The following is a 103963-nucleotide window of genomic DNA, read 5'->3' on the forward strand; positions in this document are numbered from 1 at the left end:
ATATTCTTGTACATAGAAGCAGTATTATAGTAGTTATATTCTTGTACATAGGAGCAGTATTATAGTAGTTATATTCTTGTATATAGGAGCAGTATTATAGTAGTTATATTCTTGTACATAGGAGCAGTATTATAGTACTTATATTCTTGTACATAGGAGCAGTATTATAGTAGTTATATTCTTGCACATAGGAGGCAGTATTATAGTAGTTATATTCTTGTACATAGGAGCAGTATTATAGTAGTTATATTCTTGTACATAGGAGCAGTATTATAGTAGTTATATTCTTGTACATAGGAGGCAGTATTATAGTAGTTATATTCTTGTACATAGGAGCAGTATTATAGTAGTTATATTCTTGTACATAGGAGCAGTATTATAGTAGTTATATTCTTGTACATAGGACAGTATTATAGTAGTTATATTCTTGTACATAGGAGGCAGTATTATAGTAGTTATATTCTTGTACATAGGAGGCAGTATTATAGTAGTTATATTCTTGTACATAGGAGGCAGTATTATAGTAGTTATATTCTTGTACGTAGGAGCAGTATTATAGTAGTTATATTCTTGTACATAGGAGGCAGTATTATAGTAGTTATATTCTTGTACATAGGAGCAGTATTATAGTAGTTATATTCTTGTACATAGGAGCAGTATTATAGTAGTTATATTCTTGTACGTAGGAGCAGTATTATAGTAGTTATATTCTTGTACATAGGAGGCAGTATTATAGTAGTTATATTCTTGTACATAGGAGCAGTATTATAGTAGTTATATTCTTGTACATGGGAGCAGTATTATAGTAGTTATATTCTTGTACATAGGAGCAGTATTATAGTAGTTATATTCTTGTACATAGGAGCAGTATTATTGTAGTTATATTCTTGTACATAGGAGCAGTATTATAGTAGTTATATTCTTGTACATAGGAGGCAGTATTATAGTAGTTATATTCTTGTACGTAGGAGCAGTATTATAGTAGTTTTGTATGTTTGAGGCTGTATTATAGTAGTCATATACTTGTACAAAGAAGAAGAGAAGCAAATGACAATATGAAAAATCCCTCTCGAAAAATAATGTAGGTTTTTTCTCATGTACAATTTTTTTACCTTTCTTATCTTTCAGCAATGAAAACTATATCTACCATAAGGAGTCATGGAGTATCTGTGTAAAACCACCAAATGTGGTGGAGTTTAACTTAATTCTGTTCTCCATCCTGTTGGCTTCCAGCTCCTTTGAGGTCATCCTGTGCGCCATTCAGCTTTTCAATGGTTTATTTGGAGCAATCTTTGGCACCTGCATCAAAAAAGATATAACTGATTACAAGGATATGGAGAAAGATAATAGTGACTATAATTATAAGGACACCACAGTTATTTGTGAGAAAAAAGAGGCCAAATGTGAGTACCACAGAAATAAAATATTCAGCAGTAAAAATACTCACAGCTGTGTAAAACCTGTATAGCTAAACCGAGATGGTGTAGTTTTCATAGTGGCCACTAGATGTCAGTATAACAGATAAACATTGTTAGCATTGAGCAGGATCATCTCTTATTATGGTCTTATGTACACGACTGTAACGGTTTTTACGGTCCGCGTGCCATCAGGACCACATCTGCATCTGTCTGCATCCATATGTCTGTTCCGCAATTTTTTAAATTTTTTAAATTTTTTTAAATGTTTTTATTCTGGTCCACAAAATGTGATCCACCCTCCCATCGAACTCAGTGGAACTGCAAAAAATGTGGATGGCACACAGACGGTATTGGTATTTTCTGGGTCCGTGGTTTGCACACTGCAAAATGCATACGGTCATGTGCATGAGGTCTCCAACTACTGTGAATGTAAGGCGGTAACTTACGATATAAGCACCACAAGAGATGCAGAAGTTGCAGTAGAAGGAAAACCAGCAATGCATCGCCCCCTCCAGGCTGCATTAGGCATAACATAATAACAGTTTTGTTGTGTGATATGTATGGTGGGCCCCTGATTCTCCTAAGATGGTAGATGTCAGGGGGAATGAAGGATGGGGTAGTCGGATTTCAACATGCCCAATAACAGTTATAATATATTCTGTGAGGGGAAGCAGAGTGCTTAGAAAAGTATGGGGGAGATTTATTAATGTACTTGCAACGGTAAATTTTCATGAGCCGAGACGAACTGCGCATGCGCCGATGACATTCTGATCTCAGAATGAGATGTACTGTGCGTGAGCTGATTGAACACTCACCGGCGCATGTGCGGGATTACAGAGCCAGGCATAGAGACAGTGAGGATGTCTGGCCCTGTCAGTCAAGGAGAGGGGGAGTGGCTAAGGGGTGGCGAAGCAGTGCTCCAAGAGGTTAGGCCCGCCCCTTGTGCACTGAGCACCTCATGGGCATATGGAATAATCTTCTGATTTCTCATAAACTGGGCCACTGATTTCAACAGGAAAGGGGTTGTTTCCGTCAGCAGGATCAACCATAATATGCCCTGTGTCCAGTTTATTAGGGTTGATCATGCTGACTAGTGCTTTTGAAATGGGCATTGTCATCATAACTTATTTTTTTCACTGCAGGTTGAGGCAACATTTTCGGCGTTGGAAAGAAAGCCTCCTACCGATATTGTAGGATGCGTAAGCGGCTCACCACCTCCTCCGTGCCGAGAATAGGTGGGACACTCCACATGAGGACCGCCACCCCGACTGATCAATAAATGTTGATTTATCTGAGCAGAAAGGATTCTGGGAGTTTCTGTATATGTGTATAGGATGTATTAATTTTTTTATATAGATTTAGGAAGACGTCAGCAGGTTAGAACTTTTATGATGCATCATTTCGTTACCCGGTCAATAAAAGTCGGCGACTGGTCCTTTCCTGCCATATTTTGCCAGTTTAAATTGCTTATGGAAAAATTTGGTAAAACCAATAATATAACCGTTCAGGGACGATGAGGCAAACTGGGCAAGTGACCGGGGCCACCCAGGATCCGACTCTCCAACAGCAACCTTTGAGTAGAAGACTGACTTCGTCTCTGGCTCCTGCACTGATCTCCATAGTGTGACATTGTAGTAGTATGGCGGCATTATGAGGATACTGTATGGCAGTATTATTTAGGAACTCTATGGGAGTATTATATAGGTATTGTACGGCTGTATTGTGTGGATACTGTATGGGAGTATTATGTAGGTATTGTACGGCTGTACTGTGTGGACACTTTATGGTAGACTTATTTATCCAGTGTATGCAGGGGTGCACCTGGCCTTTCTGCTGCCTGAGGCGAAAACTGAACCGCCACAATGAAAGTACTCATTGCCCATGGCCCTTCCGCTGCCCCCCTCTTGCCCCTACCTGGTGCTGCCTGAGGTGACCGCCTCACCTGGCCTCATTGGTGGTGCACCCCTGAGTGTATGGCTGTACTGTGTGGACATTGTATAAGAGTATTATTTAGACACTGGCTGTACTGTGTGGACATTGTATAAGAGTATTATTTAGACACTTGCTGTACTGTGTGGACATTGTATAAGAGTATTATTTAGACACTGTATGGCTGTACTGTGTGGACATTGTATGAGAGTATTATTTAGACACTGGCTGTACTAAGTGGACATTGTATGACAGTATTATTTAGACACTGTATGGCTGTACTGTGTGGACATTGTATGAGAGTATTATTTAGACACTGGCTGTACTGTGTGGACATTGCATGGGAGTATTATTTAGACACTGTATGGCTGTACTGTATGGACATTGTATGAGAGTATTATTTAGACACTGGCTGTACTGTATGGACATTGCATGGGAGTATTATTTAGACACTGGCTGTACTGTGTGGACATTGCATGGGAGTATTATTTAGACACTGGCTGTACTAAGTGGACATTGTATGAGAGTATTATTTAGACACTGTATGGCTGTACTGTGTGGACATTGTATGAGAGTATTATTTAGACACTGGCTGTACTGTGTGGACATTGCATGGGAGTATTATTTAGACACTGTATGGCTGTACTGTATGGACATTGTATGAGAGTATTATTTAGACACTGGCTGTACTGTATGGACATTGCATGGGAGTATTATTTAGACACTGGCTGTACTGTGTGGACATTGCATGGGAGTATTATTTAGACACTTGCTGTACTGTGTGGACATTGTATAAGAGTATTATTTAAAAACTGTATGGCTGTACTGTGTGGACATTGTATGAGAGTATTATTTAGACACTGGCTGTACTAAGTGGACATTGTATGAGAGTATTATTTAGACACTGTATGGCTGTACTGTGTGGACATTGTATGAGAGTATTATTTAGACACTGGCTGTACTAAGTGGACATTGTATGAGAGTATTATTTAGACACTGGCTGTACTGTGTGGACATTGTATGAGAGTATTATTTAGACACTGGCTGTACTGTGTGGACATTGTATGAGAGTATTATTTAGACACTGGCTGTACTGTGTGGACATTGTATGAGAGTATTATTTAGACACTGGCTGTACTGTGTGGACATTGCATGACAGTATTATTTAGACACTGTATGGCTGTACTGTGGACATTGTATGAGAGTATTATTTAGACACTGGCTGTACTGTGTGGACATTGCATGGGAGTATTATTTAGACACTGTATGGCTGTACTGTATGGACATTGTATGAGAGTATTATTTAGACACTGGCTGTACTGTATGGACATTGCATGGGAGTATTATTTAGACACTGGCTGTACTGTGTGGACATTGCATGGGAGTATTATTTAGACACTGTATGGCTGTACTGTATGGACATTGTATGAGAGTATTATTTAGACACTGGCTGTACTGTATGGACATTGCATGGGAGTATTATTTAGACACTGGCTGTACTGTGTGGACATTGCATGGGAGTATTATTTAGACACTGTATGGCTGTACTGTATGGACATTGTATGAGAGTATTATTTAGACACTGGCTGTACTGTATGGACATTGCATGGGAGTATTATTTAGACACTGGCTGTACTGTATGGACATTGTATGAGAGTATTATTTAGACACTGTATGGCTGTACTGTGTGGACATTGCATGAGAGTATTATTTAGACACTGTATGGCTGTACTGTGTGGACATTGCATGGGAGTATTATTTAGACACTGTATGGCTGTACTGTGTGGACATTGTATGAGAGTATTATTTAGACACTGTATGGCTGTACTGTGTGGACATTGCATGGGAGTATTATTTAGACACTGTATGGCTGTACTGTGTGGACATTGTATGAAAGTATTATTTAGACACTGTATGGCTGTACTGTGTGGACATTGCATGGGAGTATTATTTAGACATTGTATGGCTGTACTGTATGGACATTATATGAGAGTATTATTTAGACACTGTATGGCTGTACTGTGTGGACATTGCATGAGAGTATTATTTAGACACTGTATGGCTGTACTGTGTGGACATTGTATGAGAGTATTATTTAGACACTGTATGGCTGTACTGTGTGGACATTGTATGAGAGTATTATTTAGACACTGGCTGTACTAAGTGGACATTGTATGAGAGTATTATTTAGACACTGTATGGCTGTACTGTGTGGACATTGTATGAGAGTATTATTTAGACACTGGCTGTACTGTGTGGACATTGCATGAGAGTATTATTTAGACACTGTATGGCTGTACTGTGTGGACATTGCATGAGAGTATTATTTAGACACTGGCTGTACTGTATGGACATTGCTTGGGAGTATTATTTAGACACTGGCTGTACTGTGTGGACATTGCATGGGAGTATTATTTAGACACTGTATGGCTGTACTGTATGGACATTGTATGAGAGTATTATTTAGACACTGGCTGTACTGTGTGGACATTGCATGGGAGTATTATTTAGACACTTGCTGTACTGTGTGGACATTGCATGGGAGTATTATTTAGACACTGTATGGCTGTACTGTATGGACATTGTATGAGAGTATTATTTAGACACTGGCTGTACTGTATGGACATTGCATGGGAGTATTATTTAGACACTGGCTGTACTGTATGGACATTGTATGAGAGTATTATTTAGACACTGTATGGCTGTACTGTGTGGACATTGCATGAGAGTATTATTTAGACACTGTATGGCTGTACTGTGTGGACATTGTATGAGAGTATTATTTAGACACTGTATGGCTGCACTGTGTTGACATTGTATGAGAGTATTATTTAGACACTGTATGGGTGTATTATGTGGATACAGTATATGAGTATTATTTAGGATGTATTGTGTGGACACTGTATGAGAGTATTATTTAGACATTGTATGGCTGTACTGTGTGGACATTGCATGGGAGTATTATTTAGACACTGGCTGTACTGTATGGACATTGCATGAGAGTATTATTTAGACACTGTATGGCTGTACTGTGTGGACATTGCATGGGAATATTATTTAGACACTGGCTGTACTGTATGGACATTGCATGAGAGTATTATTTAGACACTGTATGGCTGTACTGTGTGGACATTGTATGAGAGTATTATTTAGACACTGTATGGCTGTACTGTGTGGACATTGCATGGGAGTATTATTTAGACATTTTATGGCTGTACTGTGTGGACATTGTATGAGAGTATTATTTAGACACTGTATGGCTGTACTGTGTGGACATTGTATGAGAGTATTATTTAGACACTGTATGGCTGTACTGTGTGGACATTGCATGGGAGTATTATTTAGACATTTTATGGCTGTACTGTATGGACATTATATGACAGTATTATTTAAACACTGTATGGCTGTACTGTGTGGACATTGCATGAGAGTATTATTTAGACAGTGTATGGGTGTATTATGTGGATACAGTATATGAGTATTATTTAGGATGTATTGTGTGGACACTGTATGAGAGTATTATTTAGACATTGTATGGCTGTACTGTGTGGACATTGCATGGAAGTATTATTTAGACACTGGCTGTACTGTGTGGACATTGTATGAGAGTATTACTTAGACAGTGTATGGCTGTATTATGTGGATACAGTATATGAGTATTATTTAGGATGTATTGTGTGGACACTGAGAGTATTATTTAGGCACTATATGGCTGTATTGTGTGGACACTAGAAAAGTATTATTACAGCATTCTATGGCTGTATTGTGTCTATACTTTATGGGAGTATTATTTAGGTATTATATGGCTGTATTGTGCGGATACTATATAGGAGTATTATTTAGGCATTATGGGGTGCATTTATTAAGACCATCGTTTTAGACTCCGGTCTTAATAATCGCTGGCGGTGGATCGCCAAAGTTATGTAGTGGCACTGGCCGGTACATAACTTCAGCATATCCACCACTGATTCTTAATGTAAAAAAAAAAAATAAGCTCTCAATGGGAAAATCAAAATGTTAGGGACTCTTGGAATGCAGTCCTCTCGGCATGTCCATGCTTTAAACAACAGTCCATTGATTTCCATGGACCCCATGTAATACTTCATTTCTCCTGTGGTGGTGCTGCAGGGAAATCAAATACCTTCAGTGGGTATGCCTTGTGGTCACCCCAAAAATCAGGAGGCCATTAAAGCAAAAGGGCATTGTGCAGACCGGACACCCCTTTAAGTCTTCTGTTGTCTATCTGCCGCCAGTGTTACAACACAATAGTTGGGATGGGCTCAGATAAGAAAAATCACAATTACACAACACTTTATTGAGGCCCTTCCTCCATTACAACTCTTCCATCGTTTACGTAATGATGGGATTGGACTTTATTCAGATAAAGATTATTCTTTAACTGAGGGAAACACACAAACGTGAAGAAGGTAAATTCCATATTGAGATGTCAATGAGCGACACTTGAATGTAATTATGAGATCTGGGACTCCATAAAAGTCAGACATTCTAATGGTGCACTTACACATTAGATGAGCGTTGGCTGAACCAACGGACTTTGGTGGGACTGAACCAACCAGCTTATGCATATGAGGGTGTCCCAACTCACTCCCAACCACAAATGCCAGAGGAAAGAAGAATTGTGCAGCTCAACATACCATACCAAAAAAGTTATCAGTTCTGGAACAGCAAGATGAAAATCCAAACCTGAGTGTGGTCCTAAAGGCCTAAAATGGCCTGGTCCTTTAGGTTGAGTTGGGTGTAGAAGTACAGAAATGAATGTGTAATTTTGTTTATCCTGGGATCATGTGGTTCACATTTAACAGAAGCTGATGAAGATACAATAGCCATGGCCATGGTTCACAAGATGCTACTCACCTCGACTCCAAAGAAGTGATGTTCTCCTACTGTCACGGCTGAGGATGGGGAAACCCTCAGCCGTGCGATGCCAGAAGATGTTTGGAAGCTACTAGGCCAGAAACAACAGAATTAGGGAGCAGGTCACCTCCTAACGCATCCCTAATCTGTCCCTGACTCCTAGCTGCATGAGCCGACCTTGAAGGTAGGAGGGTTCATGCTCAGGAACCTCGGATCCCTACTCACCCTCCGCCGATCCCTGAACTAGGAGCTGGGTAGACCACCTGTTCCTCCTGGATGCGGAGAAACAGGAGTCTAAACTGGCCGAGCTGCAAGGGGATATAAACAGACTATGGATATGGCAGGAGAGTGAAAGACTTCCACCCCTACCTGCCACAGACACACTGACTGGATCCCTGGACACAAGTGCTGAAGTCCACACACAGACATAAAAGGACACAGCACACATAAACACACAGGAAGCCAGAACCATAGCTGCACTAATAACAGACACCACATAACAACATTTATGACCACAAGGGTGGCCCTCACTGGCAGATGGTATAAGGGACCAGGAGGGTGCCTCCAGCTTACAAACAAGGCTGGAGTACCCCTCAGACATCAGGTCTCAACTGAGGCTATATAGCCCAAAGTGGCCAAACACACACAGAAGGGAATTAACCCTTCTCACACCAGGGAAGGGAAGAAAGCCACTTAAAGGAGAAAGTGCACACATAACTAAAACCCTGTGCACACCTGTTGCCAGGTGCAACCGCATGCACATTGCAGAAAGCTGCCCAGCACCAGCTCAGGCTGCTAAACTGCGAATTAACTACATGTTGCCAGCGGCAACCACAAGTGAGGCAACATACTAGCGGCCCTCACCTGTGGTTGAACAACCAAACCAGACCGCAGGCAACAGCATGCAGATACAGGAGTCACGACCATGACCATGGTCGTGACACCTGCTGGTAGTCATGTCTCTGATTGTCCTAGCCATGGCTCTTCTCTCAGCTGTTGACTGTATGAGGTTTCTGTGGCAACTAACGGTCCTTGATGATGTCCACCCTGGTGACTTATTTAATTTTTATCAGATTTCATTCTTATCTGCTATTGTTCCTGAATTTTGACTTTGTTCTCAGATTCTGCTTCTGTCTCACTCTTAGTATTTGTCAGCTGACACTTGTTCACCTGCTCTTGGTTCTGATACTGTGCCCAACCTCTGACTATGCCTTCATCTCATCTTCCTATTTATTCTATCCTGGTCGCTCTCCTGGTAACAACCCTTGGCTCTGTTCCTGACTACACTACAGTTACCTCAGAGCATCTTTTGCACTGGCATCCCATGCCCACCGCTACCCTTCTCCTTCTTGCAGGCACGGCACTGTCCCACTCACTGAGACAGTGGCATAACTAGAATTGACTGGACACCACATCAAATATTTGAAAGGGCAATCCCTTCTCCTCCTGGGTGGGCCCCTTTGAGTTCCTGCCCCGCAACAGCCACTTCCCCTGCTTCCACTACAGCTATGCCCCTGCATTCAGATGGCCGATGCTGTCTTGTTCCTTCTTCCCCTAGCCGGCAATGGTCCCGACCACCGGCATCTTCTGCAGGCTGTGGTCTGCTCTTCTCAGCTAGGCCTCCTTACCTTACCTTACCCTTAGGGCTCATGTAGATGAGCGTGTGTACCCTGTGCCCATACTGTGGACCGCAAATAGCGGTCTATTTTTTTGTGATGGAAGGCACGGACCAAAATCCCACAAAAGCACTTCGTAGTGCTTTCGCGGGATTCGGATCCATGCCTCCGTATCTTCCAGATTGCGGACCCATTCAAGGCAAAAGGGCTGCATCCGTGATACAGAGTGCACACGGCCAGTGCCCGTATATTGCGGACCGGACATTTACGGTCCTCAATATTGGCACTGAGCACTTACGCCCGTGTGAATGAGCCCTTAGCTTGGCTGTGCACTTCCTCTCAGCTTCTTTTTTTTTTTTTTTTTTTAATCTATATCTTTTTATTTTCAAAAAGTGTAAAAATGTACAATCTTCCATTTCAATATTACAAAAACATTTGTGCATCATCCCATCTAATATTAAATTTCCCTCTTATTTTTTAACCTCCCACCCTCCAACCCCCTTTTTTTTTATTTTCTTTCCGCGGAGCTACTGTCGTTGCCTTTTCATTACATCAGATGTTTTCATTCCCAATTGCCCCAAATCCGCAACCAGGCTACCTTTTTCCCCGCAGTTTGGGCAAGGATATGTTCATACTGCTTAACCCTGTTCATCCGTTCCTTCCACTCCTGAAAACTGGGATATTTCGTAGTGCCCCAATATTTAACTATTATTATTTTGGCCAGGGTGATGCCCCGAAACCAAAGTGTCTGATCAATTTTGTTTTTATCTGTTTCTGGGAGAGTGCCCAGAATAGCGTATTCAATACGTGCTGCATACTTCATAGGAGAGCTATCCCGTAGTTTCCGAAATATTTTAATCCAGTAATCCTTTATCCCTGGGCATTCCCACAGCAGGTGTTTATAGTCTCCTCTGTCTTTACTGCATTTATAACAATTCTGTTCTCTATCCTTGTAAATGGTATGTAATAATGCCGGAGTGTAATAGAGACGGTGTATGATTTTCAAAAGGATCCATTCATGGGCGGGAGAGACCGTCGATCTTGTAATATTTCTGTAAACGATATTCCACGGAATGGGTTCCCCATTTTGCAAGTCCTTTTCCCATTTAGCTTCACCTCTAAATGTGATTTTTTTAGTTTATTCAAGTTTAAACTTTGCATAGATGTGCGATATAGATGTGTTAAAAGTCATAGCCTGACAAAAATCCAAAAAAGTGTTCCGTGCAATATTCAAATAATTCTTGTTCTCCGTGTAGTGTGTGGCGTGTCGTAATTGTTCATATCGGAATTTATCCATAAATCCTAATGTAATGTCTGGTAGGATTTCATTAAGGGGCTCTCAGCTTCTTAAAAGGGCTATGGCGCGCACATCCAAATTCTTCCCCAGCCTATAGCTGGCTGTCCCTGGGTAAATACTGTAGGGCACCTTCCCTAGTGACAACCTGTTTCTCATATTCACCAACTGCTGCCTGCCCTGACTTTAGACTTGTTTCTCGGATATGTTTGAACTCTGCCAGCCCTAATCTTGGCCTGTCTCCTGACTATAAATATTGCCTGACCAACTGCTTTGCACCAATGTCTATGTCTTCTCTGAGTCAGCCACCAACTACACCTGGACTATCTCAAGAGATAGCAGCCTGGTGGCTCCTCTGCAGCGAAGACTAGATCCCTGTATAGGGAATAACTGATTCAAACCAGGGAACAGCCAGCATAATGCCCTTAGAGCAGGCATCCTCAAACTGCGGCCCTCCAGCTGTTGTAAAACTACAACTCCCACAATGCCCTGCTGTAGGATGATACCTGTAGGCTGTTCGGGCATGCTGGGAGTTGTAGTTTTGCAACAGCTGGAGGGCCGCAGTTTGAGGATGCCTGCCCCAAACCAGTTAGTTGGTACAGTAGGTCCACACTCACTTCTCATTAGAGCATCCTCCACCAACTGGTGAATATGCTTAGGAATACAACCTGGAAAAGACCATATCCCCGGGAGGTGTTAGGGATAAGAACGGGGAGATTCCTTAGACTTCACTCCACGATTGTGGCTTACAGGATGCACTTTTCTGGTGAGGAACTCTTTTGGACTCCATAATCTTCAAAAATGTCTCTGTAGAGACCTTCATGGATGACTCACATATGATGAGCATTCCACCAACAATCTTTTAGACCTTAGCAGCAGTTCAGAAGGCAGTATTGCACAGGATAGGCTTAGATACACTGGCTCGTCAGACTGTATCACACATGAAAGGATTAGACACACAGCACAGCAGTCAGTATCACACATCATAAGCTTGGATACAGCAGCTTAGCAGATGATATCACACATGATAGGCTTAGATACACCAGACAGTATCTCACATTATTGTCATGATACATCAGTTTAGTAGACATTATTACACAAGACAGGATTAGATACATCATTCAGCAGACAGAATAAGACATAATAGGCTTAGATACACAGCTGAGTAGGCAGTATCATACATGATAGGATGAGATACACAATCTCGGCAGGAGGAAACTGTTTGATGACACAGATGCTTAGGCAGATATTTATCATACCTGTGTGGCCTCCTGCGACTTGTATTCCCACCTCCTCCCATCAACACGCACAGCTGTATATATTCATCCCATTCGTGTGTTTTTATCTCTTTATGGGAAAGTCAGGTTCAAACTTCACATTCTGAGGTTGTGTCAGAAGAAGCAATAAGGAAGCGTCACCAGTGAGGAGCGTCAAACCTCCCTGCGCTCTCCAGTCTCCGGGTCTTCCTCCACATTTAGCCCCTTCCTCTTTCATTACTCCCCCGCAGCCATGTGCACAGGAGACTGCGCAAAATTTATCGGGGTGTCACTGTACCCGTTCTGTGCCCTATGCATGATCTGTAACATATTACTGCTCTTCCCTGGCTGGACCACCGAGGCTGTGAATGACTCCCAGGAGAAGCTCACACCTGAAGTCCTGTATTTCGGAGGACTTCTCGGAAGTGGAGTTCTGGTAAGTAAAGGGGGTAAAGAAACGGGGACAGAATGGGTTCATCATGGAGGGACGTCCCTGCCAGAGGGCGCCCATGAGAACTAAAACCACCCAGTATTATTTAGTGGTAGTATTATGGGTGTACTATTTGTTTCTTTAAGGGAGTATTATTTACATGTTACATATCATTTGGACATTAAATCATGTCATTATGTAGGCTGTATGTGGCAGTAATATGTTGGCACTATATGGCAATATTGTCTATAGGCAGTATTGTTTGGGCTGTATATGGGAGCATTATGTAATTTTTATATGATAGTATTATGTGAGCTGTATATGATAGTATTATATGGGCTATATATGACAGTATTATGTGTGATCTATATGGAAGTATTATGTGTGTTGTATATGGCAGTATAATGTGTGTTGTATATGGCAGTATAATGTGTGCTGTATATGGCAGTATAATGTGTGCTGTATATGGAAGTATTATGTGGGCTGTATATGGAAGTATTATGTGTGTTGTATATGGAAGTATTATGTAGGCTGTATGTGGCAGTAATATGTTGGCACTATATGGCAATATTGTCTATAGGCAGTATTGTTTGGGCTGTATATGGGAGCATTATGTAATTTTTATATGATAGTATTATGTGAGCTGTATATGATAGTATTATATGGGCTATATATGACAATATTATGTGTGTTGTATATGGCAGTATAATGTGTGCTGTATATGGAAGTATTATGTGTGTTGTATATAGCAGTATAATGTGTGCTGTATATGGAAGTATTATGTGTGTTGTATATGGCAGTATAAGGTGTGCTGTATATGGTCATATAAATAGGGGGCGCTGTATATGGCAGTATTATGTCCACTGTATATGGTAATATTATGTGTGCTGTATATGGAAGTATTATGTGTGTTGTATATGGCAGTATTGTGTGCTGTATATGGTAATATTACCTGGGCTGTATATGACAGTATAATGTGTGCTGTATATAGCAGTATTATGTGTGCTGTATATAGCAGTATTATGTGTGCTATATACGGCAATATTATGTCTGCTGTATGTAGTAACATTATGTGGGCTGTATGGTAGTATTATGTAAGATACCCCCTTTTCCATTATTTTTTTTTTATTCCAAAAGAGTCAGATGTGTCATGGAGGAAGAGTGACCATGACTTCTCTGGGACTAGTCTCTCCAGATCATCAGGAGAGGATGTCTTAGATGTGTCTCATCGAGCCTAAGTGACGACCAGTAGGCTTTGTAAGTTTAAGCCACATTTTGCCAAACCTTCGCCCTAAGTGTAAGGAGGTCCCGGGATCTTTCTTCCATTTATTTGGTCTTGCCCTGTCCTCGGGGAGCAAAATCCATAAGGACCCCAAGGTATGCCTCCTCTTCACTGATCCTGACCCATTCCCTCTAATGGCTGGCTGTCTCTTCTTCTGTGAGACCTTTCTTCATGCTAGGAGAAGAGTGGCTAGGATGTGGATGGCCTGTAGCCCACCTACCCTTCAAGACTGGATTTACGCACTTCCCCACATTAGGCATTCATCGCTTGTCAGTGGTGTTTGTACATCTTTGTCTACACCACAGGCCAGTGGAATTGCTCTTGGCCTGGTCCTTAAGACATCTCTATGCTTGCACTTTACCTTGGACCTCCCTCCATCCCTTCACTGCATGTATTATATTCAGTGCTCAGCCGCTGGCTCTTTTGCACCTTGTACCTTGCATGTACAGGGTAGAAAGGTGTCATACGTACGTAGTTTCTATTTTACTGTGTTGTTTCCTGTTACGTCCATTGTTGGATGGACCTTGTCTCTCGTGATGTGGTCATTTCTTTCTCCTAGAACATGTGTATCTCAGACTTGTGTGAGACTTCACTTTCCTTTGAATGACTAAACTAATACTGAGTGGCATAATCATTGTTTATGAGAACTACTAGAGTTCAGCGAATTGAATCCAACAAAGTGAAATTCGATTTGAATTTCAGGATAAATTCGATTCGTCGCAAAGCCGAATTTCCTCATGCTTCGTGGTAGGGAATCGATTTAACCTGAAATCCGGCCGAAATCCAATGTTTGGTGATGTATGATGTCACCACGCTGGCTGGTGTGACGACATCATGTTGGGCCGTGCGAGATTTCACGCCAGATCTTCAAGCAAGATGGAGGCGGTAAGTATGGTTTAATTTTTTTTTTCATGTATTAACGCGGCATCTAAGGGGTACAATGATGAGGAATGGCGCTATTGTCGCTCCCTGTCATTGCACCTGCTACTTTCAAAAAAATGAGCTTCCTGATGAAGTAATTCATCACAAAGCAAATTTTTTGTCAATTTTGGTGAAGCAGACTAATCAAATTTTCTAAAACTTCGCTCATCTCTACTTGACTTCTATGTTGCATGGAGTCGACCAACTTCTGGACCCTCTGAACAGGTATTCCAGTCTAGGACTATTGGACTACATTCTATCATTCTGCATTTTGGGGTTTTGCCTCATAAACTGCTTTTTTTATGTCACCCCACAAGTTTTTTATGGGAGTGAGGTCAGAGAATTGAGCTGGCCCCTCTATTACCTCAGTCCTGTTTTACTGGTGTGTTTTGGGCCATTTCAAGAGCATTTCTTCTCTGGCACAAGGCAACATGATCTCAAGTATTTCGAAAAAATCATACTGATCCATGATCTCCCGTATGCGATAAATATGCCCAACACTATAGTATGAGAAACATCCCATATCATGATTACCACCATGCTTTACTGTCTTCACAGTGTATTGTGGTTTGAACTCAGAGCTCGGGGTCGCCTGACAAAATGTCGGCAGCCACTAGACCCAAAAAGAACAATCTTGCTTTCATCCGTCTACAAAGTGTTGCACCATTTCTCTTTGGGCCAGTCAATGTGTTCCTTGACAAATTTTAACCTATTCAATGGGAGGTCTTGCTGGTGACCCGGCTTCACTTCGATTCGCCGCAAAGCCGAATGTCCTCATGCTTCGTGGTAGGGAATCGATTTAACCTGAAATAGTGTAAAAAAACAATCATCTTGATTGAAGATCTCGGACAAAATCCAATGTTTGGTGACGTAAGACGTCACCACGCTGGCCGGTGTGATGACATAATCTCGGGCCGTGCGAGATTTCACGCCAGATCTTCAAGCAATATGGCGGCGGGGGGCGGCCCGTCGCGAGCAAATGGAGGCGGTAAGTATGATTTATTTATTTTTTCTGTTAATTTTACACAGTTTTTACTCTCAGATGCCGCGATCATGTATAAACGCGGCATCTAAGGGGTACAATGATGAGGAGAGGCGCTATTGCCGCTCCCTGTTATTGCACCTGCTACTTACAAAAAAATGAGCTTCCTGATGAAGTAGTTCATCACAAAGCAAATTTTTGGTAAAATTTGGTGAAGCAGACTAATCTGATTGTAGCACTACTCACTGTAAACTTCAGATCTTCTTTGATCTTTCTGGAGGCGATCATTGGCGCCATTTTGGCTATTCCTCGAACCATTCGAACAGTAGTTCCACTCAAGGCATTTGAGATCATTTTAGATAAGTAGCCTATCATTTGCTAAACTTCTCTATATGTTTTTCCCTCCCCAATCAGCTTTTTAATCAAAGTATCTTCTTCATCAGAACAATGTTTGGAACATCTGATTTTCCCCAGTATTTCAGAAGGAAATGCACTATAGCCAACATGTGCAACATTTGCCTCCTACCTTAAATAAGGGCCAAAATTATTCCACAGAATGAGTGGGAACCAACTTAGTTCCTCACTGCTATTATTTTGCGTCTTTCAATTAATGATTCAATTACTCGGAAAGAGAGGCAAGTGTGTCCTGATTGTTCGGGTCTGTTGGTAAATTATTTGCTATTTGGAAATATCACCAAAAACAGTGATTTATCAGGTTGGACTGCTATTTTTTTTAACTCTACTGTGTGCCTGCATTTGTATAGCTTTATATACAGACTGTGCATGTATGACGAGGGGCACGAACCCTACCTGGTGTATGCCTGGTTTAGTAGGGTTGATGCTGCTGTCAGGTGCTCTTTAAGCTTGGTGGTTGTATATACACAAGATTCAACAAGCTTATGGGTACAGTCACTCCCTCAGAAGACAATTAGGGGGGAGGAATTTATCATGAGGTGAATATCTTATTTCAGCATTGATTGAGTCTGCATTGCATTTTTTTTATACCACCCCAGCACTGGACTTTTTATGCAACTTTTTTTTTTTAAGTCCCAATTGAAAAATCTGGCATATACCTCATTAACAAAGCTAACCATGCTCACTTTCCAATCCACTTTTTAAATGTGGAAAGATGCAAGTTTTTGCACCAATATGGATTGGTGCAAAAAACGTTCAACTTTTTCCACATCACATTTCTTGTGCAGGGGATTGATACATTTCCCCTATCATGTTTGGCAGTTACAGTAACATAAGCTCAGTCAGTAATTACTGTATATACATCACACTATGTACAGTCCATAACAGACTGTCTGTACCTGTCCCTGATGTGGGGACATGATCTATCACAGTATCTGCTCTCGTTCTCTTTTTTTAAGACCTAGCAGAGTTGCCACACTCCACCTGCCCCATCCAACCCTCCAGGGTTGACTCACAGGCCAGGAAAACCAACCTTTCATGCTGGGAGTTTTCTACGTCCGCCCAGCACTGTGAATCCGTGTGGCTCTCAGTCTTCTGCCTCCTGGCACTACACATGGGTCTCCAGCTTCAGCTGCATCACTTGAGTGCACCAGGAAAGTTCCACTGATAGAAACTGGGTGCAGACAGCCTCTATCAGCAGCCACTGACGAAGAGATAAGTTATCTCGAAACGCGTCTGGCGGAATACTTGTGCGTTAATCAACTACATAATATACATGGCCATGTACTAAACTTCACCGTCAAGAAATACAATATCACTTTACCTATGAAGCTTACAGACGGACCAAGTCTTACGAGAATTGGGACGAGATCCCGAAAGACGCTGCAAATCGAAACCAACACTGTTGGAGCGTGGTGGAGCTGTGGGACGCCACTGAAAGAACCTCTACAAGCAAAAAGGTTTTTGATCAGCGCAGCGCAACGTATCATGAGTACCAAATGTGTACATTGCTTTCTCTATAAACGGGTGAACCATATTGACTCTGAAAGTTTGGGACTACGTAGGAATTGTGTCCCTTTATACAAAGATCAGAAGCCCTATATATATGGACTGACTACATGGCACCTGCCATCGGGATTGCTGCCTATGCAAACATGTCTCTATACATATAGAGAACCTGTCACCGCCAGTTCTGTGAGAAGATCTGGCAGATGTTCTTCTCTACCTGTTGTATGATGTTCTTTGTTTTGGTTTCACTTTCTAATCTCCTTTCCTTCTCCCAGCTGTCACCTATTTGCACTGATTGTCTCCCTTTATATTCCCTCCCATACTGCCTCACTTTGCGGTTTATACTTCTTCCTGGATTGTGTTCACTGCTGGAGGCTGCTTCTCCTGATTCCTCAGATAAGTCTGTTTCCTTTATTTGTGTTTTCTTGCTGCCTTGATTGTAGGTGACCCTGACTCCGTCCGTATTAAGTGCAGGGAGCCGGTGGTCGTGTCCCCTCACTATTGTAGGGTTTTCAGGTGTCACATAGTTAAAGGTACGAGGGCATGCAATCGTCTACCATTAAGACCTTTGCATGGGCATAGGAGTCAGGGAGAGCTCTAGGGGTTTTATAGGGCTCACCCATATGCTCCTTAGTTTGGGATCAAGTTCCAGCTTTCTGCAACACCATCCGTGACAGAACCAAAGTAGAATTCCATTTACAGTGAGATCAATTGATGAGTTTGTTATTTTTAATTTTTTTCATAACTTATGTATATATTTTTTATTGAATAAGATGTATATTGCCTAGGTATATTGCAGTTTTACTATAATAAATAATAAATTTGTATGTTTCCACATATCCTCGAAATGTTTTCAGTGCTGGTTCAATTTCCTAACTGCAGCAGATCCTGCTAGCCCTTACCCCAGGTGCCTGAACTATTGTGTTGGCACCAAGCAGCTGAGAAGGACAATCACAACTAGTCACTAGAAGTCATTTAGAAATCCCTTCTGTTTATATTCTTAATTTGATCTAGGGATGCATTGTTTCCAGTTTTAATTTTCAATTTTCAAACCCAGACTGGACAGAGCTTAATGAAAGCATGACTGAGTATGATAACTGAAACCTATATGGGGAAAGGGGAGGGCTGGAAAGTTGCACCCTTCTGCTGCAGCAACCACTGCATCAGGCCCCACTGGCTCTCACCCCTGATGCCTGAAAGCATGACTATGTGGGTATGATGACTGAAACCTATATTGGATGGGGGGAAGTAGCATCGTTTTAGGTATAATTTACCAGCAGGGAGAAAATACCCAATGAGTCCAAAATTACTGATGAGTGGACTTTGGGTCAAAGTCAATATGTCCATGATCGGAGTAGTCGTTCTTTAACTCATCTGCCTGAAAGGTGGACACGGTACTCACGAACATTTCTTTTCTTCTTCTAGGTCCTAATTCCTGCAATTTGCATACAGTACACTGGTCTTCGGGGAAAACTTAACAACCGAGTCGGGGTATGGTCATGACGATAGCAGAACTGGACTTTGTCAGGTTGTGTTCACATTTTGTATTGCGGTGAGGCAAGATGTCACGGATACGGCATGTCAAGGTTTAAAAAAAGTCCTAAAATTCAGTTTTTAGTGCAAAATGTGATCAGGAGCCAGTGTGCCTGATAAGTTACTGACCACCAATTTTTGTTTTTTAATTAGCACCACACTGGACAATGGAGTCTAAAATATGGATCCCTGTTTTAGCTTAAATGTGGAAGTATGGGTCTATAATGGGAAGATTTCCCATCAGAGTTACAGAGGATTCTAATAAGTATAGTAAGTGGTCCAAAGTAACTCCGAAAGTCATTGACCAATCAGGTCAGGAAGCTTGAACCAACTAGAGACACCACAGTGAAAACTCAACCCATTGTTCATATGGACAACATGTCACCAAACTGCAATGGCTTGTCCATAGTGGCACTGTGGTCAGATGATATATATGAACAATACATCATTACATAATGAAGGAATTTGGAAAATCTCCTTCTAGAACCCCAAAGACCCAACCATGTAACCCTGAGAGATTTGCGGAACCACTAATGTAGACCAAGAGTTGATACAAGCTGGATTTGATGGGGTCATGAAAGGACTAGAAGTCCTAAAGGTGCCTGTTCTGAAACAATAACAGACCCCTTTAGCAATAAGGCCTATGCATAAGACAACCCCATCTAAAGTTGGCAGTGAAGCAAATTACTCATGTCATGTCATTTCTAGATCATATCCACAGATAGTGGAGTATAAACAGCCACCTATGATGTGCTACGAGAAAGCCGACAATATCAAAGACAGAATAGTCAGGGCCGACATGGGTAGCAATAGGATTGAATTGAGGCAGAGTGCACTGTCTTCCCCCAAACAAGGAACCTTTCCATGTTTGAATTGTGTAAATTGCTCACAAAGGCACACATTTCACCCACCCATGAAAAAATACCAGTACGGGGCATGTTCACATGTGACAGTCGATTTGTAATCTACATACTCAAATGTCCCTGCGGTTTATTGTACGTAGGGGAAACTTCAATGAGAATGAAAGACAGGCTCAGTAAGCACAAGTCCACTATAAGGAAGGGCAATTTACTACTCCCATACCATATCATTTCCATCAGCAGAAACATACTATAGCACAATTACGTTTCCAGATTGTGGAAGGTGTCTCATTACCTCGTCGGGGAGGTGATAGAAATAAATTGTTACTCAAAAGGGAGGCTTACTGGATCCATCGGTTACAAACGATGGCGCCAAGAGGCCTCAATCGGGACTACAATGTATGTGGTTTCCTATGAATTCAGTTTCTAATGTTGTTTTTTATATATTTTTCTCTTTTAGCAGACCTGAAACATAACATCATTATTCTATTATATACTCATGGACTTTATTTTGACAATTTGTATGGTCGACCTACCATTTTTTCATGTATTGGTCCATGTAATTATTTTGCATTGTTTCACTTGGGGGCGGTGTTTTTGCAATGACGTCATATCCTTTGTATTTCTATTTAAAGGAATGATTTGTGGATATATGTATACAGTCTGACGAAGGCACATTCTGTGCCGAAACGTGTCACTATTGATATGTGACAATAAATCCAGCATTCTAAAAAGATACCTCGTGTGAGTGCCGGTCCTTTCTACATTGCTGTTTCCTGGGACACCAGTCCACGGACACGTGCACCACCACGCCATTACATCGCAGTGCCGACCGGTGAACATTATATATTGCAAATTACTTATGTCATCAGATGGCCCTCAGAAATATTCCCCCTGGAGGGCCCAAAGTATCCAAACCAACTTCTAAAGTCATCGATATAGATCATGGATTAGACTGGTCCACCAAGGGACTAGAGGATCCCTTTATGGGCCAAAGTGCTGACAAGATATGAGATCCCCTCCATATGGAGCTGACCATGTCCAGCTGAAGACAAGCTCACCTGAAATCTTTTGGCTTTCGATTTTTTTGAGGCGACCATATTGATGGCTTATCCTTAGGATAGCTCATTAAAATCAGATTAGTGGGGGTCCAAGTCTTGACAACTCAAACAATCAGCTGACTAAAGGAGCTGCTGCAGTGCCAAACTCACTTAATTCATAGTTCCCTACTTTGACTAGTGGTTGTCATGGGTATTACAGGTCAGAGCAGTCCAATTCAATACCAGGCACAGCCACTGTCAAAAGTTGACAAACATATAGCAGACCATAATAAACATTTCCTCTGGTTGCCCCAAAGTAGCCAAAATAACCGTCAAAAGTCACTGATATAGATCCTGGATTGGTTTGACCCATAATTATACTAGATGATACTCTTGAGAACTCAAGTAATGAGAAGATACCACCACAAAAAGTTGAAAAAGTCCATCAGAAAAAAATGTTGATTGGAAACTTATATCCAAATTTTTGGTTATCTCCCTAATAGCCTATTAGCCCTTACTGATGATTTTCATGATGTTACTTATAGCCCTAGGTGGACCCTATGCAACTTTCCTTCTGGTAAGCCCAATGTGCAGTTCAACTCTATCTCCAGGTCTAAGCACTAATATGCCTCAGGGATCATTTCTCCAATGCAAATGGTCTCCAGAGCTTCTGGTTAAATCCTTGATGCGCTCTCTATAGTCATCTCAGGGATCATTGCTCCAACTCATGTGGTCTCCAGACCTTCTACTTAAGCCCTTGATGTGGTCTCCATAGTTGTCTTAGTAATAATTGCTCCAACTTAGATGGTCTCCAGGCCTTCTGGTTGAGTCCTTGATGACCTCACCAGGACTGTATCAGGGACCAGTGCTCCAGCAACAATGGAGAAGTTTCAAGGATCTTCAAGGAATCCTCAACTGGCACCAAAAGTCCTTCCTGAGAAGTTCCTCTAGCACATGTCACACAACATTGATAATCTTTTTTTTTTATTGTGTAAAACATCAATGAAGCTCGTTGATTCTTTCCTCCTCTCTCTGTAGATGCTCGTCTCTATCATCTTGGCGGCAGTTGCTGTTTGTGGATCCATCTATGGATTTGTCACCTCGTTGCTAGGCCTCATTTATGGCCCTCAGTGTTATTACAAATTTATTAATGGACAAAACCGCTGGACCGCCCCCTTCAAACTAGAAAGAGAATTCATAGAGTAAGTGTCCAATGGGGAGGGGAATAAATTACTACATTTCTTCAGACAACACCCAAGACGTACCCTTGTAATCAGAGAAACACTGGGACTTAAAGACTGATCATGTGTCCTCTCCTCACAGCCTGGAGCGCAGCTACCTGTTCCAAAGGGAGGTCTGGTCCCGTTGTTCTATACCAGTAGGTGTGGTTGAGTTCAACGTCATCTTATTCTCCACTATCATGGTGGCCAGTGCAATTCAAGTTGTCCTCTGCACGATTCAGATGGTCAATGGTCTTTTCGGTGTCCTCTGCGGAACCTGCCAAAGGAGATTCCACTTTTAGGCAAATGTGAGTAGATGGATTAGAAATATTGCATCTATTGTATCATGTTTTTTTTTTACCCATATACATATTTTATTATACATCCTACTAGACACCCAGTGACCACTTAATGGGGAAAAGATGCATGATACACAACCCAAAAAACATTGTAAACAGACGACAATGGAGAAAAAGCTGTAGATTCTATAGAACTTATAAAAGAACTGAAAAAACTTTGATAGACCTAAAAATATGAGCTCAAAAGAGGGGCAAATAAAAAAAAAACTGCTACATACAGTGTGACCTCAAGATGTCTCCACTTCTCTCCGCCACAACCAGAGACCATTTTCTTTCTTCCTGGAGGAGAATTTATTTGCATACTTATTTTCCCAGGGAGCATTGCTTGACCTATAAGACTCCCTACACCAACTTGCTGGCCTCCACATGGTGACATACATTGGCCACTAGGAGGTAATAAGACAGACTTGTTTTACATTTAGACCTCGTTCACACGGCAATTTTACCTTTGTGGCCGACACCGCTCTAGTTTCAAATGCAGGTTTTAATTTTGAATGCCTAAAGTTTTGTCCAATTTGAATGGACCTAAACCACGATAGATTAGAAATATTGCATCTTATTGCATCCAGACACCCACCATAGTTTCCAGCAGCGGACATAATATTTCTTGGTAAGGTTATGGCTGTAAACCATGGCTGCGTGAACTAGTGTGGAAATGAGCTGGAGGGGTAGTCCACCCAGCTGCCGACACCTTTTTGGTGTGGAATCCACACCAAAAGCCGTCTACAAAAGCTGCTGTGTGAACCGAGCATTAGAGAGTTTTCCCAAGTACCAGGGAATCCCTCGCAATGAATAAGCACACTCCTCCCTGATAGATTTCTTTGCACCTGCAACAACCAATAGGGGGAGCTCCTTGCATACATATGTATACTGCTAGTATTCAGTAAAGGCTATGGACACCTATGGGGGTAATTTTTGTCATTGCATTACTCAATTTGGTTTAAAAAAAATTATCTTTTTTAATGGTCTTTATAAAATATTTTCTACAGTTTTTCCACCTTCTGTGCATCTGCAGACTATTGCTTCTAACTCCTTAGTGAATCTGCAGCGGACACCTGGGGAAGCCGGAGCAGAGGATGAGAGTGGTAGTGGCCCTTATAATTATGTGTCACGGTGTACTCCCACTGGCCGTCACTCCCTTTAGTCAGTGCAGTGAAGGAGGGGCACCCTATATTCCCTTGGCACTCCTGGTAGCTAGGGCTCCTGCCTGATGGTAGTTGGTGTGCCCTTGATGTCAAATGTCCATGTGGGTTCAAGGCAGAGCTTGAAAATTATGCAATGGCCAGTATGTGGTGTTAAGAGAGTCAGTAACCAGGCCAGATTAAACCTAACAGAGGTTTCTCTTTACTGTGCACCAAAAAGGAGTTGTAGTACATCCAGCAATTATCAGTACACAGTGCAAATTCCTCCCAGATGTCTAAGCATGAGCTGAGCAAGTAGTTTGTAGCAATAACCCTCTAATTCCTTCTTCTCTGGCTGAAGACTGTGTCTGGGATCTCTGGCTAGCAAGGGTGTCTAAACATGTTATCCTATTGCAGTAGCAGGGTCTGGAATGCATCAAGTTGGGTAACCTTGCTGACTCTCATGCTGTGGCCATTTAGATCCTCTCTCAAAACTTCCTCTATTTCATCTCCTGGAGCTCTTGGTGATGTAGAAATCTCCAGGGCTTGAATCTGGAGTATAGGGGAGAGGAGTACATCATGTCTGCCCCCAACCTCCATCCGTCTCACCACTTCTCTAACTGGAATCTTCTGGAACCAGTGAGAGGGGCCAGCCAAACCAATTGCAGATACCCCCTGTTGTACTGGGGTACTGAAAATCCATCAGACAGCTGCTTTGAAGGCTCGATCTGTAGTCCTTATCTTATAGCTACATTTTTAGCAAACTGATAAACATATGTCCTAAATTAATGTAAAGTGAAGCTGTAGAGTAAAAACTGTGGAAAAGTTTTACTAAAGGCAATTTTTTTTTTTTTTTATTTTAAGCCAAAAATGAGTGGAAGCTGTATAAATCTATATGTAGAGAGCTCCTCCTAGTGGTGGCTGGAGGCAACCAGAATTATACAGTACCATATAATTCTAGGTCTAGGCAACAAATCTGAAACGCTGTATGAGAAATGGTTTGAAATGATTATTTTATTATACAGAAAATGTTACCATTTGAAATGTTATAATAATAGTTGATAATTAGTTCCTTTTCTACAGCAGGACAGAGGGGCGCAGAAGCCGTGCCGGTCACATCCCGCCTCCATCCTCCTGGCTTCTTATCTGGTTTATATTTTCTGCTATGTGAAGTAATTTGTACAATGTTCAAGAGCTGGAGAAAAAAAGCCTCTTGTGAGATCCCCGACTGTGAACAGTGACTCATAGCTGATGATTCGAGAATAAAATCCAATCTGATATTTGTAGTCTGAGGGCACTGTGCGTTATTCTGTAAGACCAGTCCGCCTGCTCATTATTATCACTTAGATATATGTTACATCAACATGAGAGAGGACACTAACATATATGCCCACCTACCATCACTATTTTACAGTGATGAATGGTATATACATTACTTATCCTGTACTGATCCTAAGTTACATCCTGTATAATAATCCAGAGCTGCACTCACTATTCTGCTGGTGCAGTCACTGTGTACATACATTACATTACTTATCCTGTACTGATCCTGAGTTACATCCTGTATTATACACCAGAGCTGCACTCATGATTCTGCTGGTGCAGTCACTGTGTACATACATTACATTACTTATCCTGTACTGATCCTAAGTTACATCCTGTATAATAATCCAGAGCTGCACTCACTATTCTGCTGGTGCAGTCACTGTGTACATACATTACATTACTTATCCTGTACTGATCCTGAGTTACATCCTGTATTATACACCAGAGCTGCACTCATGATTCTGCTGGTGCAGTCACTGTGTACATACATTACATTACTTATCCTGAGTTACATCCTGTATTATACTCCAGAGCTGCACTCACTATTCTGCTGGTGCAGCCACTGTGTACATACATTACATTACTTATCCTGAGTTACATCCTGTATAATAATCCAGAGCTGCACTCACTATTCTGCTGGTGCAGTCCCTGTGTACATACATTACATTACTTATCCTGAGTTACATCCTATATTATACTCCAGAGCTGCACTCACTATTCTGCTGGTGCAGTCACTGTGTACATACATTACATTACTTATCCTGAGTTACATCCTGTATAATAATCCAGAGCTGCACTCACTATTCCGCTGGTGCAGTCACTGTGTAAATACATTATGTATCCTGTACTGATCCTGAGTTACATCCTGTATTATACTCCAGAGCTGCACTCACTATTCTGCCGGTGGAGTCACTGTGTACTGTGAGGATTTGCTCAGGTAGGCAGGGTAAGTGGACGCAGTACAGAGGCAAAACAAATTCGTAAATCAAAATGTCAGTGTTTATTAACACAAAATGCAAAAGAAAAATGACTCATTACAGTCTCGGTGTTAATTTACACAATGAAAAGTCCATATAACAGACACGTCACCTTGCTAGCCGTTTTTTCCCCCGGCAGTCCACAGCAGGCTTTAGGGGGCCTGTTTCCCAGCGTGCAGCCCTAATGCGGCTCTCAACCTTCCAGCACAGCACCATGATTCAAGTCCCAAAACAGAGACTCCGATATTTGATCTCACCTAGCTGGAAATCAGCCCAGCCGCCCATGTTGGGAGGAAAACACCTGCCTTCTCAAACATAACCCCTTCCTATGTCACATACCCCCCCTTTGTTCAACCCTGAGGGGGTGAACACTCGCCAAACTGTGTACCCAGGACAGGGCATCCGCGTTTCCCTGTAACCGGCCTGCCCTGTGTTATACTGTAAACTTAAAGTTTTGCAAGGACAAGAACCATCTGGTGACCCGAGCATTCCCCTCTTTGGCCTGGCTCATTCAGTTGAGAGGGGAGTGGTCGGTCACCAGACGGAACTTTCTCCCCAACAGATAATAGCGGAGAGACTCGAGTGCCCATTTGATGGCCAGGCACTCTCTCTCCACTATACTGTACCAGGTCTCCGCTGGAGTGTGCTTACGGCTGAGGAAGACAACGGGATGCTCCTCCTCGTTGACTTCCTGAGACAGTACAGCACCGAGGCCTACTTCGGAGGCATCGGTCTGTACTATAAACTCCCTTTTGAAGTCGGGCGTCACTAAAACCGTCGACTCACACAGGACCGTCTTCAAAGCGGAGAAAGCCTCTTCCGCCTGGTCATTCCAGCGGACCATCATGGACTTCCGTTTCTTCAAGAGCCCTGTCAATGGAGCTGCTAAAGTGGCAAAATGGGGAACGAACCTCACATAATAGCTCACCATTCCCAGGAACGACTTTACTTGCCTAGAGGTGACAGGTCGGGGCCAATTCCTTATTGCCTCTATTTTGTTTACCTGGGGTTTGATGACTCCGCGCCCAATGAAATACCCTAGGTATTTGGTCTCCCCTAACCCTATCGCACATTTTTTTGGGTTAACTGTTAGACCAGCCTTTCGAAGGGAGTCCACTACGGCTTGAACTTTGGGCAGGTGACTTTCCCAGTCGGTACTGTGAATGACAATATCGTCCAGGTAAGCAGTACTGCCCATGTGGACGAAGCACAATGTCCATTAGACGTTGAAAAGTGGCAGGAGCACCATGCAGACCGAAGGGTAACACCTTATATTGGTACAGCTCTCTGGTGTAATGAAGGCAATTTTCTCCTTAGCAGCCTCTGTCAAGGGTACCTGCCAGTACCCTTTGGTGAGGTCTAAAACAGAAAAATACCGGGCTTGACCTTTCAATAAGTTCATCCACCCGAGGCATGGGATATGCATCGAATTTAGATATATCGTTCAGTTTACGAAAATCGTTACAAAACCGTAACGTCCCATCCGGCTTGGGTATTAAGACTATAGGACTGGCCCACTCCCTTTTAGACTCCTCGATGACGTCTAGCTACAGCATGAGCTGCACTTCCTCCGAGATGGCTTTTTGCCGAGCCTCGGGTACTCGATATGGCTTTAACCGGATTTTTGCCTGAGGCTCAGTGACAATGTCATGCTGGATTATGGAAGTGTGTCCAGGGAGGTCCGAGAACACATCTGTGTTCCGACTAATGAACTCCCTGGTTTCCTGAGCCTGTTTAGAGGAGAGGCTGTCAGCAATTTTTACTGTGGCAACCGCTTCCCTTGCATCAGACATAGGAGCCGGAACCTCTTCCCCCAGAAAACCCGGCCGCGGGCTGTCTTCAGTACAGGTCTCCCTGTCTTTTCAAGGTTTAAATAAATTCACATGGTAAATGGCTGGTGTACCTTGTAATTTACCTCTCCAACTTTCTCGAGTACCTCGTAGGGCCCCTGCCATCTAGCCAGGAACTTACTGTCCACGGTCGGTACCAGAACCAAAACCCGATCACCCGGGATAAAGATCCGGACCTGAGCCTGCCGATTATAGATCCGACTCTGGGCTCGCCGAGCGGCCTCCATATGCTCCCTGACAAGAGGCAAAACGGTCTCTATCCGCTGTTGCATCTTGATAACATACTCCAGGACACTTTTATGCGGAGTGTGTTGCTGTTCCCACGCCTCTTTGGCCACGTCCAACAGACCACGAGGATGTCTGCCATAAAGCAATTCGAAGGGCGAGAACCCAGTAGAAGCCTGGGGTACCTCTCGCACAGCGAACCTGAGATAGGGCAGAAGAAGGTCCCAATCCTTCCCATCTTTAGACACCACTTTTTTAACATAGTTTTTAGTTTTCTTAAACCTTTCTACCAAGCTGTCCGTTTGCGGATGGTACACGGACGTCCATAACTGTCTGATATGCAGCAACTTACAAAGTTCTCTCATGACCTTGGACATAAAAGAGGTCCCCTGGTCAGTCAGAACCTATTTAGGTAGCCCCACTCGGGAGAACATCTCAATTAGCTCCTTAGCTATAAGCTTCGCCGATGTATGTCACTGTGGAACCGCCTCCGGGTACTGAGTGGCGTAGTCCAGGACGACCAAGATGTGTTGGTGTCCTCTAGCGGACTTCGGTACTGGGCCTACGAGGTCCATAGCGATTCGCACAAACGGCACCTCGATGATCGGGAGAGGTACCAAGGGACAGACTCCACCGACATAATACCTTCAGAACCAGGGCAGCATAAGCCGGGAGATGCTCATGTGGCATGCAGAGATCCTTCACTTGCCCCCTATCTCCCATTCCTGGAAGAAAGGGGGATACCATCCCTGACAGGAGACTACCCACGGAGGAGCCCTCTCTTTTCAAAGGTTTGCGAGATTTATCTTAATAAAGGTGTTCACCAGAAACACCACAGGGTTGACCATACCCAACCCTCCTAGTCTCCTCGTACGGTAAATAACCTCCCTCTTGACAAGATTCAGTCTGTTTCCCCATAACACCTGGAAGAACAGACTGTAGACCCGAGTCCAGAAAGGTTCTGGCAAGATGCACACACTGCCCAAATATAACAGCAAAGGGATCAGGTAGGTTTTGACAATGTTCACCCTGTCCCTGAGGGTCGAAGACCAACCATTCCACTGGTCCACCCTCTGAATGGCAACCTTAAACCTGCTATCCCAATTTTGATGTGGGTAATCCCCCTGGCCAAATTCAGTGCCGAGGACTTTTGTAGACTCCTGGGGCTCTGGAAGGGTGCCTGGGAGATCAAAACCAGGATCTCTACCTCCCAGGCAGAGACTGTCACACTTATCCCAGTTGATCTTGGACCCAGATGACTCAGAGTAGCGTTCTATCTCCGACAGCACCCACTCTGCCTCCCCTCTTGAAGACACAAAGATAGTTACATCATCAGCATACGCCACCACCACCCTGTGGTCTCTGGACCTGCCCGGTCCATCCCGACACCTGCTAACGGCCCATGATCAACCCTTCTAAGGAAGTCAATCGCGAACACCTACAATGGAGGGCTCAAAGGACAACCCTGGCGAACCCCAGATCCCACCTCAAAAGGGTGGCCAATCCAGCCATTCACAAGTGGTAAATTCTTAAGCCAATCAACAAACCCCCCCCGGCAGGCCATATCTCAGAAGGACAGACGAGAGGTACTCGTGGTCAACATGATCAAACGCTTTTGCCTAATCCAAGGACAGCATGTACCCTTTCCTTTCCAGTAACCTGCTCTGCTTCACGGCATCCCGGACACTGAGCACAGCACTAAAGTACTGTGGCCTGGAACAATGCAAGGCTGGGTCCCAGAAAGGAGCTGGGACGCAAACTTCACTAACCGATTAAATAGCACCTTCGCCAGAATCTTTCTGTCCACACCGAGGACCGCTATGGGACACCAATTCTCAATGTGGAATGGATCTTTACCCTTTGACAGAATCATCAGTGCCAACCTCCTTATTGACTTTGGTAGAGTACCCGAGGTACAATCCTCAAAGGACTGTCTTATCTCCGCTTCTTCCAAGAGGGATAAATTGAGCCTCCAGTAGCCTCTTCCCATCTTGGGGGTCTCTGTACTATTCAGAGAAAACAAAATCAAACAGTGGTCGGAGAACTCCACCTCCACAGCAGACATGGCTGAAGAGACAGCTTCCTCCTTTAAATAAAACCTATCTATTCTAGACCTACAACTACCCCTATAATAGGTGAACTCCGGGTGGCCTGGGGTATGCCGGATGTGGACATCCACCAGGCGAGCCTCACTAGCTATACTATTGAGTGCGATGCTATCAAAAGTCAGCTTGTCCCTGGAACCTCCCCTATCCTGGGGCCTCGTGACAGTATTAAAGTCCCCTCCAAAGACCACCTGCCGACTTGTAAAAAGATAGGGCTTAATACTCATAAAGAGACATTTTCCGGTCCCACTTGGACTGGGGACCATAAATGTTAATTACATGAAGTTCTTGTCCCTTCATGAGGACATCCAAGATCAGACACCTCCCCATTTCTAATTCAATAACCCGTCGGCATTCTACCGTTGCTGTAAAAAGGACCACCACCCAGCTATACAGCTCGGCCGCAAGAGACCAGTAGGAGGCTCCGCGCCTCCACTCTCTTTTAGCTTTAAATACGGCCGCCAAATCTGGCAGCCTGGTCTCCTGCAAAAATAAAATGGCAGCTTCAACCCGGCTGAAAAAATCAAAGGCTGCAAATCTATCCGTATCTGACTTAATGCTGGCGACATTAATGGACGCCAGCATCAACAGAGTGGGTGCCACCATCATGGGTGATTGAATTAGACGGCTTTCTTTTTCCCACTGCCCATGCCATCCTTTCAATCAGATGATGGCTTACCCCTTTTCAAAGAAACAGATGTGTCCATCTAACCCCCGTCCTTGTGCTCTGACTCAAGGCCAGCCCCCACCCAAGGACATATTTTCCCCAGGAGAAGGAGGCTCGGCATCCCCTGCAGGCCCCAGTGTTACCGCAACTCCCGGAACTTCTCCCCCGGTTCCCTCCCCCAAAGAGGGGGAGATGTCACCGATGGCTTGAAACCAGTTTGAGAGACTAATCAGAGGGGGGTTGGTTGTACCTTCCTTTGGCACCTGGTGGGTGGGAGAAGACCTTAAATCTCCCTTTTTTTTCTATACGTTTTTTACCCTGCTTTTTCTCTTGCCATCCCCCACTTTTCCCGTCCATACATTTGTCATGGGGGGATATTGAGGAGATGGCACCCTCCTCTTCCCGGATCCTCCTAATTTGAGTACAGTTCACTGTCCATTCGGGCCTTAGCAGTAGCAACAGCCTCAGGGGCGAGATCAGAGGTTGTCCCAGTTTCCCCAGTTGCCTGAGGTTCCTGAGACTCGCCCGTCTCCCTCTCGTTTTGGCGCTTTTCCTGATGCCTCAGTTAGGCAGACATCTTTTGCTTACTTTTCCTCCTTGGACCCTCTGTTCCTTCACTTCTGCCAGCCTCTCCCCCAGAAGAATTGGCCTCACGGCTTTCTCCCGCCGGGTTATTGGCCGCATTGGCAAAGGAATGAGGGCAGCGACTGAATGGGTGACCTAAGTCACCACACAAGTGACACCTATTCTCCGCTAATGATGCAGCGAGGTGACCTATCTCCCCACACAGTGTGCACTTCTGTACAGTGCAGTTAGCACTGAAGTGTGTGGGGCTGTCGCATCTGTGACAGAGCTCCGGCTGACCCTGGTAGAAAATCTGGATGTGATCCCTTCCAAGGAAGGTTGCAGATGGTGTGTGGGTAAACGTGTTTCCTGAAAGCTTAAGTTTTACCATAAACTTCCAGGCCCCAGACCAGATGCCATATTCATCCCTGTTCTTCTTGGAAACCTCCACCACCTCCCCATATCGGCCAAGCCACGTCATGATGTCAATACACGAGAGCTGCACCCAGGTGCTGCCGCAGCTGGGGGAGGGGGCAACTGGACCAGGTCCCACAACCTCCCCACTTACCAAAGACCGTACACCACCCACTTCCATATCCTCCATCACCAAACCAGCCTCACTTATAACCGATGCTGTGCCCACCCTTCCTTCCCTCCTACCACCACTCACTCCACCATCCAAACCCCCAGACACATTTTTATTAACAAAAACATTCCCCATCTCCCCCCCCCCCCCACATTCTCCCCTACACTCATTCCCTCACTCATACTGGCTGAACCGGTGTGTTTTGGTGAAAGCTTTGGTACATCAGCATCACTGGGCCCTGGGGCCAGAGCTGCCTCCAAAAGACAGGCCGCCAGCCCTTGTGTAGGGGCCAGTCAGCATGCTTACCCTGTTTAGAAGCAGCCCCAACCCCACTTTTATCATTGCCCTCTGCTTCATCAGTACTATTCTTCACAACTTTTGGACGCCGCTGATCAATTACTGGGAGCCGCTCATCTGGACCAGCAGCACCAATACAAAACAAAAGTTTTAGTCCCAGTTTTAGTCCTTTATTGGGAGGCGTAACCGTCATAGCCCCAGCAGCTCCTTCATGCATCTGCTGCCCCGAGGGAACAGCATCATCAACGGTCGGAGCCACCGGAGCTCTCGCAGCCAACTCCGGTGTGCAGCCGCCCTCTTCCCATCAGGGAACAAACTCCAGTGCCAGAGCCTTTTCTCTTATCCCCCGCGGTAACCTTCCTGTCCGGCTTTTCAGCCAGTGCCGCACCAGCTCCATCCCCGTTACTGCAAACAGAGACGGAGACTACCACCATGTTGGACTCCTCACTCTCCACTCTCTCCTGCACTGAGTCCACAGCAGGACACGGGCTGGGCTGAGAAGACGGGCTAATACAGTGAGCCGGCCCTGCAGCCGGCCCGGGGGTCCCAGGGAGGGGAGTGTATACAAATCTTACCTGGTCCTCGAGCTTGGTCTTCTTAGCTTTTTTCTTTTTTCCTTTCCCAGGCGTCTCCTGTGGCAGCTCATCACCAAAGCACAAGTCCTGGAAACACACTGGGGACTCCAGGAGCTGTATCATCTCCATGAGGGCCCTCCCAGGCTACAGGTCTCACACTCATCCCTCAAGCCGCCAGAGCCGCAGCTGAGTGACATTGCTGCTTGGCGTGCAGGGGGCCCACTGTACGGAACCTGATGCTGCTCCTGCAGGCTGCCAGGTGGATCTTGCTGGTCACCATCATCCTGCTTGACTGCTTGGTCCTTCTCCACCTGGCTGTCAGGCTGCAGCCCCATCTGCCTTCTCTCCTTCTCCTCTGCCATCTTCTGAAAACGATCTTCTTTTAGGAGTTTCTCCTTAAACGGGCCGCTTTTCTCTCTGAGTACAGTTCTTCTTTCCTCCAACTCACCAATCTCAGCTTGAAGCTGCTTTATTTGGTTCTGCAGCCCCTGCTTCTTCCTCTTGGGGGCCACTTCGGCACAAGGCCTCAAACTGCGCAGCTCCTCCTGGAGCCTCCTCAGGGTCTTACGCGCGACTTCATATTCACGGAGGTGGCTCATGACCCAGGTGCCGCAGGTGGAAATGGACTCCCTGACCCTCAGAACGCCCTAGCCTTCCTCCTCAAGATCTGCTTCACCTCAGTGAACACTCGGCTTTCGCTGGGCCCCGGAAGGGCCACTCTGACCTGTGCTGGCATTCAGGTCATCATTAGTGGATCCAGCCTTGGGGCTCTTCCTACTGTCCACAGACTCAGGGGAGACAGAAGCCACATTGCTGCGACTCTTGCCAGATCTTCTTACCGCCGAGTCCTCCATACAGGCCAAACGCTGGCTCCTGCTGTCCCCCGATGGCCTGCTGCTGGGAACAGGAGCCTGGGCCTTGCTTCCCTCACTCATGCCTGAGAACCCACTCTCTCCCTGGGGAGGAGAGAGCCGGCCTCACATGGATAGATTTATCCTCCAAGCGATTCAGGCGACCACACACACAGGTAATTGCAGGTACTCCAGAGCTTACTTATCCTGTACTGATCCTGAGTTACATCCTGTATTATACTCCAGAGCTGCACTCACTATTCTGCTGGTGCAGTCACTGTGTATATACATTACTTATCCTGTAGTGATCCTGAGTTACATCCTGTATTATACTCCAGAGCTGCACTCACTATTCTGCTGGTGCAGTCACTGTGTACATACATTACTTATCCTGTACTGATCCCGAGTTACATCCTGTATTATACTCCAGAGCTGCACTCACTATTCTGCTGGTGCAGTCACAGTGTACATACATTACTTATCCTGTACTGATCCTGAGTTACATCCTGTATTATACTCCAGAGCTGCACTCACTATTCTGCTGGTGGAGTCACTGTGTACATACATTACATTACTTATCCTGTACTGATCCTGAGTTACATCCTGTATTATACTCCAGAGCTGTACTCACTATTCTGCAGGTGGAGTCACTGTGTACATACATTACTTATCCTGTACTGATCCTGAGTTACATCCTGTATTATACTCCAGAGCTGCACTCACTATTCTGCTGGTGCAGTCACAGTGTACATACATTACATTACTTATCCTGTACTGATCCTGAGTTACATCCTGTATTATACTCCAGAGCTGCACTCACTATTCTGCAGGTGGAGTCACTGTGTACATACATTACTTATCCTGTACTGATCCTGAGTTACATCCTGTATTATACTCCAGAGCTGCACTCACTATTCTGCTGGTGCAGTCACTGTGTACATACATTACTTATCCTGTACTGATCCTGAGTTACATCCTGTATTATACTCCAGAGCTGCACTCACTATTCTGCAGGTGGAGTCACTGTGTACATACATTACTTATCCTGTACTGATCCTGAGTTACATCCTGTATTATACTCCAGAGCTGCACTCACTATTCTGCTGGTGCAGTCACTGTGTACATACATGACATTACTTATCCTCTACTGATCACAGTATCACACATCATAGGCTTAGATACACCAGCTCAGCATTGCACTGTCCCGGGGGATTACTGTATGATCATTCTCAGTACTGTTAGATGATGGGGGTTGTAGTACTGTATATTATCTCCCCATGGCTCCTCTCTTCCTGCCCCGTCATACACTTACATAGAGGAAGTAGATATCAGATGATGGTGATCTTGTGGTTATTTACTTTCTGTGTCAGTTGCACAGAGTACGATCCAGTGTCCGCCTCTTCTCCAGGTCCCATATTTTGTCCGGTGAGCATTCATGTTTATTAATATTTAGGAAATGCAATCTTCACAGCTCCAGGAGGTTTTCGGTCCGTAATATCTCTGCCAACAATGAATAAGTTGTCAGCCATTGCTAGGTTGTCAGCAATTTTTGTCAGTATCTGCCTTACGTGTTACATATGACATAGGTAGAAATAGTGTAGGGACAGGAATTTCTTTTTTTAGGCAGGGTTTACTGGTGGAAGGTGTCAGAGACCCTGAAGTCCTTTTAAGGACTTGTTTTATCTGTCTGCCATATATAGTATAAGCGCAACCTGCGCTACATTGCGTGTAATTGTTTGGTCGCTGCTGACAGTGACACAACCTCTGCTACATCTGTTATGTTACATTTGCGCTGTGAAATTTAGCACAATTGTTTGGCCGCTGGTGGCAGCGACATTACCTGCGCTACATCTCCTGTATAACATTTGCGCATCCTAAATATCAGTGACGTTCAGTTTAATTTATTTGCGCATACACTTACAAAACCTGCGCTACTGCACGTGTGACATACTTGCAAGCATATACACCATTTAATATGCAAAAGGCAAGCAGTAAGGGATGGGGAAGTGGCCGTGCTGATGGTGCACACAGAGGCAGTTGGATTGCAGCAGATAATGCTTCCAGTCGGTTAAGCACCACCCTGTCTTCCACAAAGTCCAGTCTCAGTAGCCAAGAGTCTGGTCAACAGAATCCTCACCCTGATCCTCCTTCCTCCCACCATAGAGAGTCTTGGCAAACAAGTGATCCCCCACTCGGAGCTCTTTTTATTGCCATTCCTTGATTTGGCCCTCTCGCCAAGCCCGCTTGAAGAGGGACATGAGGTGATATTGTGCCCTGATTCTCAAACTCTTGAGCATCCACAGTCAGAAGAAGATGACGGTGGGGAACGGCAATTACTGTTTCACGAGGTGGATGATGATGATGATGATGAGACACAGCTGCCAATAAGTCAACCGCAATTAGTGTCTCAAGAGGTTGATGATGAAGATGAGACACAGTTGTCAATAAGTGAGGTTCTTGTTAGGTCAGGAGGATGAGCACCCTGATCGGTAGAGCACCCGAGCATCCCAAAGTGTTCTACTCGAGCACCCGAGCACTTTGCTGTGCGATCAACACTAATGGCCACCACTTAAAGCAACCCAGATATTTCAATCATCAAGTAAGATGCTCCATTACCCAAGTAATGAGCAAGTTTGGTTTGGTCTTGCTCTCATTTAATGGAGGGGCCGATTATATACAACAGTTCCCTTCCAAAAATAATACCAGAAATACATAGCGGTAGTTTACAGAACTCTATGAATTGACTACTGAAAAGCACCGGTCAAGGAGATGTACTGGTAAGTAGATCTTCACTCATGAAAATAATGCTAGAGAGGGATAAGTGAAAAAGTGCACACCACGAAAAAACACTCCAGCTCAATGGTGTGGGGATGGGACTCTTCAGTGGGCCCTGGAAAATGTGCGAAGAAGAAAAAATACAGCAAAATATGGGAAAATCCTGCTGCAGACCACAAGAGAAATGCAACTTTGGAGAACTCTATTACAGAAAGCCAACAACCCCTGACATGGATTGATTCATTCATAAAACATCCAAGAAGGGGGTGTGAATACGTTCCATATTACCTGATATTACCCCCTGACACCCTGCAGAGTCCAATACCCTGCAATGATGATGCTCCCCAGATGTAAACTCTGTGTACTGTGTCCCATCCTTACGTAGGTTCTCGAGCCGGTGACATGGATGGTGCTGACAACCCCCGTTCCCCACTGCTGGGCTTTGTGCAGGATTCATTCTTGCCATCCACGGTTTCAAGTAAGTGTGTAGAACCCTTCTATAGAGTAAAGCTACAGGGAGGGGACAGCAAAAGTGATCTTCTGGTATATCGGTCAGTACAGCAAAGTACCAGTCAGGGAATGGTTAGCAATTCCCAAGTCAATGCATGCTCCATGGAGAAGAAGCTAGTCAAAGATTATGATATAGCTAAAAAACTGAGTGTCCTTCAAGGAGGGCACTAGAGAGGTTGCCAGTCAGATGTTGGCACAAACTGTTGGCCAGTATCAAAAACACTCATGTGCCAAGACCCTAAAATGTCTCTATAGCATCATATATCTCCTTAGTGGCAGTCAATGGATTCCGTGGCTCCTAGAGGTCCATGAGTGACCCCTGTTTCTTCTTCCTACAGTTGCCCTGAAGTGCCTCTTGGTTGGGATAAATATTGCCAGTATCGTTATCGGTGAGTCTCCCACCTCCCTATTGTTCCTGATCCCAAAAATGAAATAAACCACCATCATTTACTCAGTTTTCAATTCTGTAGAAATGTAGAAAAAACAAAAATTAGGACATCTGGAAACTACCATCAAGCTGCTGTTGCCAGAGGGGCGTACAGTCACATCAAAACTGTAGACTTGTTACAGCAAACTGACATGATAGTTCATCCAGTTGATGGAACAGGCATGGGAGCTCTGCCCGTGCAGGTGTCCGCTGTGATGCACAGTATCTTGAAGTTATTGTCTTCTGTCTAAGCTGCCTGCTGACAGTTTCCAGCCAAAAATATGTAGTAAATATAACAGCTGCTGCTTTGCGCCGCTGTTCCTCTACTTACCGCCGCGGTCCCGTGTGCCGTGTTCAACGGTGACCTGCCGCCAGTGCTTCCCATTCACCGCTGCAATCTTGGGCACTGTCTGTGTAGGTACTGTTGTTCTGGGATTCGCTCCACAGTTTCCTTGAACCCTGGCCACAGCATGCTTGCTGCTTGTTCTCTGCAGCACTTCCTTAAGGGCCGGCAGCGGTCACTTCCTGTGCTTTATGGGTTAGGTCATGTGACCTTGCTGACCAATCCTAGCCCTCCTGCACATATATAAGTGGCTCAGCCCCCTTCCCAGATGCCTCAGTGTCAAGGTCCTGGTGTCCTGCTAAGGTTCCTGATATCCGCTTGTGTTCCTGACTTGTACTTGTGTTCCTGGACTCTGCTACCTGTTTATCCCTGCCTGCTTGCCTTGACTCTCCTGTTGCTGATCCGCATTGCCTGACCTGTACCTGTGCCGCTTGCCCTGACCTATTGCCTGTTTGACTTCGCATCTGCCTCATTCTTTGGTCCTGCACTGTTGCTTCTGGTTACGACTCCACCTGCCTGACAGCGCCTGTGTACCTCTGGTACCTTGCTCAGGTACCTACTGGTCCGCCTGGACCAGCTGCCTCGTGTGCCAATCCTCCACAAGAGGTCGGGACCTGGTGTTCCCCTCGGGAAAGTCTATCCCCACCATCAGGGGTACTGTGAAGTTCGAGGGGTTCACTTAGACTACTCCCTTAGAGGAGGTAGGACACGTGGCACAGTGGGTTCACACCCGCTGGTTCGTGACAGTAAGCTATTACAGAGATGATGGATTTTATATTTACTGAGCTGATGTAACCTCCTGTAGGCAGAGTGCATTCACACACTGCAGTTCACCCTGTGAGACACTAAGACTAAGACACTGACAGAAGGGGCAGGAGAGACATAACGCATCTTCCCTTTCCTTTTCTACAACTATACAGGGCATTTGGAAAGTCTTTAGACCTTGTGCTAAAATGTAAAAAAATAAAAAAAAATAAAGGTTTCCCCCTCATTTATTGAAAAGGAATTCGGCCCCTTCACTCAGGACTTAGTTGAAGCCCCTTTGGCAGTGATTCCAGCCTCCAGTCTTCTTGGGGATGATACCACAAGGTCTGCACACCTGGATTTGGAGACTTTCAGACACTCTTCTCTGCAGATCCTCTCAAGTTCTGTCAGGTTGGATGGGGATCGTCGGTGGACAGCCATTTTCAGGTCTCTCCAGAGGTTTTCGATTGGGTTCAGGGCTCTGGCTGCTCCACTGAAGAACATTCACAAAGTTGTCCCTAAGCCGCTCCTGTGTTGTCTGCTTATGGTCATTGTCTTGTTGGAAGGTGAATCTTTGGCCCAAATTGAGGTCCAGAGATCTGGATAAGGATTTCATTAAGAAAATCTTTGTACTTTGGTCCATCTAACTTTCCCTCAACCCTGACCAGTCTCCCTGTCCCCCAGCAAGATGTAGCCACCACCAGACTTCACTGTAGGGATGGTATTGGGCAGCTGATGAGCAATGCCTGGTTTCCTCCAGACATGACGTTTAGAATTGAGGCCAGAAAGTTCAATCTTAATTTCATCAGACCAGAGAATCTTGTGTCTCACGGTCTGAGAGTCCTTTAGGTGCTATTTGCAAACTCCAGGTGTCTTGCATGTGTCTTTTACTGAGAATAGGCTGGTTACATAGGTTGGAAAGGTGCTGCAGTGATGGTTGACCTGGAAGTTTCTCCCATCTGCACACAGGATCTTTGGAGCTCAGCCAGAAAGACCATTGGGTTCTTGGTCACCTCTCTTACCAAGGCCCTTCCTCCTGACTACTTAGTTTGGTGGAGTGACCAGCTCTTGAAAGGGTCCTGGTTGTTCCAAACCTTCCATTTTAGAATTACTGTATGGAGGACACTGTGCTCTTGGGAACTTTCAGTGGAGCAAACATTTTTGACCCTTTCTCTACATCTGAGCCTCCACACAATCCTGTCTCTGAGCTCTACAGGCAGTTCTTTCCTCCTTATGGCTTGGGTTTTGCTCTGACATACATTGTCAGCTATGAGACCTTATACAGACAGGGCTGTGTCATTCCAAATCATGTGCAATCAACTGAATTTACCTCAGGTGACGCCAATGAAGGTGCAGAAACATCTCAAAGATGATCCAGAGAAATAGGAGGCCCCAGAGCTAAATGTCAAGTGTCATAGCAAAGGGGCTGAATAGTTACGTCCATGTGAAATTTAACTTTTTCCCTTTTAATAAATCTCATTATGGGGTGTCGAGTGCAGAATGATGGACGAGACCTGATTTTTTATTTTATTTTACCACAAGGCCGTGACATAACGAAATGTCAAAGAGGTGAAAGGTCTGAAGACTTTCCGAATGCACTGTAGATTCCATTTAGCATCAGAACCCCCATAAAAGTGATCTAATTTAGGATCGAGACGAGGGGAACACGGATTTTGCCTCTCCTGTACCCTGCAACTGTACGTGATGGAAATCTGAAAAAAAAATAATAAGAATAGTGCATGCAGATCTGGATGTGACTAGAGTATGAGACACAATGCAAGGCTTCACTTTGGATCCATTCCTTAACACTGTTGTCTTTTTTCATCCCCAGGAGCGATCTATATAAATGACTGCCCAGGGCAGTACCTCATCCCATACTATCTCATCATTTCAGGGGTGGCATGTCTCCTGTACCTCTCCATGACCTGCCTGCCATGTATAGATGAAGATCAGGTCACATCTGTCAATCTTGCCAGTCTTTGCGCTCAGGGTGTAATTCTTTTATTCCTCTTCGCTTTCTTCATAGCAGGTAAATATCTCTGAAGCTGGCAACATGGAAGTCCTGGACTATGGGGAAATGGGGTAAAATATTACCTTCATCAGACGCCATGCCCTTTCAATGCAGCAGACTGGCACTGAGTGATATCATTTACTGCGTCATCAATAATTACACCAGTGTGGATGGGGCAAAGAGTGATCTATGTGGGGTATAAGCAGCAGGTACAGGCTGTGCTCCTAACCTAGAACCCTACATTCTGCTGCCCGATTATCCCTCTACCACTTTGGCAACCTCCTGTAGAAGCACAAAGCAGTTCCTGGAAGGATAGCAGAGGTAGTTACAGCAGGTAGTACAGGCAGGTCCTGGGAGGATAGCAGAGGTAGTTACAGCAGGTGGTACAGGCAGGTCCTGGGAGGATAGCAGAGGTAGTTACAGCAGGTAGTACAGGCAGGTCCTGGGAGGATAGCAGAGGTAGTTACAGCAGGTAGTACAGGCAGGTCCTGGGAGGATTAACCAATGAGAAAAAACCAATAACCCCATAGAAAATGAGAGAACACACATATAAAATATATATGTAATTTATTAAGATACAATACAATACATAAACAACCACCCTCACATATACCCGACTAACAAGGAATAAATGTCATGAACACTGGGTGTAAAACCGCATAGTAATGGGAGACCTGTAGATTCGCCCAAAGTGACATGTGAACATATATGTGTTGCATACATGTAGAAAATAAATAGGGTCACACATAGCAGACTCGCCCACCACTGGTAACATGAGTGGCCATCACGTAAATACCGACAGCCAAACGCGCCACCAGGTTGGGGCGAGGCAAGAGTGCCATGTGCAAACAGTAACCTGAAATAAGAAACTAGCCATGCATGAAACAAAGCATAAGTTACCCATGATATGCGGGGACCCAAAGTGTGTGACCAGAGCTGCACCTCGACGCGCGTTTCGCCAAGAAAGGCTTCGTCAGGAGGTAGAGATAACATTCAGATGTCCATCTTAAATAGTGTGGTCCACAGCCGGCAGTTGACTTTGCGCATACGCCCAGTGATGCAGGGCGTGACATCATAGAGGCGCGCCACCCGCTCCCGGAAACCAGACAAAGCACGCCCAGCGCGCCACATGGCCAGGCAAGGAGGAGGGAGCCGCGTAGACAACGCGCAGCCACACCCCCCCCTCCCGTCCGATCACATGACACGAGGGCGCGCATCAGCCAGCTCCCAAAGGACCAGGTATAGGAGCGCCCCCACGATATCACCCCGCAGCGCACCGATGCCAGGTGGAGACAGTGAATGGAGGATGGGGCAAATGTGGGGCAAATATCATAAATGTGTTCTAAGACATACATCATGCTGGGGTAACGGTAGATAGGCAAAGGTAACATACCACATCTCAAATATAGTACATCTCCCATCCAATGCCTGTCAGATCGAGGCAACTTTAAAAATCCCATATTTATAAAACTATAAAACTATAAACAATAATAATAAAGTAAGTACAAAGTGCAGTAATATAATAAAGTATTAGCAAGCAGGATAATTCCCCACTCAATCGGGCCACATGATGCAAAAATGAAGATAACCCAAACCATAAGTGAGGAATTAACACTATACATGTATACAAGGTGCAGTGATGTCATAGAACAGTATAACATAGTAGTCGTGTAATTATACATCATTCATTGAATGATTAAACATTAAAAATTAGTGAGCAGGAATGAGAAACAGTCAATAAAAATTATAAAAAATAATAAATATAAATGAAAGTTTCCCCTCCCCCTCCCTATTCTGTATCCATGTGTAAATAAATACATATAATGAATATACCAAAAATAATTCCTATATAAGTGCAGCGCATATCTCAATAACTGAACTATAAATAAGTCCATATTATAGAAATGAAAAATACATAAAAAATACAAAAATAAGTACCGTGAGTATGATAAAGTAAAATAGGTAAAGTGCATCGTGCAAAACAGCCCTGAGGCCGCAGCCGCGGAGCTAATGAATGCTCGGCACATAATCAGCGCCATCGCCCCCGCCGCCAAATACTAACAACAAAGGACTAGAAAGAGCAGGAAGCGGCCAACAATCCCCCCCCGCAGCAAAGTGTGGGCGTTGGGATATTGATGGATGTCCATCGCTTCAAAGGAGGTTTTTCTTCTCTAGGCCCGAAACTCACATGTCTCCAAGAGGACCACACAGAATCGCGGCCAAATTAGGTGAAAAACAGATAACATCAATGAGTACAAAGTAAAAGGACAACTTACAGTGAAGATTTAAAAACACACGATTTATAGAAAAGACTTGAAGCTGACTGTCTGACTGTCTCGTTGAGACCTCCAGGGATCTCGCTCTTAAGTAGAACAATCCATTTGGTCTCCAACTGCAGGAGATGTTTCTTAATGTCTCCTCCACGGCAGCCCATGGAGACCCTATCAATGCCCATACATTGTAACCCTCGGGGATCTCCATTGTGTTTGTCCCTAAAGTGCAGGTCTATAGGCTGAAATTGGGTCAACTCATCATGTGCAGTGGTGGCAGCTTGGCGGATCTTGCTGGCATGTGGGAGTTGCGTGTTAGGATATCTGAACATGCCAGCAAGATCCGCCAAGCTGCTACCGCTGCACATGATGAGTTGACCCAATTTCAGCCTATAGACCTGCACTTTAGGGACAAACACAATGGAGATCCCCGAGGGTTACAATGTATGGGCATTGATAGGGTCTCCATGGGCTGCCGTGGAGGAGACATTAAGAAACATCTCCTGCAGTTGGAGACCAAATGGATTGTTCTACTTAAGAGCGAGATCCCTGGAGGTCTCAACGAGACAGTCAGACAGTCAGCTTCAAGTCTTTTCTATAAATCGTGTGTTTTTAAATCTTCACTGTAAGTTGTCCTTTTACTTTGTACGCATTGATGTGATCTGTTTTTCACCTAATTTGGCCGCGATTCTGTGTGGTCCTCTTGGAGACATGTGAGTTTCGGGCCTAGAGAAGAAAAACATATTAATTGTATTGTATCTTAATAAATTAGCAGAGGTAGTGATAGCAGGTAGTACAGGCAGTTCTTGGGAGGATAGCAGGAGGAGGTACAGCAGGTAGTGCAGGCCAGTCCTGGGAGGATAGCAGAGGTAGTTACAGCAGGTAGTACAGGCAGGTGCTAGGAGGATAGCAGAGGTAGTAACAGCAATAATAGTACAGACAGTTCCTGGGAGGATAGCAGAGGTAGTTACAGCAAAAGTAGTACAGACAGGTCCTGGGAGGATAGCAGAAGTAGTTACAGCAGGTAGTACAGGCAGGTCCTGGGAGGATAGCAGAGGTAGTTACAGCAAGTAAGGCAGGCAGTTCCTGGGAGGATAGCAGGGGGAAATACAGTAGGTAGTGCAGACTGGTCCCGGGAGGATAGCAGAGGTAATTACAACAGGTAGTGCGTGCAGTTCCTTGGAGGATAGCACAGGTAGTGATAGCAGGTAGTACAGGCAGTTTCTGGAAGGATAGCAGGAGGAGGTACAGCAGGTAGTGCAGAACGGTCCTGGAAGGATAGCAGTAGGAGGTACAGCAGTCAATACAGGCAGGTCCTGGGAGGATAGCAGAGGTAGTTACAACAGGTAGGGCAGGCAGTTTCTGGGAGGATAGCAGAGGTAGTTACAGCAATAGTAGTACAGGCAGGTCCTGGGAGGATAGCAGAGGTAATTACAGCAGTTAGTGCAGGCAGTTTCTGGGAGGATAGCAGAGGTAGTGATAGCAGTTAGTGCAGGCAGTTTCTGGGAGGATAGCAGAGGTAGTGATAGCAGTTAGTGCAGGCAGTTTCTGGGAGGATAGCGGGGTAGGCAGCTCTTCAGCAGTCAGTTCTTTGGTTCGGTCACCGCTGGGAGGTTCACACACTTGTCTTTCCCTCTTTTCCAGGTAATGTGTGGATATATTCTCTAACCCATGAATCCTGGGATGATGAAACGAGCCCGAAGCGATGTAACCGGGTGCTGTACCTGTACGCCTTCTGGACAATAACCCTGTGCCACCTCTGCTTCGTGGTCCTGCTGTGCACCTACCTCTGTTTACTGTTGGGTCTCCTTATCCTTAAAAGATCACTTTTCGGGAGTCGCCGCAACTAAACCCTTGTGACCAGTCTCGTCCAGGGACTGCTTCTGCCCTCGTGTCAACTTCTGTGGAGGGGCCCTAAAATCTCAAGCAGTCCCTTTAGTGGCCCCTTAATGTATATGTTTTTCCCAAATAATGTTCTATCACACAAGTTGTGTCCAGCAGGTCAATGTTATCACAGGGGCAGCGGCCCTTATAGCATCTGATCAGAATCCAGTCGTCTTTTTCATGACATCACTGACCGCCTCCAGGTCCGTGACTCGCTGCGGTAGTCATCACAGTAACCACACTGCTGCCGGACTACAGAGAGAGACTGTGGGGACTGTCGACGTGACCAGTGATATGTGGGGGAATGCTGTGACTACTGGGGAGGTAGGCTTCTGTAACTACTAGGGGCGCCAATTTTTTGGGGTAATGGTGTGACAGAACTGTGCCACCATAAAAACTACAGTTACAGTATGACTGTCGGTAACATCAAAGGCCTGTGTCAATATGGGCTTACTAAGAGAAGGGGGTTGGACAGACACGTTGCACTGTGACAGGCCTTTCTGAAATGGCACCGTCCCCCAATGCCAAATTCTTAACATAACCCCTTTGCCACAATGAAAGCGCTCATTGCCCATGGCCCTTCCGCTGCCCCCCTCTTGTCCCTACCTGGTGCTGCCTGAGGCGATCGCCTCACCTGGCCTCATTGGAGGTGCACCCCTTGCACAGGAGGGGGCGCTGCTGTGACTACTAGGGGTTAAGTCTTCCCTGGCACATCACAGGTGGAATTGGTGTTTCTAGCGATAGACTTACCCCCTATTTCCAAATTTCGAAAAACAAAACTAACGGCCCGTTCACACAGCCACAGTTTCTGCTGCAGTTGTTCACTTTGGATGCCGTGACCTGCAAACTGCAGAGCTGCCTCCCATTGAAAACAATAGAAGACAGCCACCACGCGGCCACCAACGGAATTTTGGTGCACTGTGATTGAGGCTTTAACCGTGCCGGAGCGCCACCTGCTGTTCTGCTCTTTCTCCTCTATGTTCTGTACTCTGCTTCAATTGTATGAAGATTATCAGATCACGCGTCACATTCATAATCTGTACTGATACAATGGGAGCTGACATGGTTAGGGTACGTCTGTAAGGGACAGATTTGCCACAGTCTTCAGCAGAAATAGACATATTCACTGCAATTCCATCCCATGTGGATCTACCGAACCCTTATAATAAATACTGCATTGTGTTGTTCCAGTTATTCCTCCTTTTATTCTCCGTCCGGCCCAGACCTCTATGACGACTTCTCCTGAAAGTTTGTTGCTGCAGTGGTGGTTCTAGCGATAGGTAATTGTGTTGTTCCAGTTATTCCTCCTTTTATTTTCCGTCCGGCCCAGACCTCTATGACGACTTCTCCTGAAAGTTTGTTGCTGCAGTGGTGGTTCTAGCGATAGGTAATTGTGTTGTTCCAGTTATTCCTCCTTTTATTCTCCGTCCGGCCCAGACCTCTATGATGACTTCTCCTGAAAGTTTGTTGTTGCAGTGGTGGTTCTAGCAATAGGTAATTGTGTTGTTTCAGTTATTCCTTCTTTTATTCTCCGTCCGGCCCACACCTCTATGATGACTTCTCCTGAAAGTTTGTTGTTGCAGTGGTGGTTCTAGCGATAGGTAATTGTGTTGTTCCAGTTATTCCTCCTTTTATTCTCCGTCCGGCCCAGACCTCTATGATGACTTCTCCTGAAAGTTTGTTGTTGCAGTGGTGGTTCTAGCGATAGGTAATTGTGTTGTTTCAGTTATTCCTCCTTTTATTCTCCGTCCGGCCCAGACCTCTATGATGACTTCTCCTGAAAGTTTGTTGTTGCAGTGGTGGTTCTAGCGATAGGTAATTGTGTTGTTCCAGTTATTCCTCCTTTTATTCTCCGTCCGGCCCAGACCTCTATGATGACTTCTCCTGAAAGTTTGTTGTTGCAGTGGTGGTTCTAGCGATAGGTTATTGTGTTGTTCCAGTTATTCCTCCTTTTATTCTCCGTCCGGCCCAGACCTCTATGACGACTTCTCCTGAAAGTTTGTTGTTGCAGTGGTGGTTCTAGCGATAGGTAATTGTGTTGTTCCCGTTATTCCTCCTTTTATTCTACGTCCGGCCCAGACCTCTATGACGACTTCTCCTGAAAATCTTTGGCTCTTCACCTCTGGAGCCATCACCAGCCTCCATAGCAATACAAGTAACTGCAGACTCCAAAATTAATCCAGACACCACACCAAATCCATATATTAACCCAGATCAATGTAAGGATCCAGAACGGCAGCAATGAAGAGGAACCAGGGAGTGAGTGAGGCAGGTAAGTATCATCAGCCGTTATCTAGGGTTAATTTTGCCACCCTCAGAAGCTGCCCCTAATAGGGGGCACTGTGTCACTGTTAAGGGGTGCTTTGACTATCACTCTTATAGAGGCACTGTAACTGTTAGGCTATCATTGTTATGGGGGCACTATGGCTGTCACTCCTGAAGTCGCCATACCTCCCAACTTTCAAAGAAGGCAGAGTGGGACAACGCTTCTAGTGTAGGGTTTTTGTTTGTGTTTAAGCCAGGCCACTAACACCGCCGAACCCCTGTCCATACAAGCCCAATCTCACCCAGTCCCCTTTACTCACTGTACAGCACTGAGTAATGATGTCCCATTAGGGCTCATACATACTAGTAGTGTCCAATTGTGCATCACACATTGTCATAATGCCATCTGTGTGGCACACAGTAATAGTGTCACCACACAGTGCTGATGCCCACCTTAGCGCTCCCACAAAGAAATGATGCCACCTTAGTTCCACCACACAGTAAGGATGGTGCCCTCACATAGAGATAATGACCCCTTTAGTGCTCCCTACACAGTAGGTGCCTCTACGCAGCAAGAATGTCCGCACACTTCTGGAAAGTAAGAAGTTTTCTTAGGGTCCACACAAAGGCGAAAGGGACATTTGGATGTTTCTGTGTGCCCCTCATAGTGTACCCCTATACTGAAGGTAACAATTCTGATCTTTTTGTTCAAAAAGGTCCAAAGATGATGGGTCACAGACAGCAAAACGTGACAAATCCCATAGATCTGAACCTCAATATTGGCTTCTTGGGTCATGCCAGTCATTAATTAACACCCAGAGCTGACCCCAACCAACAGCCAATTCCTGATCCCAAAACCGGTGGTTGCGTGAGGGGCATTTAGAAGCTGGTCCTCAGGATGTGCTCTGACACCATATCTACAGCTCCACAGTGGGGTGACACCTGGGAGGGGCTGTTGGGGGCGTTCAGGAGACATAGAAGAGGGGATAATTAGTAGTAGGACAATATATATGGACTGGAGAGTAAGACATTTTCTTAGGGTCTACACAAAGAGGAAAGAGGCATTTGGATGTATATATATATATATATATATATATATATATATACACACACTAACCTAAAGAATTATTAGGAACACCTGTTCTATTTCTCATTAATGCAATTATCTAGTCAACCAATCACATGGCAGTTGCTTCAATGCATTTAGGGGGGTGGTCCTGGTCAAGACAATCTCCTGAACTCCAAACTGAATGTCAGAATGGGAAAGAGAGGTGATTTAAGCAATTTTGAGCGTGGCATGGTTGTTGGTGCTAGACGGGCCGGTCTGAGTATTTCACAATCTGCTCAGTTACTGGGATTTTCACGCACAACCATTTCTAGGGTTTACAAAGAATGGTGTGAAAAGGGAAAAACATCCAGTATGCGGCAGTCCTGTGGGCAAAAATGCCTTGTGGATGCTAGAGGTCAGAGGAGAATGGGCCGACTGATTCAAGCTGATAGAAGAGCAACGTTGACTGAAATAACCACTCGTTACAACCGAGGTATGCAGCAAAGCATTTGTGAAGCCACAACACGCACAACCTTGAGGCGGATGGGCTACAACAGCAGAAGACCCCACCGGGTACCACTCATCTCCACTACAAATAGGAAAAAGAGGCTACAATTTGCACGAGCTCACCAAAATTGGACTGTTGAAGACTGGAAAAATGTTGCCTGGTCTGATGAGTCTCGATTTCTGTTGAGACATTCAAATGGTAGAGTCCGAATTTGGCGTAAACAGAATGAGAACATGTATCCATCCTCTGATGGCTACTTCCAGCAGGATAATGCACCATGTCAGAAAGCTCGAATCATTTCAAATTGGTTTCTTGAACATGACAATGAGTTCACTGTACTAAAATGGCCCCACAGTCACCAGATCTCAACCCAATAGAGCATCTTTGGGATGTGGTGGAACGGGAGCCTCGTGCCCTGGATGTGCATCCCTCAAATCTCCATCAACTGCAAGATGCTATCCTATCAATATGGGCCAACATTTCTAAAGAATGCTATCAGCACCTTGTGGAATCAATGCCATGTAGAATTAAGGTAGTTCTGAAGGCAAAAGGGGGTCCAACACCGTATTAGTATGGTGTTCCTAATAATTCTTTAGGTGAGTGTATATACACTGCTCAAAAAAATAAAGGGAACACTTAAACAACACAATGTAACTCTAAGTCAATCACACTTCTGTGAAATCAAACTGTCCACTTAGGAAGCAACACTGACTGACAATCAATTTCACATGCTGTTGTGCAAATGGGATAGACAACAGGTGGAAATTATAGGCAATTAGCAAGACACCCCTAATAAAGTAGTGGTTCTGCAGGTGGTCACCACAGACCACTTCTCAGTTCCTATGCTTCCTGGCTGATGTTTTGGTCACTTTTGAATGCTGGCGGTGCTTTCACTCTAGTGGTAGCATGAGACGGAGTCTACAACCCACACAAGTGGCTCAGGTAGTGCAGCTTATCCAGGATGGCACATCAATGCGAGCTGTGGCAAGAAGGTTTGCTGTGTCTGTCAGCGTAGTGTCCAGAGCATAGAGGCGCTACCAGGAGACAGGCCAGTACATCAGGAGACGTGGAGGAGGCCGTAGGAGGGCAACAACCCAGCAGCAGGACCACTACCTCTGCCTTTGTGCAAGGAGGAACAGGAGGAGCACTGCCAGAGCCCTGCAAAATGACCTCCAGCAGGCCACAAATGTGCATGTGTCTGTTCAAACGGTCAGAAACAGACTCCATGAGGGTGATATGAGGGCCCGACGTCCACAGGTGGGGGTTGTGCTTACAGCCCAACACCGTGCCGGACGTTTGGCATTTGTGACAGACGTGACAGGAGACGCCGTGGAGAACGTTCTGCTGCCTGCAACATCATCTAGCATGACCGGTTTGGCATTGGGTCAGTAATGGTGTGGGGTGGCATTTCTTTGGAGGGCCGCACAGCCCTCCATGTGCTCGCCAGAGGTAGCCTGACTGCCATTAGGTACCGAGATGAGATCCTCAGACCCCTTGTGAGACCATATGCTGGTGCGGTTGGCCCTGGGTTCCTCCTAATGCAAGACAATGCTAGACCTCATGTGGCTGGAGTGTGTCAGCAGTTCCTGCAAGACGAAGGCATTGATGCTATGGACTGGCCCGCCCGTTCCCCAGACCTGAATCCAATTGAGCACATCTGGGACATCATGTCTCGCTCTATCCACCAACGTCACGTTGCACCACAGACTGTCCAGGAGTTGGCAGATGCTTTAGTCCAGGTCTGGGAGGAGATCCCTCAGGAGACCGTCCGCCACCTCATCAGGAGCATGCACAGGCGTTGTAGGGAGGTCATACAGGCACGTGGAGGCCACACACACTACTGAGCCTCATTTTGACTTGTTTTAAGGACATTACATCAAAGTTGGATCAGCCTGTAGTGTGTTTTTCCACTTTAATTTTGAGTGTGACTCCAAATCCAGACCTCCATGGGTTGAAAAATTTGATTTCCATTTTTTTATTTTTGTGTGATTTTGTTGTCAGCACATTCAACTATGTAAAGAACAAAGTATTTCAGAAGAATATTTAATTAACTCAGATCTAGGATGTGTTATTTTTGTGTTCCCTTTATTTATTACTGTATTAAGAATGCTATTATTTTCCCTTACAGTATAACCATGTTATAAGGGAAAATAATAATAATCGGGTCCCCATCCCGATCATCTCCTAGAAGCCATGTGTGAAAATCGCACCGCATCCGCACTTGCTTGCAATTTTTATTCAGCCCCATTCACTTCTATGGGGCCTGCGTTGCGTGAAAATACACAATATAGAGCATGCTGCGATTTTCACGCAACGCACCAGTGATGCGTGAAAATCACCGCTCATGTGCACAGCCCCAGTGGAGTGAATGGGTCCAGATTTAGTGCGGGTGCAATGCGTTCACCTCACGCATTGCACCCGCGCAGAATTCTCGCCCGTGTGAAAGGGGCCTTATAGTATAGCGCACCCTTCCCAGTAGTTTCCCCCCCTGTATAGTATGATCAAATATTTTTTATACCTTCCACACTAGATTGAGCGTGTAGAGGTATAATGTCACAACCCAAACAAATTGTCAGTAAAATATGTGAACTGGGTATCTTACTATGTATTATTTAACCACTTCCCGCCACGCTAACGCCGAAAGGCGTCATCGCGGCGGCTCTCCCAGGTCACACTAACGCCGATTGGCGTCATCTCGCGTGAGCCGAGATTTCCTGTGAACGCGCGCACACAGGCGCGCGCGTTCACAGGATCGGAAGGTAAGCGAGTGGATCTCCAGCCTGCCAGCGGCGATCGTTCACTGGCAGGCTGGAGATGCTATTTTTTTTAACCCCTAACAGGTATATTAGACTCTGTTTTGATAACAGCGTCTAATATACCTGCTACCTGGTCCTCTGGTGGTCCCTTTTGCTTGGATCGACCACCAGAGGACACAGGCAGCTCAGCAATAAGTAGCACCAAACACCACTACACTACACCCCCCCCTGTCACTTATTAACCCCTGATCACCCGTGATCACCCCATATAGACTCCCTGATCACCCCCCTGTCATTGATCACCCCCTTGTAAGGCTCCATTCAGACGTCCGTATGATTTTTACGGATCCACTGATACATGGATCGGATCCGCAAAACACATACGGACGTCTGAATGGAGCCTTACAGGGGGTGATCAATGACGGGGGTGATCACCCCATATAGACTCCCTGATCACCCCCCCTGTCATTGATCACCCCCCTGTCATTGATCACCCCCCTGTAAGGCTCCATTCAGACGTCCGTATGATTTTTACGGATCCACTGATACATGGATCGGATACGCAAAACACATACGGACGTCTGAATGGAGCCTTACAGGGGGGTGATCACCCCATATAGACTCCCTGATCACCCCCCTGTCATTGATCACCCCCTTGTAAGGCTCCATTCAGACGTCCGTATGATTTTTACGGATCCACTGATACATGGATCGGATCCGCAAAACACATACGGACGTCTGAATGGAGCCTTTCAGGTGGGTGATCAATGACAGGGGGGTGTACACCCCATATAGACTCCCTGATCACCCCCCTGTCATTGATCACCCCCCTGTCATTGATCACCCCCCTGTAAGGCTCCATTCAGATGTCCGTATGTGTTTTGCGGATCCAATCCATGGATCCGTAAAAAACATACGGACGTCTGAATGGAGCCTTACAGGGGGGGGTGATCAATGACAGGGGGGTGATCAATGACAGGGGGGTGATCAGGGAGTCTATATGGGGTGATCACCCCCCTGTCATTGATCACCCCCTATAAGGCTCCATTCAGATGTCCGTATGTGTTTTGTGGATCCGTAAAAAACATACGGACGTCTGAATGGAGCCTTACAGGGGGGTGATCAATGACAGGGGGGTGATCCCCCCATATACACTCCCTGATCACCCCCCTGTCATTGATCACCCCCCTGTAAGGCTCCATTCAGACATTTTTTTGGCCCAAGTTAGCGGAAATTTTTATTTTTATTTTTTTTTTACAAAGTCTCATATTCCACTAACTTGTGTCAAAAAATAAAATCTCACATGAACTCACCATACCCCTCACGGAATCCAAATGCGTAAAATTTTTTAGACATTTATATTCCAGACTTCTTCTCACGCTTTAGGGCCCCTAAAATGCCAGGGCAGTATAAATACCCCACATGTGACCCCATTTCGGTAAGTAGACACCCCAAGGTATTCGCTGAGGGGCATATTGAGTCCATGAAAGATTGAAATTTTTGTCCCAAGTTAGCGGAAAGGGAGACTTTGTGAGAAAAAACAAAAAAAATCAATTTCCGCTAACTTGTGGCAAAAAAAAAAAAATTCTATGAACTCGCCATGCCCCTCATTGAATACCTTGGGGTGTCTTCTTCCCAAAATGGGGTCACATGTGGGGTATTTATACTGCCCTGGCATTTTAGGGGCCCTAAAGCGTGAGAAGAAGTCTGGGATCCAAATGTCAAAAAATGCCCTCCTAAAAGGAATGTGGGCCCCTTTGCGCATCTAGGCTGCAAAAAAGTGTCACACATCTGGTTTCGCCGTACTCAGGAGAAGTTGGGGAATGTGTTTTGGGGTGTCATTTTACATATACCCATGCTGGGTGAGAGAAATATCTCGGTCAAATGCCAACTTTGTATAAACAAATGGGAAAAGTTGTCTTTTGCCGAGATATTTATCTCACCCAGCATGGGTATATGTAAAATGACACCCCAAAACACATTGCCCAACTTCTCCTGAGTACGGCGATACCACATGTGTGACACTTTTTTGCAGCCTAGGTGGGCAAAGGGGCCCACATTCCAAAGAGCACCTTTCGGATTTCACCGGCCATTTTTTACAGATTTTGATTTCAAACTACTTCTCACGCATTCGGGCCCCTAAAATGCCAGGGCAGTATAACTACCCCACAAGTGACCCCATTTTGGAAAGAAGACACCCCCAGGTATTTCGTGATGGGCATAGTTAGTTCATGGAAGTTTTTATTTTTTGTCACAAGTTAGTGGAATATGAGACTTTGTAAGAAAAAAAATAAATAAATCATCATTTTCCGCTAACTTGTGACAAAAAATAAAATATTCTAGGAACTCGCCATGCCCCTCATGGAATACCTCGGGGTGTCTTCTTTCCAAAATGGGGTCACTTGTGGGGTAGTTATACTGCCCCGGCATTCTAGGGGCCCTAATGTGTGGTAAGTAGTTTGAAATCAAAATGTGTAAAAAATGACCAGTGAAATCCTAAAGGTGCTCTTTGGAATGTGGGCCCCTTTGCCCACCTAGGCTGCAAAAAAGTGTCACACATGTGGTATCGCCGTATTCAGGAGAAGTTGGGCAATGTGTTTTGGGGTGTCATTTTACATATACCCATGCTGGGTGAGATAAATATCTTGGTCAAATGCCAACTTTGTATAAAAAAATGGGAAAAGTTGTCTTTTGCCAAGATATTTCTCTCACCCAGCATGGGTATATGTAAAATGACACCCCAAAAAACATTGCCCAACTTCTCCTGAGTACGGCAATACCACATGTGTGACACTTTTTTGCAGCCTAGGTGGGCAAAGGGGCCCACATTCCAAAGAGCACCTTTCGGATTTCACCGGCCATTTTTTTACAGATTTTGATTTCAAACTACTTACCACACATTAGGGCCCCTAGAATGCCAGGGCAGTATAACTACCCCACAAGTGACCCCATTTTGGAAAGAAGACACCCCAAGGTATTTCGTGATGGGCATAGTGAGTTCATGGAAGTTTTTATTTTTTGTCACAAGTTAGTGGAATATGAGACTTTGTAAGAAAAAAAAAAAGAAAAAAAATCATCATTTTCCGCTAACTTGTGACAAAAAATAAAAAGTTCTATGAACTCACTATGCCCATCAGCGAATACCTTAGGGTGTCTACTTTCCGAAATGGGGTCATTTGTGGGGCGTTTGTACTGTCTGGACATTGTAGAACCTCAGGAAACATGACAGGTGCTCAGAAAGTCAGAGCTGCTTCAAAAAGCGGAAATTCACATTTTTGTACCATAGTTTGTAAACGCTATAACTTTTACCCAAACCATTTTTTTTTTTACCCAAACCTTTTTTTTTATCATAGACATGTAGAACAATAAATTTAGAGAAACATTTATATATGGATCTCGTTTTTTTTGCAAAAAAGTAAAAATGTCAGCAGCAATGAAATACCACCAAATGAAAGCTCTATTAGTGAGAAGAAAAGGAGGTAAAATTCATTTGGGTGGTAAGTTGCATGACCGAGCAATAAACCACTAAAGTTGTGGAGTGCCGATTTGTAAAAAAGGGCCTGGTCACTAAGGGGGTATAAACCTGTGGTCCTTAAGTGGTTAAAATAGGTATCGTATACACCACATTGTTGTGAGACAAAAAACGCAATTTAGATACAAGCGCCACTTACTAATTCCACAAGATAAATGGAAAAAGAAAAAAATGGGTGGATCTTACCACGTCTAGTAGAGAGATCCACACCTGTTGGCGTAATGGTCCTTTTGTGGAGTGGCAGAAGGACAATGGTGACCGGCACTCTTGTGGTCAAGGCATTTGTTTGTTCTCCTGTTTTACCCTAGAACAGGGCCCTACCTATATAAAGGGTAGGGGGCTAAACAGGTTACTGTCACCGCCACTTCTGTGAGAAGGTCTGACAGACGTCCTTTTCTACCTCTTGCATGATGTTCTTTGTTTTGGTTTCACTTAGTCATCTCATTTCCTTCTCCCAGGTGTCACCTATTTAGACTAATCCTCTTTCCTTTATATTCCCTCCCATACTGCCTGACTTTGCGGTTTATACTACTTCCTGGATTGAAGTGTTCACTGCTGGAGACTTTTGTTGCTGCTTGTTCAGATAAGTCTGTAACGGACCGTTTCAGCAGACAAGGGGTTCAAATCCGTTTAGGCGATAAGCCCCTTTCTGAGAGACAGGCACAGCTACTGCAGAACACCAACTCCCGAACTGGATACAAAGTAGCACTTCAAACTGGAACCTCACGAATAGCTGCTAGCAGACGAACAGGAAAAGCATACAATCCTGGCAATCGGTCTTCTAACAGCATACAGTGAATCCCCCCAATAACGAGACAAGGCTCCGTTTTGAGGGTCAAGCAGTGGTCTGACTGTACTTGAAGTACAGCCTCTTTTATTCACAAAAAACAAACATAGTACTGCCCACAGGGGTTTGAAATACAACCAATCAGTAATTAACAACACATACAATGTAACTACAGCAACCAATCGTTCACGCCCCCAGAGGACCAGAATGAAGACTGGGACATAGGACAACATATCCCCACAATGCATCATGGTTTCCTCCTCTCTGTCCAGACAACCTGAAGAGCAATCCAATTATCTCTGAGGACAAAGGGAGACCGCCAATACACATTTGCAGACAACAGAACAGACATCACCCTTTAAACACACAATGGGACAATAGAAACACACCCAGCATATTCCCTCCCCTTATCCTGAGAGGAGACTCAATTATACATACAGTTAAACATACTTTCTACCCAACTTTCATAACTCTAAAACCATACATCACATTCACATAAAAATTACATATTCGCAATCAATCCATTCAGGGGAACAACATATTAAAAACTGGCATGAATCAGACCAGGGGTTCAAAAGTTAGTAAAATATCTTTTGGGCCCTGGCTGGCACATGGCTATCTGGCTCAAACCAGTTTTACAGAGCCCTCTTTCCTGGAGACAATGGGAAATAATCAAATTATATCCAGGGATAGAGGCAGACTCCATTGAGCACATGGTTGCAAAAAGACATAAAATACAATAAAATACACAAGGTTACATTTACTACATAAAATAAAGACATGCAACATATCCCCAGATAGCTTAGGTCTGAGCGCATATTATTGAATGGCGCTCAGACCACACACATACAGTTCAATTGCCATGGAGCTTAAGTTTTGCATGGGCTGATGATAGGGCCCATAATCCTGGGGCAAGAGGCCAGCAGCCAGTCCTCTCCAAAGCCCAGTGGCGAGGTTGGTTTCGCCACAAAGTCCTTTCATGTATTGTGTTTCCTTGCTGGCTTGATTCTAGGTGACCCTGACTCCCTCCGTATTAAGTGCAGGGAGCCGGTGGTCGTGTCTCCTCACTATTATAGGGTTTTCAGGTGTCACAAAGTCTTAGGTACGGGGGCATACAATCGTCTACCTTTGAGACCCTTGTATGTGCTTAGCAGTCAGGGAGAGCTCTTAGGGTTTTATAGGGGTCACCTTTATGCTCCTTAGTTTGGGATCAAGCCAGTCGGACGTTTATTTATAACTTCCAGCTATCTGCAACATCATCCGTGACAGTTACCTGCCTAATAGACACAGAGCACCCGCCCCGACAGGGGCGACCCCACACGCAACCTTTCCCTGTATTGGGGCCTAATCCCTATTCGTACCCTATTTATAAAGCCCTACATGCCATGTTTCATCCCGAATTACCGGAACTCATGAGGGGACTTCAATGAACTTTCAGAAAATATATAACCGACTGAAGGTAGGTTCCCCGTCGTATTCTCTGTATGGACTATCAGTGGCAAGTGTCCCCAATACACCTAGGTCTCGCCGGTGGTGGTTTGGGAGAGCACCGCTGGAGCGGTGTATGTGACCGTGCCCATGTACTGCCAGCTGCTCACTGGTAATCAGTAAGCACTTTACCTAACTAGTGGGGTTAGTCCTTTAATGACCAGACACGTGGTGGTCTAAACGGTTGTAACTTTTTTATTTGTTCTATGGCAAAAAAAAAGATTTGCGCAGGTATCCAGCTTCCATACAGCGACAGCCTTTATTGTTAAAATACAGTAGATTCACATCTACGCGTTTCGGATCGATCACTTCTGATCCTTCCCCATGACTAAAGTGAACAGTTTAACCCTCTGGTTTAAGTCGACGCAGCTACTGATTAACCCCGAACACACCCAACTTCCATTCAATAATCCATTGTTCTAATACAAGACATGGGGCTAAAAAATAGATATAAAATGTATAATAGGAAAAAAAAGTGCAATTCATAGAAAGATATAATATTTAACATATCGATCCAAAATCAATAGTGCGGGGATCAAATCATGCCTGCGATTTAACCCTGGCGGAGCCGAGGTGCCCATAGGAAAAAAAAAAAAATCCCCAAAAAACTTCCCTATTCAAAAGCTTGCGTTTATGATCCCCTCCCCTAGTAGGGGGATTAACCCTTTCCAAACCTTGCACTCGAAAACCTGCTACGTTGCCCCGGTGTACCGCAGCATAGCGGAGACTGACAGCCGAGACATTTCTGGTAGGTGCCCTTCTATTTCAGCCAGGTAGATACGTTGCGTTTTTTTTTCTCTCGGTGTAAAAAACTAGGACTAATTTTCTGGGCCAAGATGGGCGCGCGACGCGCAATACACTTAATGCCGAGTTGGGCGATACCCGTCCATTGTTCTTCAAAGGTGTTTTTTTTTTACAATTCTGCATATTTCTGGATAATCAGGGCTATAACTTGTAACAAAAGATACGGTGTTCTCCTTTTTGCCATCAGGGGCAGCCTTCCTTCACTGCGACTGCGCCAAACACTACCCCGCACTCAGGGCCGGCAGGAGGGCGTGAACGCTGGCCTGTCAATCAGGGCGTGGAATGAGGTGGGAGAAGGGAGCCTCTAGGGGCTCCATCGAACTTGTGTTTTAAGTTCGGCGTCTAAAGTTCGGGTTATCGAAGAATCGCGTTATGGATTCCGCTACCACGGTCCACAACGGAATTTAGAATCCATAACACGATTCTTCGATAACCCGAACTTTAGACGCCGAACTTAAAACACAAGTTCGCTCAACACTTATAATCTCTATGATTTATTACGGTTTTCCAATTTGTCCGTAAAAAATGTTGGCTGTCCGTGATTTCGGGATAAGTTGTCCAAAAAAAAAAAAATGAAAAATTCTGGTTGCGCTCTAAGGTCAGGGCGGAGCTTACTAGTGATGGCGGCTATGTCCATGTTCAATGCAGGCCATCTTAATGACAATATCAGCGCAGTCATCTGAGGTGCAGGTGCAAGGACTCACATTGATCCCTGCTTATATAATCTAATATCCCTAAGTATGAAAGTAGAACTGTTATCCTGGTCCTGCTCCAAATATGTCTCCACAATAGAAGCCATAATGGGTGAGCTAATTACATAGGTCTCTATTCACTTCTGACTACAGAAATATGGCCGACGCCTATACGCACAGGAAACTACGTCAGTGACTTGTCATCTAGCCTACACTCCAGCCTCTGACGCACGGAACCAATCCCAGCCCGCATCGGTTACTTCTGCTAAGATTGACAGGCCACTGGACGAATCAGAAAGAAGACCACAATCACGTGAAGCGCAGCTGATTATACAGACAGGCGGAGGGGGTTGTGTGTGATTGACAGGAAATCCAGCCAATCGTGTGACACTTTTTTCTGCGCACGGCCTATTAGGAAGCGGCGGGGCGGAGCTGTGTGCCTAGGAGGAGGAAGTGAACGCTGCAGAGATGGTGGGTGATGTCTGATGGTCTCCATGTATCATGGCGGGGTGCAGTGAACGCTGTGACTGCCTTCTTAGCCATGTCTCTGGGTTCCTTGTTGTAGTGGTCACCCAGCTTTCTATAGACCCTTTACAAGAGGCTCTGCCTTGAAGTGTCAGTCATTACTGTAGCCTAGGCATTGTGTTCATGAAGCAGGCAGCGCAGGATGAGCAGTGCTGAGATTCTGGTGTCTTTCTTTTCCTCCCTCTCAGACCTCCACCCTCACTCAGGGTCTGGAGCGGATCCCGGACCAGTTGGGTTACCTGGTGATGAGCGAGGATGGCGTCCTGGCGGTAAGTGTGCGGCTCCTCGTGCCGCCACCTGAGGGTCCGCGATCCGCGGCTCCTCAAACCAATGATCTGTGTCCTCAGAGCGCTGGCGACCTGGAGAATGACGAGCGATTGGCCGGCGTGATCCGGGAGATGGTGACCACGGCCTGCGGCTTCCACGGACTGGGGGACCAGATGCCCTTCAAGCGCATGAGCAGTGAGTCCGCTACTTAAAGGGGCAGTAGCCCCATTCACAGAGAGCCTTTAAGAGGGGCCGTTCTCACAGCAGCCTGTCTTCTCCTCCGCAGTCGTTTTCGGGGAGCACTCCTTCCTCGTCACCATCTCCGGACAGAAGATCTACGTGGTGAAGCGGCAGAACGTGGTGCGGGAGCCCATCAGCGTCTAGGCCGCCATCTTGGACTTTGTATAGAAGGAAGTCAGTTCTTGGCGACCCCCCTCCCCCCCGGGTTGTATTGTGTTTATTTTGCTTTATACATAAAGTTTATTGAAAGCTTATGGACTGTTAACCCTTCTTAGTCCGGGATGATCAGGATCTCATCTTCCTGCTAATCTGCAGAGGGTAGGTGACCTCGTGTCCGGATACTTCTCACAGCGGAGGGTTTGTTACAGTTTTATGGTACGATTACAGCCATGCCACATTTGTAGCGGTTTTCTTGTGTTTCGTCGCCATATTCTGACCCCCATAACTTTGCGGGGTGATCTGTAGTTTTTATTTGGAGTGTGACTTTTTGATACCATTTTATTAAATTTTTTGGGGTAAGAGAAACAATGAAAAAATGGCAAATTGGTCATTTTGATACTTTTTTTTTGTTTGTTTCACAATTCACCGTATTTGTAAAATATCTGAATATTACGGGCGTTTTTACACGCTGCGATACCCATGATGTTTACCTTTTTTTATTATTATTTATGTATTTTTATTCTAAAGAAAGGGGGTGATTTATATATATATTTTTCTTAGATTTTTTTTGTAGCCCCTCTAGGAGGCCACAATGTCCACTACTTAGTTTAGAGAATATTCCTATAGGCCCATAAGAAGTATAGTAATTCTCTCATTTCTGATCTGCTATGTTGGCCTGCCACCTGCTGGCCAACATAGGACCTGCAGCTCTAATAGGCTGGGTCTCTTCAAAGAGACCCAGCCTTTTAGAAATAATGACCAGCATCCCCGATCGCTGCACGGGGTTGCTGGTCTTAACCTGGAAGCGCGCCCTTCTGGGTTTTTCACCCTTTAGAGGCCGTGATCACACTTGAACATGGCAGCTAAAGGCTGTAACGTCTACGATCTGCGTTATTGCAGGTCACGGACATTAGCTGAGGGCCACTGCCGTTTGAAACAGCAGACACACACCGTCATCTGTGTTGCCCGCTACGTGTACGAGCCGGCGTCGTATGTATACAGGGGTTAACATATGCTCATCTGATCGGTTCTCCCACACACTGTAGTGCATTACCATTGCAGTCTAGGGGAGTTCCACTGTGCTTCTGTGGGGGCCACAGGCAGGGCTCCGTAGGGACATCGCAGGGGTAGGCTTCCCCAATCTCCCCGCGGTGAAGCCATTTGGGCCGGAGGAGCGCAGCACTCTAATAGCGTGGTCTCACTTGCATGATGTCTGCGATCACCGTTATCGCCAATCGCAGACGGTGCCTCCAGGTGGCTGTGGTTTAATTCAGCAGAAACCCAGGAGTTATGGCACCGCCCCCAGAGTGGGCGCCATGTTTAAAGACCCTACCGCTGAGGTATATAGTTGTGTGGCGGTAGGGAAGCGGAAGGCGAGGCCATCACTAGTGCTACCTCAGGAAAACCTCTTCAGTTTAATCCCACTAACCTCCGGCTGTGAAACTACAACTCCCAGCATTCACACTTGCTCAGCTGTTCTTGTAACTGCCATGGAAGTGAATGGAGCATGCTGGGAGTTGTAGTTTCAGAACAGTTGGATGCCGTGTGCGATGGCCTGATAGAGCGCGCTGCGGTACCAGTGTGTGGTGTCTGACGGGCATCTTATTAGATCCTCCATCGGGCAGGGCCTAAGGGGCGCAGGAAGGTGGGATGGCAGGGGGCGTCTCCTTACTGCTGTCGCAGAAGAGGGTCTGTACAGCTCCGCGATGACTACAGGGCACCGTTAACGTAGGTTGCGTGTCTTCGAGGGGTTAAACCCGCAGGATTGTTTGCACTGGATACAATTGGAACAGACCCTCACCTGCGAGATATAATAAAGGTCTGGAAGACAGACTGTCACCTTTATAAAAACACGTTTCTGCTTCAGATGTAGCCATGACGACCAGAATGAGAGAAAACCTCCATCCTTTACACTGCAGGCTGCGCCTTCATACCGGAGACCAGGCTTTGTATTACGTAGAGACTTCTGTTGTTTTTTTTTGGGTAAACAGCTTATATATATAATATAACATCCTCTAAAGGTAAGGCCCTAGCCCATTTGATCTAAATTTAAAGGGACAGTAACCACAAAGCCTGTTCCTTCTAATGCTGCAGGTATCAGATGTGTGACTTACTGGAGGTCCTCAGTGCTGACACCAGAGAGCAGCAGCCTACAAGGCAGTGGGTCACCGCATTATTTCTTACCATGAAGCAGCGCCACCCCCCGTCTACAGGATGTGTCTGGTATTGCAGCTCGGCTCCACTGGAGTGAATGTAGTTCAGATACACAGCTGTGGATGGTCGCAGACATGGCCGCTTCTGCGGGGTCCCGGGGTGGGGGCTGCAGGGCGACGGACACCTCATCTCTTGGTTATGGCGCAGAAACGTTGTATATGCGTCCGGCTTCAGCACCAGTTCTTATAATGGTGCCCCAGTTGTGTACTGGTACCAGTCGGGTTTCATGGATTGTAGTAGAGGGGTAGTCACAGGTGACGGCGAGATGACCTGGCGCTGTGCTCCATGTAAGTGAATAGGGACAGCTGCAGTTCCCTACACAGCCAGGTGTGCGACCAGGGCGCTGCTGGGCAGAGAAAACCTCTCCGGTTTAGTACCTACCTACCTGCGTTCCTCATGTATCTCACGCCATTCCTCTATTATTCCTGCTGGAAGTTTGTAGTGAAGGTCCAGCTCAGTGACACTGATTGGATAGTCAGACTGTGCAGGACACGCCCTCAACTGGTGCCACCCAGCCGGACCGCCACTGCAAGCAATTCTAGTAGGAATAATGAAGGATAGAGTCACCGGGGGAAGGCAGCGTCCCCTCCTACTGGAATCTGAGTTGCAGACGGCCGCGGGGCGTGAATACTTTCACAAATGACACCAGCAGACGTTTGGAATGGAGTTCTGTATTCAGTTTGTTCAAAATAAATTATAAAACACGTAAAATGTAAAGTGCGGCTGCGAGGCGACAACTTCCAGTGTGTATGGGGGGAGGGGGGGTCACGGAAAGCGCTCAAGTATTGGCAGGAAAGGTTGGGGGATGGTAAGTGCAGTCTGGGGGCGTTCCCCCTCACCTATTGGCAAGTACATCATGTAACACGTACGGTTGTGCGCCCGGACCCCTCCCCCGGCGCTGAATCGCTGGACCTCAGTCCACAGTAGCTTTAACACACATGTTCCAGGGCTCTTAAAGGGGAACACCACCCAAACGCTGGGCTCAGTTACCAGAGATCTTCAAACCCTTCCCTCTCTCCCGGCCCATGTGGACCTGAGATCCGGGAGTCTTGATATGGCGGAGTGACAGACCACGAGAAGGACAAGGATCTCAGAGGCAGGCATGGCTGGAACCTCCCTGTACAGATTTCAAGTGGAGTTTCCCTTTAAATGTTTAATCCAGTGGCAATGACCTTTAACCCCTAAGGTCACATCCTATTACACAGGGCTGTACCAGGGGGTCACCGGGCACAACCCCTACTCAACAGCTGCATGACCCGCTCACCTAGTATTGTTTTGGCTCATTGTGCAGCATGGAAGGGAGCGGTGACCCCCAGTATAGGGAGCGACCAGCAGAGGGAGCAGTGACCCCACCATCTGTAGTACCCAGTATAGGGAGCAACCAGCAGAGGGAGCAGTGACCCCTCCATCTGCACTAAACAGTCCCTGCAGCATCACCCCCCTCGCTACCCAGTCTTATTTGGAATGTCCCTGTAAATACTGGTGCATGTATAATGATCCCTACCTCGACTATCTATGCTGAGGTGCAGTACAGCACATAGACCAGCAGGTGGAGCAGCTGAGGTGCAGTACAGCACACGGACCAGCAGGTGGAGCAGTACAGCACACGGACCAGCAGGTGGAGCAGCTGAGGTGCAGTACAGCACACGGACCAGCAGGTGGAGCAGCTGAGGTGCAGTACAGCACACGGACCAGCAGGTGGAGCAGCTGAGGTGCAGTACAGCACACAGACCAGCAGGTGGAGCAGCTGAGGTGCAGTACAGCACACAGACCAGCAGGCGGAGCACCAGTACAGCAATGTTGGCACTTGATCACAGGCACAGTAAGAACCCGTCTCCCTCTGCTGGCTCTTGTACCTTTAAATTATATATATATTTTTTTCTTCTATTAAAATAATAAAATCTGACCTGTACTAATATTTAAAAAAAAAGGGAAGTGTCGCAGCCACAAGTAAGTGCGCCCCCATCATCCTGCTGTCCTATAGGCGGGGTGCCCCCCATCAGATTCCAGTGTATATACTGACAGTAAACTGGGGGGATCCCAAAAATGAAATGTATAAATAAAAATAAAAAATGTAAACATAAAATCTGGAAGCGATGGCGTGGAAAACGGCGAGGCCCGCTACATTCTGCCATCACCTCCTCACATCACAGGGAGGGCAGTATCGGAGTCCCACCCCCATTCTTTGGGCTCTCACCCCGCCCACTTGAGCGGGGCTATATCGCACTTCCTGTCCACGTGGGCAGGGTCTACCCCCAGTTCCCCGCTCCCTAACCCCGGCCTCCTGTTCCCGCACAGGCTGCATCTGGCCCCGTTACCCGTCTGACTCTGCTGCATCCAGCTCCACAGAGCCCAGTCTCCCCGTCCAGCAAACACTATGTGGCTCCGGTCCCTGGTTGAGCCAACCGTGCGTTGGCCCTTTAATCCCCCGATCCAGGATTGGGCTGAATCTCCCTTCCAGCACAGGCTGCTTGGTCCACACATCCCAGACTGTGTTGGCGCCCCCTTCCACATTCAGGAAGTGGGGGGGGAACGAATCTCCTCCTTGACGACACCGAGTCACTGGACCGGATTCACCACCAGGACTTTACACTGCCGCTTTGCAATTTTATCCAGAGACAGAGCAGCCCGCTCGGGGGGCAAATAGAGTGGTCGACCCAAGGGAGACCCCACGGGTGGGGTGATAGCGCGCCGCTCCATCACGCTTCCAGTCCTGCGGGGGAGCACACAAACAGTAAGACACAAAGGCTGTCGTCAGGATGAAGGACATGTTAGTCCCCCAGTCTAATGCTGTAGATGCATGTACCCGATTTAAAGGGGATGGACCTGCTGATCTGAACCATACGCCATTGCTTAGCAGAACACACCCTGAGCTTTAAACGCTTTTCACTGCCGGAAAAAAGAATCTGCCGATCCTTCAAATCTTACTGCAAATTACAGCTTACTTGCAGTACCACTGCCAGCCTTATGCACCTGCCATAGACAACAATGCAACAGCGCCCCCAGCTGGGATTTTTTTTTTTTGTGCGGTGGACAGAGCTGGTAACTGCAGCGCTGCCCCCACTGAAGTTATTGCTGCAGTTACCAGCTCCGTCCACTGCAGGAAATAGACGGATTACAGACTTTCCCGCATATTATAGGCCATGTGTTCCCATACCGCGATGACCGGAACGCTATTCTTACCTGATGAGCTGCCCACGAGGGGGCTGCTGGTGAGAGAAGGACTGCGACCTCCCTAGAGCGCCCCCTTGCTGCTGTCTCTCTAGGTCCCTCAGGGCAGGGCTGCTGGGACTACTCCTGCGTGAGACGGGACGAGCGTCCGGAGGGGCCTGAGAAACACTTGCCGTGAACTGCAGCTTCAGCTTCATGTGCTGGGAGAGCTGTGGAGATCACAGTGCAGTGTGTGAGCAGTGACAGCAGGTGGCGCCAGAGTACAGTATACAAGTCACTATCTCAGTGTACCCCAAATGTCGCTGTCCTCTACCCAAGTGTCAGCGTCATTATCCTGTACCCCAAGTGTCAGCGTGTCATTATCCTGTACCCCAAGTGTCAGCGTCATTATCCTGTACCCCAAGTGTCAGCGTCATTATCCTGTACCCCAAGTGTCAGCGAGTCATTATCCTGTACCCCAAGTGTCAGCGTGTCATTATCCTGTACCCCAAGTGTCAGCGTGTCATTATCCTGTACCCCAAGTGTCAGCGTGTCATTATCCTGTACCCCAAGTGTCAGCGTGTCATTATCCTGTACCCCAAGTGTCAGTGTTATTATCCTGTACCCCAAGTGTCAGCGAGTCATTATCCTGTACCCCAAGTGTCAGCGTGTCATTATCCTGTACCCCAAGTGTCAGCGTGTCATTATCCTGTACCCCAAGTGTCAGCGTCATTATCCTGTACCTCAAGTGTCAGCGTCATTATCCTGTACCCCAAGTGTCAGCGAGTCATTATCCTGTACCCCAAGTGTCAGCGAGTCATTATCCTGTACCCCAAGTGTCAGCGAGTCATTATCCTGTACCCCAAGTGTCAGCGAGTCATTATCCTGTACCCCAAGTGTCAGCGTCATTATCCTGTACCCCAAGTGTCAGCGTCATTATCCTGTACCCCAAGTGTCATTATCCTGTACCCCAAGTGTCAGTGTCATTATCCCGTACCCCGAGTGTCATTATCCTGTACCCCAACTGTCATTATCCTGTACCCCAAATGTCAGCTTGTCATTATCCCGTACCCCGAGTGTCAGCGTGTCATTATCCTGTACCCCGAGTGTCAGCGTGTCATTATCCTGTACCCCAAGTGTCAGCGAGTCATTATCCTGTACCCCAAGTGTCAGCGAGTCATTATCCTGTACCCCAAGTGTCAGCGTCATTATCCTGTACCCCAAGTGTCAGCGTCATTATCCTGTACCCCAAGTGTCAGCGTGTCATTATCCCGTACCCCAAGTGTCAGCGTCATTATCCTGTACCCCAAGTGTCAGCGTGTCATTATCCCGTACCCCGAGTGTCATTATCCTGTACCCCAAGTGTCAGCGTGTCATTATCCTGTACCCCAAGTGTCAGCGTCATTATCCTGTACCCCAAGTGTCAGCGTCATTATCCTGTACCCCAAGTGTCATTATCCTGTACCCCAAGTGTCAGCGAGTCATTATCCTGTACCCCAAGTGTCAGCGTCATTATCCTGTACCCCAAGTGTCAGCGTCATTATCCTGTACCCCAAGTGTCAGCGTGTCATTATCCTGTACCCCAAGTGTCAGCGTCATTATCCTGTACCCCAAGTGTCGGCGTCATTATCCTGTACCCCAAGTGTCAGCGTGTCATTATCCCGTACCCCGAGTGTCATTATCCTGTACCCCAAGTGTCATTATCCTGTACCTCAAGTGTCATTATCCTGTACCTCAAGTGTCAGCGTGTCATTATCCCGTACCCCAAGTGTCAGCGTCGTCATCCTGTACCCCACGTGTCAGTGTCGTCATCCTGTACCCCAAGTGTCAGCGAGTCATTATCCTGTACCCCAAGTGTCAGCGTCATTATCCTGTACCCCAAGTGTCAGCGAGTCATTATCCTGCACCCCAAGTGTCAGTGTCATTATCCTGTACCCCAAGTGTCAGCGAGTCATTATCCTGTACCCCAAGTGTCAGCGTCATTATCCTGTACCCCAAGTGTCGGCGTCATTATCCTGTACCCCAAGTGTCAGCGTGTCATTATCCCGTACCCCGAGTGTCATTATCCTGTACCCCAAGTGTCATTATCCTGTACCCCAAGTGTCATTATCCTGTACCTCAAGTGTCATTATCCTGTACCCCAAGTGTCAGCGTGTCATTATCCCGTACCCCGAGTGTCATTATCCTGTACCCCAAGTGTCATTATCCTGTACCCCAAGTGTCATTATCCTGTACCCCAAGTGTCATTATCCTGTACCCCAAGTGTCATTATCCTGTACCTCAAGTGTCATTATCCTGTACCTCAAGTGTCAGCGTGTCATTATCCCGTACCCCAAGTGTCAGCGTGTCATTATCCCGTACCCCGAGTGTCATTATCCTGTACCGAGTGTCAGCGTCATTATCCTGTACCCCGAGTGTCAGCGTCATTATCCTGTACCCTGAGTGTCATTATCCTGTACCCCAAGTGTCAGCGTGTCATTATCCCGTACCCCAAGTGTCAGCGTGTCATTATCCCGTACCCCAAGTGTCAGCGTGTCATTATCCCGTACCCCGAGTGTCAGCGTGTCATTATCCCGTACCCCGAGTGTCATTATCCCGTACCCCGAGTGTCATTATCCTGTACCCCAAGTGTCAGCGTGTCATTATCCCGTACCCCAAGTGTCAGCGTGTCATTATCCCGTACCCCAAGTGTCAGCGTGTCATTATCCCGTACCCCAAGTGTCAGCGTGTCATTATCCCGTACCCCAAGTGTCAGCGTGTCATTATCCCGTACCCCAAGTGTCAGCGTGTCATTATCCCGTACCCCAAGTGTCAGCGTGTCATTATCCCGTACCCCAAGTGTCAGCGTGTCATTATCCCGTACCCCAAGTGTCAGCGTGTCATTATCCCGTACCCCAAGTGTCAGCGTGTCATTATCCCGTACCCCAAGTGTCAGCGTGTCATTATCCCGTACCCCAAGTGTCAGCGTGTCATTATCCCGTACCCCAAGTGTCAGCGTGTCATTATCCCGTACCCCGAGTGTCAGCGTGTCATTATCCCGTACCCCGAGTGTCAGCGTGTCATTATCCCGTACCCCGAGTGTCAGCGTGTCATTATCCCGTACCCCGAGTGTCAGCGTGTCATTATCCCGTACCCCGAGTGTCATTATCCCGTACCCCGAGTGTCATTATCCTGTACCCAAGTGTCAGCGTGTCATTATCCCGTACCCCAAGTGTCAGCGTGTCATTATCCCGTACCCCAAGTGTCAGCGTGTCATTATCCCGTACCCCAAGTGTCAGCGTGTCATTATCCTGTACCCCAAGTGTCAGCGTCATTATCCTGTACCCCAAGTGTCAGCGTCATTATCCTGTACCCCGAGTGTCAGCGTGTCATTATCCCGTACCCCAAGTGTCAGCGTGTCATTATCCCGTACCCCAAGTGTCAGCGTGTCATTATCCTGTACCCCGAGTGTCATTATCCTGTACCCCGAGTGTCATTATCCTGTACCCCGAGTGTCAGCGTCATTATCCTGTACCCCAAGTGTCAGCGTCATTATCCTGTACCCCAAGTGTCGCTGTCCTCTACCCAAGTGTCAGCGTGTCATTATCCTGTACCCCAAGTGTCATTATCCTGTACCCCAAGTGTCATTATCCTGTACCCCGAGTGTCAGCGTGTCATTATCCTGTACCCCAAGTGTCATTATCCTGTACCCCGAGTGTCAGCGTCATTATCCTGTACCCCGAGTGTCAGCGTCATTATCCTGTACCCCAAGTGTCATTATCCTGTACCCCAAGTGTCATTATCCTGTACCCCAAGTGTCATTATCCTGTACCCCAAGTGTCAGTGTCATTATCCTGTACCCCAAGTGTCAGTGTCACTATCCTGTACCCCAAGTGTCAGCGTCATTATCCTGTACCCCAAGTGTCAGCGTGTCATTATCCTGTACCCCAAGTGTCAGCGTGTCATTATCCTGTACCCCAAGTGTCAGCGTGTCATTATCCTGTACCCCGAGTGTCAGCGTCATTATCCTGTACCCCAAGTGTCAGCGTCATTATCCCGTACCCCAAGTGTCAGCGCGTCATTATCCCGTACCCCAAGTGTCAGCGTGTCATTATCCCGTACCCCAAGTGTCAGCGTGTCATTATCCTGTACCCCAAGTGTCATTATCCTGTACCCCAAGTGTCATTATCCCGTACCCCAAGTGTCATTATCCTGTACCCCGAGTGTCAGCGTGTCATTATCCTGTACCCCAAGTGTCATTATCCTGTACCCCAAGTGTCAGCGTCATTATCCTGTACCCCGAGTGTCAGCGTCATTATCCTGTACCCCAAGTGTCAGCGTCATTATCCTGTACCCCAAGTGTCATTATCCTGTACCCCAAGTGTCATTATCCTGTACCCCAAGTGTCATTATCCTGTACCCCAAGTGTCAGTGTCATTATCCTGTACCCCAAGTGTCAGTGTCACTATCCTGTACCCCAAGTGTCAGCGTCATTATCCTGTACCCCGAGTGTCAGCGTCATTATCCTGTACCCCAAGTGTCATTATCCTGTACCCCAAGTGTCATTATCCTGTACCCCGAGTGTCAGCGTCATTATCCTGTACCCCAAGTGTCAGCGTGTCATTATCCTGTACCCCGAGTGTCAGCGTCATTATCCTGTACCCCAAGTGTCATTATCCTGTACCCCAAGTGTCATTATCCTGTACCCCAAGTGTCATTATCCTGTACCCCAAGTGTCATTATCCTGTACCCCAAGTGTCAGCGTCATTATCCTGTACCCCGAGTGTCAGCGTCATTATCCTGTACCCCAAGTGTCAGTGTCATTATCCTGTACCCCAAGTGTCGTCATCCTGTACCCCGAGTGTCAGCGTCGTCATCCTGTACCCCAAGTGTCAGCGTCGTCATCCTGTACCCCGAGTGTCAGCGTCGTCATCCTGTACCCCAAGTGTCAGCGTCGTCATCCTGTACCCCAAGTGTCAGCGTCGTCATCCTGTACCCCAAGTGTCAGCGTCGTCATCCTGTACCCCAAGTGTCAGCGTCGTCATCCTGTACCCCAAGTGTCAGCGTCGTCATCCTGTACCCCAAGTGTCAGCGTCGTCATCCTGTACCCCAAGTGTCAGCGTCGTCATCCTGTACCCCAAGTGTCAGCGTCGTCATCCTGTACCTCAAGTGTCATTATCCTATACCCCAAGTGTAAGGGTGTGCAGGTTTCTTGGGGCTCAGAGGAGTGACACCACTTCCTACCTCGAACAGCCCAGCTTTTAGCGCCATGAATGTGACGCCGATGGTGACGGAGCTGCCTTTCCGGCAGAAGCCCAGACTATTGATGGGGGTGTAGCAGACGACCGCCTCCTGCGCTGCCTGTGTACCTCGCCGCTCCTCTTCTGTCAGACACCTACCTGTGAGGAGAATATTACATGAGGCTCCCTCCTTCCCATACCCCCCTCCCCCACATACTTCATACAACACTCACCGCCTGCCGCCATGTTGGTATCTGGGGTCCAGACCAGTCGGACAGCCAGGAAGTCCTGCAAGTCATTCAGCAGAGTGTAGGTAACCCGAAAAGGGGTGTGCATCTGTACTGGGGAGTCACAGCGCGCCGTCATCACAAACCGCGGCCTCTCCAGACGGATACTCGGGAGTCTGGAAGGGAAGGAAGCAATGAAGACTGCTGGCGCCATCTAGAGGTACCCAGGGGTAGGAGGACGGACTTACTTGTAATGGGTGTATATTCCAGACGTAAATGGCAGCTTTGGGGTGGACCAGTGAATTATAGCAATTAAAGGGACCTCCAGACCCTGGGGAACCCAAAGAAGAAGGTGAGAGACTGGAGGACACATGACACACTGCTTTACACTGCAGCTGTGCTCCACCTGTATATAGCTCAGACCCTCAGCAGCACAACCCTCTTTCCTCCCCTGAATTTGTTACTATGTATCAGTCTGGAGTCCAGACAGCCTTTTCTGGACAGGATGCAACTGTAACAAAACTTCAGCTGTGAGACGTATAAATGCTGAATAATAATTTTCACATTCTCTGACAGCAAGCAGAGATGTCAGAAATGGTGATGACTGCTTAAAGCCACACTTGTCATGCATATTTATTGATTGCTCACCTCTTTGGCATCCTCAGGGGGGCGCTCTCCAGTCTGCAGCTGGAATAAGAAATTGTGCTCCTCCAGGGAGCAGAGCATGCTGGGTAACTGGGACGAGCAGCTGTGCAGGCGCAGGAAGGAGGCCATACTGATATCTCCGGACTGGTGACTGGACAGAGAGGAGACGACACGTTACAGATGTGGGGGGCACGGGGGTAGATGGCGGCCGGGGTCACCTCGCCATCTTACCAGACATTGTCCACGAGGAGCACGGATCCGTCAGGCATGACAGGCAGGTAGCTGGCATTGAAGTTGGGGAGTATCCGAACATCCCGAATACAGAGTTCATCCTGAGAGGAGGTGTTCAGCACTGAGGGGCAGAAAGACGGGGTGAGGGCGGGTGTAAGGGCGTCACTCACCTGCACTGCCCCCCGCGTCTCCGGCAGCTCACCTTTCAGGGCTGTGAGGTGTTTCCCGGATACACTGATCTGGCGGCACCTGAGGGTGGGAGGTGGGAGCACGGTGAGGAGGGTACTCACTGCGAGAGAGAAGAGAGGTCAGTCAGGAGGAAGGTAGGAGGCACTACTGTTACCACAGAGAACTATGGGAGATGAGCAGAAGAAGACATGGAAGCAGGAAGGAAGTGGTGCCAAGCAGATAGAAGAAGCAGGCAAAGGAGAAGGACCTATGGTGGAGGAAAGTATAGAGTAAGAGGTGGAAGAACCAGACATGGAAAATGGAGGAAAGAGGTGGTGGAATCAGACATGGAAGGAAGAGAAGGAAGAACCAGAGGTGGAAGAAAGAGAAGGAAGAACCAGACATGGAAGGAAGAGAAGGAAGAACCAGACATGGAAGGAAGAGAAGGAAGAACCAGACATGGAAGGAAGAGAAGGAAGAACCAGACATGGAAGGAAGAGAAGGAAGAACCAGACATGGAAGGAAGAGAAGGAAGAACCAGACATGGAAGGAAGAGAAGGAAGAACCAGACATGGAAGGAAGAGAAGGAAGAACCAGACATGGAAGGAAGAGAAGGAAGAACCAGACATGGAAGGAAGAGAAGGAAGAACCAGACATGGAAGGAAGAGAAGGAAGAACCAGACATGGAAGGAAGAGAAGGAAGAACCAGACATGGAAGGAAGAGAAGGAAGAACCAGACATGGAAGGAAGAGAAGGAAGAACCAGACATGGAAGGAAGAGAAGGAAGAACCAGACATGGAAGGAAGAGAAGGAAGAACCAGACATGGAAGGAAGAGAAGGAAGAACCAGACATGGAAGGAAGAGAAGGAAGAACCAGACATGGAAGGAAGAGAAGGAAGAACCAGACATGGAAGGAAGAGAAGGAAGAACCAGACATGGAAGGAAGAGAAGGAAGAACCAGACATGGAAGGAAGAGAAGGAAGAACCAGACATGGAAGGAAGAGAAGGAAGAACCAGACATGGAAGAAAGAGGTGGAGGAATCAGACATGGAAGGAAAAGAAGGAAGAACCAGACATGGAAGGAAAAGAAGGAAGAACCAGACATGGAAAAGGGGAGTAAGGAGGAGGGGGAAGAGACATGGAAGAAGGAAGTAAGGGGAGGAAGAACCAAACATGAAAGAAGGAAGAGAAGGTAAGAAGGGGTAGAACCAGACATGGAAGAAAGAAGTGGAGGAATCAGACATGGAAGGAAGAGGAGGAAGAACCAGACATGGAAGATGGAGGAAAGAGGTGGTGGAATCAGACATGGAAGGAAGAACCAGACATGGAAGAAAGAGGTGGAGGAATCAGACATGGAAGGAAGAGGAGGAAGAACCAGACATGGAAGATGGAGGAAAGAGGTGGTGGAATCAGACATGGAAGGAAGAACCAGACATGGAAGAAAGAGGTGGAGAAATCAGACATGGAAGGAAGAACCAGACATGGAAGAAAGAGGTGGAGGAATCAGACATGGAAGGAAGAGAAGGAAGAACCAGACATGGAAAAGGGGAGTAAGGAGGAGGGGGAAGAGACATGGAAGAAGGAAGTAAGGGGAGGAAGAACCAAACATGAAAGAAGGTAAGAAGGGGTAGAACCAGACATGAAAAGAGAAAGAATGGGGAGGTATAAGCACACGTGGAGAGAAGAGGACAACGAACCAGAAGGAGGAAGGGGAAGATGAACCAGACATGGAAGATGCATGTAACAGGAGTAAGAACCAGAAAGAGAAAGTAAGAGGATAAAGAACAAGAAATGGAAGGAAGAAAAAACAGACATGGAAGACAAACTAGGAAGTAGAACCAGTCATGGAAAGTGGAGAAAATACGAGGAGATATAACAAGACAAGGAAAAAGGAAGTGAAGAAATCAGACATGGAAGTAAAAAGAGTAACAAGACAAGGAAAGAAGAAGCAAGAGGAGGAAGAACCACACATGTAAGAGGGGGGAGATATGGAAAGAGCTAAAAGAAAAAAGGAGGAAGAACCAAAATAGGAAGGAGAAAGTAAGAGGAGAATGAAGAAGACAATGAAGAAAGAAGAACCAGTCATGGAAAAAGGAAGGAGGAGTAAGAACAAGACATGTAAAGAGGAAGCAAGAGTAGAAGAAAAACAGACATGAAAGCAGGAAGTAAGAGGAAGAAGAACCAGAAATAGAAGGAAGAACTAGGAGAATAAAGAATCAGGAATGGAAAGAAAGGGAAGTAAGAGGAGCAACAACCAGACATGGAGTGAGGAAGTAACAGGAGCAGACATGGAAGAAAAAAAGTAGAAGTGAGAGGAGGAAGAATGATACATGGAAGAAGAAAAAGAAAGTCAAAAGAGGAAGAAGACATGTACAGTCGTGGCCAAAAGTTTTGAGAATTACATAAATATTGGAAATTGGAAAAGTTACTGCTTAAGTTTTTATAATAGCAATTTGCATATACTCCAGAATGTTATGAAGAGTGATCAGATGAATTGCATAGTCCTTCTTTGCCATGAAAATTAACTTAATCCCAAAAAAACCTTTCCACTGCATTTCATTGCTGTCATTAAAAGACCTGCTGAGATCATTTCAGTAATCGTCTTGGTAACTCAGGTGAGAATGTTGACGAGCACAAGGCTGGAGATCATTATGTCAGGCTGATTGGGTTAAAATGGAAGACTTGACATGTTAAAAGGAGGGTGATGCTTGAAATCATTGTTCTTCCATTGTTAACCACGGTGACCTGCAAAGAAACGCGTGCAGCCATCATTGCGTTGCATAAAAATGGCTTCACAGGCAAGGATATTGTGGCTACTAAGATTGCACCTCAATCAACAATTTATAGGATCATCAAGAACTTCAAGGAAAGAGGTTCAATTCTTGTTAAGAAGGCTTCAGGGCGTCCAAGAAAGTCCAGCAAGCGCCAGGATCGTCTCCTAAAGAGGATTCAGCTGCGGGATCGGAGTGCCACCAGTGCAGAGCTTGCTCAGGAATGGCAGCAGGCAGGTGTGAGCGCATCTGCACGCACAGTGAGACGAAGACTTTTGGAAGATGGCCTGGTGTCAAGAAGGGCAGCAAAGAAGCCACTTCTCTCCAAAAAAACATCAGGGACAGATTGATCTTCTGTAGAAAGTATGGTGAATGGACTGCTGAGGACTGGGGCAAAGTCATATTCTCCGATGAAGCCTCTTTCCGATTGTTTGGGGCATCTGGAAAATGGCTTGTCTGGAGAAGAAAAGGTGAGCGCTACCATCAGTCCTGTGTCATGCCAACAGTAAAGCATCCTGAGACCATTCATGGGTGGGGTTGCTTCTCATCCAAGGGAGTGGGCTCACTCACAATTTTGCCCAAAAACACAGCCATGAATAAAGAATGGCACCAAAACACCCTCCAACAGCAACTTCTTCCAACAATCCAACAACAGTTTGGTGAAGAACAATGCATTTTCCAGCACGATGGAGCACCGTGCCATAAGGCAAAAGTGATAACTAAGTGGCTCGGGGACCAAAACGTTGACATTTTGGGTCCATGGTCTGGAAACTCCCCAGATCTTAATCCCATTGAGAACTTGTGGTCAATCCTCAAGAGGCGGGTGGACAAACAAAAACCCAGTAATTCTGACAAACTCCAAGAAGTGATTATGAAAGAATGGGTTGCTATCAGTCAGGAATTGGCCCGGAAGTTGATTGAGAGCATGCCCAGTCGAATTGCAGAGGTCCTGAAAAAGAAGGGCCAACACTGCAAATACTGACTCTTTGCATAAATGTCATGTAATTGTCGATAAAAGCCTTTGAAACGTATGAAGTGCGTGTAATTATATTTCACTACATCACAGAAACAACTGAAACAAAGATCTAAAAGCAGTTTAGCAGAAAACTTTGTGAAAACTAATATTTGTGTCATTCTCAAAACTTTTGGCCATGACTGTACATGTAAGGAGGAAGTAAGAGGAGGAAGAACCGGATATGAAAGAAGGAAGGGTAAGACAGACATGGAGGAAGAAAAAGGAAGTAACGAGATGAAGTACCAGATAAGGAAGGAGGCAAAAGAGGAAGTAAGAGGAGGAAGGACCAGACATGAGGAGTAATTCATGATGCCGGTGTCTCAGTATGAGAAGGGTTTCATTTGCCAAAGTAATGGGTCCACAGTTATGGGCAACAGAGGAGGCGGGATAACTGGGTGGCAATGTTGCCCAAATAATGGTAACCCTTTCACTACCAGGGGGTTTTGAACAACATACACCTTATGTCTATCCTTCTCCCCGCTCTGATCTCATGACATGTTGTGTGGAGACGGCACCAGGAAGAAGAGCGCTCCACTCAGAGAACCCGTGTGACCAAGAGAGGAAGTAAGTCCGACCACAGGAAACGTGTCTACAGTGAGATAAGCCCCTCCGCCCTGGCCGATCCCACCCGAGACCATACTGCGCTACTCATCCAAACAGGTGGGGGACAGCGCCCTCATTCTGCTGACCTGGGGGGTTACACCTCAGTCTTATAATGGGGTGAGGTGTATTGTCCCCACTGCAAATTATCAGATTACTAGAAGCCACCGAGAAGGGGGGGAGGAGCTGAAGGACTTCTCAGAGAGGTTCTGCAGCAGCTGGAATGTGCTTCATGAGGTTCTGCAGCAGCTGAGGTGTGTGTTAGGAGGTTCTGCAGCAGCTGAGGTGTGTATTAGGAGGTTCTGCAGCAGCTGAGGTGTGTATTAGGAGGTTCTGCAGCAGCTGAGGTGTGTATTAGGAGGTTCTGCAGCAGCTGAGGTGTATATTATGAGGCTCTGCAGCAGCTGCGGTGTGTATTAGGAGGTTCTGCAGCAGCTGAGGTGTGTGTTATGAGGTTCTGCAGCAGCTGGTGTATGTTAGGAGGTTCTGCAGCAGCTGTGGTGTGTATTAGGAGGTTCTGCAGCAGCTGCGGTGTGTATTAGGAGGTCCTGCAGCAGCTGAGGTGTATATTATGAGGCTCTGCAGCAGCTGCGGTGTGTATTAGGAGGTTCTGCAGCAGCTGCGGTGTGTATTAGGAGGTTCTGCAGCAGCTGAGGTGTGTGTTAGGAGGTTCTGCAGCAGCTGAGGTGTGTGTTAGGAGGTTCTGCAGCAGCTGAGGTGTGTGTTAGGAGGTTCTGCAGCAGCTGAGGTGTGTGTTAGGAGGTTCTGCAGCAGCTGAGGTGTGTGTTAGGAGGTTCTGCAGCAGCTGAGGTGTGTGTTAGGAGGTTCTGCAGCAGCTGAGGTGTGTGTTAGGAGGTTCTGCAGCAGCTGAGGTGTGTGTTAGGAGGTTCTGCAGCAGCTGAGGTGTGTGTTAGGAGGTTCTGCAGCAGCTGAGGTGTGTGTTAGGAGGTTCTGCAGCAGCTGAGGTGTGTGTTAGGAGGTTCTGCAGCAGCTGAGGTGTGTATTAGGAGGTCCTGCAGCAGCTGAGGTGTGTATTAGGAGGTTCTGCAGCAGCTGAGGTGTGTATTAGGAGGTTCTGCAGCAGCTGAGGTGTGTGTTAGGAGGTTCTGCAGCAGCTGAGATGTGCATTATGAAATCACCTTGAGCCTTGAAGGCGGCCTGCTCCTCCTTGAAGATCTGCGCTGGGGTGGAGTTGAGCAGCAGAGAGCGGTAGCCGAGCGCCTTCACCCGGGACTGCTCGGAGTCCCTCTTCCAGACTGTGACCACTATCTGCAGGACAGGGAGGGAAAGGACGGATCAGAGACATAAGCAGGACACTGCCACCACCTGTAAATCCACCCCAGGAACATCGGATACCCTCTGCTTGCTGTCAGTGAATCAGGCGAAGAGCATTTCCTATGAGGACTACAGGGCCCATCTATCTGATGTAACATCTCTGCTTGGAAACATCCGGAGGCTGGTAAGATGCTCCTGTCGTGTTCTCACAGCTGAAGGTTGGTTACAGTGCATCAGTGGAGATAAGAGCTGTATGTCTAGAGAGGCGAGAGGTCTGCGGCTACGTCCTCCACAGGGGATCACCCGCTGACCGTCACCGCTATAGAGGTGGGATGGACAGAGCGAGCACCACCCGTCACCGGGCACTTACCTTAGCTTTGACTGTGGTGGGTGGCAGGCGATCTAGAGACACGGAGAGGGGGAAGATGACCTCGTCACAAGATACTATGGGGTCCGTGACGGGGGCCTGAAAGAAAGAGGGAAGTGACAAATGAGAGGACCAACAGGGTGACAGGCGGCAGGGGTGGCAGGTGGCGGGGGTAGAGGTGGTAGGGGGTGACAGGTGGCGGGGGTAGAGGTGGTAGGGGGTAGAGGTGGCGGGGGTAGAGGTGGTAGGGGGTGACAGGTGGCGGGGGTAGAGGTGGTAGGGGGTGATGAAGTAGGAGTGACAGGTGTGAGGGGGTAGAGGTGACAGGTAGCAGGGGTAGTAGAGGTGACAGGGGTAGTAGAGGTGACATGTAGCAGGGGTAGTAGAGGTGACAGGTGTGACAGGGGTAGTAGAGGTGACAGGTAGCAGGGGTAGTAGAGGTGACAGGTGTGACAGGGGTAGTAGAGGTGACAGGTAGCAGGGGTAGTAGAGGTGACAGGTAGCAGGGGTAGTAGAGGTGACAGGGGTAGTAGAGGTGACAGGTAGCAGGGGTAGTAGAGGAGACAGGTGTGACAGGGGTAGTAGAGGTGACAGGTAGCAGGGGGTGACAGGGGTAGTAGAGGTGACAGGTAGCAGGGGTAGTAGAGGTGACAGGTGTGACAGGGGTAGTAGAGGTGACAGGTGTGACAGGTAGCAGTGGTAGTAGAGGTGACAGGTGTGACAGGGGTAGTAGAGGTGACAGGTGGTGATAGAGGTGACAGGTAGCAGGGGGTGACAGGTGTGACAGGGGTAGTAGAGGTGACAGGTAGCAGGGGTAGTAGAGGTGACAGGTGGTGACAGGTAGCAGTGGTAGTAGAGGTGACAGGTGTGACAGGGGTAGTAGAGGTGACAGGTGGTGATAGAGGTGACAGGTAGCAGGGGGTGACAGGTGTGACAGGGGTAGTAGAGGTGACAGGTAGCAGGGGTAGTAGAGGTGACAGGTGTGACAGGGGTAGTAGAGGTGACAGGTAGCAGGGGTAGTAGAGGTGACAGGTAGCAGGGGTAGTAGAGGTGACAGGTAGCAGGGGTAGTAGAGGTGACAGGTGGTGACAGGTAGCAGTGGTAGTAGAGGTGACAGGTGGTGACAGGTAGCAGTGGTAGTAGAGGTGACAGGTGTGACAGGGGTAGTAGAGGTGACAGAGGTGACAGGTAGCAGTGGTAGTAGAGGTGATAGAGGTGACAGGTAGCAGGGGTAGTAGAGGTGACAGGTAGCAGGGGTAGTAGAGGTGACAGGTAGCAGGGGTAGTAGAGGTGACAGGTAGCAGGGGTAGTAGAGGTGACAGGTAGCAGGGGTAGTAGAGGTGACGGGTAGCAGGGGTAGTAGAGGTGACAGGTAGCAGGGGTAGTAGAGGTGACAGGTAGCAGGGGTAGTAGAGGTGACAGGTAGCAGGGGTAGTAGAGGTGACAGGTAGCAGGGGTAGTAGAGGTGACAGGTAGCAGGGGTAGTAGAGGTGACAGGTAGCAGGGGTAGTAGAGGTGACAGGTAGCAGGGGTAGTAGAGGTGACAGGTAGCAGGGGTAGTAGAGGTGACAGGTAGCAGGGGTAGTAGAGGTGACAGGTAGCAGGGGTAGTAGAGGTGACAGGTAGCAGGGGTAGTAGAGGTGACAGGTAGCAGGGGTAGTAGAGGTGACAGGTAGCAGGGGTAGTAGAGGTGACAGGGGTAGTAGAGGTGACAGGGGTAGTAGAGGTGACAGGTAGCAGGGGTAGTAGAGGTGACAGGTAGCAGGGGTAGTAGAGGTGACAGGTAGCAGGGGTAGTAGAGGTGACAGGGGTAGTAGAGGTGACAGGTAGTAGAGGTGACAGGTAGCAGGGGTAGTAGAGGTGACAGGTAGCAGGGGTAGTAGAGGTGAAAGGTAGCAGGGGTAGTAGAGGTGACAGGTAGCAGGGGTAGTAGAGGTGACAGGTAGTAGAGGTGACAGGTAGCAGGGGTAGTAGAGGTGACAGGTAGCAGGGGTAGTAGAGGTGACAGGTAGCAGGGGTAGTAGAGGTGACAGGTAGCAGGGGTAGTAGAGGTGACAGGTAGCAGGGGTAGTAGAGGTGACAGGTAGCAGGGGTAATAGAGGTGACAGGTGTAGTAGAGGTGACAGGTAGCAGTGGTAGTAGAGGTGACAGGGGTAGTAGAGGTGACAGGTAGCAGTGGTAGTAGAGGTGACAGGTGACAGGGGTAGTAGCGGTGACAGGGGTAGTAGAGGTGACAGGGGGAGTAGAGGTGACAGGTAGCAGGGGTAGTAGAGGTGACAGGTAGCAGGGGTAGTAGAGGTGACAGGTAGCAGGGGTAGTAGAGGTGACAGGTAGCAGGGGTAGTAGAGGTGACAGGTAGCAGGGGTAGTAGAGGTGACAGGGGTAGTAGAGGTGACAGGGGTAGTAGGTGTGACAGGTAGCAGTGGTAGTAGAGGTGACAGGTAGCCAGTGGTAGTAGAGGTGACAGGGGTAGTAGAGGTGACAGGTAGCAGGGGTAGTAGAGGTGACAGGTAGCAGGGGTAGTAGAGGTGACAGGGGTAGTAGAGGTGACAGGGGTAGTAGGTGTGACAGGTAGCAGTGGTAGTAGAGGTGACAGGTAGCAGTGGTAGTAGAGGTGACAGGGGTAGTAGAGGTGACAGGTAGCAGTGGTAGTAGGTGTGACAGGTAGCAGGGGTAGTAGAGGTGACAGGGGTAGTAGGTGTGACAGGTAGCAGTGGTAGTAGAGGTGACAGGTAGCAGTGGTAGTAGAGGTGACAGGTAGCAGTGGTAGTAGAGGTGACAGGTGGGGACAGGTGACAGGGGTAGTAGAGGTGACAGGTGACAGAGGTAGTAGAGGTGACAGGAGGTGACAGGTAGCAGTGGTAGTAGAGGTGACAGGTAGCAGGGGTAGTGGAGGTGACAGGTAGCAGTGGTAGTAGAGGTGACAGGTGACAGGCCGCTCGGCGCTCACCCCCGGTCCGGCCCCCGCCGGGTGCTGCTGGCTCAGGATGGCCCGGCACCCCCGGTAGCCGCCGCCGCCGCCGCCGTCCTCGCCGCTCTCCTCCTCCGCCTCCTCCAGCTCCTCCTCCCCCGGGCACACACTGGCCAGGGCGGAGAGAGAAGCCGCCAGCGGGGCCCAGGAGCAGCTCTCAGACCCCGGGCTCTCCTGAGAACTGTCACCGCGGCAGCAGGCCTCCGACCCCGCCCTGTCCTGCACGACCTCCCCGGCACTCCGAAGCCGCAATACCAGCAGGAAACGCAGCGTCTCGCCCAGGTAGAGGTGATTGCGGCGGGGGAGGGAGCGGTACCGGCCCGGGAGGTCCGCCGGTAACACGGGACATGCCGGGAAGATCATCGAGTAATCGCACTGCGACTCCATGATGAGATCCCGGCAGGGGAGAGCAAGCGAGCGCCGAGAGATAGCGCCCAACCCAGCAGCAGTGCGCAGGGTCAGAGCGCCGAAACTGGAGGGTTACCTAGCAACAGGCGTGACCAGCCGCCAGCCGAGGACGCTTAGCAACCCGACGAACTGGCCTAGTAACGGATGCTGAGGGAGGCCGGTAACCTAGCAACGATGTTCAGAGTGACGATATCCTAGCAACTGAGGGGAATAAGAAATGTTAGTGTCCAGGTCCCAGAATCTCCAGCACAGTATAATGTGTGTGATGTATCTAATCCTATCCTGTGTGATACTGCCTGATGAGATGGTGTATCTAATCCTATCATGTGTGATACTGTCTGCTGAGTGATGTATCTAATCCTATCCTGTGTGATACTGTCTGCTGAGTGATGTATCTAATCCTATCCTGTGTGATACTGTCTGCTGAGTGATGTATCTAATCCTATCATGTGTGATACTGTCTGCTGAGTGATGTATCTAATCCTATCCTGTGTGATACTGACTGATGAGTGATGTATCTAATCCTGTGTGATACTGATTGATGTGTGATGTATCTAATCCAATCATGTGTGATACTGACTGATGAGTGATGTATCTAATCCTATCCTGTGTGACTAAAATAACAGATGGCGGAGGTGCAGTAGACATCGCTTATCTAGACTTTAGTAAGGCTTTTGATACTGTCCCACATAGAAGGGTTATCAATAAAGTGCAGTCTTTGGGCTTGGACTCCCATATTGTTGAATGGATTAGGCAGTGGCTGAGGGACAGGCAACAGAGGGTTGTAGTCAATGGAGTATATTCAGACCATGGTCTTGTTACCAGTGGGGTACCTCAGGGATCTGTTCTGGGACCCGTATTGTTTAATATCTTTATCAGCGAAATTGCAGAAGGCCTCGATGGTAAGGTGTGTCTTTTTGCTGATGACACAAACATTTGTTACAGGGTTGATGTTCCTGGAGGGATACACCGAATGGAAAAGGATTTAGGAAAACTAGAGGAATGGTCAAAAATCTGGAAACTGAAATTTAATGTGGATAAGTGCAAAATAATCAGGGATCTCAAGTCTCCCGGAGGTCCAGGGAGTCTCCCGCTATTAGATAGCGGCTCCCTGACACCCGCATGTGAGACAATATATCCCGGAAAGGTTCACTGATAGCAGAGCAGAGAGATAAGAGAAGTGACAGATAACACAGTTTAGATTACGGGTTGAATTAACCCTTTAGGCCTCTTTCACACGGGCGTTGCGGGAAATGGTGCTGGTGCATTACGGGAACACCCGCGATTTTTCCGCGCAAGTGCAAAACATTGTAATGCGTTTTGCACTCGTGTGAGAAAAATCGTGCATGTTTGGTACTCAAACCCGAACTTCTTCACAGAAGTTCAGGTTTGGGATGGGTGTTCTATAGATTGTATTATTTTCCCTTATAACATGGTTATAAGGGAAAATAATAGCATTCTGAATACAGACTGCATAGTAAAATAGCGCTGGAGGGGTTAAAAATAAAAAATAATTTAACTCACCTTAGTCCACTTGATAGCGCAGCCCGGCATCTCTTCTGTCTTCTTTCTTTAGGACCTGGGTAAAGGACCTTTGATGATGTCACTCCGGTCATCACATGGTCCATCACCATGGTAAAAGATCATGTGACGTACCATGTGATGACCAGAGTGACGTCACCACAGGTCCTGTTCAACAAAGGAGACAGAAGAGAAGCCGGGCTGCGTGATCAAGTGGACTAAGGTGAGTTAAATTTAATTTTATTTTTTTTAACCCCTCCAGCGCTGTTTTACTATGCAGTCTGTATTCAGAATGCTATTATTTTCCCTTATAACCATGTTATAAGGGAAAATAATAAAGATCGGGTCTCCATCCCAATCGTCTCCTAGCAACCGTGCGTGAAAATCGCACCGCATCCGCACTTGCTTGCGGATGCTTGCGATTTTCACGCAGCCCCATTCACTTCTATGGGGCCTGTGTTGCGTGAAAAATGCACAATATAGAGCATGCTGCGATTTTCACGCAACCCCATTCACTTCTATGGGGCCTACGTTGCGTGATAAACGCAGAATATAGAGCATGCTGCGATTTTCACGCAACGCACAAGTGATGCGTGAAAATCACCGCTCATGTGAACAGCCCCATAGAAATGAATGGGTCGGGATTCAGTGAGGGTGCAATGCGTTCAACTCACGCATCGCATCCGTGCGGAAAACTCGCCTGTGTGAAAGGGGCCTTAGGGTTAAATTGGCTTCTCAAGGAGATCTATATGTTAAAGGCATCCCTCCTTCTGTCTCATTCAGTAGCTATAGAACTATTAAATACATTTACACATTTAACCCTCCATTTTAATTATATTATTTACCCCAGTGTTAAATTCACCCCCCCCCTGGATGCTTGTTTTTTTTCCTACAGTGGGGTAGATAATTACACACAGGGTTTTAAAGAATAAACTTCCTGACTCAGACCAAGAGCCGAGTCAGCGAGTCAGCAAGTGAATGGAAGCATCCGCGCATGCGCATCCTAAGCTTCGGTTCACTTGCTTCTTGTCAGCTCAGCGAATGAACCGATTCATGTGAAAGATCCGAACTTCCCATCTCTAGTTTACTCGCAGTAAACCTTTCCGGGAACCTGTAGCAGCGTCCCCTTCTCGGCGCGTGCGCACAGTGCAAGAAGAAGCCGATGTCAGCAGTCCGCAACGGCGCATCAGGCTGAGCCTGTGCGCACGCGCGGGATCTCAAAGCGGGAGGAGGGGGAGGGAGGGAGAGGCGGCACTGAGGAGTAGAAGGCGGCGCTGGGCACTAACGGCGATGCGTGCGGCCTGGCACCATGCATCCACAGACCTCCCCTGCTTGGGCACCTTAATTCAATGATTGACAGGTTAGTAAAATCTGTTTTTCCGCAGAATAAAGCCACAAATAGCTTTTATAAGGCCACCTTAGAAATCAGAATGCTACCTGGACATGAGCAGAGGTTTAGCTCACAGGGCTTATAGGTGGTGACAGAATCCCTTTAATCATATACATAAATATGATAATTTGGGGCAGGGTAATGAGCCCAGTCCTCCACACCATAGAGCACAGTGTGCAGATACTAAATATGTCTGGAAAATGTAATAAAAAGTTTGTGAAAGAAAAAAAAAGAAAACCTCCCTGAAATGAGGTTTTACAGGTTGGGATGTCTGGATAATGCACCAGGGGCATAAAAACCCAAGAGCAGAATATAAAATCAGTGATACAGTCCTAACCTCAGTATCTGAGGAAAGGGATTTAGGGGTCATTATTTCAGAAGACTTAAAGGTAGGCAGACAATGTCACAGAGCAGCAGGAAATGCTAGCAGAATGCTTGGGTGTATAGGGAGAGGCATTACCAGTAGAAAGAGGGAGGCGCTCATGCCGCTCTACAGAGCACTAGTGAGACCTCATTTGGAGTATTGTGCGCAGTACTGGAGACCATATCTCCAGAAGGATATAGATACTCTAGAGAGAGTTCAGAGAAGAGCTACCAAACTGGTACATGGATTGCAGGATAAAACTTACCAGGAAAGATTAAAGGACCTTAACATGTATAGCTTGGAAGAAAGACGAGACAGAGGGGATATGATAGAAACTGCTAAATACATAAAGGGAATAAACAAGGTAAAAGAGGAGAGAATATTTAAAAGAAGAAAAACTGCTACAAGAGGACATAGTTTTAAATTAGAGGGGCAAAGGTTTAAAAGTAATATAAGGAAGTATTACTTTACTGAGAGAGTAGTGGATGCATGGAATAGCCTTCCTGCAGAAGTGGTAGCTGCAAATACAGTGAAGGGGTTTAAGCATGCATGGGATAGGCATAAGGCCATCCTTCATATAAGATAGGGCCAGGCAGGGGCGTAGCTAGAAATGCATGGGCCCCATAGCAAAAATAATTTTATGGGCCCCCCCCCCCCCCCCCCAGTGCCATCCACAGATCCCCCTCCCCGACGCTCACAGGAGCACATTTAAAAACTAATTAGTAACTTGAACTTTAATCATTAATCATTTTTTATCACGCGCGTGAAAAACGCACCAAAACGCATTGCACTCGCACGGAAAAAACTGAACAACTGGACGCAATCGCAGACAAAACTGACCGAACTTGCTTGCTAAATAGTGTGAGTTTCACTGGACGCATCCGGAGCCGATCCGTCACTCTCGTGTGAACGAGGCCTTAAAGTGACAGGTAATATAAACAGACCCCTCCCAGTTGTATATAGTTGCATCTAGCAGATAACCCTCATCATGGAAAGTCTGTTCTCTATGGCGCCACCTCGTGGAGAAGAAGACAACTACAGCCTCGTCCAATGATTTCCTCCTGAGCAGCAGCAATGACTTCATGACACACTGTACAGAGGCCTCGGAAGTCCCGGAGCAGCAGAGACGAGTTTAATCAATGTTTCAGGGCTAAGCTTACTAAATGCAGCAGAGTGGAGTTCTCTGAATACAGCTGAGATTGGGAACCTCTACAGGGCTAAGTGTAGTAGACGGTAGACAGATGTAGCAGAGCTAAGTGTAGCACATGCACTGCAGCTGGGTTTGGCAGGTGGAGCGAATTGGGCTGAGAGTTGGAAATGTAGCAGAGTTTAGTTTAATACAAAAAGCAGGACTGAGTTTGTCTTTTGGCACCCATGACTGCAAGCAACACAGCGGTAAGCTACTTCTCATGTATATAGTGAGTTTACTAAGTGCAGCAGAGCTGAGTGTGTTCTAAGCAGCAGAGCTGAGTGTGTTCTAAGCAGCAGAGCTGAGTGTATTATAGCAGCAGAGCTGAGTGTGTTCTAAGCGGCAGAGCTAAGTGTGTTCTAAGCGGCAGAGCTGAGTGTGTTCTAAGCGGCAGAGCTGAGTTTGGCAAATATAAGGTCACGTTTTGTAGAGGCTGCAACTCTGAATTTAATCAATGCAGCAGAGCTGTGTTTAGTACAGTAGATGCGGCAGAGCTGTGTTTAGTACAGTAGATGCGGCAGAGCTGTGTTTAGTAGACACGGCAGAGCTGAGTATATTAGATGCAGCAGAGCTGTGTTTAGTAGATGCAGCAGAGCTGTGTTTAGTAGACACGGCAGAGCTGTGAATAGTAGATGTAGCAGAGCTGTGTTTAGTACAGTAGATGCGGCAGAGCTGTGTTTAGTAGACACGGCAGAGCTGAGTATATTAGATGCGGCAGAGCTGTGTTTAGTAGACGCGGCAGAGCTGTGTTTAGTACAGTAGATGCAGCAGAGCTGTGTTTAGTAGATGCAGCAGAGCTGTGTTTAGTAGATGCAGCAGAGCTGTGTTTAGTAGATGCGGCAAAGCTGTGTTTAGTAGACGCGGCAGAGCTGTGTTTAGTAGACGCGGCAGAGCTGTGTTTAGTAGACGCGGCAGAGCTGTGTTTAGTACAGTAGATGCAGCAGAGCTGTGTTTAGTAGATGCGGCAGAGCTGTGTTTAGTAGACGCGGCAGAGCTGTGTTTAGTACAGTAGATGCAGCAGAGCTGTGTTTAGTAGACGCGGCAGAGCTGTGTTTAGTAGACGCGGCAGAGCTGTGTTTAGTAGACGCGGCAGAGCTGTGTTTAGTAGACGCGGCAGAGCTGTGTTTAGTAGATGCGGCAGAGCTGTGTTTAGTAGACATGGCAGAGCTGTGTTTAGTAGATGCGGCAGAGCTGTGTTTAGTAGATGCAGCAGGGCTGTGTTTAGTACAGTAGATGCGGCAGAGCTGTGTTTAGTAGATGCAGCAGAGCTGTGTTTAGTACAGTAGATGCGGCAGAGCTGTGTTTAGTACAGTAGATGCGGCAGAGCTGTGTTTAGTAGACACGGCAGAGCTGTGTTTAGTAGACATGGCAGAGCTGTGTTTAGTAGATGCGGCAGAGCTGTGTTTAGTAGATGCAGCAGGGCTGTGTTTAGTACAGTAGATGCGGCAGAGCTGTGTTTAGTAGATGCAGCAGAGCTGTGTTTAGTACAGTAGATGCGGCAGAGCTGTGTTTAGTAGACACGGCAGAGCTGTGTTTAGTACAGTAGATGCGGCAGAGCTGTGTTTAGTAGACACGGCAGAGCTGTGTTTAGTACAGTAGATGCAGCAGAGCTGTGTTTAGTAGATGCAGCAGAGCTGTGTTTAGTACAGTAGATGCGGCATAGCTGTGTTTAGTAGACGTGGCAGAGCTGTGTTTAGTAGACGCGGCAGAGCTGTGTTTAGTAGACGCGGCAGAGCTGTGTTTAGTAGACGCGGCAGAGCTGTGTTTAGTAGATGCGGCAGAGCTGTGTTTAGTACAGTAGATGCAGCAGAGCTGTGTTTAGTAGATGCGGCAGAGCTGTGTTTAGTACAGTAGATGCGGCAGAGCTGTGTTTAGTAGACGCGGCAGAGCTGTGTTTAGTACAGTAGATGCGGCAGAGCTGTGTTTAGTAGACACGGCAGAGCTGAGTATATTAGATGCAGCAGAGCTGTGTTTAGTAGATGCAGCAGAGCTGTGTTTAGTAGACACGGCAGAGCTGTGAATAGTAGATGTAGCAGAGCTGTGTTTAGTACAGTAGATGCGGCAGAGCTGTGTTTAGTAGACACGGCAGAGCTGAGTATATTAGATGCGGCAGAGCTGTGTTTAGTAGACGCGGCAGAGCTGTGTTTAGTACAGTAGATGCGGCAGAGCTGTGTTTAGTACAGTAGATGCAGCAGAGCTGTGTTTAGTAGATGCAGCAGAGCTGTGTTTAGTAGACGCGGCAGAGCTGTGTTTAGTAGACGCGGCAGAGCTGTGTTTAGTAGACGCGGCAGAGCTGTGTTTAGTAGACGCGGCAGAGCTGTGTTTAGTAGACGCGGCAGAGCTGTGTTTAGTAGACGCGGCAGAGCTGTGTTTAGTACAGTAGATGCAGCAGAGCTGTGTTTAGTAGACGCGGCAGAGCTGTGTTTAGTAGACGCGGCAGAGCTTTTTTTAGTAGACGCGGCAGAGCTGTGTTTAGTAGACGCGGCAGAGCTGTGTTTAGTAGATGCGGCAGAGCTGTGTTTAGTAGATGCGGCAGAGCTGTGTTTAGTAGATGCAGCAGAGCTGTGTTTAGTACAGTAGATGCGGCAGAGCTGTGTTTAGTACAGTAGATGCGGCAGAGCTGTGTTTAGTAGACACGGCAGAGCTGTGTTTAGTACAGTAGATGCGGCAGAGCTGTGTTTAGTAGACACGGCAGAGCTGTGTTTAGTACAGTAGATGCAGCAGAGCTGTGTTTAGTAGATGCAGCAGAGCTGTGTTTAGTAGATGCGGCAGAGCTGTGTTTAGTAGACACGGCAGAGCTGTGTTTAGTACAGTACATGCGGCAGAGCTGTGTTTAGTACAGTAGATGCGGCAGAGCTGTGTTTAGTAGACACGCAGAGCTGTGTTTAGTACAGTAGATGCGGCAGAGCTGTGTTTAGTAGACGCGGCAGAGCTGTGTTTAGTAGACGCGGCAGAGCTGTGTTTAGTACAGTAGATGCGGCATAGCTGTGTTTAGTAGACGCGGCAGAGCTGTGTTTAGTAGACGCGGCAGAGCTGTGTTTAGTAGACGCGGCAGAGCTGTGTTTAGTAGACGCGGCAGAGCTGTGTTTAGTAGACGCGGCAGAGCTGTGTTTAGTAGACGCGGCAGAGCTGTGTTTAGTAGACGCGGCAGAGCTGTGTTTAGTAGACGCGGCAGAGCTGTGTTTAGTAGATGCAGCAGAGCTGTGTTTAGTACAGTAGATGCAGCAGAGCTGTGTTTAGTAGATGCGGCAGAGCTGTGTTTAGTAGACGCGGCAGAGCTGTGTTTAGTAGATGCGGCAGAGCTGTGTTTAGTACAGTAGATGCGGCAGAGCTGTGTTTAGTAGACGCGGCAGAGCTGTGTTTAGTAGACGCGGCAGAGCTGTGTTTAGTACAGTAGATGCGGCAGAGCTGTGTTTAGTAGATGCGGCAGAGCTGTGTTTAGTAGATGCGGCAGAGCTGTGTTTAGTAGATGCGGCAGAGCTGTGTTTAGTAGACGCGGCAGAGCTGTGTTTAGTAGACGCGGCAGAGCTGTGTTTAGTAGACGCGGCAGAGCTGTGTTTAGTACAGTAGATGCGGCAGAGCTGTGTTTAGTAGATGCGGCAGAGCTGTGTTTAGTAGATGCAGCAGAGCTGTGTTTAGTAGACGCGGCAGAGCTGTGTTTAGTACAGTAGATGCGGCAGAGCTGTGTTTAGTAGACGCGGCAGAGCTGTGTTTAGTACAGTAGATGCAGCAGAGCTGTGTTTAGTAGATGCGGCAGAGCTGTGTTTAGTACAGTAGATGCGGCAGAGCTGTGTTTAGTAGACGCGGCAGAGCTGTGTTTAGTAGACGCGGCAGAGCTGTGTTTAGTACAGTAGATGCGGCAGAGCTGTGTTTAGTAGATGCGGCAGAGCTGTGTTTAGTACAGTAGATGCGGCAGAGCTGTGTTTAGTACAGTAGATGCGGCAGAGCTGTGTTTAGTAGATGCGGCAGAGCTGTGTTTAGTAGATGCAGCAGAGCTGTGTTTAGTAGACGCGGCAGAGCTGTGTTTAGTAGACGCGGCAGAGCTGTGTTTAGTAGACGCGGCAGAGCTGTGTTTAGTACAGTAGACGCGGCAGAGCTGTGTTTAGTAGATGCGGCAGAGCTGTGTTTAGTAGACGCGGCAGAGCTGTGTTTAGTAGATGCGGCAGAGCTGTGTTTAGTACAGTAGATGCGGCAGAGCTGTGTTTAGTAGACGCGGCAGAGCTGTGTTTAGTAGATGCGGCAGAGCTGTGTTTAGTACAGTAGATGCGGCAGAGCTGTGTTTAGTAGATGCAGCAGAGCTGTGTTTAGTAGATGCAGCAGAGCTGTGTTTAGTAGACGCGGCAGAGCTGTGTTTAGTAGACGCGGCAGAGCTGTGTTTAGTACAGTAGATGCGGCAGAGCTGTGTTTAGTAGATGCGGCAGAGCTGTGTTTAGTAGACGCGGCAGAGCTGTGTTTAGTAGATGCAGCAGAGCTGTGTTTAGTAGATGCAGCAGAGCTGTGTTTAGTAGACATGGCAGAGCTGTGTTTAGTAGATGCAGCAGAGCTGTGTTTAGTAGATGCAGCAGAGCTGTGTTTAGTAGACGCGGCAGAGCTGTGTTTAGTAGATGCGGCAGAGCTGTGTTTAGTACAGTAGATGCGGCAGAGCTGTATTTAGTAGACGCGGCAGAGCTGTGTTTAGTAGATGCGGCAGAGCTGTGTTTAGTACAGTAGATGCGGCAGAGCTGTGTTTAGTAGATGCGGCAGAGCTGTGTTTAGTAGATGCGGCAGAGCTGTGTTTAGTAGATGCGGCAGAGCTGTGTTTAGTAGATGCGGCAGAGCTGTGTTTAGTAGACGCGGCAGAGCTGTGTTTAGTAGACGCGGCAGAGCTGTGTTTAGTAGATGCGGCAGAGCTGTGTTTAGTAGATGCAGCAGAGCTGTGTTTAGTAGACGCGGCAGAGCTGTGTTTAGTACAGTAGATGCGGCAGAGCTGTGTTTAGTAGACGCGGCAGAGCTGTGTTTAGTACAGTAGATGCAGCAGAGCTGTGTTTAGTAGATGCGGCAGAGCTGTGTTTAGTACAGTAGATGCGGCAGAGCTGTGTTTAGTAGACGCGGCAGAGCTGTGTTTAGTAGACGCGGCAGAGCTGTGTTTAGTACAGTAGATGCGGCAGAGCTGTGTTTAGTAGATGCGGCAGAGCTGTGTTTAGTACAGTAGATGCGGCAGAGCTGTGTTTAGTACAGTAGATGCGGCAGAGCTGTGTTTAGTAGATGCGGCAGAGCTGTGTTTAGTAGATGCAGCAGAGCTGTGTTTAGTAGACGCGGCAGAGCTGTGTTTAGTAGACGCGGCAGAGCTGTGTTTAGTAGACGCGGCAGAGCTGTGTTTAGTACAGTAGACGCGGCAGAGCTGTGTTTAGTAGATGCGGCAGAGCTGTGTTTAGTAGACGCGGCAGAGCTGTGTTTAGTAGATGCGGCAGAGCTGTGTTTAGTACAGTAGATGCGGCAGAGCTGTGTTTAGTAGACGCGGCAGAGCTGTGTTTAGTAGATGCAGCAGAGCTGTGTTTAGTAGACGCGGCAGAGCTGTGTTTAGTAGATGCGGCAGAGCTGTGTTTAGTACAGTAGATGCGGCAGAGCTGTGTTTAGTAGATGCGGCAGAGCTGTGTTTAGTAGACGCGGCAGAGCTGTGTTTAGTAGAGGCGGCAGAGCTGTGTTTAGTACAGTAGATGCGGCAGAGCTGTGTTTAGTAGATGCGGCAGAGCTGTGTTTAGTAGATGCAGCAGAGCTGTGTTTAGTAGACGCGGCAGAGCTGTGTTTAGTAGACGCGGCAGAGCTGTGTTTAGTACAGTAGATGCGGCAGAGCTGTGTTTAGTACAGTAGATGCGGCAGAGCTGTGTTTAGTAGATGCGGCAGAGCTGTGTTTAGTAGATGCGGCAGAGCTGTGTTTAGTAGACGCGGCAGAGCTGTGTTTAGTACAGTAGATGCGGCAGAGCTGTGTTTAGTAGATGCGGCAGAGCTGTGTTTAGTAGACGCGGCAGAGCTGTGTTTAGTAGATGCAGCAGAGCTGTGTTTAGTAGATGCAGCAGAGCTGTGTTTAGTAGACATGGCAGAGCTGTGTTTAGTAGATGCGGCAGAGCTGTGTTTAGTAGATGCGGCAGAGCTGTGTTTAGTAGACGCGGCAGAGCTGTGTTTAGTAGATGCAGCAGAGCTGTGTTTAGTAGATGCAGCAGAGCTGTGTTTAGTAGATGCAGCAGAGCTGTGTTTAGTAGACGCGGCAGAGCTGTGTTTAGTAGACGCGGCAGAGCTGTGTTTAGTACAGTAGATGCGGCAGAGCTGTGTTTAGTAGATGCGGCAGAGCTGTGTTTAGTAGACGCGGCAGAGCTGTGTTTAGTAGATGCAGCAGAGCTGTGTTTAGTAGATGCAGCAGAGCTGTGTTTAGTAGACATGGCAGAGCTGTGTTTAGTAGATGCAGCAGAGCTGTGTTTAGTAGATGCAGCAGAGCTGTGTTTAGTAGACGCGGCAGAGCTGTGTTTAGTAGATGCGGCAGAGCTGTGTTTAGTACAGTAGATGCGGCAGAGCTGTATTTAGTAGACGCGGCAGAGCTGTGTTTAGTAGATGCGGCAGAGCTGTGTTTAGTACAGTAGATGCGGCAGAGCTGTGTTTAGTAGATGCGGCAGAGCTGTGTTTAGTAGATGCGGCAGAGCTGTGTTTAGTAGATGCGGCAGAGCTGTGTTTAGTAGATGCGGCAGAGCTGTGTTTAGTAGACGCGGCAGAGCTGTGTTTAGTAGACGCGGCAGAGCTGTGTTTAGTACAGTAGATGCGGCAGAGCTGTGTTTAGTAGATGCGGCAGAGCTGTGTTTAGTAGATGCAGCAGAGCTGTGTTTAGTAGACGCGGCAGAGCTGTGTTTAGTACAGTAGATGCGGCAGAGCTGTGTTTAGTAGACGCGGCAGAGCTGTGTTTAGTACAGTAGATGCAGCAGAGCTGTGTTTAGTAGATGCGGCAGAGCTGTGTTTAGTACAGTAGATGCGGCAGAGCTGTGTTTAGTAGACGCGGCAGAGCTGTGTTTAGTAGACGCGGCAGAGCTGTGTTTAGTACAGTAGATGCGGCAGAGCTGTGTTTAGTAGATGCGGCAGAGCTGTGTTTAGTACAGTAGATGCGGCAGAGCTGTGTTTAGTACAGTAGATGCGGCAGAGCTGTGTTTAGTAGATGCGGCAGAGCTGTGTTTAGTAGATGCAGCAGAGCTGTGTTTAGTAGACGCGGCAGAGCTGTGTTTAGTAGACGCGGCAGAGCTGTGTTTAGTAGACGCGGCAGAGCTGTGTTTAGTACAGTAGACGCGGCAGAGCTGTGTTTAGTAGATGCGGCAGAGCTGTGTTTAGTAGACGCGGCAGAGCTGTGTTTAGTAGATGCGGCAGAGCTGTGTTTAGTACAGTAGATGCGGCAGAGCTGTGTTTAGTAGACGCGGCAGAGCTGTGTTTAGTAGATGCAGCAGAGCTGTGTTTAGTAGACGCGGCAGAGCTGTGTTTAGTAGATGCGGCAGAGCTGTGTTTAGTACAGTAGATGCGGCAGAGCTGTGTTTAGTAGATGCGGCAGAGCTGTGTTTAGTAGACGCGGCAGAGCTGTGTTTAGTAGATGCGGCAGAGCTGTGTTTAGTACAGTAGATGCGGCAGAGCTGTGTTTAGTAGATGCGGCAGAGCTGTGTTTAGTAGATGCAGCAGAGCTGTGTTTAGTAGACGCGGCAGAGCTGTGTTTAGTAGACGCGGCAGAGCTGTGTTTAGTACAGTAGATGCGGCAGAGCTGTGTTTAGTAGATGCGGCAGAGCTGTGTTTAGTAGACGCGGCAGAGCTGTGTTTAGTACAGTAGATGCGGCAGAGCTGTGTTTAGTAGATGCGGCAGAGCTGTGTTTAGTAGACGCGGCAGAGCTGTGTTTAGTAGATGCAGCAGAGCTGTGTTTAGTAGATGCAGCAGAGCTGTGTTTAGTAGACATGGCAGAGCTGTGTTTAGTAGATGCAGCAGAGCTGTGTTTAGTAGATGCAGCAGAGCTGTGTTTAGTAGACGCGGCAGAGCTGTGTTTAGTAGATGCGGCAGAGCTGTGTTTAGTACAGTAGATGCGGCAGAGCTGTATTTAGTAGACGCGGCAGAGCTGTGTTTAGTAGATGCGGCAGAGCTGTGTTTAGTACAGTAGATGCGGCAGAGCTGTGTTTAGTAGATGCGGCAGAGCTGTGTTTAGTAGATGCGGCAGAGCTGTGTTTAGTAGATGCGGCAGAGCTGTGTTTAGTAGATGCGGCAGAGCTGTGTTTAGTAGACGCGGCAGAGCTGTGTTTAGTAGACGCGGCAGAGCTGTGTTTAGTACAGTAGATGCGGCAGAGCTGTGTTTAGTAGATGCGGCAGAGCTGTGTTTAGTAGATGCAGCAGAGCTGTGTTTAGTAGACGCGGCAGAGCTGTGTTTAGTACAGTAGATGCGGCAGAGCTGTGTTTAGTAGACGCGGCAGAGCTGTGTTTAGTACAGTAGATGCAGCAGAGCTGTGTTTAGTAGATGCGGCAGAGCTGTGTTTAGTACAGTAGATGCGGCAGAGCTGTGTTTAGTAGACGCGGCAGAGCTGTGTTTAGTAGACGCGGCAGAGCTGTGTTTAGTACAGTAGATGCGGCAGAGCTGTGTTTAGTAGATGCGGCAGAGCTGTGTTTAGTACAGTAGATGCGGCAGAGCTGTGTTTAGTACAGTAGATGCGGCAGAGCTGTGTTTAGTAGATGCGGCAGAGCTGTGTTTAGTAGATGCAGCAGAGCTGTGTTTAGTAGACGCGGCAGAGCTGTGTTTAGTAGACGCGGCAGAGCTGTGTTTAGTAGACGCGGCAGAGCTGTGTTTAGTACAGTAGACGCGGCAGAGCTGTGTTTAGTAGATGCGGCAGAGCTGTGTTTAGTAGACGCGGCAGAGCTGTGTTTAGTAGATGCGGCAGAGCTGTGTTTAGTACAGTAGATGCGGCAGAGCTGTGTTTAGTAGACGCGGCAGAGCTGTGTTTAGTAGATGCAGCAGAGCTGTGTTTAGTAGACGCGGCAGAGCTGTGTTTAGTAGATGCGGCAGAGCTGTGTTTAGTACAGTAGATGCGGCAGAGCTGTGTTTAGTAGATGCGGCAGAGCTGTGTTTAGTAGACGCGGCAGAGCTGTGTTTAGTAGATGCGGCAGAGCTGTGTTTAGTACAGTAGATGCGGCAGAGCTGTGTTTAGTAGATGCGGCAGAGCTGTGTTTAGTAGATGCAGCAGAGCTGTGTTTAGTAGACGCGGCAGAGCTGTGTTTAGTAGACGCGGCAGAGCTGTGTTTAGTACAGTAGATGCGGCAGAGCTGTGTTTAGTAGATGCGGCAGAGCTGTGTTTAGTAGATGCGGCAGAGCTGTGTTTAGTAGACGCGGCAGAGCTGTGTTTAGTACAGTAGATGCGGCAGAGCTGTGTTTAGTAGATGCGGCAGAGCTGTGTTTAGTAGACGCGTTAGAGCTGTGTTTAGTAGATGCAGCAGAGCTGTGTTTAGTAGATGCAGCAGAGCTGTGTTTAGTAGACATGGCAGAGCTGTGTTTAGTAGATGCGGCAGAGCTGTGTTTAGTAGATGCGGCAGAGCTGTGTTTAGTAGACGCGGCAGAGCTGTGTTTAGTAGATGCAGCAGAGCTGTGTTTAGTAGATGCAGCAGAGCTGTGTTTAGTAGATGCAGCAGAGCTGTGTTTAGTAGACGCGGCAGAGCTGTGTTTAGTAGACGCGGCAGAGCTGTGTTTAGTACAGTAGATGCGGCAGAGCTGTGTTTAGTAGATGCGGCAGAGCTGTGTTTAGTAGACGCGGCAGAGCTGTGTTTAGTAGATGCAGCAGAGCTGTGTTTAGTAGATGCAGCAGAGCTGTGTTTAGTAGACATGGCAGAGCTGTGTTTAGTAGATGCAGCAGAGCTGTGTTTAGTAGATGCAGCAGAGCTGTGTTTAGTAGACGCGGCAGAGCTGTGTTTAGTAGATGCGGCAGAGCTGTGTTTAGTACAGTAGATGCGGCAGAGCTGTATTTAGTAGACGCGGCAGAGCTGTGTTTAGTAGATGCGGCAGAGCTGTGTTTAGTAGATGCAGCAGAGCTGTGTTTAGTAGACGCGGTAGAGCTGTGTTTAGTAGACGCGGCAGAGCTGTGTTTAGTAGATGCAGCAGAGCTGAGTTTGTAATATGGCACGATGTGGTTTTCCACATGACTGCAGGTAAACCACCCTCATTATTATAACCCGGGGCCCCTCCACGTCCTGTGCACCGCTGGTTCTGCACAGTTGGCTCCCAGTATAGTTACATCGTTCTCTGCAATTACCAAAGATTTCTTCTAATTGCAGCGAAGCAAGAGAAGAAGGAAGTGACACGTCCCCCATCCGTGGAGCCGCGGTCGTGTCAGGTCACCCCTGCAGGTCTATGCAAAGCAGATGTGGAGGTCACTGCCTGGGGAAGGGGGGGGGGGGTGAGGGTCTATCACAGGTATTAGGACTGTTATAACACCACAACTGTTGTCACCCAACTTTCCTAGACTCCGGAATGCAGAACTACAGGGGAGGTATCAATGTATCACAAGGCGACGCTTAAAGGGGCGGTTTATCTAGTTTCTCCCCAGCAGGCGGGCAGCAGGCCCCCCGCCAGGACCTCTTTTGAGACCTGTAGCACAAACAGCAGCTGTTTCCTTTGGATGAAGTCAGTTTAGAAAGTCATTGGAGATTTGGGGGTGTAGTACCGCCTTTGGCCTGTGGGAGTGCTGTGCAGTCAGCCATGCAGCTGTCAGACCTGTAGATAAAGCCCAGGAGGCAGGCGGTCACTCCCCAGCACAGGGCGTCAGTACATTAGAAAAATTATATATATTTTTGAGCAATTATGAAGAGCAACAGACCAAGTGATTGTAAGCAAAGGAGAAGTGAGAGCAAATACCTGAGCCGCTGCCAGAGCGGGGAGTGTCCGCCAAACACTTGGCAAAAATAGTTTATCCATGTTACCGCAAAGACGGATTCGTAATGTGTCTTAAAGGGCACTACCCCTACAGTATACACCGCACTATGGCTTTGTGTAGGGTATTACACTGCTGCTGACTTCCCTCTCTCGATGTCCTACCTAAATGTGTCAGTCTTTACTGTAATTATTGCATTGTATTCAAGTTCGGATTACTCCTCAGCACATAAGTTTGAATCAAGCCTGGACTCCAGCTCTGGTGATAGGTGGGGCCCCCCCGAGGAGCCCTTAAGGCTGCTGTCTCACTACATTTTTTTCTCTGTCCGCCTTTGCAGTTTTAGGGGGAAGGGGTGTTGGCGTTTTTGGCACTTTTTTATGTTTTCTTTTTTGCATGCCATCCTTTTTCTGCACGACAGCATGTGCCACCGTCTGATGGCACAACATCCTCGTAGAGCAGGGTGAGAAAAATGTATTGGTTCAAAAAAAGCCCCAAAAAAAAGCAAAATACTTAAATGTAACCTATGTGTGAGACAAGCCTTAGGCCGAGTTCACACGAAGGTGTGTGACCCGTGCCCGTGCCGCTGGCCGCAACGCACGATCGCCGGCCGTAGGTCAGCCGCATCGGATCGCGGACCGCAAAAAGATAGGACATGTTCTATCTTTTTGCGGAACGGAAGTACGGGACGCAATCCCACAGAAGCACTCCGTAGGCCGTTCCGCAATTCCGGATTTGCGGACCCATTGAAGTGAATGGGTCCGCATCCGTGATGCGGAATGCACACGGAACTGTGGCCGTGTATTGCGGCCCGCAATACGGCCACGGATCACACACGTTCGTGTGAACTAGGCCTTAAAGGGGTTGTCCAGAATTAGGGTACTTTCACACTAGCGTTTTTCTATTCCGGCACTGAGTTCCGTCAAAAGGGCTCAATGCCGGAAAAGAACTGATCAGTTTTATCCCTATGCATTCTGAATGGAGAGCAATCTGTTCAGGATGCATCAGGATGTCTACAGTTCAGTCATTTTGACTGATCAGGCAAAAGAGAAAACGTTAGACTTGCCTGAATGCCGGAGACGGCATTTTTTTCCATAGGAATGTATTAGTGCCGTATCCGGCATTCAAAATACCAGAATGCCAGATACGTCCTTGCGCGCAGACCGAAAAAAATAAGGTGAAAAAAAAAAATGACGGATGACTCCGGAAAGACGGATCTGGCATTTCAATGCATTTTTTTACCTGATCAGTTTAACTAATGCCATCAGTTGGAATACGTTTTGCCGGATCCGGCAGGCAGTTTCGGCGACGGAACTGCTTGCCGGATCACTCTGCCGCAAGTGTGAAAGTAGCCTTAGACAAACATGGCTGCTTTCTTCCAAAAACAGTACCACACCTGTGAAATATGTCACACAGTGAGTGTGGACTGACTGTGCTTACTGAATGGATTTGGCTTGGGGCTACTACTGAGGGTGATGTCAAGGTAGAACCTTGTTTTTTGTACCCTTTCACTCCCTATAGGGATCTGGATTTCTTTGGAGCGGCTACTGATCCAGGTGGATCATAAGACACTGGTGTGTGACACCAAGGGGACAGGTAAGAGTATGGTTAGTGGGCAAGGTCAGGACAGACAGAGTTCATGCAGTATGGTAGTCAGGCAGTAGAGCAGGAAAGGCCAAGTTCATGCAGTATGGTAGTCAGGCAGTAGAGCAGGATAGGCAGAGTTCATGCAGTACGGTAGTCAGGCAGTACAGCAGGAAAGGCAGAGTTCATGCAGTATGGTAGTCACGCAGTAGAGCAGGATAGGCAGAGTTCATGCAGTTTGACAGGCAGTAGGTCAAGACAGGGAGAGTTTATGCAGTACAGTAATCAGGCAATAGGTCAAGACAGGGAGAGTTTATGCAGTACAGTAATCAGGCAATAGGTCAAGACAGGCAGAGTTTATTCAGTATGGTAATTAGGCAGTAAAGTAGGATAGGCAGAGTTAATGCAGTTTGACAGGCAGTAGATCAGGACAGGGAAAGTTCATGCAGGATTCTAGTCAGGCAGTAGGTCAGGGAGAGTTCATGCAGTACAGTAGTCAGGTAATAGGTCAGGACAGAAAGATTTCATGCAGTATGGTAGTAGGACAGTAGAGCAGGACAGGCAGAGGCCATGCAGTATCATAGCCAGTAGGTCAGGACAGGGAGAGTTCATGCAGTACAGTAGTCAGGCAATAGGTCAGGAGAGGCAGAGTTCAATATGGTGGTCAGACAGTAGAGCAGGACAGGCAGAGTTCATACAGTATGTTAGGCAGTAGGTCAGGACAGGCAGAGTTCATGTAGCATGATAGTGAGGCAGTAGGTTAGGACAGGCATAGTTTATGCAGTACAGTAGTCAGGCAGTAGGTCAGGACAGTTGCATAGGGGAACGCTCCCTGTCTAACCCAGGGAATGCTGCAATTGGATGAGGACAGGTTACTTCATGCGCACACGGCAAGTGAGCAGCAGGAAGCAGATGGGAATTACTGTAGCAGCCATGCCCACCGAGACAGGCATGGACCACTGGCATCACTCATGGTTGTATGTAGTATTGCAGCTCAGCTCCATTAAAGTGAATACAGCTGAGCTGAAATACCAGACACAGCTCATGGACTGGTGTGGAGCTGTTTTTGGGAGAAAACAAGCATGTTTTTCTAATCCTGGACAATCCCTTTAAGAACTACTCTGTGTCCAGACTGTAAATGAGGCAGCTCTTTCTACCCTCTCCCAGCAGGAACTCAATAAAGAGCGGCTGCATTGACACAAACCTTTGCCTGCCAGTCCAGGACAGCTCAGAGATGTTGCTGTGTTTAGCTCATAGAGGATTGCCCGGTATGGCACATTGTGACAAACCATCAGCTGTAAGTTTTCAGCAAGCCTAAATCTTGACAGTAAGGAGAAATTACTATAAAAATGCACTTATATCAGGTGTCTCTGTGAGCAGTAGGGTCGGTCACCGCACACAGCGGACATGGCTGCGTGTTAGCCGAGTGGGCTCCTCTCCAGAGCTGTGTCTCAGCGTGCTCCAAGGAACTCCCATCATCCTCCTCCTCATCCCTGGAAGGATAAACATCTGCCTGTAGGGCTTTCTGCAAACATGTGGATAGAAGGAAAACAACCATTACTTCTGGACGGTTTAATTAAAGGGCAATTACAGTTTAAATCCAGGAATGATCAGTATATAGCCACTGGATTTCTTAAAGGGATTGTTCCATCTCTCCTCGGGATATACCATGTCCATGAGACAACCCCTTTAAAGGAAGCTGCAATATTGCCATTAAACTGACCACAATGCCTGGTAGGATATTTCTACACATACGTGCACTGAGGGCGCGACCGAGCTGCTCGGTGCAGAATAGCTCTTCTGATTTTGCCACCTAGCACCTCCCTCTGTAGTTTGATTGACAGGACGAGGTTTCACCATCATCATTGCACCTGACCCTGAAATCCAGCGCATGCGCAGCACTATCATTTAGTTTGCAAGGTCAGGACAGACAGAGTTCATGCAGTACGGTAGTCAGGCAGTAGAGCAGGACAGGCATAGTTCATGCATTATGGTAGTCAGGCAGTAGAGCAGGATAGGCATAGTTCATGCAGCAAGTTAGTCAGGTAATAGGTCAGGACAGGCAGAGTTCATGCCATATAGTAGTCACGCAGTAGACCAGGATAGGCAGAGTTCATGCAGTATGGTAGTCACGCAGTAGAGCAGGATAGGCAGAGTTCATGCAGTTTGACAGGCAGTAGGTCAAGACAGGGAGAGTTTATGCAGTACAGTAATCAGGCAATAGGTCAAGACAGGCAGAGTTTATTCAGTATGGTAATTAGGCAGTAAAGTAGGATAGGCAGAGTTAATGCAGTTTGACAGGCAGTAGATCAGGACAGGGAAAGTTCATGCAGTATTCTAGTCAGGCAGTAGGTCAGGGAGAGTTCATGCAGTACAGTAGTCAGGTAATAGGTCAGGACAGAAAGATTTCATGCAGTATGGTAGTTAGACAGTAGAGCAGGACAGGCAGAGGCCATGCAGTATCATAGCCAGTAGGTCAGGACAGGGAGAGTTCATACAGTACAGTAGTCAGGCAATAGGTCAGGACAGGCAGAGTTCAATATGGTAGTCAGACAGTAGAGCAGGACAGGCAGAGTTCATGCAGTATGTTAGGCAGTAGGTCAGGACAGGCAGAGTTCATGTAGCATGATAGTGAGGCAGTAGGTTAGGACAGGCAGAGTTTATGCAGTACAGTAGTCAGGCAGTAGGTCAGGACAATTTCATAGGGGAACGCTCCCTGTCTACCCCAGGGAATGCTGCCATTGGATGAGGACAGGTTACTTCATGCGCACACGGCAAGTGGGGATTACTGTAGCAGCCATGTCCACCGAGACAGACATGGACCACTGGCATCACTCATGGTTGTATGTAGTATTGCAGCTCAGCTCCATTAAAGTGAATACAGCTGAGCTGAAATACCAGACACAGCTCATGGACTGGTGTGGAGCTGTTTTTGGGAGAAAACAAGCATGTTTTTCTAATCCTGGACAATCCCTTTAAGAACTACTCTGTGTCCAGACTGTAAATGAGGCAGCTCTTTCTACCCTCTCCCAGCAGGAACTCAATAAAGAGCGGCTGCATTGACACAAACCTTTGCCTGCCAGTCCAGGACAGCTCAGAGATGTTGCTGTGTTTAGCTCATAGAGGATTGCCCGGTATGGCACATTGCAACAAAACATCAGCTGTAAGTTTTCAGCAAGCCTAAATCTTGACAGTAAGGAGAAATTACTATAAAAATGCACTTATATCAGGTGTCTCTGTGAGCAGTAGGGTCGGTCACCGCACACAGCGGACATGGCTGCGTGTTAGCCGAGTGGGCTCCTCTCCAGAGCTGTGTCTCAGCATGCTCCAAGGAACTCCCATCATCCTCCTCCTCCTCCCTGGAAGGATAAACATCTGCCTGTAGGGCTTTCTGCAAACATGTGGATAGAAGGAAAACAACCATTACTTCTGGACGGTTTAATTAAAGGGCAATTACAGTTTAAATCCAGGAATGATCAGTATATAGCCACTGGATTTCTTAAAGGGATTGTTCCATCTCTCCTCGGGATATACCATGTCCATGAGACAACCCCTTTAAAGGAAGCTGCAATATTGCCATTAAACTGACCACAATGCCTGGTAGGATATTTCTACACATACGTGCACTGAGGGCGGGACCGAGCTGCTCGGTGCACAATAGCTCTTCTGATTTTGGCACCTAGCACCTCCCTCTGTAGTTTGATTGACAGGGCCAGGCTTCCCCATCATCATTGCACCTGACCCTGAAATCTAGCGCATGCGCAGCACTATCAGTTCTGCTATTTAATAGCTTTATTTTAGTTAAACCTTTCCTTGCAGCGCCCTGTATTCTGATTATACTCCTATACGCCATATCTCATTGCAGGATAACAGATATCTGCACAGCAGGAGCAGCTCAGGTACTATTCACTTGGTTGATGTGTGACCCTCACCAATCTGATAAGCGGCAGCTCTCTGGCAGACCCTGTGTATGGGGGCACTCTATGGCAGACCCTGTGTATAGGGGCACTCTCTGGCAGACCCTGTGTATGGGGGCACTCTATGGCAGACCCTGTGTATGGGGGCACTCTCTGGCAGACCCTGTGTATGGGGGCACTCTCTGGCAGACCCTGTGTATGGGGGCACTATCTGTCAAGCCTTGTGTATTAGGGCACTCTTTGTCAGACCCTGTGTATGGGGGCACTCTCTCTCTTAGACCTTGTGTATGGGGGCACTCTCTCGCTCAGACCTTGTGTATGGAGGCACTCTCTGTCAGATCCTGTGTATGGGGGCACTCTTTGGCAGACCCTGTGTATGGGGGAACTCTCTGGCAGATATATTCTCTGGCATACGCTGTGTATGGGGGCACTGTCTGGCAGACCCTGTCTATGGGGGCACTTTTCTGGCATACACTGTGTATGGGGGCACTCTCTGGCAGACCCTGTCTATGGAGGCACTCTCTGGCAGACCCTGTGTATGGGGGAACTCTCTGGCATACACTGTGTATGGGGGCACTCTCTGGCAGACCCTGTCTATGGAGGCACTCTCTGGCAGACCCTGTGTATGGGGGAACTCTCTGGCATACGCTGTGTATGGGGGCACTCTCTGGCACACCCTGTATATGGGGACACTCTCTGGCAGACCCTGTCTATGAGGGCACTCTCTTGCAGACCCTGTGTGTGGGGGCACTCTAGCAGACCTCGTGTATGGGGGCACTTTCTGCCAGATCCTGTATATGGGGTCACTCTGGTGGGCATTCTGTATTAGGGCACTCTCTGGCAGATGTATTGGAGCACTTTCTGGCAGATCCTGTGTATGGGGGCACTCTGGTAGGCACTCTGTATTGAAGGACTATATGGCAGACCCTATGTATGGAGGCACTCTCTGGCAGACCCTGTGTATGGGGGCACTCTCTGGCAAACCCTATGTATGGAGGCACTCTCTGGCAAACCCTGTGTATTAGTGCACTCTCTGTCAGACCCTGTGTATTGGGGCACTCTCTGTCAGACCCTGTGTATTGGGGCACTCTCTGGCAGACCCTGTGTATTGGGGCACTCTCTGGCAGACCCTGTGTATTAGTGCACTCTTTGTCAGACCCTGTGTATTGGGGCACTTTCTGTCAGACCCTGTGTATTGGGGCACTCTCTGGCAGACCCTGTGTATTGGGGCACTCTCTGGCAGACCCTGTGTATGGGTGCACTCTCTGGCAGACCCTGTGTATGGGGACACTCTCTGGGGCATACCCTGTGTATGGGGGCACTGTCTGGCAGACCCTGTGTATGGGGACACTCTCTGGCAGACCCTGTGTATTGGGACACTCTCTGGCAGACCCTGTGTATGGGGGCACTGTCTGGCAGACCCTGTGTATGGGGGCACTGTCTGGCAGACCCTGTGTATGGGGGCACTCACCGGCAGACCCTGTGTATAGAGGCACTCTCTGGCAGACCCTGTATATGGGGGCACTGTCTGGAAGACCCTGTGTATGGGGACACTCTGGCAGACCCTGTGTATGGGGGCACTCACCGGCAGACCCTGTGTATGGAGGCACTCTCTGGCAGACCCTGTATATGGGGGCACTGTCTGGCAGACCCTGTGTATGGGGGCACTCACCGGCAGACCCTGTGTATGGAGGCACTCTCCGGCAGACCCTGTGTATAGG

General features: G+C 47.1%; 5 protein-coding genes and 1 long non-coding RNA gene across 6 annotated transcripts in view; 5 read left to right on the forward strand and 1 right to left on the reverse strand.

Moving 5' to 3' along the window:
- Positions 1-2565, forward strand: part of LOC120988667 (transmembrane 4 L6 family member 5-like) — a 10913-nt gene extending 8348 nt beyond the window's left edge. Inside the window, exons 4-5 of the mRNA XM_040416286.1 lie at positions 1129-1403; positions 2561-2565. Coding sequence (XP_040272220.1) covers positions 1129-1403; positions 2561-2565 — 280 coding nt within the window. The remainder of the gene's footprint in view (positions 1-1128; positions 1404-2560) is intronic.
- A 10076-nt stretch (positions 2566-12641) lies between these two features.
- On the forward strand, positions 12642-22881 carry LOC120988669 (transmembrane 4 L6 family member 4-like). The gene is made up of 4 exons (XM_040416300.1): positions 12642-12824; positions 19352-19417; positions 22398-22561; positions 22683-22881. Exons 1-4 carry the CDS (start codon positions 12642-12644, stop codon positions 22879-22881), a joined length of 612 nt encoding a protein of 203 aa, XP_040272234.1.
- A 12529-nt stretch (positions 22882-35410) lies between these two features.
- Positions 35411-45047, forward strand: LOC120986531 (transmembrane protein 272-like). Its single transcript, XM_040415158.1, has 5 exons — positions 35411-35507; positions 37243-37335; positions 37706-37756; positions 40713-40910; positions 44807-45047. Exons 2-5 carry the CDS (start codon positions 37260-37262, stop codon positions 45010-45012), a joined length of 531 nt encoding a protein of 176 aa, XP_040271092.1. The 5' UTR covers positions 35411-35507; positions 37243-37259; the 3' UTR covers positions 45013-45047.
- A 13858-nt stretch (positions 45048-58905) lies between these two features.
- On the forward strand, positions 58906-60212 carry LAMTOR4 (late endosomal/lysosomal adaptor, MAPK and MTOR activator 4). The gene is made up of 4 exons (XM_040415159.1): positions 58906-59397; positions 59640-59720; positions 59799-59913; positions 60005-60212. Exons 1-4 carry the CDS (start codon positions 59395-59397, stop codon positions 60100-60102), a joined length of 297 nt encoding a protein of 98 aa, XP_040271093.1. The 5' UTR covers positions 58906-59394; the 3' UTR covers positions 60103-60212.
- Positions 60213-62990: 2778 nt separating this feature from the next.
- TRAPPC14 (trafficking protein particle complex subunit 14) lies at positions 62991-81405 on the reverse strand. The gene is made up of 11 exons (XM_040415160.1): positions 80950-81405; positions 78003-78098; positions 77497-77626; positions 72006-72092; positions 71804-71924; positions 71576-71723; positions 71176-71258; positions 70934-71103; positions 70705-70859; positions 65515-65711; positions 62991-65044 (listed from the first exon to the last, which is right to left on the reverse strand). The coding sequence occupies exons 1-11, from the start codon at positions 81355-81357 to the stop codon at positions 64891-64893; spliced, it is 1749 nt and encodes a 582-aa protein (XP_040271094.1). The 5' UTR covers positions 81358-81405; the 3' UTR covers positions 62991-64890.
- LOC120986534 lies at positions 78330-81000 on the forward strand. Its single transcript, XR_005775695.1, has 3 exons — positions 78330-78353; positions 80051-80109; positions 80927-81000. It is a non-coding gene; the product is annotated as an uncharacterized LOC120986534 (long non-coding RNA).
- Positions 81406-103963: the final 22558 nt, after the last annotated feature.

The sequence above is a fragment of the Bufo bufo genome, chromosome 1 (assembly GCF_905171765.1).
Source record: "Bufo bufo chromosome 1, aBufBuf1.1, whole genome shotgun sequence".
NCBI lineage: Eukaryota > Metazoa > Chordata > Amphibia > Anura > Bufonidae > Bufo > Bufo bufo.

Bases quoted from the DNA above. Each gene is read 5' to 3' on its own strand.
- LOC120988669 (XM_040416300.1), top strand. From the start codon at position 12,642: ATGTGCACAGGAGACTGCGCAAAATTTATCGGGGTGTCACTGTACCCG. The intron at 12,825-19,351 runs GTAAGTAAAGGG...TTCTTCTTCTAG, and splicing joins TTCTCGGAAGTGGAGTTCTG to GTCCTAATTCCTGCAATTTG. The intron at 19,418-22,397 runs GTATGGTCATGA...CTCTCTCTGTAG, and splicing joins AACTTAACAACCGAGTCGGG to ATGCTCGTCTCTATCATCTT.
- LOC120986531 (XM_040415158.1), top strand. From the start codon at position 37,260: ATGGATGGTGCTGACAACCCCCGTTCCCCACTGCTGGGCTTTGTGCAG. The intron at 37,336-37,705 runs GTAAGTGTGTAG...TTCTTCCTACAG, and splicing joins CTTGCCATCCACGGTTTCAA to TTGCCCTGAAGTGCCTCTTG. The intron at 40,911-44,806 runs GTAAATATCTCT...CCTCTTTTCCAG, and splicing joins CTTCGCTTTCTTCATAGCAG to GTAATGTGTGGATATATTCT.
- LAMTOR4 (XM_040415159.1), top strand. The intron at 59,721-59,798 runs GTAAGTGTGCGG...CTGTGTCCTCAG, and splicing joins GCGAGGATGGCGTCCTGGCG to AGCGCTGGCGACCTGGAGAA. The intron at 59,914-60,004 runs GTGAGTCCGCTA...TCTCCTCCGCAG, and splicing joins GCCCTTCAAGCGCATGAGCA to TCGTTTTCGGGGAGCACTCC.
- TRAPPC14 (XM_040415160.1), bottom strand. From the start codon at position 81,357: ATGGAGTCGCAGTGCGATTACTCGATGATCTTCCCGGCATGTCCCGTG. The intron at 71,925-72,005 runs GTGAGCTGCCGG...TCTGCCCCTCAG, and splicing joins ACACCTCACAGCCCTGAAAG to TGCTGAACACCTCCTCTCAG. The intron at 71,724-71,803 runs GTAAGATGGCGA...CTCTCTGTCCAG, and splicing joins CTCCTCGTGGACAATGTCTG to TCACCAGTCCGGAGATATCA.